We start from the raw sequence: 121896 nt of genomic DNA on the forward strand, positions 1-121896 counted from the left end.
TATGCGATGTCGTCGTCGTCGACCATGGCCAACTCCATGGCCGACTCAAGCCTCGTTAGGCATGGAAGCGACCGCACACTCAACACCTCCACGGCGAGCAGACGACAAAACCTGCCTGCATGAGCTCGATTGAAAATTGAGGTGTGGCGCTGCTGACGCGCTGCACCTGCGCCACGGAACTAGTTCTGCACCGCACTGGCACCAGCGGCACTTTCTCAAAAATGGTGCCGTGAACCAACACTGAATCGAATGCAGCTCTTTTTGCACCTCCTTGGCGGCTTGTGCCGTGGTTCCTTGCACCAAGGCTGCACCCAAATCAATCGTGGACGGCGGTGCAGAGGGCGCTGTGGATCGAGGGCTATGATGCAGTGCACCATGAACTGGTGCAGGCGGTGCAGTGAACCACAGCTTTATCTGATAGGTCTCCTCGATTTGGCTGCACTTTCCGCACTAGTTCACAAAAGTGCCGTGTCAGTGTAGTGCCAGTTCTTGCGGCGCGAGTGTCGCCCGACACTAGTGCTGTCGGTGCAGCGGCCAAATCGAGTGCAAAAGTGCAGAAACTTTCGTCTGCTGCGGCCATGTACTACGTGTTGGTGTTTGTCGCGTGTTTTCACATATGCGCGAGATTGTGCTAGCTGCACTAAACGCTGTGTATTTGCTCCAAGTGGCACATCTCGTGGAGCGGCTATTAACTTTGTTAATTCCAAAAGTGGTGAAGAATTTGACACCGTTCTTTCCGTTGCGTTGTGTAAAGGGGCGCAGGCCGGTAGACCGTCACTGATTCAACGGGTACTTCGAAGAGGCAACAATTAATTAGACAGGTTATTTAGACTACCGCTCGAGACGATCTTTTACAGTCCATGCGCGTGATTCAGGCTGCTTCCGTCCTATCGAAAAGTGACTACGGTTGTCCGCCAAGAGTTGCCTGATCTATATTTGAACTCAATCGCGTTCACTTTCTGCGGACGGTGACGGCGACGTGACTGTCAGAGGCTAAGTGGCAGGCGAAGGTGTGGGCTGACGGCGACCTCAATCCCAGTCGCTGTCGTAAGCGGAGGTACTGATGTCGCAGCGAGCCACAAACATTGCGATCGCCCACGTATTATAAAACATCTCACAATCTGCCTCTTATGGAAGCGCTCCATCGTGCTGCGTCTATAATAATAATTGCACACAAAAGAAAAATGGTGTAAGCAACGTGCGAGGCTGGATAGAAAGATGCGAACCCATACGCAGTACGTACTTCCGTACGTGCGCCATGCCAGCCAGTCGCTTACGCGCGTACACAGACACGCGCACACACGCGCATACACACACGTATACGCGCACTGTCATTTCAGCTGTTTGGCGAGGGCCCGGCGCAGATGCCGCGTCTTTCACGGGTACGCGGCCGTCTCAAACATGGTCTCAACGCCGCTCACAAAACAAGCGGCCGCGGAGCCGTCTGCTACGGAGCGCGCCAAGCACCTTGCACTACTTGCACGAGAAGAGAACTCGCCGGGAGGCTAGTGCAGCAGTGCAGAAGAACTCGTGCAGCACGAGGCCAAATCGAGTGCCGAAGTGCAGGTGGCACTAGCTGCACTGTCAAATCGAGTGCGAGAGTGCCGCACTTCCTGAACTGGTGCAGAAAGTGCAGCCAAATCGAGGAGACCTATCGAATGCAGCTATGCTCTCCTCGCGCCGGCTTCCAACGCTGCACACGGCACGCGTCCAGGCGCCCGTAGGCCAAACGCAGAACTGAATTCTGGCGCGTGTTTTGGGGCTGTCCGGAGGCCTCAGTGAGTTAGTAAATTTTCATAGATAGTGGTAAAAGCATTCGTAACGCTGAAAGTTACTTCGTGGATAGTTTCGGTTTCTGTTTATGCCCTGTGAATACGGCGTTCTTATACGAAACAAATTTTTGCTTGGGTTTGAAGCCTCGTAATCTTTCTGTGCCACGAAATAAGAAGAAGTGCGTGTATCGAACTTAGTATTGCCTTTGGCAATAGATATTTGTGTTAGGGTTTGTTCAGTCCGTGCGCGCATATAAAGTGCTTATATTGTGTTTGGCAGGCCTTATGATAAAATTGTGGCGAGTGCAGAGCAAGAAGTGTTCGGTTTCCTAATGTGAACGTGGCTGTGAATTGCATCTGAACCATATGAATGATAGAGTGCCGTATGGGACAGTGCCAGCGGCCCCGGAAACCACTCATCGACCGCAATAACATGAGCTGGCACACATGGCCTGCTCAATTTTAACGCGAAATCGCTTTATGGACCGTTGAGTGGAAAAACCGGCGCCGTGCGTCTGATGGCATTGGTTGAGACCGGTGGTACCATGGCGAGTGTGATGTGATGCATAGGAAAGAAGCATAAGAGCAGTACTGGTTAACTGTGCATAGGTAATAAGTGAATGAGTAGTAAATGCTAATTAGTGGTTAATTTCTCAAGTGTATTTGGTGAATAAAAACGGCCAGAACGCCAAAATGCACTTAATGTAAATGAAATTGTTAGCACTTGAGTTCAAGAAGACAAAGTTATGACCCCTAATTAGTGAAAAAAGGCTAAAAATGCTCGGTAATAAAGGACCAAACGCTACCTAATTAGACCCCTAATTAGTGAACTAAATGTCCAGAATGCTCCGAATGGAATCAAATGAACAGTACCTGAACTAGAGATAGTAAAGGACTAAATAGTAGCACCCAATTAGCGACCCCTAATTAGTTATATATACAGTATTGTGAGTTTTTATCGTGAAGACTCAAAAATTTCCCCGCCTCAGCCGCTGGCTCATTTGCTGTGAAACTGCACACTGAGCTTGCGTATTACGGTAACTTTTGTATCGTAGCAAGTATGACAACGGTACTTACTAAGTTAAGCCGTGCATGATGCGAAAACGTAATCGTCTACGTAGAGATCGGAGAACCAAAACCCGCAGACGTTTTTTCGCTGAAGGGCGGCAGTGGTCATTTGTTTTCGGCAGTGGAAAGCGTCACGGCAGCCGAGACGAGCGTTGCAAACAACATTCTTTGAAAGGTAAAGCCTCGTTAAATCAGTTATTCTGATATTTTTTCCGCTCAATTAGCCGAAAATGATGTAAGCGCTTCAGTTGAAGCAGACTAAACGGCCGGAACGGCATATTCAAAGGGCCCGCGCTTCTTGCAACGCTCGCCTCGGCGGCCTTGTCGTGACGCTTTCGACTGCCGAAAACAGATGGCGCCACTGCCGCCATTCAGTGAAAAGACGTTTGCGGGTTTCGGTTCGGCCCCGCCGCGGTGGCTCAGAGGTTAGGGCGCTCGACTACTGATCCGGAGTTCCCGGGTTCGAACCCGACCGCGGCGGCTGCGTTTTTATGGAGGAAAAACGCTAAGGCGCCCGTGTGCTGTGCGATGTCAGTGCACGTTAAAGATCCCCAGGTGGTCGAAATTATTCCGGAGCCCTCCACTACGGCACCTTTCTTTCACTCCCTCCCTTATCCCTTCCCTTACGGCGCGGTTCAGGTGTCCAACGATATATGAGACAGATACTGCGCTATTTCCTTTTCCCCAAAACCAATTATTATTTCGGTTCGCCGATCTCTAAATAGATAATTGTTTTTTTGGGGAAAGGAAATGGCACAGTATCTGTCTCATATATCTTGGACACCTGAACCGCGCCGTAACGAAAGGGATAAAGGAGGGAGTGAAAGAAAGGAAGAGAGAGGTGCCATAGTGGAGGGCTCCGAAATAATTTCGACTACCTGGGGATCTTTAACGTGCACTGACATCGCACAGCACACGGGCGCCTTACCGTTTTTGCTCCATAAAAACGCAGCCGCCGCGGTCGTGTTCGAACCCGGGAACTCCGGATCAGTAGTCTATCTCTACGTAGACGATTACGTTTTCTCATCATGCACGGCTCAACTAAGCAAGTACCATTGTCAACCTTGCTACGATACAAAAGTTACCATAATACGCAAGCTCTGTGTGCAGTTTCGCTCAACTAAGTAAGTACCGTTGTCAAACTTGCTACGATACAAAAGTTCCCATAATACGCAAGCTGTGCGTGCAGTTTCATCGCAAATGAGCCAGCGGATGAGGTGGGGAAACTTTTGAATCTTCACGATAAAAACGCACAGTACTGTAGAACTGGCAAATGAAACGGCTAAAAATGCTCCGAATGTAATCAAATGGACAGTACCGGAACTGGAGGTAGTAAATTAACAGTACTTAACTGGTAGCAAAGGACTTTACAGTGAAGCCTAATTACCTATCCCTAATTATTGAGAATTAGTGACTTAAATAGCCTAAATTTTCCAAATGGAATCAAATTAACAGTACTTAACTGGTAGTAAAGGACTACCTAAATAGTGACACCTAATTACCCACCCCTTATTAGTGGAAAGTAATCAATGAATGAGCAGACAAACTGCAGGCCACAGAGCACTGATGACTTAATTTTGGGAGTGGCCCGGCCCAAATTTGGGTGCGACCATTGAAATGAGCATGGTCCATTATACTCCGATATCAATTTTGGTCGCATTTTGCGGAAGTCAATTTTCGGGTGACCAGTGCCAAATTATGGGGATATCCTGGTAGAAATTTCGGTGCGACCATCGAACTGGGCATGTTTCATTATGCATATCAATTTTGGTCCCAATATGGCAAAGGTCAATATTTGGGTGAACCGTGCCGAATTTCGGGGTCGCCGGGCCACCAAAGTCCAAGTCATAATCGTGTCATGACTGACTCTGGTTGTGCCTATCATGTATAGACAGTGTCATCACTATGCTTGGCTAAATGTTATGTGTTCCTATGCAACTGCTGCTATGCAGCTGCTTTACAAGTCAACAAGACAAGATTTAGCTCGGGGTAGCAGCCTCCGGATTAGTGCTCGCACCAAGAAACGGACAGAAATGCTTTTGCAACCCGAGTGGAAGGCTCTCAACTACTGCATAGTAGTAGATATTAACTTAAAGCATCCGCGACCACTTTGCAACTCTGTCATCAGAGCCTGTAACACAGCCAAAAGCAAACTGCAATCACCACCCACTAATGCATAGCCGCGGTATTCGAAGCAAATGTAACAATAGGGGAAGTACAATGTGGAATAGCTATCGCTAATCATCCCTTTACTTCACGTGACAGGTGCAGATATCAGAGAACAAGCTTGAAATAACTCTGTAAGGCACCGTTTGAGTTTCAGTAAAAATATATATATATATATATATATATATATATATATATATATATATATATATATATATATATATATATGTGGCTTCTAACAAGTTCAGGAAAGATGTGCTAAAGCTCATGTATTCAAATGCATGCTGTTAACAGTATAAATCAGTATCTACGGTGCTGCTACGCTGTTCGTTGTCGGAACGAGGCCGTTTCTGCGTGTGTTGTGAAGCCACTACTTCCTCCGCAAGCGATCATGCTTTCCTTGCGGGATCATAAAAACGGGAAGCCACCCTCTTGCCTCTTACAGAAGTTAAATGTGCGCTCGGGATAACGCGAGCGCAGCACAGAAAACAATGCGTGCTACGTCCGCTGCACCCAGGCAAGGCGAAAAATGACGCAAACCGCCCCAAAAAAATCACAAGCAAAAACACAAGCGGCGCGTATTTCCATAGGTAACGGCAGGGAGACCAATCGGCGTGAAGCAAAACCTGGCGTGCAGCCAATGCCTGCGGCCCAGCAGTGCAGAGAGGAGACGGAAGCGAGGACGTCGCATGGCGGCAGTGAATTTCTTAGAGTGGTGGTACTTTTAAATTATAAAAGGACTTTAGTGAAGCTTAATGAGCTACACCACCTTAACCACTACAGCTGCAAGCACACCTTACTAAAGGTGTAGCTGTCACTGCTGGCAATTCATGTGCAATGGCGAACAGATGCTTCTAATGACACCTCAATTTCGCAAGATTTGTGCTTGCACATATTAACGATGCATTCCACCCAATGCACGACATCTACATGTGAAGCATTACCATTACTCCTCTCAAGTGAAGCCTCTAGTGCAAGGAATAGGCCAACATATGCAGTTCCACTGTTTCAGTGAAGTTTGCTCTCCTGTTCACTCTTCCATTGGTGCCTATGATGCGGTTGATGCTGTGGGCAACATGTATTGAGGCTAAATTACGTAATCACCTGTCACGGGTCTGCACAAAGCATCGCTCGTTTCACTATGCTTGCAATGCTTGTTTTGGTTGCTGGTGCAGCAAGTAGTCTTCAAACACAGATGGCACAGCTTCCTATCTAAAGTTGCTGCCTTTTCCTTTCCAAAATGGTTTTCTTGAACTGCCAGCCGCATATATTACCATTTAGCATGACTGAGTGGGGTGTCAGATTGTCACACTAGATAACTATGGGCCACCTCCCTCCACAATTGGTACGAGCAGGAATTTTGTGACAGTCTCGATCATTACCTTCTATTTTTCATCCAATTTGCATTGGCGCATATAACAGTAAGACATTTTAATACATGGTCATTAATCCACGAGACAAACCAGAGAACAAACAAGCAGCATGAAAACATGACATCAAATGTTGTGGATTGCTTCAATCAGCAGAGGTGAATGACCTTCCAAGGGCTCTGCAAGCTTATTGCTAGCACTGCGCAAGGAAGCTGCTCTTTACATAGACATCCGATATTACTTTTTGAAGCCATGCAAAGAGCATGAACACAAGTGAAGGTATGCCACCTTCAAAGAACATCACCACTTTATCGCAAACAAAAAACGAGGATTTGTTTATAATAATAGCATAGTGTATCAGCTTTCAACAGCTAATTAACCTTGTCCTTTGCATTGAGCAAGTTGTTTTGGTTTACTTTCAGCCACAAGGCACCCTGCAGATAAGCCTCACAGGGTATAATGGTTTGGCATCTACAGCACAGAGACAAACTAGGGCAACCAATTCCCAATGTCAACAAAAACCACATTGTGACACTGGTATTATTAGGAAGCAGTTCTCTTCCTAATACTTTCAGAATGCCAAGACAGCAAAATGCTAGTGTAGAGTATATTTCATGTAGTGCATTAGAAAACAATCCGACATGGAGTCTATGCTTCTGCATTTGTTTGCCAACCTCTATACCCTATGTGTGTCTGGACACACCATAGACATATTTTTGACTGAGCTCTCCTTCAGGCCCCTTGCGAACTCTGTGCCAATCTGAGTTCACCAGGACTCCATTTACCTGGCACCCCTGTGCAGCCACTGTGAGCAGTGAAAGGAGAATTGCAATGTCCACACTGGCTGTCGAGATTCTGGTGGGCATTGTAATGTACAGAGGTAGCACTGGCTGTGTATGTACTGTGCGAATTACTCGTAGATGCAAGACAGAAATGTAAGTAGGCCCCATGGTTCAGCACTTTTTTACCATTCACCATTGTCGCGACTGGTGGTGTTACCAGGGTAAGTAAACACTTGTCCAAAGCTGTAACAAAATTGTAAGAACACATATCCCAGCACATCAATTAAGTACAGAGGTCCAACTGCTGAATGAATCATTGCACATGTGTAGTGCATGCAGAACACACAAAAAAGTCGCTGTCCAAAGAGTCCATCTTCTGCTTGTCATCCTTAATTTACCACATCCCATTTCCATGCAAGTGCAGCTTGCAGAAAGTCCTGAGCTAGTTCATATTGCACTAACACTGTCACTGTAGAACACATGGCACAACTGTACACATTTTATGAGCACTTAGCTAACACAACCATTAATTAGCGACCATAGTGCTTTGAGGCTTGATCATTTCTGTAATAGAAGTTACTAGTAGTATGGATGGTGCACAAAGTTGGGCAAGTTAGCACAATAACACGAAGCTAGTTATGTAAAAGTGATCTCTATAAACACCACATGCTGCATGGCTACCAGAGGGGCACTAAGTGTCGGGCACTGCTGAAGCAGGTGCTCCAACTGCAGCAATACATGGGCCAACTTTCATTCAGCATAGTAGATAGTTATTGGGCATCACATGAGGGCAGTTTGCCCTCATATCACACCAGATGTGGCTGTATTGCAGTGGAAACATGAGCTTAACGGCTAGTAAATGTTCTTGTTCTGGATACGTCACTGTCAGCATACTTGGCACTACTGCCTCGTGTAAGGGGAATTCATAGTGCTATCTTCGCTAAGCTCGCACAAGAAAGCAGTGATGATCCATGCCACACTAAAAAATTCCCCCAAATAGACTAAAAAAATCCCTATTTCTGACCATTTTTCCCTACAGTAGTTTTGAAAGCGGTAATGTGAGAAAAAAATTTCAGTTCTTAAAAATTCCCTGAAAGCCCATGAAGACTCCTTTTTTGACAAAAATTCCTTGAATAAAACACTGCTGTAAGAAAGCATGTTAATGGCCGACACCAACAAAGTTAACACAGTGAATTCGTAACCAAGGTCACCAACAGAAGCTACAACTAGGTCGCAGCTACATGACAGTCAGCACCGGAACTGTTTCAAACCATCCAAAAGGTAACTTGCAGAGCAACCGCACTCCACTACACCAGCCAAGGCACTTGCACAATCTTGACAACGAGAGCCAGCATGTTTATTGAGTCAACATGTGACATGCAACAGTGATGCAAAATAAAAACAAGGTGGGAGGGAGACAGTATGTACTACTGATATTAAAAAAACTGTGCAAGACGCCTAAACAGAGAACAAAAGCACTAAGGACAAGCACTGCCCTGTGTCAATGCTTGTGCCGAGTGCTCCTGTTCTCAGCATTTCAGTTGTCTTGTGCTGCTTTTCTAAATCTGTACCAATACAGTAGAACCCCTCTATAATAAAGCAGCTCGGACCAGCAAAAATCTTTACAACATCAGGGTATTCACTATAACAGTTGTTGGTGATAGCATGGCCTCTGACTATGCTCTCTGGCTGCTTACTGAGCACAAAGTGCTGGCTTATAAAACGAAAACTTAGAAATCAATTACATCCTGCTCTTATCGTCCCTTTATGTAATAATTATTATCAGTTATCACGTTATTACGTTTTCGACATCATTTACGTCGTTTACCGCATTTACACGAATACAACATGGCTACAAAAATAAAACGAGTCTGATTCCATGTGAAAACCAAAGCTTCCTATGATGACATCGTCTTCTGTGGCTTCAGCGTCATTTAAGAGGCAGCAGCTAACGAACGAGCGCGACAAAGTCAAGCGCGGCTAAACCGCCTACACAGTTCCGGCATGCCTCTGCTTCTTGCCGCTACTTACCCGTGCCTCGCGCCGCTGTGCTACGAACACACGCCCTTTTCTTCTCTTTTCAACTACTCGCTGCACCTTTACTGGCTTTCATTTCTCAGCAACCCGCGCCGCCTTCTTTCTGCGTTCATAGCCAGCTTTACTTTTTCCGTGCGCGCCGCGTGCTTTGCCTCATAAGGTCTTCAAAAAGTTGTCTTCTCCTCGCGGCTCTCTAGCTTGGTGGTGAAGCCCCCTCAAAGAGCGCATTCGGTATCTATTTGCCTCACAATCCTAGACTTCGCACGTGCCCCGATTTCATCAGTGTCATCATTCCGCGGGAAACATATTGCCACCGCCAGACGCTCTTTACAATAGCCATTTCTTTGAAAAAATCTTTACTGTAACTGAAAAAAAAAATTTTCATCACCTATGGAAAGCAAAATGGGACTGCAGCTTCACTTTACTACAACCGAGTCTACTATAGCGGGGTTCTACTGTACATACAACCTACATTTCTAATGTACTATTGGCTGCAAAGGTTCATGAATCATGGGAGCTGCAAGAAAGTTTAATTTCCTCACACACTTTCCTCATAATTTCACCACACACATTTCCTCATAGTCCATGCATGCATCGAAGAATTGCAATGTGCAGCCAGCACTGATGCATGCAATGCCTAAGTGCACTTCTCAATTCTTGGCTGCATGAGCAGGAAATGAAGTCATTTCTCACACCATATCTGTATTCTATAGGCTTTTGCAGCTACCTGTACAGTGAGAAGCAAAATAAATCGTGTTACAAATACAACAGTAATGCTGCAGATAAAAAGAAAACAACGTAAAGGGGAGGAAGAACACTATATACAACGTCACACAAACAAAAATAACAGAACATTCATGTTCAGTCTGGAGTATGGATGTGCACAGGATGATGGTTGCAGAGGATGACGAGATGTGTGAACTGTTCATCTTCACACTAACTCCAGCACCTAAAATTTAGAAAAATAATAAAGTAAGCTAGACATGAAATAACTGCACTGTCAGCAAGTAGAGGAACAGCTCCCATACCTTGATAGTCCCTTGACTGTTAGCAGCCACTACCACACTGGATCCCTTGAATAAAACAAAATGTTTAGCGTGTAATACACAGGTACACACAGCATAACTCACCATTCTCCAGCACACTGCACTGACAAATTCACTACTGTCTTCCTCTCTTTTGTCCTTTTCCTTTGAAAAACAAAAGCAGAGAAAAGAGCATAAGCCGAATGCGCTGCACCTCCCCCACCTCAAGGTGGGCTCTGTACTCACCAAGATGTTCCGTACCACGTCAAACCTGAACTTCAGTACTTGCTTGGACAGCCCCTTGTAGTAAATGTACAGAGCGTTGTTTTCACTTCCTGCAACACATGGACAAGGAAATCTGACATCATACATGATGCAGTTGCAAAACTGAAAACACTGGTGTCAACTGCTTTGTTTCTAGAAAAAAAAAAAAAATTCTGTTGCTTTCTCACAGTTCAGTTCTTTCACAGCTGCTGCACCAAATTCAGCATTTGAATAATTTCACAAATATACAGGCATATACCTAGTAGTTGACAGCTCAACACATATTTCTGGCCAAGACTGAAAAGGCCCAGGCCACAAAGCCCTGAAAACAAAGTAGTCCTACCTCAGCCATGCACACAGCGTTTTTTTTAAAGGGCTGCCACTAATGGCAAAACACCAAGACAAGTTCATTTACCAGAACACTATGGTAGTGCACAAGACAGTTACACACTGAAAGTGAAATAATGTGAACAAAATACTCCTACAGCATATCTAACACCATTACGACTGTGCAAACTATAGTGTATGTAAACCACCACCCCTCTACCTAACATTGCATCACATTCCATATCAACCAACCTGTCGCATGAACTACCTTAAAAAGACATTTAAAATAAATAAAACTTAGGTATTGACAGGGTGCCACTCCTGATAAAAAAGAGGCCACTCTCTTTGAAAATGGAGCTTTTGTATATTAGAAAAGCTAGAAACGACCAAAAAATTAAATACAGGTTTCGACATCACAGGCTTATTTCGGTAGTAAAATGCGTGCGTCAACATCAATTTTTTAGCACAGATCTCGGAGGCTACGCTACACCGCCAATCACTAGAAAATGGTGGAAAACCATCCAAGGCCAAGAGTTTGAACTGACCGGCAGGAAGATTTTTAAATCCAATTTTCTCAGCGATAAATGAGTCTCCTGCTGCCGGACAAACATCAACACAGCCAGAAAGAGGCAGAAAACCAGTTTTTACTAAGAAATTTAATTGGATGTAGTTGTCCTCAGTGCCCCTATAATGGTATGTAGGGTTTATTGTCCTGAAGCAGCACGTGCGCTATATGAGGCACAGTGGTGAGCTCCAAGTTAATTCTGAACACCCAGGGCTCCTTTACCACCCACTGCCACTCCATAGCACATGGGAGCCTTTGAAATTCGCCTCCGTCGGAGAGCTGGCACTGTGGGATGAATTCAATCGTGCAACCATGGGCTCAGCAGCCGAGCCATGGCCACTGAGCCACAGCAGAGGGTACGGAATTACCTTACCAGCTCAGACACATTCTTCTCATTGTAGCTCTACATGCAATAGGAATAAATCCTCACTTAAGTTCATAACATTTGTAATTCTCTGTGACAACAGTGAAGGGCAGAAGTTATGTCACCACAACTGCTCTTTTATTACAGACCATACAGCCAAACAACTTTCAATCAGGAGGACAGAAAGCTAGGCAAGCTGGTCAAGTTTCATGGTGCTGTACTGCACAAGGAGGACGACAGAAGGCAACACAAGCATGGCTCAACTGGCAGTTGAATAACACTATGAAAATGTAGGACTTTAATGAACACAAAATGTCATAGGCTCCTCCGATTAGACAGGGCAGCTGAAGATGTTAAAACGCCAAATAAAAACACCTTAAAAAGTACATAAAGTAGAATTAGGCCAGATCTAGAGCCATACAGCCAAGAGAACACTATGTAACACAATACAACAGTTCACGTCAGAAATAATCGTAGCATATGCTGGGCCATGGACAGCTAAGTGATGCAAGCAGTGCCTTATCTTTTAATGTGGAACACTTCAATTAAAGTATTACAAAATGCAGCGAGACCGCAATTCATGAGACCACCTATCATTTTCTTCTACTGTTGAATTCCGCTAAAACGAAGTTGACACAGGGGGCCGCGATTCCTTCGTTATAGCCATTGCTTTGTTAGAGTCGTAAGTGACCTTGGCAGCTCCTGCCACGTGTCAATGGGCTTCCTGTAGCTGTGCAGACAAAGGACAACATATTTGGCATTTAGTCTGCCAATAACGTGCTGAGAGAGCCTTGAAAATGCGCATCAAGCGCCCTCAACGTGGCCGATGTAGGTAAACATTAGCCTAACATGTCACCCTGGCCAACGTGCACGTGTTTTTTCCTGCAGTGCCTAGAAAATGAGCCTTGGAGAAACAATGCCCAAAATGACAGGGTCAGACCTATTCAGAATAATTAGCCCTGTTTTGACAGTGCTGAAGCCGACACAGGCTGCAGCGAAAGAGCACACAGTGGCAAAAGAGCACATAGTGGCATGCACCCGTTTTGATTTACTTCCCCGCGTGACGCATAAACACACTGGCCACGACACTTCATCGCATTGCAGCGGTGTCTAGTGGAGAATGATACGCCAGACCGAAGGCTATCGAAGAACCAGTTGACAAGTCGACAGTTTGATAAAAGCTCCTTCAACTGTCTCGAAGGCAACTGATTTCGAGCTTCCTGCTTGCTCCTTTCACATCACGGGCGGCGGCATTACTGACTGCTTATTGACAGCTTATTTGTTTCTGAAGATTGTAGATAGCATGCTCAGAATGGCTTACCACCTCGTAACCGATACAACCGCTTTGACCACAGCCATGTTCTGGTAAAGGAAATTGCCTTGTGCTTTTGTTTACTCTGCTGTCAGTAATTGTGACTTTGTGAAATAAGTTGCTCATCGATACCCTAAGGCGGGCACTCTGTGGAAACCAAAACTAAGCCAACTAGAACACGGCACCTGAGAAGTACAGAGTGGTCGCAGCCAGCCGCACGCTCCGCACTGCCCGACATCCTTCAGTGGACAGCGTACCCGTGTGTCGGCAAAGATCGGTGTGCCGGCATCAAATATTTGTCATGCAAAGCCGACAAATCATCTGAAGAAATGCTTTATCTTTTGTGCATGTTTCCGCAGTGATCGACAGCGCTGGTTATATGCAGTAATTTCAATTTGCCACATAGAATGGCTACGGAACTGCTGTGCACCGTTACTAATTGATACACTCTGCGTGAAATGGCCACTGACATTCACGTGCGGTTCGTTATATCCCGTTAAAACGAGATATCGTGTCCATGGTCTTTATTCTTCTATGGGAGCTTCCATAGCGAATATAACTAATCCTTCGTTATATCCATTATTTCGTTGCAAACCGTTTCATTATAGCGACGTTTGGCCATATGCTTGAACTAATGTTCCCTTTCACCAATGGCGACACTCTATTACAAGCCATGCTAAATGTGTGAACAAAGCATCCCACTGCCTCCAATCTGGTGATCTGCTCACAGAAGCTGGCCTGACACTTGTGAGTGCATGACCTAAACTTTGCTGAGCATAAGGCAAGTGAGCGCAACTCTATTCTTATCTTAAAATGACAATGAAAAACTAAGCAACCACCTTTTCAAGCACTGGTGCTACCATCAGCAAATAATGGCTTAGTTCAAAAAGTAGTTTAATACCGAAGAATTATTACCCACTGTTCTTCAGCAGGCCAATGGTAGAATTGAGGCCCAGACATTACTTGCAGAACAGCATCAAAACATCAACTTTGCAGTTAGAGTCTCCTCAACTAGGACTAGGTAGTCATCAAATATCTATAATTACCTCAGCTATTCCTTCCATACAGTTCTGATTTTTTTTAATGCGGCTCGGGAAGGTTGTTTTTTGAGGCATATTTGTGCAAAAAACTTCAGCAGCACTCAACAAGAACTTTGACCAAGTTTCTGAGAAGGCTACTAATTAACTAGTCAACCCATCGCTAGAACTGTAGATGAAAAATTTACGCAGAGTTTAACCATGGGTATAACCAAAGGTCGAGCGACAGCATTTTGGCAATGGCCCGGGCCAAATTTGGGGGTTGTCGTCGTGTCGGGCACGCTCAATTATGGTAGGACATCACTTTTGGTCCAAATCGGCCAAGGTCAAATTTTGGGGGTGGCCAGGGCCAAATTTTTGGAAATGACCCGGGCCAAATTTGGAGGTTGCCATTGCCTCAGGCACACTCAATTAGGGTTGGACATCAATTTTCATCCAAATCGGCCAAGGTCAACCTGTCAAAGTCAATCTGTTGCTATATGTGCTTCTCAAGGTCAAACCAGGCACAGAATGGTGACCGACTTTTGCACTAAGTAGAGCTACTGCTCTAAAATTGATTTTATAGGAGCACAGCTGTACTGTCAAAGACAGCAAATACCTATGAAGTAAATGCCACATCCCTGGCTGACTGGAATCACTGCTCGGCTGTGATTCTGCGCCGTCTCATTGCGCACTTCCCACATGCAGTGCTTCCCAAATAGCATCACTCCGCTACAAGTCTCTCATCACGGTGAAGCTCCAAGTGTTAACCATAAAAGAGAACCTCCACATTATATGGAATTTTGAGCGTGTGATGTAATCTGTGGTGGTGCGTGAGAACAGTCTTCCAGTAACAGTGTGCTTTGTATGGAACAATTGAGTTCCACACTCCACACACTGTTAGAGCAGCCTTTCAGACTGCACTAGTAGCTCCAAACCGAGATTTCTGTTGGCCAAAGTGAATAAAGGCTTCAACGTCTGCCTTCCTTCGTGGAATACCTTAGGCCTCATCCTTTATCAGGTAAGTGAAAATTATTAAGCTATTTTTGATTACACCATACTGCCACTTGGCACGCAGTTTTTACGTGACCCCGCGAGGTACAGCAGTTTTTCTGTGACCCCGCGAGGTATGCCTTAACGAGGTTTTACTGTAGCATAATCTCACCAGCCTACGCTGCAGTTATTCCTGATATGAGCTATCATGCTGTGCTATGAAACATGTTCTCGGCTGCATGGTTCCGGGTTTTCTTTTTCACCTTGCGTATCCCTTGGGCAAAGGGGAGACCACTCCAGTGCTCTAATGTTGCTTGAACATTTTCAGGTGCCCATAACAAATGGGGTACACATGACATACTGTATTTGATAAAAATGCTGAATTTTACGTTAATAAAAAGAGCATAACACCACAACACTCTCCATCAAAACTACTTCTTAAGATTTCCGCAAGTGTCTAGAAATCCAAATAACTAGGTTTTCTTGATGCACTCTACGCACTTTAATTCCCATTGCAGTATCATTAAAACTTTCCTTCAACACTAAATCTGAATTTTAAATTTTGTGCAAGCTGCATAAATGTTAGGGCAAATGAGAAGGTCAAAACGATACAAATATTGCAAAGAGGCTGTTGTCGACTAATGCATGTTTTTTTTTCTGAACTCTTTAAAGACATACCTGGACAGAAGCAGCATTGCCCTTACCATATATTCGAGGAACAAGTGCACAGCACAGACACGAACACAAAGAAGGCGAGAGGACAAAGCGCTTTGTGCCTTCGTTTTGACTGTGTCCATGTGGCACAACTGTTTCTTGATGATGAACATATATCAACTTGCTAGAATTTCTGCCTTGTTGCCCTTACCGCAAGCCACATAGTCCCCGTCTGTTGCAAGGCCGACGAAATTCTTCTCGTTAAGGTGACCCTTGAATGACCGCTGACAATACGGGAAGTAGATGTCCCACAGCTTCAGTTGGCTGTCTGTGGAACTGCAAGAAATGTAAAAAACAAAAGTGCTTACTGTTGTGCTATATCTAAAGCAGAAATTATGTGAGCCTTCAAAATGACAATTTCATGAAATATTGGTGGTGGATGGAACATTTTATTTTTAGAGCGCAGCTCTTAAACACATTTTCGTGGTTGAGCCACGTCGCCGCCATCTGTGTAACCGAGCCAAACCACAAATAAATAAATGAATAAAAATAAACATTGCCACGACTGGGATTCAAACCTGCGGCGCCGCGAACAGATCAGCTTCGCCGGCCACTGCACGAGAGCTCTAGGCTATCACTGCAGCCTATCACGCCTCATGTTAAACTGCAACACTCCCTCGCATTGTGCATTGCACATTGTCGTCTTCTACAACTAATACTGCTATCAAACCAATATCGTTGCCAGATGTGCTGATGACTCAGCAAAGCAAAACAATGAGCCTACAGAGCCTGAGAGCACTAAGCTAATGCCACAGCTGATCAAGCCTCGTGTGAAACTGCAACACACTCTCGTGCTGGGCATTGTACATGGGCATTGCACATTGCACAATAAAAATAAACATTGCCACAACTGGGATTCAAACCTGCAGCGCCGCGAACAGATCAGCTTCGCCGGCCACTGCACGAGAGCTCTAGGCTATCGCTGCAGCCGATCACGCCTCGTGTTAAACTGCAACACTCTCTCGCATTGTGCATTGCACACTGTCGTCTTCTTCAACTAATACTGCTATCAAACTAATATCGTTGCCAGACGTGCTGATGACTCAGCAAAGCAAAACAATGAGCCTACAGAGCCTGAGAGCACTAAGCTAATGCCGCAGCTGATCAAGCCTCGTGTGAAACTGCAACACATTCTCGTGCTGGGCATTGTACATGGGCATTGCACATTGTACAATAAAAAATAAACATTGCCACAACTGAGATTCAAACCTGCGGCGCCGCGAACAGATCAGCTTCGCCGGCCACTGCACGAGAGCTCTAGGCTATCGCTGCAGCCGATCACGCCTCGTGTTAAACTGCAACACTCTCTCGCATTGTGCATTGCACACTGTCGTCTTCTTCAACTAATACTGCTATCAAACTAATATCGTTGCCAGACGTGCTGATGACTCAGCAAAGCAAAACAATGAGCCTACAGAGCCTGAGAGCACTAAGCTAATGCCGCAGCTGATCAAGCCTCGTGTGAAACTGCAACACATTCTCGTGCTGGGCATTGTACATGGGCATTGCACATTGCACAATAAAAATAAACATTGCCACAACTGGGATTCAAACCTGCGGCGCCGCGAACAGATCAGCTTCGCCGGCCACTGCACGAGAGCTCTAGGCTATCGCTGCAGCCGATCACGCCTCGTGTTAAACTGCAACACTCTCTCGCATTGTGCATTGCACACTGTCGTCTTCTTCAACTAATACTGCTATCAAACTAATATCGTTGCCAGACGTGCTGATGACTCAGCAAAGCAAAACAATGAGCCTACAGAGCCTGAGAGCACTAAGCTAATGCCGCAGCTGATCAAGCCTCGTGTGAAACTGCAACACATTCTCGTGCTGGGCATTGTACATGGGCATTGCACATTGCACAATAAAAATAAACATTGCCACAACTGGGATTCAAACCTGCGGCGCCGCGAACAGATCAGCTTCGCCGGCCACTGCACGAGAGCTCTAGGCTATCGCTGCAGCCGATCAGGCCTCGTGTTAAACTGCAACACTCTCTCGCATTGTGCATTGCACACTGTCGTCTTCTTCAACTAATACTGCTATCAAACTAATATCGTTGCCAGACGTGCTGATGACTCAGCAAAGCAAAACAATGAGCCTACAGAGCCTGAGAGCACTAAGCTAATGCCGCAGCTGATCAAGCCTCGTGTGAAACTGCAACACATTCTCGTGCTGGGCATTGTACATGGGCATTGCACATTGCACAATAAAAATAAACATTGCCACAACTGGGATTCAAACCTGCGGCGCCGCGAACAGATCAGCTTCGCCGGCCACTGCACGAGAGCTCTAGGCTATCGCTGCAGGCGATCACGCCTCGTGTTAAACTGCAACACTCTCTCGCATTGTGCATTGCACACTGTCGTCTTCTTCAACTAATACTGCTATCAAACTAATATCGTTGCCAGACGTGCTGATGACTCAGCAAAGCAAAACAATGAGCCTACAGAGCCTGAGAGCACTAAGCTAATGCCGCAGCCGATCAAGCCTCGCGTGAAACTGCAACACGAGAGTACTCTCGTGCTGGGCATTGCACATCATCCAATACTGTAGCTACTCTTGGCGGCCAACATAGACCAAGTATTGGGTAAGCACCGCACTGCTCCTAACTTCGTGCCACAGACCCAGGACATAACAAAAAATGAACACCCACTAAACGAAGGTTCGTGAATAACGATTGGAATCTTGGGGCTCTTTAAGGTGGGGCGAGACTTTATGTTTTGTCAAAAAATTAAATTTTGCGATTTTGTGATCATCTGATACAAAATTTCTTTACCTTGCAGAAAATATATTGCACTTGTGTGTTCACAATTTCAAAAATGACTTTTCAGTCCTTTTTTGTTATCACGTCGACCAGGAAAGTGGGAGCGTCTCGACGTGGTCTCTTTGTTTCGGATACTTGCAAAAATTCCCTGCTCTGAGGGTTTTCATCATAAACACAAGTTTTGGCTTCGGTTTGGAATATGGCTTTGTTCGTAGTACATTTTTTAGTCACTAAGGCTCCTATAGCTCTTCTGTCAAGAGAAGTTTTGACAAATAAAACAGTTTTAAGGGATTTATTGCCGTTTCTCTCAAAACAACATTTTTGGAGGTCTGTATACGTTTTTCTCAGGAACTATGAAGCATAAGCAAATGAAGTTTCTCACACATGTTAATCAAAGCCATTTACAGTCGAGACCACTTATAATGAACCGAACGGTCGTTCGTTCGTTGTATCCAAAGTTCGCAGTAAGTGGACTTCACTTACCAGAGCCAAAAATGCAATGTTGAACAAAAGTGAAGTTTCTTTAAAAGGTCCGCTATGCGCGTCTGCTCTTTCTATTTTAACCGTATTACGGCAATTTCCAAGCTCTCCAGAGCGGTCATGTGCTCCACACCGAGGCCCTCGGTAAAAATAACCTGCCTTACAGACACGTTTTAACTAATCATGGTAGAAGCGTTTACGGCAGCCGATGGTAGGGTGGCCTCCTCCTCATAATCGTCTTCATCACATTCCTGGCAGTCAGGGAATGCTCATAAGTTTGCTGTATGATGGTTTCGTCAGTGGTAGCTCTGCAGTATCGTCACCAACAAACGCATCAACGAAATCAACCCAGACAACACCAAGTCCGGCCAGCTGTGCATCAACGAAGCACTGCAACATATCCACATGCATCTGATTACATAGGTATTCAGCAGTGTCCTCCATCGTTTCCGAGTCAAGAAACCCTGCCCTATGGAACCGATTTGTTTTGCACTCCGCAGCCAGTTGTAACCACGCGACTTTACTTTTTTCCTCTGCGGCAAACAAAGATGTCTTAACTTGACCTTCGCCATCTGGTCTGTAAATTGCTAATCAGCCAGAGGTGGTGACGCACCACCAACAGGACACCTTCACAGCGTGAATGACTTCGTAGTCTGCCTGGACACGCTTGGCCGGTGCTTAACTTCAAACTTCAATGCCACCTTTATTACTGTTTTTGAGGGGGTCGGCACTTTCTTTCAGGGAGATAGCGGGAGCTAGAAGACGCTCTTCGGTTTCCGCACTGGCAGGAAGCGCGTTTTTCTGCTGCGGAGGTGAGTTAGGGCACCTCCTCCTTTGTTGTAACCAAGTGGTGCGGCCGCAGTTGCTCGTTTTATCTGCGACGCAGTTCCATAGTCATAATACATATTTTTATGGTAACAGAGCCCTCATTCATAATATATGAGCGTTCGTTATATCTGCGGCCACTGTAAGTGGGCTCGACTGTACGTAACTGGTATCGGAATCAATAGCCTAAGTTCATTTGTATTTTTCAGACTAAAAAAAAAAAACATTCATGGGTGGAAAATTTTATTGCAATGGTAGAAGAAAAAAACAATAAATCTAGTCTTTCTTCGAAGTGTGTAACTTCACACCAGTTGTGTAAAGCATTGGTTGTTATTCTAATACAAAACTTGAGCACTCTGCAGATAGTAGAGAAAAAGGTACATTTGTAGAAAAAACAAAAATAAAAAATACTAGACAAAATTTCAATTTAGTTTTGAGCTCTAATGCAAGCTGCGTCTATCTTTAAAACTTCTTGCAAATTTTATAGCTACAGCTTTTATTACAACTGCTGCACAGGCAACTTTCTAGAACCATTTTCAAAGTCTCACCCAACATTAAGGGGGGATGCTAGACTGAAGAGTCAACTTTTGAACTACTGCACCAATTGTAATAAAATTTTCAGGGATGGTGTAACTTCTTCTCATTACACTATATTCAAAATTTCAGCTCCCTTGCTCAAAACAGGAAAAAAGCTATAGCTGTCATATCGAGCAGTCAGGTGTGTCAGCTCAGGAAAACTATCATTTCAAAAATAATGGAGACATACTAATTGTCCATGATTAGATATCTTCTAGATAGTTTATAGTGCAGGATAAGGCCAGTTGCATAATTTTTTTACCGTTTCTATAAAAATGTCATCACTCTAAAAACAAAGTTAAATTTTTTTAATTGTCATTATATGTCAGACATCTCAAAATATTTTGTTTTAGAAAATATTTAGCGACCTGAAAAGTACCTTATCTTGTTCCTGAGAAAATTTCAGTCAAGAAACTACCTCGAAAGCAGCTTTTGGAGATGCAGTTTGGAAATGATAGTTTCCTAACAGTTTTGTTTACCCAAAAAGTGCAAACTGAGAAAAATGAGTTCAAAGATTTCAGAACATGGTATTTTATTTTGAGGAAAAAAATTAATCAAAGTGCCCTGCTCCATACGTCGGGCCCTCCTCTTCAACAAGACACTGGTCTGTGGCAACTGCTTCAAGCCTTCTTTTTTTTAACTTTAGAGCTGTCCATCGCACTTGCCTTCGCTCGTGAAATACTTTGATGGGTTGCTAGCTGGACGTGCTTCATCGTCTGGACTCCATGTTTTAGTTCCAGCTTGTCAAACACTCTCTTGATGCCACGTGCACCCTCATTAGATTCTAGTACAGCCAAGGCTGCTGCAATCTCCACGGTACTTAGTGATGAAAATTCGGTCTTCAAGTGAGGAACCATCATTGCAGCTCGAAGGGTTCGTTTTGGTCGCGGGCAGCAGGCTTAGGACTGGCGAACAAACAAGCAGAAACCGCCCGTGCTGTGCAGGCCTCCCGCTTTCGTGGTGCGTTTTCGCTTCCAAAAGCTTCTCCGAGTCGAAGCCTTCGCTGCGGGCTTCTTCTAGCCCGCAACCAAAGCGGGAGTAACTCCGAATGGCGCAGAAACAGCGTTGGGTGGTCACGTGGTATATTTCCACCAATCAGAGCTCCTGTTTCAGTATGCCTTCCTTTTTTAGTTTCTCTTTAGTGGCCTTGCGTATTTTCGATAAAAGGTTGCCGTGACTAAAAAGCACAAAAAACGAACTTTCTAACGTGGGCATTCACTTCGATTTCGGTTTTTTGCTCACACTGCGGCCGCGTCTTGAGAAGAGTGTTCATAGATGCCTTCGACGGTAAATGCGTATCACTGCTTCGTAAAAGAATTAATTTTCTTCTTTTCTACAGCTCAGATAACAACCAAACTTGGTGAGAATATTCTTCATTAAGCCAACAATCTGAAACAATACAAACTTAAGAACACAATTTTTTTACCGAAAATCGGTATTTTAGTCTTGCATTCCCCCTTAAGAGAACAGCCTTCCACTCACTATACATTGAGGTGGAAAAAAATTTGACAGAGAGCAAAAAAAGTAACCGAAAACTTTGTGCATCCTATTCTGACTGTAGGTGACATGAACTCACCTTTAAACTAATTATTCTCTAGTCAATAAGTGCAGTCTGCAAGCTGCCAGACGCAAACAAACCAACGCCATTTTTGCTCTGTCTGCTATGTCCATTTGTTTCACCCATTTTTGTCTCTTAGCACACTCTGCGGCGATTGAGAACCAGAAGTGCCCCATCAACACTGTAATGACAGCAGCAGCAGAAGGGACAGAGATGGCCAATGACCTATGGTAGTTTCCACAGCAAAAACATCGATGCTTCTAAAATAGGGGTGTGCGAATATTCAAAATTTCGAATACGAATCAAATATCTTTGATATTCGACTCGTATTCGAGAAATTGATATTCGAGAATTTCCGAATATTCGAAAATTCCCGAATACTCGCCAGCGATCGTACATTGCGCAGACTTTCAAAAATTCAACCGTGGCAAAACCACAATATCTGGGCAAATTAGCCAATGATCCAGTTAAAACTTCCTGTAAAACGACACAGAGGCCCCATTCCCTTCCTTTTCCGTCGTTTATCACGCGGTCCAATCGCATTCTGACGCCGTTAGGCTTGACCTCATGCGAAATTCCGCAAGTGGGCTTTCCCACATATCACCTGAGCTGCAAACAAGATGGCTGACGGGCCGCTTCGAACAATCGCAAAGCGAAATCACGCTTTTTAATCCTTCCGTAATAAGTTACACAATTAATGCTCGAATCCGAAGAATGCGCCTTGTCGCCTTCATAACACTCCGAGCGTGACCTCCGCCATCCCGTTTTGTAAACTGCGCTATGCGGGAAAGCCTGCTTGCAGAATTTCGCGGGAGCCTCCTGAAGGGGCGCGTCGAGTTGTCACAATAGGACAAGCGATCCTGTAAAAATCAAGCCTATAGCATGGTGCATTGTAACCCGCGCACCTCTTTGGTGGGCGTAACAGCAGGCGTGAGAACGATAGGAAGGCCCCTGTCGCTGGGTCAAAAAATAGCCTGGCCGCGTAGGTTCGGTTTCTGAGCTTCGCCGCTGCCCTGCGGCAACTGCAACTGTCGGACCGCGCATTCGCCGGTAGTCCAATCCCAGCTCCGCATGGCTTTTGGACGCCGACTGGCGCGTCACAGGTGATTTATTTTTCTTTTTTAGAAGCCGTCTCGCCGTTCCGACGCCAGTGTGTGTTCCCCGGCTCCTTGCTTCCATTTGTGTTGTTCTCCAAAACGGGCGGCTCGTCACGGGCTCTTACAGGTGTTAGCGCGATGGAGCTGCCGCATAGGGCCTTACTGCATCTTCGCATTTTCGGCAGTTTACTTTTCTTTTCCGGGGGGGGGGGGTTATAAACCTAGGCCTTCGGATAAAGTAGGCATTTCTCTCTGTCCCTTGAAATCCGAATGAATGAGGTTTTACTAGTCATCATGCTATTTTTTGTTGCCGATCTTGTCATTTTATGGATTTTGTTTTGCATGACCTCATTACAGTTTGGATACTGTTACCCGGTGATCCATAACCAACTCGCCCAACAACTAGTTTTGGGTTTGGATACTGTTATGCTGTCTGGTCAATAGTATACATTTCTGTGCACGTTTTTTTTAAACGGTACTGAGGCAGTCTAGTTTTGTTTATTTTAGTTGCAAAGACCATACACTATTTTGAAAACAATAAGGGCAACAACATTTGCTTGTTTATCATTTTCTGAAATTTTTTTTTGTACTGAACAGATATTCGATTCGATATTTGAAGCCATTTTTTATTCATATTCATATTCGAAAATTTCAATATTCACACACCCCTATTCTAAAACGAAGTGCACAGCATTGCCCACCATCAGCCCATTATATTTATCGCAGAATGAGTGCAAACTATGGGCCACCGACCACTGTCCACCGTCTGCACATTCCACAGTGCATCAACATTTTTTTGTTCAAACAGCTAAGGACTAAGGAAGGCCCCTGCCGACACAACGCACCATTCTAGTCCCATGCACATCAAGGCAGTCATCAAAATAATCATCCATGCACTGTAACCACACACACACACACACACACACACCCCCACTGTTTCAATCTAAGCGTTATTGCTACAAGTTATGTAGTTTGTGTCACATACATATTTCTCAATAAGCACACTTAAATTTGCCATGCAGCCAGAGCAAGTGAATGGCTCTCAAAAACTCGGCTTATTAAATGGCCAAAATGGGCACTGAAATTACTCGTGACACGAGCTAAGTTCATATGGTTAACTGCTCACTTGGCCCTCCAGGCGACTGTTAGCACTTCAGGCTTGGTGAGCTTTCTTACACTTAGCAGAATTTTTCTTTTACAGCGACACCTGTTAGTGCCTCAATCACCGAGACTGTAAATAAATGTGAATTATGCATTTTAAATTGTGGGGTTTAACATCCTGAATCTACAGGCCTCCAGATTGTTTTTGACCACCTGAAGAACTTTTAACGTACACTGACATCGCACAGCATACAGGTGGCTTTTGCCTTTCGACTCCATCGAAACACGGATGCATCATGGACGACTCTAGAGTCTTTTTACTACCACCGAAGTAAAAGGGTGGTAAAAAGAAATGCGAACAGTAGAGCACCTAGGCTCCGTTCTCTTCGAGTTTCTTTCCATTGCCCCTGTACACTGACATCGCACAGTACACAGGCCTCTAGCATTTCGCCTCTGTCGAAATGTGACCGTCGCGGCAGGGACTGAACCCATGTCTTCCAGGTCAGCAGCCAAGCGCTTTAACCTCTGAGCCACTGTGGCAGCCCAGTTGCTCATTATGATATATATATATATATATATATATATGAAAGGACACAGAGAAGGTATGTTTTCCTGAAAAAGCTGGAGACACTACACGAAAATTAGCGGTTATCATGAGCTTATTCCGGAGCAGGGTTCCTTCAACTGATGATCTTAAACCTCTTTTAACCATTGTTATTCATGACGTGGCTTAATTTTACGATATGTTCGAAAGTAACTTTTAGGAGAGAGAGGGCAAAACGTGGGTACTGCCCAGGCATTTATTCGGCATCATGTATCAAGTGCTGTCCACTCTAATCAGGCCCTGCTACAGGATTCTTGCTGGTTTAAAATAACCTGACGCTATTTGTACAAGGCACGGTATTGTACAAGACAGGTGGGTCTTGCATGCGTGCGAAGTGCTGCGTAGGAGATTAATGGTTTACATGACGAAATAATTGTAATAGATAAGAAAAAACAATCAAATTTCGTGGTTTTTTTTTCTGCACAACCTGTCACTTCCATGTTGCTTGTGAAACAGTGAGCACAAAAAAGGAAATTTTGTCTCTCACACAAAACCGAGCGCTCATAGTAAATTGTCTTTTGCTGCAAAAAAAAAAGGACAAAAAAAAAAAACCCAGAATTATGGACACTTTTGATTTGTACCCGAATTTGACCTAAAAAAATATATTGCCAGATTTTTTACCCCCTGAATTCTGAAAAAATAAAGCCCGAAAAAGAAAGGCCGTATATATAGATTAATGGAATAAATTGTTTCACCATGTAACTGTAGAAAGTAAAAGTGTAGGTTTCGTAACAACATGAAAAGTAAGGAGAATTTGCACAGAGTGTCACTGGGTTGAATTTGACAAATGATTCAATTCCACAAGAAGATTAAATCAAATTTCAAGGTCAGAACTAGAGGTGATTAATCTGGTCTTGTAATTTTGTTCTACTTTTCATGTGTCGCAGCAAGCTGTGGTTGCTTTCTCCTAAAAACACGAGATCCATATTGTTGGAAACGTTGTTCATGAATCTACAGCCACAATCATGCAAATGGGACCAGCAGCAGTGCCAAGTCAGTACACACTACTGATCCGAGATGAATTCTTCAACAGTGTCAAATTCTCTGCGAGAAACAATGAGTCATTCACTTTAGAGAGACTTACGCAGACACCAGCTCGTTCGTGTTGAGAAACTTGACATAAGAGACAGCCTTCTTGTGGCCCTTGAAAACACACAGTGGCTCTTTTGTGCTTCTCAGGTCATAGTAGTAAACGCAGTGATCTTTTTGAAGAGAGAAGAACAGAGGAAGAAATGTAACAAAAGCAGTTTGAGGATAAAAGAAACAACATTAGCAATATGCTGCAGAGCTACATGGTGCACAGTTACACACAAACCAAACAGCACCCAAAGAAAAGACTACAAGATGACCACTTGTGTAGCAGTCTGCTTCAGTACCTGATTTGAGCTCGTGTCTTGATGTGCAATCAGCAACTTTTATTCCACAACAAGAATCAATAAAAAGGTTTACAGTCGCTGCATTTTCTACTCACAAACAGCAGGAAGTTTTAACTATCATACCACGCATTCCACATTAAAGTTCAATTTTTCTAAAGCTAGACAAATTTTTCAGATCACACGACTTTTACAAAGAAGCAGTTGGTTCCTGCTTGTGCTCAACAAAGGGTATAACTGATTATGGTAGCAGCGCAGAAAGCTTGACAGCAACCCGCTTTTTTTTTTTAATCTTGCTCAAGGTGTGCAGTCACCTTTACTTCTCATGCAATTCAACAAGCATTATCCAGACATAATTCAACAAGCACTATCCAGAACTGGTCTCTTACAATATGCACCTCTAAGAGCATTCAACCTTATAAATGTCAAACATATCCACTTACAACTCAAAATGCAAGCAGTGCTAGCGCTGTTAAATATACAGCTAGGTTCATACAGAAGAAGACGGTAGCAGCACAACATACTTATTGCAATTACTCATCTTTCTGATGACCTAGTAATGAGCACACACCATTCACTCCTTTGTGCTTCCAGGTCATCAGTGAAGGAATTGGCTGTGGCACTCCTATCAAATCAACAAGTGATCTTAGAGTAGCAGCCCCGGGGGCAGTGTAACTGGCAAACGTGAGCACCTAATATTTCAAACCAAAGCCATTGAGCAAGTGAATTCATGGCCATAAATGCTGAAAATGTACATTAGTATTTGACAATTATTTGCCGCTACAAAACATGAGTTATACATTGTGTAGCACTCAGGTACATGCTTCGAGCCAAAATCCTCGGCTACAAGTACACAAAAATGCACAACACAAAAGGAGACGAAAAATGCCATGGCAGTAGGGAGCAAGCTACATTGTAAAAAAAAAAAAAAACAAAAACAATAAAGAAACCAGCTGCAAAGAAGTCTGCATTTCATGCATGTAATATGTACTGGCAGCTACAGGAAATAGAGCACCAGTAATTTGTAGTCTGCTGAGCTGCATCCTAAGCTTCCATGCAAACATGCTCTCTCAGTGAACAAATCCAGCACTACTACATTCAACATATCTGATTTTCGAGCGCATGCAGACTGTAAGTGCACAAATTAGGCCTTGCAGAAGCAGTATTGAGTATAGATACCAAGCCTAGAGCATCCATCCTCCTCTAAAGGAAAGCACAAAGACAAGAACAAAACAAAACCAGGAGTCAGTGCCATTCCAACACAAGCAGATAGGCCTGCACAGAGCTGTTATGAAAACCTAGACATATTTCACAAGATCTCGCGCCACACGGACAGTTCTATGACTGTCCAACATTGCATACAATTAAATCTCAAACTGTCACCAAAACAAAACATGAAAACAAAACAGTTTAAAAAAACTTCCTTGTACACCAAAACAGGGCCCATGTGAAAGTTGAGGTCAGCAGACACAATGCTTCTGAACATGGCAAAAACTCGCAATCAACATTTGGTTAAAACAAATATTGCTTCATGCCTTTCAGTCAGATATATAAGGTCATAAGAAGAGCATCTTTGACTGTGCAAAGAAATGGCATATTTTTTTACAATTCAGCTAAGCAAATTTCTGGCCTGAAAAGACAAAAAAATAAACACTACCAGCATAAGCACAGTTATTTAGGTGAATGTAAACACAATTCCCTAGATTAAAACAGAGTTTCCAATGAAATGAAGTAGGTACATTTATCACAAGTGAATCGGGCAAGTGCAGTCAAAGCTGAGGAGCTGAGTTAACTGCACAAATGCAGAGCTGCATTACCCTATCTGTTAAATGAATGGAGCATTGCCCCTGCCCTTCATCAGTCGCTTTCAGTGGCAATTAATCTGAAATGTGGCCCACTGGCCCATTTTTCTTCCATGTTCATATCTGCACCACTAGCCTAAACCAACCCAAAACAGCAGCCCGAAAGTTGGTTTATTTTAATACCCCGCAAAGCATAGCGCCTTGCAAAAAGATAAACTGAAGCATTTCAAGAGCAATTTTACATTACAAAAATAGAAAACCTACCAAAATAGTGCAAACACTACTTACATTCATTCTAAAGCTAAGCAAAATCTCTCATCCTAAGGGTACCACATTTATTTTGCAAAGCTAGAATACTAGAGTTTACTGCCAATCTCATCAACTGCGTCAAGAATAGTTACCTCGGTTCTGACACCATCATGCTCCTAGCATGCAGTCATTTACTAAACTGAGCAGTTTGCACATTCTGAGGTTTAAGAGATTAAATGCAACCTGGTTTGACAATATAAGCACAGTGCACATCTATCTGCACTGCAAGGGTACACAACACAAGGTTTGGTTTGGTTTGGTTTATAGGGTTTAACATCCCAAAGCGACTCAAGGCTATGAGGGACGCCGTAGTGAAGGGCTCCGGAAATTTCGACCACCTGGGGTTCTTTAACGTACACTGACATCGCACAGTACACGGGCCTCTAGAATTTCGCCTCCATCGAAATTCAACCGCCGCGGCTGGGATCGAACCCGCGTCTTTCAGGTCAGCAGCCGAGCGCTGTAACCACTCAGCCACCACGGCGGCTTTCACAACAACAAGGAAGTTGTACAGATGGGCTGACCAAATGAGAATAACCTACCAGCAGAGCCCAGTGCCAGGTGAAATCTGGATGCTGGATTGAACTTGACACAGCAAACGTTTGCCTTGGCTTCCAGAGATATTACTGAATGGTCACAGGCTATAGACCACAGTTTCACTGCAGGAAGAAGAAAGCTCTTTTAAAAGAAAATGAAGGTTACTTCAACACTAAATAATAATTATGAAATGAATGCACAAAAATTCAACGGCTATTAAACAGTGTTCGACCCCTTGTAGAGGAAAAATCCATCCACAAACCTTTTGCATCATCTGATCCAGAAGCAATAATTTTTGTGTCTACTTTGTTGAAATCAACACTCCAGCACCGCTTCTCATGTTCCTAACAGAAGAAAAGAAAAAAGAAAGTTCCGGCAGCTAAATACCATTGCCAACATTACACCAAGTGGAACTTATGCAATTTTTCAGGCATTACCAGAAGGAGTAAAGAGCACAGTAACAGGAACGCAGCAACTGGCAATAAAAATAGAGGCAACCATCTAGCCCACCAGTTACTGTTTACTTTCTTGGTACCTTATTTTTATGCATGTTCTTGATCTGGAGAGATTTTATCTCCAACACAAATTCACCTCAGCAGTTTGTGAATAATTACAATGCCTCCACGTCAAAACATAAACATCAGCTGGAGGTTTTCTATGCATTCAAAAACGCAAGTTACTTTAAAGTAGCATGGGATGTGAAGACTTGTTGCTTAGCTTGAACTAGTGCAGTTAACTCAGAAATAATAGGTCTCTTCAATTTGGCTGCACTTTCTGCACCAGTTCAACGAGTGCAGCACTTTCGCATTCGTTTTCCCAGTGCAGCGCGTGCCCGCTGCACTTCCGTCTTCGTTCTGCAAAAGTGCCAGCCTAGTGCAGCACGAGTTCTTGTCTGGCTTGCACTCTCTCAAGTGGAAGTGCAGCTGTAGTGCAGCAATATGGCGGTGCCCATGTGTAGGTTGGAGAAGCAAAGCAGATATGACAGTAGTCTCTAATGAAACGATGACAGTTCTTTCTTAGGAGCAGGAGGTAAGGAACTTCATGGCATCATAATTGTAAACCTAAGTGGTCAAGTCGAGCCTCATGGGCAGCATTTCAGCGCATATTTGTAAATTGTCTGCGTGTATACATGCAACTACTCTTTTTTTTTTCAATGAAACAACTATTTCTTGGGATTGGTTCATGACGACACTTCAGTGCGATCTGCTGCTTGAAAATTATTCACGTGGTTCGGGATTTTTGAGCTTGTTGTCGCTTGTTGCTGCGCTTGTTGATGTCGGCGGCACACAGCTGGCTGTAATTTAGTAGCAACGCCAAGGCTAGCAGACGACCAGGCCTGCACTCGACCATTTGTTTGGGAAGCATCCAGTGCCAAGCTCAAACACTTGAACTGGCGCTACACACTGGCAACACCGCCGCGGAACTCAACGGAACTAGTGCAGCGAGTGCAGCCAAAAGTGCAGCCAAATCGAAGAGACTTAATGTGACTAAGAACCAAATAACAACTCAATAAATTCAACTGCACAGGCAACAATAAGGTACTGCTGTGCAGGTGCACAATTTTCTCCATTCACAGTATAAATTGAGTGGCACACGAGACTCCAAAATAAGTGTACACAGACGTCTTGAAATCGTGCTGTCCAAAGGTCAAACACAACAGTGCATGCATAGATGGCTATGCCAACTCCCTTGTGCAAGTCAGGGCAATAATTCTCTTTGACTGAGATCATCCTTTTGGCAATGCGCTGCTGCTAGCACATGCATGACCACTAGCTAGTTACAGTAGATGCTTGCTGTTACGTTTCTCACAGGACAGTAGAAAATAAACAGTCCAGCCAAGAAAGGTAGTAGCCGTGTGGCGCGCACGAACAAAGAATGTACAGCGTTGCCTGCCATTTTTGTTTTGATTTTGTTTTACTTCTGGTTGGGGGAACATGCGTCTCTGTAATTTTCAAGGCTCTGCAGCTCTCGTGATCATTTGCCCTGCAGTGGCTCTCTGTCTGCTTAGTAGCTGTTGGCGGAAGGGAGTCTGCAGCGAAGAGGAATAGGACGGGCGCACAGAGCAGGCGAAGCTCAGCAATGCGTGTGCGCTTCTGCATTATTTTCGTGGGGGTCGCTTTAATCCTACACGATCCTCGCTTATTGGAACCTAGAAATTTCACTTTGAAGCTGCAGGGAACAGGCAAGATGAGGATGACAGAAATGTCTCGGAGCCAACCCGCGCAACTGCATCTCGTGTAGCACTGCCCGCATGCTGTTTGCTGTGGCATAGTTTCGTTTTCGCACCTTCAGTCGTTCGCGCTTGGCAGCGGCGATAGAATTGCATAAACAGCCGCAACAACATTCACGCCGCCCCAAATGTATTCAGTGCCGGCGTGAGCAACACGCTGGAAGCTGCCGAACATGGTGGCAGCCAGGCACCAATGGAGTTGAGTCCTGCTTTGACTTGAGTGTTGTCGCCCTTCCGCTTGGACTGAATGAAGGCTGTCAAAATGCCTGCACGGATTAACCATTATCGTGCAGTGGCATTCACTACGTAGCATGTGGGAAAACTTCCACAGTTGCGACGTAACAGCAGAGTTTGTATTGTGTGGGTTTCTATGGGAGCGCAGACAGGACTGGTGTGCGGAAATGTAGCAGCCGGGAAAGTAACAGCGGGGTTCTTTTGTACTAAGGGAAACTTCCACACGAAATCTACACCGCCCCCCTTCCCCCACACAAAATGGCATGTGAATCTGACCTGAAACATTTTGACCTTCTGTCCTGTAAAAGCATCCCAGATGGTCACAGTGCCCTCATAGTCACTGGAAGCCAGCATTCCTTTGTGGTAAGAACTCCAACTGATGCAGCTAGATGGCAAGAGCACAAAAAATAGAGGAGTGCTACAACAACTCTCAAGGGTTTGCAACAAGTTAGAAGGAGGTAGAAAAATATAGAAATTACCTTATTTTTGAGTTACACATCATCTCATTGACGGGATAGTGGATGTCCACAATGTCCTGTATGACCGTGCCATACTCAAAGACCTGACAAAGAAGCACAACCAAACACTTACATCCACTGTCACCCAGCTCAGTGCTTGCACTTAGCAGAGAGAAAAAAATTTCAACCTTGATCTTCTTGGTGACACCAGCTATGGCGAAGAATTCGTTGTCTTTGTCAAACTCTATGCTGCAAAATACAAAACAAATGGCACCAAAAGTGACATTTTTCCTGACAAATCTTGCACTTAACTGCACAACACTAACCTTGACACGATGCTAGTGCCATTGAGAAGGTCAGTAGCATAGTTCAGTGTTGCCAATGGACGGATACTGCTATACCTTGTGAATTTTGAAAGATCTTCTGTAAACTCTTTCAAGCCATCTGCAACAACAATGTGGCACCAGACAATTTCACCCACTTTTTCTTACACAGTCAAGTAAAGCATAACACAGCGGCTTAAATTCTCAACAGTTATGTGAGCCACAGAAAAATGTGAGCATACAAATGTGCTCAAAACAAGTGGAATTATTGTTACCAGCAGCCAGTCATGCATTAAACAGCATTGTACGAAGACTGAATTGGTACATCACTCACAGTGGTGCACAGAAAACACATGAATACAAGATGAAAACACCACAACTGCTGGTGCCCATGAGCAAAAGAGCTATAGAATGGCAAGCCCCAGGCGTATATTCAAGGAGGGGGCCTGAGGACCCCCCCCCCCCCCCCCCCCTAAAATCGAGCTCAACCCACCGTCTCCCCGTCCTTCTTGAAGTCTCTCATTAAGCATGCACCCCCCCCCCTCCCCCCCAACTTCCGGGGCACAATAAATTGTCTTGGGCCCCTCCCAAAAAAAAAATTCTGGCTACGTGCCTGGCAGGCTCTAACACAGAACTCATTGGTTACTTAAAGCACACAAGTGCTAAACAAAATTATACCGTATAAACGGGTGTAAGGGCCGCACCCCGTATTCCCAAAGGAAACATTTGAAAAAAAAAAAAAGAAAAATCCGTGTAAGGGCCGCACCCAAACTTTCCAGGAAACACGCAAGAATAGCCTTCGAAATACATGCGCACAGGAGCTTCGAGGTGCCGCCCATGGATGGCGCCCGAGGCCGCGGGTCATCATCATCATCTTTTCTTCTGCCGCGAGCTTCTGCTACTGTACTTCCGCTATCCGTATCGGCATCAATATCGCCAGGTCTAACTTTGTTCTGTTCTGGCTGTCAAAGCATGCGTTTTTTGGTGGTTGTGTTAGCGTGGTCGCTCGACATAGTTGCTCTCGTGCGCTGTCGTTCTTCACTTTTTCATGAACTGCCTCCGAGCATTGTCACTGTTGCACGATGGGCAAGCACCTCAACGGCTACACGGCGGGCTTTAAACTGAAAGTAGTGGAGTTCGCTCTCAAACACGGCAAGCGTGCCGCGGGCAGAAAATTTGACGTGGACGAGAAGTGTGTCCGACGGTGGTGCGGACAAAGGGATGCGTTGAAGAATACCAGCTCCAAAAAGGGCGCTTTCCGAGGCAAGCCATGCAAATTTCCTGAGCTAGAAGAAGGGCTGCTATGCTATTCAATGGAAGTGCGGAACAACGGCTATGCGTTGACAACGGACATGCTGCGCATGAGGGCACAAGCCTTGGCACGTGCTAAAAGCATACCGCACGAGGACTTCAAGGCTAGTGCCGGCTGGGTACGAAGATTTCAGAAGAGGAAGGGCCTATCATTTCGGCGAAGGACCGCGCTGTGCCAGCGGCTGCCCCCCGACTACACCGACAAGGTGCTCAGCTTTCAGAAGTATGTCATCGGTCTGCGTCATGAGCACAACTATATATTTTCGCAGATAGCGAACGCCGACCAGACCCCCGTGTGGTTCGAATGTCCCGAGAGCTGCACAGTTGAACTGAAAGGAAAGAAGAGTGTTTTCGTCCGGACAACCGGCGCGGAGTGCCAACGGTGTACCGTTATGCTGTGCGTCACCGCAGACAGGCGGAAGCTGCCCCCTATGTCATCCTGAAAAGAAAAATGATTCCTAAAGGCGTTTTCCCCAAGGGAATTGTAGTTCGCGCCCAAGAGAAGGGCTGGATGGACGATGAGCTTGTGCTCGACTGGGTAAAAAGCGTTTGGGAGAAGCGCCCAGGCGCCATGCTGGCCCGACGGTCGCTCCTCGTCTTGGACAGCTTCCGCGGTCACTTGACGGGTAGGGTTAAGGACGCCTGCGCGGTATCCGCACAGACATGGCCGTGATACCGGGCGGCCTCACCGGCATGCTGCAACCCGTGGATGTAAGCGTCAATCAGCCTTTTAAGGTTGAATTTCGAAGGCAGTATTCGGAATGGATGGCCAAAGGCAATCACGACGAGACGCCGACAGGGCGGCTTAAGAGGGCACCGCTCGCGACTGTGCTTGGATGGATTTTGTCTGCGAGGAATTCCGTGTCGACCGACATTGTAACCCGGAGTTTCAAAGTGACTGGAATTTCAAGCAGTTTTAGACGGGACCGAAGACGACTTTCTGTGGGCTGAACATTTACCTGAACACAGCATCAGCTCGGAGTCTGAAGACTACGTGAGTGATGCCTGAACGGTAAATAAATGCCGCGCATTCCAGATTGGTTTGCTTTCACTTGAAAAAAAAATTTTTTTTTCGAAAATCGTGTATGGGCCGCACCCCGAAATTTGCCCCCCGAATCTGGGAAAAAAAGTGCGGCCCTTACACGCGTTTATACGGTAATTACTATCTGCTGAGGTCAAGCACAACCTGTCAGCACGTGCTGCCTGTGATGCAAGGAGTGCACATGTGGGTGCATGCAGAACTGACAAGAGCATCTAATACAGAAAGCAATATTAGCACATGAAGATAATACAAATGTGAAGACTCTCGTACCAAAAAGTAGCGCATGCTTTCACAGCCCACAGTGGAAGTTTACACCAACCTAGTCCAAAAAAAAAAATGACAATTTTTGACTAAATTCTATAAACATGCGAAAGCAGAACTGCATGAACGATAACGACGATGATGACAGAGAATTCTCCGTCAGTGCCTATGCGCCACAGATGGAAGTGGATGAAATGCAATGCACAATGTGCAATGCACAATGCAGAGAGTGTGTTGCAGTTTAACACGAGGCGTGATCGGCTGCGGCAATAGCCTAGTACTCTCGTGCACTGGCCAGCGAAGCTGATGTGTTCGCTCCGTCGTGGGTTCGAATCCCAGTTGCGGCAATATTTGTCTGGTTTATTTTTATTTATTTATTTCACTTCGCAAAAAATCACAAGATATTTAGCACAAACATCGCAAGATCTTGCGCAAGGTTTGCCCATCAGGAAGCGCTCACGCACAAATATGCCCTTTTTAGAAAACAAGCCAAATTGAAACTAACCAGCAGAATTGTAGTTGACGTGCTTTGTCCGTGTTGTGAGGTAGCATTCTTCCAAGTCATCGAAGTGAAGATGGACACGTTTCCGGCGGGAGGCCAAAGTGCTTTGCAGCCACTGGGGCTTGCTCCCCTGGTAACAAGTAAGCCACACTTGCACTCAACATCTACAGCAAGGGCAAGATCATCAATCTGCCATACAAACTGCTTCAGATATGGCCCAAAATCACACAGTTAAAAAAAAACAGCACCTTTGCCAGTGCAGATCACAAAAATATTGTAAAATATCCATCCTGTTGACAAATCCCCATATTAGTCATCATCATCATCAGCCTGACTACGCCCATTGCAGGGCAAAGGCCTCTCCCATGTCTCTCCAGTTAACCCTGTCCATTGCCAGCTACAGCCACCGTATGCCCGCAAATCTCATCCGCCCATCTAACTTCCCGACGCCCCCTGCTACGCTTGCCTTCTCTTGGAATCCACTCCGTTACCCTTAAGGACCAGCGGTTATCTTGTCTTCGCATTACATGACCTGCCCAAGCCCATTTCTTCCTCCTGATTTCGACTAGGATGTCATTAACACGCGTTTTTTCCCTCACCCACTCTGCCCACTTCCGGTCTCTTAACGTTACACCTATCACTTTTCATTCCAAAGCTCGCTACGCTGTCCTTAACTTAAGCTGAACCCTTTTCGTTAGCCTCCATGTTTCTGCCCCATAGGTGAGTACCGCTAAGAAACAAGTATTGTATACTTTTCTGTTGAGGGATATTGATAAACTGCCACTTATGATCTGAGAGAACCTGCCATATGCGCTCCACCCCATTCTTATTCTTCTAGTGATTTCCCTCTCATGATCTGCATCAGCGGACACTACCTGCCCTAAGTAGACGTGTTCTATTACGATTTCCAGCACCTCGCTGCCAATTGTGAACTGCTGTTCCCTTGCTAGACTGTTGAACATTACTTTGGTTTTCTGAATGTAATTTTTAGACCCACCGTTCTGCTCTGCCTGTCTAACTCATTGATCACGCTTTGTAGTTCATCTCCTGAGTGGATTAGCAAGGCAATGTCATCAGCTAATCACAGATTACTTAGGTATTTTCCATTAACTCTCATCCCCAACTGTTCCCAATTCAGGCCTTGGAATACCTCCTGTAAACAGGAGGTGAATAGCAATGGCGAGATCGTGCCTCCCTGCCTGACGCCCTTTCTTATTGGAATTTTATTGCGGACTTTATGGAGGACTATGATAGCTGTGCAGTTGCTATAGATATCTTCCAGTATTTTCACATAAGGCTCTTCTACATCCTGATCCCTCAATGCCTGAATGACTGCTGAGGTTTCCACTTAGTCAAACACTTTCTCGTGATCAATGAAAGCTATATATAGGGGGCTATATATTAGTGGTCTTTATCCAAAGTCATCACTGAATGAAATGTTTTGCTTGGTCATGTTACACAAGACACTAAATACAAATCAGTGAATTTCATTTCAATAACTCTCCTCAGTAATGCACTGCAATCCTGAGCAAACATTAAGGGAAAGTACTGTGTGCCTGCTAAATAATCAAAGTGGGTTGCACATTTGTGAACACAAAAATATAAAGATGTTTCCCACACTCCCTACACACTCAAATATTTAACAAACACTAAGAAAAACTCACATATTTGCTGCCATTAAACCCATCCTGCATCGAGGTTGGATTTTCAGGCTTTGCTGCCTCCTCAGGTAAATGAGACCCTGAATCAACAAGCCAAAAATGCTCTGGATCCTTGGCATTTTCCTGAAAAGCAATAATCCTGATGTTCACAGCCCCATCCACCTTCAAAACATTTCAATAACAGTACACAAGAGGTCAAAGTAAACTACTTGTACACAACACGGCCCACTGTCAAATGCTTTGTAAACTGCAAGCAATCATTAGCATTTTAGCATGAATCGTTTGCAGCTCTAAGTTTACCGACATGGCTAAAGAAGAGCATCAGTGATACACGCAAGTGCCAATGGGCAACAACACATGGACAATTTTTGTGACATCACGAACGTAGTATTGCCTGTACATAGAAATCTGAACTAACACCGCGGTAACAGCAAACTTTAAAATAGATTTTAGCAGGACTGAAATGCCACGCGAGTCCCAAAGTTGGTTCAAATGATCAGAACATAGAGGAAAACTTACAGTAAAGTTTCACTAGAATGCATGGACCTCAAAAAAGTCCTGGGGTTGTCTTTAAAGAGAGACTAAAGTAAAAATCAATGGAAGCAAGAAGCTACGCTAGGCTGACAGATCACCCTTTGCAAACACTACCAACATATTTTCTTCCTGAAAAGCTGACTGCATCACTGAGAAAGCACAAATCAAGTCCCTAGGTTATTCTCCCATTTACACCCTCATGAAACACTAGTATGACAGCATTATTTTTGTAAGGTCACATCTCCGCTGCCAGATCAAACAGAGAATCCCTTGATAAATAAGGGAAAGCAACCGAAAAACCAAACCACTTTTCCCACCAGTACAATATTTTTCAGCATTTATCAATAGGTGACGTCACCATATTGTTTTGCTGTGAAGCCCAGTTTATCGTACCTACTAATGCAGGCCTCACTGTTTGGAAAAAGTGTGAATTACCCTAAGAGCTTGCGTTTCTTAAGTTTCTCCACATGACGGCTCCACGCAAGCTGACTCTGCAGGATGCAAAACGGGCGATGCCTCAGATTCGTGTACCTCAACTGCACTCACCATGCCGGTTTTCTAGTTTTACCATATATTCCCCGTCCGCACTGAAATGGCATTGCAAGCTAAAGCACTAAATCAACAATGGCCAAAAAAGAATTCATGCGACCAGGCACAGTTACTCGAATCCTTGAGGGGCATTGCTGTAGTGGTCCGCTTTACACCATTTTCTAGTTCACAGACGCTGTGTTCTCCGTAAAAATGACATATCTGAAATCTTGGGGAACTACTCCTAGCCTCTTAAAGATGTTAGCGCTGCATATCTAAGAATGCTGTACATCAAGGGCTGCTGTATGAAGAATGAAGCATTGAGAAAGCATAACAAAACCTCATCAGAACATCATTAGCTGAACCTCACATTAAAAAACAAGCATTATGCCCTATCTACAACCCCACGTGTGAGAAAGAATGTAAAAGCATGTAAAAAGAGCATGTAGCAAGAAAGAATGTAAAAGCATGTAAAAAGAGCATGTAGCAAATTTTTTCGCTATGATTGGTCCTTTATTTTACTATTTCAGAAGACATGCTCATTATGCCAGCCTCTACCATGCAGCACAAACTGACAGCTGCACTCATCTCTCAAGGTTGCTGTCTTGGCACCGTTGCATGAAGCATCCTTAGGTGCATTGATTTTGCAATTTTTGCAAGTATTTCCCCTTTTTCTGCCTAGCTATGAACCAGCAGTACTGCAGTCTGCTTCAGCCAAAGCCAGGAGTCCAAATTAAAATCAAAGAAAACCCAGCCTCAAAGTAAAATGATGAATGATCTTATTTCTGTGCACTTCTTAAGTTGTGAACACATATTTCTGACATAGTTTTTAAAGACAAAGTAATGGAGTAAACATAGATGCTTGAGCTGGTAGGCCTTGCATAATAATTTATGCAACTGCATTTATGTAAGAGACAGGAGCTGACACACACAGCGCTATGTATCACCTTGTTTCAGCTGTTACCATCCATGTACACCAAGTGGTGCTCCTAATGAGGTCAACTGATTGAGAAGCTCTGCAACACTTCACCTCTAAAAAGCAAGTAAATAACTGCTGCTTCCTGTCAAATAATGTCTGCCATCAGGAATAAGTGTGCTAGCCTTGGGCCTTGCATGGGCCCTGTAAGACAACTCATTGAGATAAGCCAAGAAGGCATGGTCATCTTTGAAAGTGCCACAGACATCGGTAGAGTTAGACCATTCAACAAGATAGCAAACACATCCGAAAGACTAGGACTCGGAATTCGTCACAGCACCAGCTACATGCATAGACTACAGTGAGAACAATGACAATGAGTATTTGTATTAATTAAACCATGTACTATCTATGCCCCTGTGCTGCTGAATGTTTGCTCACGAGTTTACATGCTTTACTGGTATGCGCTGATGAGCTGCATGTTGCTCATGACTGTGCACATCAATGAAGCAGTTTTTGTACACTAGCTTCTGTCTTGTATTCCTCAGCATTTATGCTTACCACAGACTCCTTCCATGGACATCTGTTAATGATGCATCCCCAACCGACCAATTTTGAGTACAAGCTTAGCAGCTGCTTATTTTATAAGAGGATTAAGAGTCACGCCATATAAAATAACTTCCCCCTCAGGAAACATATGATCAAAAAAACAGGCTTCTATACTCCGTCTCACAAGCTGTTTGTGGTGGAGTGGCAGCTATGAGCATGAGGCCACTGCTTCTAGAAAAGTCAGGATATTGGCTCGCGAGCGTGCAAAAACAGCACACTCGTGGAAGCCACTGCCTCACGCTTGTAGTTTTCACACCACTACAAGCAACTATTGAGATGGAGTATAGTAAAGCAAACAGACCTCCCCTACCCAGTGAATGAAATTACCTCAACACTTTTCAAGTCTTCATCAATGAAGCTTAGTTCAGTAGTAAGCTGGTCCATTTGCTGAAAGGAAAACATACCATTTCAGTGTGCTTCAATGCACATCAAAAAATTTAAAAGAACTGCAGCCATGCAGGTCACCTCTTGCTTGTGCTTCCGAACTTGCTCAAGAAATTCCTTCAGTAGTTGTGCTTGAGCTGCCTTACAGTCCTGAAAAAACAAAAACAATAAAGCACTGTTCTAGCCATGCCCAACAAAAGAAACCTCCTCAAGCAGGTCTTACAGCAAGCCTGGTGGCATGCATATTAAATGCTAAACTGAACGTAGTCTCATAGAGGATCCAACCTGCATTCAATCAGGAGCGTGTGCACAATCTAAATACTTGAGTGTCATAACAAGAAAATGTACTTCTGAAATGCAAAAACTGGTTATCAAAACTATGAAGAAAGCACTGTTTGAAAGTACATCTTTTTTTCTTCAAAGGTGCTCATGCTCTCATCTGCTAAGGGTAAAAAGGCAACTTACAGCTTCCAGCTGCTGCTTCTTCTCTGAAAGAACATCCAGCATGTTGTAGACATCATTCAAACTCATGTTGTCCGACTCTTGCACAATAAGCTCGTGCAATTCTGATACAACTTGGTTATTCTGCACAAACACAATGTCACATGCACATCAGCCCACCACAGGGATACAAATGGCAGGAAAAGTTACATACTGCAAAAGAAAAAATTATGAATTTTTCTTACACCCTGCAGCTTCATTTTCTTGTCAGCTGCCCTTTGCTTGTACTTTGTAATAAGCTCATTCACTGAAATAAAAAATAATCAATCATTAGAAAAACCACCCCTTAATATCTTCAAAGATAATTTTGTGTGTGCACTGTCCAGCTAGGATCAATCACAATAGACAAAATACAAATACTCCAAGGTGCTGAAAAAAAATTTTCTGCAGCTGTATAAAAACTGAATTAAATGAAAAAACATCAAGATTCAATAGCAGGCACATTGTTAAAGGACGAGAAATATGTAAACATGGCACTGCAATGGGTGCCCACTGGTCAAGCTGGAGGTGTTAAATGTATGGACAGAAATTGTAATTAGCCAAGAGGGGCCGTTTATATAAGCTCAGTCCACAAGGTTCACCACGATTTCCATTGGGCCAGATTCTGTTTTCTCATTTTGAAATCTATATCCTGAAATTCCAGTAATTCCCAACCAGAAAATCATGCGGAATTCCTTCTAGAGCAAGATGGCACATTTGAGACTAAGCATGCACCCCAGATGTAAGATCTTGGGGTTTCACGTTCTTGGCATCATCCACCAACTGCTATTTCATTCTCCCACCACATTCCTACCTACTCCCATACTACCTTGCAATGACGGAAATCAATGCCCTGATCTGCCAGTTCCATATATTAGTCTACAGTACCAATCATCCAACTCTGCCTATCGCGCAATCTTACCACACCTCACGCCATTTGAACAGCCCTCTCAGCTTCAGACATCGGTGAAACGACTGCTTTCAATTCAAGCACTTCCACTACAATGGTTTTTCAGAACACAATGTGAAAAATCCATGATCCAGCTACTTTTAGAGACAAAATATAGGCCACTTTTTATAACTATTCAATAATGATGTCCTTATTTTTTTCATGACCCATGCTAACTAACACACATTTCATGATAGTTTTATTTGTGCATATGTCATTGACTCCATTCTTGTAACCCACCGCCTAAAATCATGCAATGCTCCAATTCTGGGAAGTGCACAAAAACTCACTTATATAGCATGTGCCCTGTCCACTCGGAACTAACAAAAATTTAACAAGTTTTTGACTACACTGTAATAAAACAATTTTTCATCCCAATGTATCGTAATGTACAGAAGAAGCCAGCAGCTCCAGAAGGCAAGAGTAGCTCAACACAATCCAAGGCAGAAACAAATCTGATGATGACGATGGTGACAAATTTTTATAGCGCAAGGGCAGCTTTGGCCAAACAACGCCATTCTTGTTGTTGAGGACAAGCTTCACCACTCGTAAGCAATAAAGTCGCGGAAGGAGCTGGAGGACAACAACTCTGAAACGAGCCATCGGTGAAGGAAGCGTCGGCTGACACCGTCTGAAGCATTCACATACATAGGTAGGCAAACTCACTCATGAGTGGACTCACCGGGGCTCACTCACGCTCATTTCAGATCATGACATGAGTCGTGAGTGAGTCTGGACTCACATTCAGATCATGATCTGAGTCGTGAGTAAGCCCGGACTCAGGTTCAGATCATGATCTCAGCCATGAATGAGTCCGGACTCACGGTTCAGATCATGATCTGAGTCGTCAGTGGGCCCGCACTCACGTACAGATCATGATCTGAGTCGTGAGTGAGTCTGAACTCATATTCAGATCGTGATCTGAGTCATGAGTCCGGGCTCACATTAAGATAGTGATCTGAGTCATGAGTCCGTGCTCACATTAAGATCGTGATCGGAGTGTTGGTGAGTCCGGGGTCACATTCAGATCATTATCCGTCGTGGTCAGTCTGGTCGAGTTTACTGTGCACTCGTAATACTTATTAAGCTAATTCTAATCCAGATGATGATGAAAAACAATTTCATTGCATCCTGATATGTAATTGATGTGGCTGTTGCAGTCTAGGTTATTAAAACGCGAGAAATGTTTATTGGCCGCCGCGCTTGGTCTCGGTGGTTATTACCTGTGCCTGGCTGTAACGCACTTGCTGTAGTTCTTTTGCTGTTTCTTAATTAGTTGCAAACCGCATGCAGCGACCTCAGATCTTTATGTCCCCTGACAGGCAGCTACAGGCCTCTAGGGCCCTCAGGCCGGCCTCCCTACAGGCTAGCTGCAATTAAGAGCTCATCGCATCACAGTGTTAGCATTTTTTTGCATTTTAACTTTAGGTAAGCCATTACCTCTGAACTTTATCCAGTTTTGTTACGCATAGCATCATATTTTTTACCTTTCATTCTTTTTTTTTTATGCATACAATGTCCCAAAACATTCCGCAGTAATGGAAACGTGAAAATTAGCCTTACATTTACAGCGCGGCACGAAATCGACCAATCGCTGACCCAAACGGAAAAAAGACATGAAGACAAGCACAGGCAAATATTTCATGCAAACCATTTATTCGCTCACTTCTTCTGTTCCTCAGTGACTGTCATATCTTTAAATTTCCATGGTAAGGCGCAATGTGGCCAAAAGAAGGAAAACGATGATGCGAAAGGAGCGGGACGGTCAGTTTTTTTTTCTTCTGGTTAGGGATCGTTTGAATGGACCATCATTCGAGTAAGAGCCTTTTTTGGTAATTTGCTATGGTCCCAAGGATGACGTTTTCATCAAAGTTGATTCTATGGTCCGAGTCCTCGGAAAGTTCGACTATCCGATTGTGCTCACTTGCGAAGTCGTGAACGTCGTTTTTGTGTTGCCGCATGGACAAGTTCCAGAATATTGAGCGCGCTCCAAATGAAAACCCTTGTTCGCAGACGAAATGTTCAGAGTCTTGTTCGAAAAGAAAGTGGGGAGGTGCCTCTTTAGCTGTTCAAAAGGGGAGTTGTTGAAAGTACCAGTGAATATCACTTTACGGAGTCCAGTGACATTCTACACACGTACCTCGCCTTGCGAGAGAGATCACAGCACTGTCGCGTGGAGCCCTCCTACTGCAGCGGCGTGCTGGCGGCGCCGCTGCAGTCCATGTCACCCTGAGCACGCCGTGGCGGCTTGCTTGCTACGCGTCCCCGTAATAGGGTGATCGACAGTTCCGCTAGAGGAAGACTGCAATAACCGTGTCTTTTGAAGCTAAAGCATTACCTGGCTTGTGCGGAAACCGGGCCGCAGCCAGAAGGCCATGGCAGGCACGCCTGGCAGAGACACTGCACACGAGTGATGTCACCATCAGTATTGCGACTTTCTCCTTCCGAGAAGGGCAAGATGACTTTCGCGATGAATGGAAACAGGTCTGGAGGCGCCCCTACTCCTGCCTGGTGTACAATACCCCCTCACTCTGATAGCAAAGCAGACCAAGCTCAAGCAAAGTTCTCCAGAGGGTGTTGGCTCAAGACGGGAGCGGCTGACCCCCTCCGCCACATAAGCGAGATACCACTGTCCCGCATGACTTGAAGTACATGTAAACAGTAGCGTGTTGCCTCCGCGAGATACAGTAGGAAATATGATGCGCCCCTGTCGTATTCATGTATTCATGTAAAAGTGGCTAGAGATTACACAAAAGGGAAAGTACTCGACGCCGCGGTGATTTGGCCTTCAGTTGAATCGCTCGTGTGTCTACACCATCAGGTGGGACAGCAAAGCGTGGCCAGAAGCAGCAGTTCATTGCCGATTAAATACGCGACCAACGCAGCGAAACATACGAAGTGAGCTGCTGCAGCGAAACAACGTTCACTTCCCAAGTCGCTGACAAAAACTCAGAGGCAAGCAGTGCTCTCGCATTTATGCATCATAAGAATTGATTAGGTGCCCGCATAAATTTTGTGAACTAGAGGGCCTGTTTTCAGAGGCGAGCCTCGCCTTTCTCATGCCTGCAGATGTGTGCGAGCCGCACCGCTACACAAGCGTTTGTGTGTCCGTGGTGAATCGGTGAAGCTTGGACCGAAGGTGTTTGGTTGGCTGATCACACCCTAGGAGGCACAATTTTTGCTCACGGCCATGAAGTGCAGATAAGAAAGAAAACGGCAGAGGACGCAACCATGACAATGAGGCTAAACAATATACTCCAGATGGGATCCATTAAGAAATAATGAGAGAGAAGAGTCGCAGAGGAGAAAAGCTGTGTAATAGGAAAATTAGTTTATAACAACTGTATATAGCACTAATGTAAATAACAGTAACATAGCAGTTCTAAAGTCCTTATGGGAGGCTCTCGCTGCTCTTGAGAGGGGCTTAATATATGGTTCAAACACAGAAACAGCCAGATTTAAAGGCTTGATAATAGGATTAATTCTGGAGAAAGGGTAGCACAGCATAGAAACAAAAACGACAATAAAGGCAAAAATATTGAAACACCAAAAGCAGTGTATCTATGTTCTAAAAGTGGCCCAAAATCGTTAGTGAATTCTAGAGCACTAAACCACAAAAAAGTACAAGTGCAGGTGCCATAGTTGCCACATGTAAATGTTCTTTCAAGCGCTTAACATGGGCCGTTCGGCGTAAAGCAGATTCATCTGTCTGATGAGTGAGCTTATAGGGAGCCGTAAGTGAAGGATCGAGAGACTGGCTGTGTCATGAGTTGGAATGGCGAGTGAGCCCGAATGAGTGAGCGCAGATGAGTTGCGACTCATGAGACGAAATGAATGAGCTCAGATGAGTCGTGAGTAGTAATGAGTGAGCCCAGATGAGTCGTGTGTCGAACTGAGAGAGCCCAGATGAGTCGAGAGTCGAAATGAGTGAGCCCAGACGAGTCGTGAGTCGAAATGAGTGAGTCCAAGTGAGTCGTGAGTTGAAATGAGCGAGTGGGCCTGGATGAGTCGTGAGTCTGAGTGACACATGAGTTGCTATGAGTGGTTGACCCCAGATGAGTGGTGAGTCTGAGTGAGCCCAAGTGAGTTTTGATCATAAATGAGTTTGAGTTCATGAGTTCGAGTGAGCCCAGCCCTCTGTGAGTGTGAGTGAGCTCGTAGGTTGAGCAAACTTTTGTGAGTGAGCCTGAGTGAGCACTCGTGATTTTGCCGTATGTTCACACATGGACACAAGCTAATGTGCTGGACGCGCTTGCCCGTAGCATGAAAGGGTCCATCCCAATTGTTTTTGTTTTCTCCTCATAATGTCGTCTATTGCATTCTGATAGCGTTGCTGCATAATCTTCAGGAACCGGAGCCGTCCTCTTTACAAACGGTAAAGCTACGGTAAGTTACCACGTTCATGAGTGTATCGGCGCAGCATACTGCCGTAGCGGCTGCGGCGACTGTAGCGGGTGTCTGCTAAGGAGTACTACAAGATGGTCGCTCACCCGCAACCCACCGTGCCGCCGCCTTTCGTGCAAGCACCCTATAGCGCTCGTCCCAACCAATCACTATGACCGTGTTTTTTTTTTTTTTTTGCGTACAGCGCTCGTCCCGTACCCTCACTACGTCTGTGTTCGTTTTTTTTCCGCTACTCTGTGCTTGTCCCTTCCCCTTAATGTGTCCGTGTGTGTATTTTTGCGCTACTATGTCTTTTCAAAATATGGTAATGTCTAACAGCATTTAGCAACAAACTTAAAAAATTAAAGGAAACAATGTGCACATGGCAACTAATTAAGGTTAACCACTGGAAACCAGACGACGGCAGCAATGAAGCTGGGGTCCACAAGCATGGATCTTGTCAATGTTCCCATTTCCAAACTGACAATAGTAGTGTTTAATAGTTTTCTAGGTAGAAACAATGACTTTTTAAATAATACCAGTGCTACACAAAACACGACTCTACACGTTAATAAAACAATATGAAAAAGGTACACGACAGGTAAAATGGATCACCAAAGCAACCTGGCTCCTGACAGGCCGCCATAGCTCCTGTCAGAAAATGAATTGTCACCACAGCTCCTCATCCTTTAACGGTACCCCCTATCACACTCCTGACGTGCACTTGGCCATAACTGGATGTCATAGTTAAAGCACAGTGCTTCAACACAGCAAATTATAAAACAGAAAAGGCACCTCAACATCCCACTACTTCCTAATAATTATAACTGTTACATTAAACTGCTGGAGAGTTTACATTTGCAGCTAATTTGTCCAAATAAATTTCTTATTTGCTTTTAATCACGTGGCCGAATATACCGGAATTCAGTCTTTGGTCAAAATGTCACACCAACACGCTGTTTCACAAGACATACTCCAGTTAGTGTCCTCGCTTCTTCAAACCCCTGCTAGCCACTGTTAAGAGCAAGCGGTTAAGCCATACCTTGTTATATAATAAAATGCATGACTTACAAAGAAAGTTGGGGTATATCTGCTCCTTCTTTTCAACCACAAAATTGCACTTTGGGCAACGGTTATTGTATTCCAGGCCTGTGGTAATGCATTTGAAGCTGAAAAAAAAAGTGTATGCAATAAAAAAGCGGCACTTAATGACATGCACCCACGCTGCACAAAGCTTCACACGTCATCTAACTTACCAAAAGGTGTGCCCACAAGGTGTCATGTGCGCCTCTTCGATAATGTCGAAGCATATTGGGCTGCAAAACAGCAAAAAAAAAATTATATAACGGCAAATCCTTGCTATGCTTTAATTGCATACCGGCTATGCTTACAACAGCCGATGCAACAAGTTGAAAGTTCTCAGGCAGAAGAAATCATTGAAATGAAAAGGAAGTGAACAAACGGCCCACCCAAGTGTCCTGCCAACCCACAAAGAAAAATTTGGAGGGCGCTTAAACTTCGTCTTTGACGCAACGCGACCGCGTTGCCAAGGGGTCCACGGAACAGAACGCCATCGCCCGTACGGCGCGACGCGTGGCCCGTTCGACAATTTAAGGAAAGGACGACTCTCACATATCTCGGTGGACACCCTCTCACATATCTCGGTGGACACCCGAAGCGTGGCCCGTTGGTCAATTTAAGGAAAGGACGCCTGTCTCGCATATCTCGGTGGACACCCGAATCGGGCTGTAAGGGAAGGAAAGTTAAATGAAAATTGGTTTTAAGGAAAGGAAATGACGCCTCTCTCAATTCTCGCTGGACACCCTTACCGCTCCATAAGGGAAGGAAAATCCTTTCCCTTACGGTGCGGTTCAGGTGTCCACCGAGATGTTCTGTTTTTTTTTTTGGCGAGGAAAGGAAATGGCAAAATATGTCTCGCATCTCGGCGGACACCTGAACCACGCATTAAGGGAAGGGATAAATGGGGGACTGAGAGAAGAAAAGAAGAAAGAGGTGCCGTTTTGGAGGGCTCCGGAATAATTTCGACCACCTGGGGATCTTTCACGTGCACTGACATCGCACAGCACACGGGCGCAATAGCGTTTCGCCTCCATCGAAACGCAGCCGCAGCGCTCTGGTTCGAACCCGGGAACTCAGGATCAGTAGCCGAGCGCCCTCACCACGAGCCACCGAGGCGGGGTCCACATACTGCGCAGTTTTTCGCTCACGGCCAACGCCGCCGACACCGGCTTTTCTGCGACACAGGGCCCTTAACGCTGCCGCGTTAAAATGCGACTGTCAAGTATGATTGGTTACACGCTATTGGCGGTCGGACCTACGCAGACTGAACAAGCTTGTACTACGAGGTCACACATACCACAAGAAATCGCTGTTCCTGTCTTCGTATGAGCTGCTAATCCCATTTAATACAGACGGCTGCCTTTTTCTTGCTCTCCGATTATGGTCCGCGATGGAAATCCTTGTGTTGTTCGCAGACGCCATTGACACGACCTACTCAAATCAAGCACGCACGCAAGCACGTCTGCTCAAAAAACAAAGGCGTGCTAAACAGCAGACGTGATGTAAACCAAATGGTTTAAAAACATTGACTGCATGTAGAGTAAAACTAATATCAGCATTGCACTAGGTTACCCAGGTGAAACGGAAAACATGCGCAGAAGCAAAAACGCCGTGCATCCAGCCACAGATCACTCATGAGCCACGGTCATAGTGGCTCGGATTGGATTCAACTTGGATTAATACAGACAACACAGACTTCCACTTTTTGCAATGATAAGGGTCCTTGTCTAAAAGCTTTGACTTCTTGCTACTGCTACTACTGCTAGCTCCTGCAAGCGCTTGCAAACATTTCAACTGCCTCAACACCGCGCCAACCGCACTTGCAGACACTTTCGACCACTGACGAACCGTACTCGATCGGCAGAAGACACTAATATATTCTGGGCACTGTAACAGTAGAATGCACGAATCACCACGTGGTATTCGCCTACGACCGCTAAATAATTTATAATTGATTTTCTTCTCTCGTGCTGTTTCGTTTCATCAACATGAACGATCGATCGATGGCTGTACGGCTTCAGCAGTTTCAGGTCAAAATGGTATGTTGGTATCCGAAACTTCCCATAAAATGAGGAGGAAAAACGTTTAATGACAAAAAAAAAAAAGGTGCTGACTGAGCCGGTGGATAGAGTTATCAGTCCAGGACTCCAATGGCCTTGGCCCCATATGCTTGGCCCCTTGGTAGACGAGCGCACCAGTTGGATGAGCGCGCATCATGACGCTAGTCGGTTGTCTCGATTTAGTTTCGATGGGCCAGCGCCGCTTTCAGCGTGAAGACACCGCCCTCGGCGGGGGCATGTTAGGTCCCACTCTCCCGTTCGGCTGCACTGAGCGCAATGCGGCGGCGCGCCGTTTCGAAAAGAAAACTGCAGCTGCCGCGTGGAATTCAGGAAATTTGGTGTTCTACCGAGACAGAGTGGTTCCAGAGATTGTTTGAACAGTGAATCAGAGGCAGTTACTCTAAAGTATACTATCTTTCGCAGCTAATCTGCCGAGAAAGTCGGCGCCTAATGAACAGTCGGGGAACTCATGCGTGTTGGTTCTCTTCTGTACCGTTAATTTTGCGCTGTGTTCCTTCATAACATCATTCTTACAACTTGCGTAGCGTATTCCACTGCAATCTCTTGACCCGGATGCTCTGTATTTCAATTACTTTTCCAACAATCAGGATTACTTAATATTTCGAGCCATGAAATCAATGCGAAAAGGTGCGTTTTATGGCTGCTAATTTAAATAATTATGAGGATGCAAAGATAAGTTGTGCATATACCTCCGTCCCCAGCAGAAATTGTTCTGGAAAACGCGTTTCGCATGCCTTACCTCTCATTCTTTGGGGTTGACTGCATGTTGGTCAGCAGACAGTCTGGTTTGACCTGTGATTGGCAATTTTTTTCGGCGCGCGCTGTCACGAGCAAAGCCAAATAGCCGGTGCACTTTAATAGTGCAGGCAGAACACCCGGGAACACAATCAGTCCCTCGATCATAACTTGATCTCTGAAGGCTGCACGTGCTCAATTCAAGGAAATTAAGGGGCGTGGCCAGTTTTCGCCTCGGTTTTGGAAGTTTTGTGCGTTCTCCGCCGCCTTTCTTCTTCCGATCAGAGGCGCATCGTTGTCGTTAAACGTCGCGGCCTTTCTCCTCCCGATTACAGCCGCCTCGGTACACATCGCACGCTCTGCACCGCGCTGTCAGAAGTCGCATGTTTTGTCCACCAGACCACAAGAAAGCCAGGCGTAGGCCAAGAAAGCTGAAAGGCGAGTGTTAAATCCTGCCAGGCTACATATCAAAACTTCTCGAGCGGCTTCTTCACAACCTGCTGATTACAAAGAAGTTTCCCAATAAAGCAGCCGTATTATTTAGGCGCTCTTGCGAGTAAACGAGTATATGTGAAGCTCTCGTCGCAGCGTTTTGTTCAGTTTATTATTTGTTTTATCTTAATGCCACGTAGGCATTATTACCCCTCCCCTCTTTCTACTTGTTTGCGTTAGCTCACTACGAATATATCCTGGAGCCAAACCTATCTGTGCGTCAGTAAGCAAAGAAGCCGCGGCTTCGTGACGCGAACGAAAGGCGGCTTTTTTCCCCCCAGTAATGGTTTCTTTTCCTTCCTTTTCGTATCGCTTTTAAAGAAACCACAACTGGAGAAAAAAGGCTCTTTTCATTGCCCTCACGCAGCCAGGTCAGTAAAATTCGTCACGCGTGTTTTCGGGCAACCATTTCCTATAGATTTATTTATATTTATACTTTTATTTATTTATACACTGTACCTACAGCGCCCTCATTGGGGCATTATTGTAGGGGGGAAACATCATAAATAAGAACAAACATCTAGTACATAATAAATTAGGCAAATGATGCGGTCTACACAGAAAATACAATATACCCATGCACACGGAAGCAAAAACAAACAAACAAACAAAATAAAAACCATTGTAGAAAGGCAAACATATACCCTAAACACACACATACACACACAAAAAAAGATACATTTTAAAATACAGCACTGCTTAAAACATAATACACTCGGACAAGAATTATTGCACTTATATTGACAGGTGACTTTGCAAATCGGTCAGAAACGATGTAGGAGGAGCGGTAGCGACCCGCGAAGGGAGACAGTTCCAATCATGCACTGTTCGTGGGAAAAAACTATATTTGAATACGTTTATACGGCAATTGTACTCGCGCACCTTAAGTGGGTGGTCAGTGCGGGCGGAAATGTAGCTGGGTTCACTAATGTATTTCTCTTTTGGAATTCCAGTTTTATTATTAAGCACATTATAAAAGAAAGAGAGTCTCAAATATTTGCGCCTGTTTTCAAGTAATGGCCATCCCAACTTCTCGCGCAAACCAGAACTTTTTTGGAAATTGTAATCGGCTGACACAAACCTAGCAGCCCGTTTCTGGACGCGCTCCAGCTCCTCAATATTCAGTTTTGTATGCGGGTCCCAAACCGCGGAAGCATACTCAAGTATCGGACGTACAGTAGACATGTATAATGTCTCCTTCAGCGTAAGGGGAGCGTCCTTAAAGTTACGTCTGAGAAAGTTTAATGTGCGACTGGCTTTAGCAGATATGTAATTTACGTGTGTATTCCGTGATAGGTCAGTAGAAAAAAAGACTCCCAAGTACTTATAAGTTGAAACTGCGGATAATTCAGTGCTACCAAGGAAATAGTCTGTTTGGAGGAATTGTTTCTTTTTTGTAAACCGGACCAGATTACATTTGGAGATGTTTAGCGCCATATTCCAGTTGTTGCACCAAGAGAATACAGAGTTGAGGTCATGCGCTGTAGTGAAATTGCATCTGCTTCAGAAGAAATATTGCGGTAGATACAACAGTCATCAGCATAAAGTCTGATTGTACTTGAAATGTTACTAGTGAGGTCATTTATAAAAATGAGAAATAGAAGAGGGCCCAAAACCGACCCCTGCGGAACACCTGAAGTTACACCCACACTTTCCGAGCTGACACCGTCGATAACCACGCACTGTCTCCTTTCCGCAAGATACGCCTCAATCCAGGATAAGAGTGAGGTAGGAATATTTAATTTTGAAAGCTTCTGTAACAATAGGTTGTGAGCAACTAAATCGAACGCTTTTCGAAAATCTAAAAATATACAATCTACCTGACCGGCGGAGTTTAAGGAAACAGAAATGTCATGTGTGAATTCCACGAGCTGTGTTTCACATGAGAAGCCGGACCTAAATCCATGTTGTGTCGAACAGAAAAAAACTATTTTTTTGTAGATGGCTAATTAACTGAGTATAAATGACATGTTCCAGTGTTTTGCACGACACGCTCGTCAGCGATATGGGCCTATAGTTACATGTTTTAGTTTTATCACCACTCTTATGAATCGGAACGACATTGGCACTTCTCCAGTCAAGGGGCAAAGAAGAATTCTCTAACGATTTCTGAAATAATGCAACGAGATACGGGGCAACTGAAGCTGCACAATTTTTCAAAACGTAATTGGAAATGTTGTCAGGCCCTGGTGCTGATGTAACTTTAATTTTCTGTAATAAAAGCATGATCCCCCGTTCAGAAATTTCTACGTCATTCATTCTGGTCAGGGTGCTGGAAGATTGAAAGTCAGTATGTGTATTAATGGGATCGGGAAACACCGATTGGAAATAAAGATTGAAACTTCTCGCTTTACCTTTTGAATCCCTTCCAAAATCAGTTGCGTCTAGTATATCAGGCGCAGAGACCCTGCTGTTTCTCTTATTTTTAACATATTTCCAGACTGCCTTTGGGTTTGTATTTAGTTGTTGGCCTAGTGTGCTGAAGTATGCCCTTTTCGCTTTACGGATTTCTTTCGATAAGTTCTTAGTTTGCTTTTTCATCTCGGAGTACAAAGTTAGTGCGGGCGTATCACAATATCTGCGAAAGAGCCGTTTCCGCCGGTTGATCATTGCCCGCGACTGTCTATTCATCCAATGCATATCGTCACGACGCTTGGCTGAAATCAAGCGGGATGGGATGAAAGTCTGCGTCAGTGACAAAATTTTAGTTTTAAACAAGTTCCAGAAGGAATCAATATTCAGGGATGGCTGATGTGAAAGAAACTCAGGAAAAAATGCGTCGAGTTCCTGTGATAGCGAAGCATAATCCCCTTTTTCATAAAAAGACACTTTGCGTGGTTGGGTGTGGTGGGTCTTCATAGCATTACAGGATACTTTTGCTAAAACTACATTATGGTCGCTTATGCCTGGCAGCGTTATGACAGACGAGACTAGGCTAGGGTCATTGCAGAAAAACAAGTCTAGCACATTAGCACTGGTAAGGCCGAGTCTGGTAGGGGTTTGAACAAACTGAAATAATGAGTGAGCACCAATTACTTCACGGAAAGCGGTATACAAGAGGGATGCAGTGCGAATTACTGGTTTAAAACAAGACCATTCTACGCTGGGCATATTAAAATCACCGGCAAGGATAATATGTGTTGCGTCTAAGGCTAATAATGTGTTGCTAAGTTCAAAAAAAGGCTGTGCGCAGGTTGAACCGGGCGTCCTCTAAAAAGAGCCAATTGCCAAAGAAGTACCATCGCCCAGCCGTACCCTGCACCAGACAGCTTCAGAGGAATCGTTGTCTAAGTTAACAGACACGCTTCTCAAACTGCTATGAACGAGGATGAACACACCACCACCGCGTACATTGCGATCCTTCCTATACGTGGTATAGGATGGAGGAAATATTTCACCATCACTTATGTTGCTGTCCAGCCATGACTCGGTTCCAATTACCACATGTGCGCTCGTCATTTGTAAGAGTGAGAGGAATTGGTCAGTTTTGTTTTTTAGACTGCGGCAGCAGCAGGGATAAAAGCTTGTCAGTCGTGTTCACTAGCCCGCGTCTTCCTGCGTGCTTTACCTCAAATGTGGCTTTACAACTAGACCAGACTCACTCCTTAATGAGAGGTCTATTGGCTTGCCCGACGACTATCGAGTGAGACAGCAAGCAAGCAAGCGTCTCTTAGCAACTGGGGTAAGCGGTTCGATCCCGACCGCGGTGGCCGAGTTTCGATGGAGGCGGAACGCAAAGGCGCCCGTATACTGTGCGACGTCAGTGCCCGTTAAAGATTCCCAGGTGGTCGAAATAATTCCGGAGCCCTCCATTACGGCACCTCTTTCTCTCTTTCCTCTTTTACTCCAACGTTTCTCCCTTCACTTACCGCGCGGTTCAGGTGCCCATCGAGACATGCGAGACAATTACTGCGCTATTTCCTTTAATAATAATAATAATAATAATAATAATAATTGGTTTTGGGGGAAAGGAAATGGCGCAGTATCTGTCTCATATATCGTTGGACACCTGAACCGCGCCGTAAGGGAAGGGTAAAGGAGGGAGTGAAAGAAGAAAGGAAGGAAGAGGCGCCATAGTGGAGGGCTCCGGAATAATTTCGACTACCTGGGGATCTTTAACGTGCACTGACAGCGCACAGCACACGGGCGCCTTAGCGTTTTTCCTCCATAAAAACGCAGCCGCCGCGGTCGGGTTCGACCCCGGGTACTCCGGATAAGTAGTCGAGCGCCCTAACCACTGAGCCACCGCGGCGTCAAAACCAATTTTTAATTTGTTGCTGTGTTGCGGGTGCATCATGCATACAATGCGCTCAAAACTGCAAGAACAGTACTGCCACGAGAGAAATAAGTATATAAAATAAATAATTGGTTTTGTGGGAAAGGAAATGGCGCAGTATCTCTGTCTCATATATCGTTGGACACCTGAACCGCACCGCAAGAGAAGGGATAAAGGAGGGAGCTAAAGAAGAAAGGAAGAAAGAGGTGCCATAGTGGAGGGCTCCGGAATAATTTCGACCACCTGGTGTTCTTTAACGTGCACTGACATCGCACAGCACACGGGCGTCTTAGCGTTTTTCCTCCATAAAAACGCAGCCGCCGCGGTCGGGTTCGACCCCGGGAACTCCGGATCAGTAGCCGAGCGCCCTAACCACTGAGCAACCGCGGCGTCAAAACCAATTTTTAATTTGTTGCTGTGTTGCGGGTGCATCATGCATACAATGCGCTCAAAACTGCAAGAACAGTACTGCCACGAGAGAAATAAGTATATAAAATAAATAATTGGTTTTGGGGGAAAGGAAATGGCGCAGTATCTGTCTCATATATCGTTGGACACCTGAACCACGCCGCAAAAGAAGGAATAAAGGAGGGAGCTAAAGAAGAAAGGAAGAAAGAGGTGCCATAGTGGAGGGCTCTGGGATAATTTCGACCACCTGGGGATCTTTAACGTGCACTGACATCGCACAGCACACGGGCGTCTTAGCGTTTTTCCTCCATAAAAACGCAGCCGCCGCGGTCGGGTTCGACCCCGGGAACTCCGGATCAGTAGCCGCGGCGGCTCAACGGTTAGGGCGCTCGAAACAAGTACGTACTGTCTATTTCCAAATCAGTAGCATTATTACAGTCGCCACGCGACCGCATAGAAACCGTGCCAGATGCATAGCACATGCACTGCACGCAACTGGCGCATGGGACCCAACCTCCCGCTGTTTTTATGGAGGCAGAACGCTAAGGCGGCCGTGTGCTGTGCGATGTCAGTGCACGTTAAAGATCCCCAAGTGGTCGAAATTATTCCGGAGCCATCCACTACGGCACCTCTTTCTTTCTGCTTTCACTTCCTCCTCTATCCCATCCCTTACGGCGTGGTTCAAGCGTCCGCTGCGAGGGGGAAACGGCGGCGCGGGGTAGTACAAGGGTGTTCCCACCCTAAAAGCGGAGGCGAGCGGGCAGCGGGCATCCAGGACCCGCCGTGGTGGCTCAGTGGTTAGGGCGCTCAACTGCCGATCCGGAGTTCCCGGGTTCGAATCCGACCGCGGCGGCTGCGTTTTTATGGAGGAAGAACACTAAGGCGCCCGTGTGCTGGGCGATGTCAGTGCACGTTAAAGATCCCCAAGTGGTCGAAATTATTCCGGAGCTCTCCACTACGGCACCTCTTTCTTTCTGCTTTCACTTCCTCCTCTATCCCATCCCTTACGGCGTGGTTCAAGTGTCCGCTGCGAGGGGGAAACGGCGGCGCGGGGTAGTACAAGGGTGTTCCCACCCTAAAAGCGGAGGCGAGCGGGCAGCGGGCATCCAGGACCCGCCGTGGTGGCTCAGTGGTTAGGGCGCTCAACTGCCGATCCGGAGTTCCCGGGTTCGAATCCGACCGCGGCGGCTGCGTTTTTATGGAGGAAGAACACTAAGGCGCCCGTGTGCTGGGCGATGTCAGTGCACGTTAAAGATCCCCAAGTGGTCGAAATTATTCCGGAGCTCTCCACTACGGCACCTCTTTCTTTCTGCTTTCACTTCCTCCTCTATCCCATCCCTTACGGCGTGGTTCAAGTGTCCGCTGCGAGGGGGAAACGGCGGCGCGGGGTAGTACAAGGGTGTTCCCACCCTAAAAGCGGAGGCGAGCGGGCAGCGGGCATCCAGGACCCGCCCTGGTGGCTCAGTGGTTAGGGCGCTCAACTACTGATCCGGAGTTCCCGGGTTCGAACCCGACCGCGGCGGCTGCGTTTTTATGGAGGAAGAACACTAAGGCGCCCGTGTGCTGGGCGATGTCAGTGCACGTTATAGATCCCCAAGTGGTCGAAATTATTCCGGAGCTCTCCACTACGGCACCTCTTTCTTTCTGCTTTCACTTCCTCCTCTATCCCATCCCTTACGGCGTGGTTCAAGTGTCCGCTGCGAGGGGGAAACGGCGGCGCGGGGTAGTACAAGGGTGTTCCCACCCTAAAAGCGGAGGCGAGCGGGCAGCGGGCATCCAGGACCCGCCCTGGTGGCTCAGTGGTTAGGGCGCTCAACTACTGATCCGGAGTTCCCGGGTTCGAACCCGACCGCGGCGGCTGCGTTTTTATGGAGGAAGAACACTAAGGCGCCCGTGTGCTGGGCGATGTCAGTGCACGTTAAAGATCCCCAAGTGGTCGAATTTATTCCGGAGCCCTCCACTACGGCACCTCTTCTTCCTTTCTTCTTTCACTCCCTCCTTTATCCATTCCCTTACGGCGCGGTTCAGGTGTCCAACGATATATGAGACAGATACTGCGCCATTTCCTTTCCCCCAAAAAACCAATTATTATTATTAACAATATATGACAGATACCGTGCCTTTTCCTTTCCCCAAAAACCAATTATTATTATTAGCGGGCATCCAGGCGCCCTAGAACCATAGTTGTACCACCCACTGATCAAGTTACATGTTCGGAGTAGTTTATTAATAAAAACACAAAAATAAAGGAAAGGTATGTTGCCAGCTTAGGCCACCCGAGCTGCGGTCGGCGGAAATAGATGGACAGGGAGAGGAGCAAGGAGGAGTAGTGAGGGGAGCGATAGCAATTAAGAAAGGACATGGAAGGGGTTTATACATATATTTACAAAAATAAAAAAGGTGAACAAATATGTTGCGGTCACCCCTATGATATATGAATGTTGGACTAGCGCTGCACCAAGGGCAGGTTCATGTTTTGGTATTGGGTGGGATATATTTTGTGGAATCTAGAAAGGTCTGGAAAAGTATTTGTTTGAATTTGACGCCAGGCGCAGGCTCCTCTGCGGTGGGGCACCTGTGTGATAGATAAATCCGACGGCCGAGCCGATGGGTCTTTCGAATACATGGGTTGTGACAAGGTGAGGGGTACTAGACAGCTCCACTCGATCGGTTAATTGGTAAGATCGCGAGCTAAAGCCCTTAAGCGTTAACCCTCTCTTTCATGCATAAAAAAACGGTGGTCCCAAATGGCCAAAATTCGGGAGTTCCCGGGTTCGAACCCGACCGCTGGGGGCGATCGATGGAGGCGAAACGCGCTAAGGCGCCTGTGTGCTGTGCGATGGTGGTGGTGGTAAAGCTGCTGCTGCTGCATGGTGTCAGGAAGAATTAAAAGGAAAGAGCTCGGGCCTGCCCACTGGCTCAAGCCGAGCCACTACCGCTGCCAAGTGCCGAAAGTAGGAGAGTTAAAGATTGGAGAGTTAAGATAGATGAGGCGCGCGCTTGTATGCCCCTGGCCGATCCCAGAGGCAGTGCAATACCGGCCCGACCCGTGCCAGTGCTTCAAGCACTCCGCCTATTTCGAAAAGTAAGTTTAATATCTTGGTTCCTAATGGACCCGTATCGGGTATTAAATATTAAAACTTTATTTCCCATAGTAGGGGTCCTGAAGGACACTCGGCTAGGCGCCAGGTGTAAAGGGCAGCTCCCACGTCGGTACAGAGAGCCCGAAGCTCTCCGCCGCCGCGCGCCCGCGGGCCTCCTGGACAGCCCGAAGCTGGTCGTGTACTGAAGCACTTAGCACTTTGTCCCAATGTTCCTTGTTCTTGGCGTAGGCGTCACTCGATGCACAACCACACAGAATATGGTGCTGTGCGATGGCAGTGCACGTTAAAGATCCCCAGGTGGTCGAAATTATTCCGCAGCCCTCCACAACGGCACCTTTCTTCCTTCACTCCCCCTTTATCCCTTCCCCTACGGCGCGGTTGAGGTGTCCAACGATATATGAGACAGATACTGTGTCATTTCCTTTCCCCCAAAACCAATTATTATTATTATTATTATTATTATTATTATTATTATTATTATTATTATTATTATTATTATTATTATTATTATTATTATTATTATTATTATTATTATTATGGATGGATGAATGGATGGTAGGAGCGTCCCCTTTGAAACGGGATGATGGCTGTAGCCACAATGCTGTTTTTTTCCTTTATTTTGTTTAACTGTGTTGAAAGTTATTAAAATTCGACATTTTCTTTAAATACGTCTTCCTACCCTTTTAACCTTATGTCACCTCTCTGCTTTTGAGACACCAATCTTCCAATCGTTTTTTGGTAATTTCCATTGCAGATTTATTTACATGACTATTAATTGTTATCTCTAAAAATAAGGCCCCAGGAAGAGTGACTGTACCTGCATCGACATCGGGATGGATACCATCACATTTTAGTATGAGGTGTTCTATTGTTTCTACAGATTTACCACACACAGCACGTGTGTCATCTTCTTCGTTAAATTTCTTTTTATAGCTGTGCGTTCGAAGACATCCTGACCTAGCTTCAGAGTAGGGCACTTCCTCTTGAGTTATCATAAAAAGCTTCCTTCCTGATCTGCTGTTTCCATGGAGTATCGATATAGTTCAACACTTTGCTTCTTTTCCATTGAATTTATCTAATTTTTACCTTCCACGTTTTTAACCTGTCGTTTAATGCTCCGTCTTTCTCCGTCCTCGTATCTGGCATACTTACTGGTTAGCTTCTAGTTCTAGTAGCCAAGTTCTTTTCCGCCATTGTGAGTCAACGCTCTTTCTGTATAGGTATTTAAATACTTTACCTGCCCACTTGTTATCGTCCAATTTCCTCAGGCGTTATTCGTATAGTACTTTACTCTGAGCTTCCCGTGCTTCGAACGAAGTCCAGCCCATATTCCCTTGCACTGCCTCGTTTGTGGTTTTCCCGTGGGCACCTAGTGCGAATATTCCAACAGCTCTCTGATTTACTTCTAATCTCGACTGAACTTCTACCCTTAAGCACAGAAGCGCATTCCCGAAAGTAAGCCCAGGCACCATTATTCCTTTCCAAATACCTCTCAGTACTTCATACCTGTTGTACCCCCACAATGCCCCATTTTCATTTTCATTTTCATTTTCATTTTATTACCTTAAAGACCCCTCGCGGGGTATTACATAAGGGGTGGGATTAGCAGAAAAGGCACAAAACAATGCCACTAGTGATCATGAACAAAAAATGTTGTTTAGATTGCTTGCAAATGATGGACAGGTGATGTCGACGATATGCTTCGCCATTTTGCTATGAGAGACTGTTCGTGTTTTTCCGTGTACGGGTGTTTACGGATTGCCGCGCCACTCCCGGTCATTAAAGTAAATTGTGTTCAAGTTGAAAACCTCGAGATTGTTGATAATTAAACGCACAACCACCTGTCAACAAAATCAGTGAAACATGTACCTCACAGCTAAACCGGTAAAATGTTTGAGCTCCAATTTCGCACAGGAATGGCATTTGGCCGGCAGAATTGTTCCATAGCACATTTATTTGCAGTACTTACCTGAATCAATAAGAAAAATTCGGATACTCGCATCGTCTGCGACGACGACAAAACTATAACGAAACAAAACAGGCCGCTCGATCAGCGATTGCACTGGTGGCGCCATCTCGATTGTCGGCCGTAGACAACGTTTTTAGTACAGTGAACTAGAATACTGGTACTCTAGTTCAATATAGTTTTTGATCAGGGCAGTTGGAAAACAGCCACGGCGGGTCAGGACCCAGGGAGCGGCACAAACCACAGTGGCGTAAACCACTGATCTCCACTAGGGGGCTGGATGGAAAGTGAAGCCACCGAAAGTTGGGCAGCATGTCCCGGAAGTCAGCCTTTGGCAGTGCATGAAATCAGACCTCAGCACGGTTTTTCTTTTTTTGTTTTCGTTTTCCACTTAGCACCTTGTCTTTTCGACGTTCTCGTCTTTTTTCATGACAATGCCCACCTGTTGCGCCGTCAACTGCATGAGGAGAGCAGCAAAGTCCTCGGGAAAGACGTTTCAAAAATAAGGGTCCATTGCATCGCTACGGGACGACACTAGCAGACGACAGAACGTCGCTACACGCAGTACGTACGGAGCCTCGTCTGTTCAGCTCTGCGTCGTCCCGTTGCGCTAGCGTCGCCAGCTCTGCTCTTTGTTGTGATGCACGTTGTCGCGCTCTAAGCCCAAGTTATACCATCAATGGGGTATAAATTTAAGAAAGAATAGGTGGAAACCTTCATTAGGCAGCCGACTTTGCAGTGACCATTTTACTGAATTATATGTTTAGACCGAACCGCGGAGTGGGGGCGAGGCCACAATCTGGTGGGGTGCCGTCGGTGTTCTGCTGGTACACATTCGACGGAGCTAGTGTATCAAGTACTGTTTCGTACTGTAGCAAATTATGCCTGAATAGGCTGTTATTCGTGATGCTTGCTGCAGCGCTTGTAACATGCGCTGCAGCATTCGTCTTTCTCGTCAGTCGTTTCTCTCGCGCTGTGTAGATGAAACATGGCTATTTAGTTAGATTAAAAGAACGTCTGGAAGGTAAATGACACCCTAAAGCAATAAACATCAGCTGCCGTCGATGAGAAGAGGCATCGTCCGCCACAAAACCGAAACTGAGACAGCGGCAGTTCGAGTGTCAGGATTGCCGCGCCATTGCCTTTTCTTTGCTACACGAAAATTTGTTGTTAAGATGGCCTAGACTGATCGTCATTCCACTCCTTCCCCTAATTACATTCGAAAGACAAGAACCAGATCAGAAAATAGCGTTTAATGCACGTACCCCTTTGCCGCGGCATGGTGGGACCTGCATGCCTGTTTTCTTCGGTTTCTCTGAAATTACAAGGTTCCCTAAGCAATGCACACATTTATCTCGTTGAGCTTGCTTATTCCTTTGATATTACAGCAGACGTTACACGAAAGCAACGCGAAAAACTGAGAACGGAATGGCGAAAGACGCGACTTTTTGCATTGAAATACACAGCAGACACCGAACTTCCGGGACATGCCCCCGAACTTCCGGTGGCTTCACTTGGTTCAGAAAGCGGGAATGCGGCATCCAGGCGTAAACCCGCGCGATTGCCGCCTAGGCAGTGGCGCTGCAGTCGCTTAAGGATGGGCGCGTCGTCTGCTACTCTGAGGAGCGCAGTGGACGGTGGCTCGCGCGCGTACACAAATTTAAGGAATACAAGCGTAGTTTGCGCCTTGACCTCTTTTGTATTAATGAACTATGACGAGTTAGTAGCATGTAAAACCATAACTTTACCCGGGGACGTTAAAGATGCCTTGGCAAACGGCCGCTCGTCTCGTTGTGGCTTCCGAGCTGCGCAAACTTTCATGGAGCCGATATAGCGTGGGAATGCTGTGTTCCGTCATAACAACTTAAAAGTTCGTTGTTCGGGGTTCTTTAACCGTATCTGCATGCATGCCGAGCCAATTTAGTTTCGTTAGAGTCCTAAAATCCGGTTTTGGCGGCTTCTAAACGTCAAGATTTCGTATTTAACAGCGTTTTTACGAAGTAAATGGGAATTTGCAACTAGGCCGAGGCTGCGAAATACAGTTGGCGCTTCAATTACTTCTGAGAATGTCAATCACTCAATCTTTTTATTCCTTAACACAGCTGTTGAAAGAAGCCAACGGAAAATCTAACAATTAGGTGTTTTTCTGCTGCAGTCGGTGCTAGAAGGTGAGCAGTAAGGGGCACGCACTTCGCGAAATTTAGTGCTGTTAATGCGACTTCAGCCATGAACAAGTGGACCTGCAAATTACTTTGCAAAGCCGCATATTACCCACGTGAGGAATTTCATCAAGCCAAACTACGGAGGGGAAAGCGACACGTCGTACGTGTTTCTTCGACTTCACCCACACCAGACCAGATATAACCACATCAACTTACTAGAATCCGTCCAGAACCGTGCTGCGAATTTTATCTTTTCTGATTATTCATATACATCAAGCGCTACTAAACTCAAAGCACGAGATAACCTGCCCAACCTTTTATATCGCAAAAACGTTGCTAGCCCCTCCCAATTTTCCATGAATTCTTTTATGAATCCTCGCGCAACCCTGCCATTCTACCAGCACATCGCCACTCCTGCCGCCTCAGCCATGGCAAGATCGTGGGCCCACCTTCAGCCCATCTTTCCTCATTTTTTGTAACAACGTCCAAGGACTGGAATGACCTTCTTGCTGCTGTTGTCATCCATTGCAATCACGACCACTTCAAGCGTTCCATTGAAAAACTCATCTGTCAACGCAAATGGCCACCCCTCGTGTAAAACCCCTGCACAGGGGCATTTTAGGTGTTGAAAATTAAACAAACAAACAGCATTCCAAGTGAAGGCAAACATAGCAAGGGATGGCAGAAAGTTAGATGGGTGGATGAGATTAAGAAGTTTACGGGGATATGGTACCGGACAGGGTAAATTGGAGAGACATGGGAGAGGCCTTAGTCCTGCAGTGGGCATAGTCAGGCTGATGATGAGCCAGAGTATCAAGGTTCGAGCCTGACCGTGGCGGCCAGATTTCGACGGAGGCGAAAAGCAAAAGGCGTCCGCATGCTGTGCGCTGTCAGTGTACGTTAAGATCCCCAGGTGGTCGAAATTATTCCCTAGACCTCTACTATAGCATCTTTCTTCCTTTCAATCCCTCCTTTATCCTTTCCCTTACAGTGCAGTTCAGGTGTCTGCCGATATGAGAGACAGATACTGCACCATTTAGGTTCCTTGAAAAAAAAAAAAAATTCAGTGCGGTTCTGGTGTCCACCAAGATATGCGAGACAGTTACTGTCATTTCCTTTCCTCAAAACAAATTTTCAGGATGATGATGATGCTTGTCATGTGACCTAACGACTGGGAGGTTTACTTACCACACTCAGCGCTTTAGGAGACCGACAATTGATGTTGCATGTATGGTGAAGAATTGTTTGAATGCAGATGAACATATTTAATAAGGGGGCAGGGTAAGCCGTATTCTTCTCATGTATTTTAGAGCATATTTTGGTGCACTTTTCTCAATGCCGGGATAGCGCCTACCTGTTAATATCATTTTTATCATTGCTTTATACTCTTTTGACTGAACCAAAACTATGGAACACTATTAACACTAATTTTTTATTATCTCGAGGACCAGATATTAGAGTGCTTTTGGCATTATTTTTGTCTATAAAATCAAAACAGATCATTGCTCTTGCATAATTTTGTTTCGTATAATCCTACATGCTGATATAAAACACAGAATTGGCCTTCTGCCCTGCATTGTTTTGAAGACAATGGGACAATGGTACCGTTGTAACAAAAAGCTTTTGAGATAAATTAGTGCAAAAGTAAAAACTAACTTTACTACAATGTTTTTTGCTTTGCCAGCTTTTGGCGACCAATTTATTCCATAAGCACGGCGTCCATAGTCATCATTCAACTTATCTCAAGTCTTTTCCTGCCAGTTGTTTAGTTTCCTAGGCTTCTTTTGTTTTACTTACTATGCTGCTCAGCCAGCACAGGAAACTTGCCACCAGTCAACTACTCTCAGCCAGTGGAGTGTTATTGCTTCAGATTAGCCAAAAGGCCTCCAGAACCTTTGCTCTTGCTATTTTACCATCACTGAACGTTACGAGGGCATCTACTGTGCACATCCTTGGTGCCTCTGGAACTAATGTGGCATTTTTTTTTTGAGCTTGCTAAGGGACGACGCGAATGAAGGACTAAAATGCTAGCAAGGAGCCTAAGAGCTCCAAGATTGTTCCTAAATATGTTAACTCCAACTCAAGTAAGAAACGTTCAGTTCCAGTCATGGAATCTGTTTTAAATGGATGGTAAGACATTGCCTCTACAAAAATTGTGGCCTGCCCACTAGCTTAATTTTCAGAGCTAATGTTTAAAGGGAAATATACAACACGGGAAGAACTGCGATACTGGAAAAGATGAAGAAAAGAATGCAGTATTAGAAATTTTTTTGCTTACCCTGTCCCGTTTGGTTTTGGGGGGGTTTAACGTCCCAAAGCGACTCAGGCTATGAGGGATGCCATAGTGAAGGTCTCCAGAAATTTCGACCACCCGGGGTTCTTTAACGTGCACTGACATTGGCTTACCCTGTCCCTTCGAGACAATGCATGTATGCTCATGATATACGACATACACAGAGTCTCAAGTGGCTTATCCTTAATGCATTTAATTCTTCATAAGTACTTCATATACACAAGTTCCTGAAAACTGCACCTGATAGGTGAATGCCACCTTTGTGCGTACATATATATTTGTACCAATTGGGACGAGAAAAAAGAACTAATGCATTTTATGAATTTTCGGAACTGCAGAAAGCACACAGGTGTGAAAGGACTGCATAACATTCAAGAGAATCTAACATACTAGCGAAGGAATGGAAGTGCTCGAAGTCCTTGGAGTAAATTCGGCGGCTACGGGGAAGGGCCATGCGTGGGGCTAATTACAGTGTGAAGCTATTTAACCGTACCAGTTTTCTTAAATCAGCTTTGTTCAAAATTTGGGATTAAACGGCTGCATCATCTATGCTTGAGTAACCTAATGCACCTACAAATAGTTCAACATCAAAAAGACAAAAAGCATTTTTTTGCCCTAAGAAAGAACACACAGCTGCTAACTAAACAGACACAGGTATCAGCAAAGCATTGGAGGAAAGCTTTACAACTTGTATATTAAATAACTCTGAATGCAAGGCCACATGCATACAATGGCCTCAGATGCACATCACTCTCTTCTAATTGCACGTTGTAGGTAGAGGCTTGAAAATTTTATACAGCAGAACAAATATCGGTTTCAAATTTGTGCACACTGCACAAACTGCATTAAACCTGGATCCAATCTGCCTGGGGCACCTTAAAATTACCCCTAAAAGTGCAGACAGTAGTTTATGCACAGGGCCTCATTTTTGCAAAAATGCAATCATGGGTCGCAGATGCAGCATGAATTATTTCAATACTCAGTAATCAATCAAGACTAAGTGCTGCACACAAGCTTGGAGGACCACACAAGTGCAGAAAGCAGCTGAATAAAGTACTATAGCACCCATGGTCTTCTCGCAAGGTACTAAGCAGGAGACTCAGATTACCGTGGCCACTAGTGCACTTTATAAGGCCATGACAATGGCCGTTCGTATTCTTTTTGGAAAGCATCATGCTTCAAACGTGTGCTCGCGAGCGCCCACTGCCAAACTGGTTTATGATTTAACCTTTCAACTTCCATGTCGTAGCTAAAGCCGCCGCTGAAACAAACGTTTACAACCTGGGTATTGCCCTATTGGTCACTGAACTGCTGTGTGCTTCTGGCACTTGCCACTTCCACCATGCCTATGCCAGGTGCACATAACAGCCAACTGAACACAGAGGCAACGACGAGGAAACGCTTGGTAGAGATGCGCAATTCTGTCCTCTCAAAGAGAAAGTACCTCTACTCCTACTTTTACCTGCCAGCTAGTCTTTCAGCTTTTAAAATGATTCATTTCGGCTAAAAAGGCTCTCAAAACCAAACTTAAATGCTAACACACATCCAGGAGAGATCGTAAGCGATTTCAAACTGCCATCTTATGCGTGCAAATTGCACAGTGCTATTCAAATGTGCCGCAAGACAGAAGGGAATTAACGCTTTTGATTGTGTTCGCATCTATGCATATAAAATTTCTACTTTTTCCCCTAGGTGGCATTGCTTGACCGGAATTTGGGTTACTGTACCTATGAGAGAACAGAATCATGCGGTAGCACCATGTGCAAACAGCAGCACAACAAGCAATACAGTGTCACCCAGGCCAGGTTAGAAAGGTCAATATATCACCAAGGTGCCTATTTCAGCACTGCTGATACCTGCTATATATGTACCAAGTTCATCCACTGCTTTCAGTTATACAGTAAGGCAGTACAAGCCAGAAAAATAAACTAGTGGCATTTGGCAATCATTCTAGCCAGGGATGATAATTTAAAAAACGTGGTATCCATAACAAAACTGCAAATCTGGCACTGCTGCTTAGGAAAGGCTTTTTGCAGTTGACAATGAATACAATGAAATGGTTTCCAAAGAAACCCATAAATCAACATATGCACTAGTACGCCTGACAAAGTTGACAGCAATACCCGACAGCAATTCATGGGCAGGACTGAACAAGGCACATCCACCAGCCTGTTTGCATGCTTCATCTCCTATGGGGTCTAGTATTCACGCATTGTTTCACACTTTTCCCCAGTCGCCTTAATAAGGCAAACATTTCCTCTGGTTTGAAGCAACCTGTATATGTATTCAAAGAAAGTTGTCAAACTTTCTTTCAAGACATTCTATTAATGTGACAGTAATGAAAAAAGACCGCACAAGTACACACCATTCAATTAAAGAACTGATATACTATGAAAGAAATAAAAGTTTTGCGCATTTTGTTCCAGAGATAATTTGAGTGAAATGCTTAACGCACTGTAAAATGATTTTCTGCAACGAGACAGGACACAAACATGTGCATAATGTACACATTTACATGGACCCTACTAGTTCAAATTTTGGCAGCAATTACCATGCTGTTAATTGAGCAGCGCAGAAAGACACCCTGGAGGTATCTTGTAACGGTATGTGTACTTTTGCATGTTCAAAAAAAGAACAGGCATTTTTTTTTAGGGTAGAAATAACTTTCTGCACAATAGGTCACTGCACAACCTTATGTGAAAAGAAAGTTGCCCCCAGATGCCTCCACGCTACAATACTGAAAACCAAACTTTTGCTGCAGCGAAATGTAAAGCCCCAAAGCTCAGCTGAGCGCGGCACCCTGTACATACTTTGCCCTTGGCTCTTTCAATCCTAATTCATGCCAATGGAACTTCCTGCAAGCAACTGCCAGAAACCTCAGAAGCAAGTGAATGAAAGAAATTTAATTACGAGCAATACATGCAAACAGAAGCACCAAAGAAAAATACAGCAAGCTGCGTAGCACCACAGCTATTACATATAACTTAGAGACAAACTTATATACAGACATTTCGCCACGGATCACCGCACAGTGTACGTTCAAAACAACGTATAGCGATAGCCTTATTGCAGTTGTGCATTCCAAGAGATTCTGTGACCAGGACATCTTTTGTCCTAGAAAAAAGCAAAGTGCGAAATGCATGCATACAAATGTGATGAACTGGTCTTTGATGCCATGGCTTTAATGTTGGCACAAATGTTTTGATGGACAACAGAGACTGAGGCCATGTCTAAAGCATTGTCTTGAGAACATCACACACCATCTACAGAGCACACCCTGTGATTCGGCTCGGCTGTGGCAATCAGAGAACTTCCACATTACCCAAGGTAGCATGAAGCTGCTTGCTTGTTCTCTGCGCAAAAAATTTTTGGTATGCAAGTTCATCACTTCAGTCTCACTATTCCACCAGCAGCCAAGAACTGAATGCAGTTTCTATGCTCTTCATAACTATACAATGCTGCAAAATAGACTTCCATTTCTCTTCATCTGGATGGCTTTCTACATGCGCAGTTTTATGCAGAACGAACTTGTGCGCAAAGGCTATGTACATTAGTCTACAGCAAATGTACCTCTATGTCATATACACTATATATCAACGTAGTCTCCAAACTGCATGCCTTCTTGAAAAGCCTTTTAATGTATATCACTGGAATGATTTCAGGCACACAGGGAGGAAAAACAAACAAACAAAATGTTCAACGGTCTATTGAAAACAAGCCTCTAGAGAAAGACATTGTGACACAAAAGCACACATACATGTATGCAGGTCACAGTGAAACAGTACTTGTGATAGGACAACTGCAACATGTTTGGAGCTGCTACAGAGTCGAACACCATCAAGATCTGGACTTTACTGCTGGCATCTAAGAGTTCAATACTTTTAAGGTTTAACACTACGAGGTCCTCTCACACTGCGGTCCTCTCTTTTCTTGTCTGCGCAAACACTAAAAAGGGTGTTTTGAGTTACACCTTGCACCTCAGTATCTATAAAGTATATTCCAGGAAATAAAATGACGAACCTCAGTCTAACACAATGCGGATTCTGTTGGTAGTAGGGGGGCATTACACATGTGCTCGTCTACAACTGTGCCCACAACTAGCAAATAGTCTACCAAAGGACCTGACCTTCGGTCAGCCTTTTCAGCATCTAGTGCACACAACCATGCATGGACACTCTTCACCCACCCACTCCAAAAGGGCTGCCACAACTGATATGAAAGCAAAACTAAGTGTGCTTCACCGAAGGTGAATCCTTCAGATGAAAGCTCACTGCTTGCCTGGCAGTTTCATTTAAACTTTGGTGAATCAAGAACTCTGTCATTACACAAGACCTAGCTGGGCAAAAGGAAAGAAAGCTCTGCCTTTCTACTTTGTTTCTTTGAAAGAATCAATTCAAAGCCTCTACAGTCTGACCCTAAGCTATAAAGGTGTGTGTGCCTTGCGTGTCCCTTCTGCGTCCGCATCTTTTGCACTGTTTAAACCTAAGCTATAGTTTGAAAGACACCGTTAATCTAAGTTTAATCAAGAATTCTGGAGGAACAGGGAGTTTTGGGCCAGTATGTGAACTAAACACGCAGAAGAGCAAGAAACATGACAATAATCAGGTAAGCACTAAATAGCCTGGCATGGGTCTGAACACAAGCGGGAGGAACACACACAAGTGCGCTTGACAAGTGTGCTACTGGAGTGGCGCCAGAGATCACCCACAAGGCATCTTTAAAGAAAATGTACCAGGCAAAACCAACAGTGCTACACCCAAATACATTCATGCTCATGGCTAGTGACAAAACAATATCCAACTATGCAAGAAAACCACCAATCTTCAAAATTACTGAACAACATTTTTGCACCACTCAGTGGCAGGCAACTAAGCAAGGATATGTTGTCACTTCAGCCAAATGAGCACAAATTTCTAGCCTTTCAAGCTGCCTTCTTCAGGGTTACATGTAAGGGCAGAGGCTGCCTTGAGGTCTTAATTTTGTGATTTAAAAGAAAAAAATGAATCTTTCAGAAAGAAAAGTTTTTTCTTGTCTGCGCAGTTCACTCAGCGTTCTTTGGCTGCAGTAGTTAGTCCACATGAACAGCACTAAGGCTGGACTAAAGGAATGAATATACATATTTATAAAGGACATAAATAATAAAAGAGGCTTCTTGCTTTCAAATGGATCTAAAAAGCACTCAAGAAAATCACACATCCATGCACACACACATGCATGCACACAAACACACAGACAGACAAGACCAAGAACCTCCTACTTAAATTACTAGAAGTAGTTACAGCACCACTGAATGCACTGCCCTTGCCAGACTCTTTTTTTAAACAAGCATTCACCTAGCTGTGCAGGTCAAAAGTCGCATGCAAAATGAGCATTGGAAGGGAAGTGTGTGCAAAGAAGAAAAGTTCAAATTCAACAATACTGTGTATCCTCAAGCAGCCTTTAATGAGGGTGAACACTGCCATGAACACGGATCTACTGGTGGCTACAAGGAGCGCATGCCTGGCACACCAAATTGTCACATCCCTAAAGGGTGGAGCTGTAATTTTGTCAGCAACAGAGCAGCAAGGACCCCCTCCCCCTTCCCTACCCCCCTTTCCCTACCATCCTACCCCCCTACCCCTTCCCTACCCCCCTTTCCCTACCCTCCTACCCCCCTCCCTTCCCTACCCTACCCCCCCCCCCCCCTCTTAAAGCAACACTTCAAAGATGAGGGGCCAGACAGACGGAGAGGAAAGCAGCGCCTCAAATGACAAGTTCCGACTCTGCAGCTGGCTGTGGAGTCACAAGGGCTGTGGTAAGCATTGCACGATGGTCGGCCGGTAGGTGTCCTCCGGTACGAGGTACCACAAGGCGGGCACTGGGTGTGGCCGTCACGATGCGCTCGGCACTGGGGCCTGAAAGCCGTCTTCCCAGAATGCGAACAGCCGAGTACTTGGCTCGCTGGTAGGCTTCCAGCACACTGATGCCCAGCAGCCTGCATGAGAACACGCAACTTGTACCGCCCAGCTACTACTGCCAGATAGGAGGGTGATAACAAGACTACTAACTCTCTTTATCCCGTACAAATTGAAGTCCCTGCTAAATGGGGGATGTTAGCACTGCCATTCAAAGTGAACACAAAGATCAATGGCTGCTTTGGTTGAACATACTACAGTAGAATCTAGATCATAAAATCCTGGTTCATATGAATTCATAAAACGCCCTGGCCAGGGTGCATTGTGTACAGTGTGTAGAAAATTGGATGTTACAAACAAGCCCCCGCCCCACTGCAGATGATACAAACGCACGAGCCGTGACCGCACCGTAAAGCACCAAGTACTTGTTGCCCGTACACTGCCGACGCCAGGATCACCAGTCACGTGGTATGTGCCATGAGCAGTGAGTGACTGCGTGTGGTCAGCAAGGCACCAACGTAGCTAATCAGCGGCAGCGTGCAGCCTGTATATCACCGACGCCATGTGCAGTGATCAGTGGCGCACGGCCGTAAGTAAACCCAGTCAGCTGAAAACAGATCTGTGTAAACTTTGCGTGCTAGTTTTGGATTATACTAATTACGAATATTTTCGTATCATCTTTTAGTTGTGCAAAAACAAATAAATTGGTGGAAGCACGTTTGTTATATAATGAAGTAATTTTTAAATGGAGTTTCTTCTTTCGAAAAACTCTGCTGAAGATAAACCCTTGCTCCTAAAATTGTTGCGGGAGAAATTTTTTTCCACAATATATGGTTAACTGATGGGGAATCAGAAATGATTCAATGCAGTGTAAACTGCGCTGTAGCGGCATTTCTTGTATAAAGGGTGTTCACTGTCATTTGTAAGGTCAATAAGCCGACGAACATAAATTTGCCCATGAAAAGCCTCAGTACAAGGCTCAAAATGACACCTGCAGCTAATATCACTAATGCAGCTCTTTGTGTTAGTGTGACTATATTAAAAGGACCCTAAAAGGAAATACTACGTTTAGCTAGATTGAGAATTTAGTGTCCCAATATTCCTAACCTGTCAGTTTTAATCAAAACAGAGCTGCGATACGCCAGAAAATCAGAAGTTAGAAACCATAGCAACATTGCTTGAAAATTTTGATAACTGCACCTGGTTGCATGAATTCTTCACTAGACACAAATGGCTCACTGCTTTCACGAGCAACACTATTTTGATAAGAAAAGGAGGTATGATAAAATTAGGAAACCAGTGTAGTGAGTGCTGTTGAACTATAGGAATGTGAGCTTCATTCGCTGTGAAATGCCACACAGTCAGCTCGCGTGAAGCTGTCGTGCACAGCAACTTCAGGAAGAGCAAGCCAGGCACAAGATGTCAGGGCTGTTCATGCTCTTTCCAAACAGTGAGGCCTACATATAAATAGGGCTTCATCGTAAAACATCACGGTGGTACTGTCAGTTGATAAATTACAACAAAGGCCCTTGTGCTCGACGAGAAAAGTGGTTTTATTTTAGAGCACAGCTCTTAGGCACCCGGTCCCAGGTTGAGCAGCGTGCCTCGCAGTCGTTGGTGTAACAGAATGTGGAGGATGAAAGGTGGCAATAGCAAAGGAAGTGTGAGGGGGAAAGCAGAGGAGGAAGGTACAGCAGTAGCATGAAGGCAGGTTACGTGCCAGCGACCCATGGCACCAGAATACCACATGCCGCCGTCTCCTCAGCGATGACACCATCGGTAAGGTATGCGTCACTCGCCAGAGGTGGCGGCAGAGTAGTGCATGCTGCAAACAAGCTGGCCGTTCGCCTGAGGCGAGGCTCATTGGCGGCGGAATTCTGTGCTTGCTGCCCAAGTTGAAACCCAGAGCTGCCTCTGTTCTGCATTGCATGCTGCTTGTATGCAGTCGCCTACAGTTCGAGTACCGCAGCAGCTGTGCTCAAAAAATGCATTACCGAGAAGCGTGATTGTCAATTAATTTTTGGCTGTTTTCTCTGACTGGTCGAGAGATTCACCACTTTGTCCGACTCACCGGAGGTATGATATCATAAAAACGATGTCGCATCCCCAGCATTTCATAGAGGTGTAAATGGGAGAACTCGGGGACTTCATTTGCAAGTTCCTCAGCAATGCAGTCACTTTATTGTGCAGGAAAAGAAAACTGTTGGCAGTGTTCCCGAAAGGCAACCTATCAGCCTAGCATAGCTTCTTGTTTTATATTTTCCTTTTAGTGCTCCTTCAACAATGAAAATTTCATAAAAGTGCATTCATTAGTATGTTAAGTCATTAGTATGTTAAGGAACAAGGACATCAGAAGTGCAGCTGTCATCTTTTTTTCACTAAACTAGCCGTACAGCGCATTCCGTGATTTTACATGTGCCGTAGAATGCTTCTCTCAGCTAAACCGGTGAACTGTTTGAGCTGAACTTTCACACAGAAATGGCATTTGGTCGGCAGTACTGTTCTATACCATATCTGTTTGGGGCACTTGCCTGATTCAATCAGAAGTCTGATATTCGCATCGTCTGCAGCGGCGGGGAAGCAAAACAACCCGCTTTCCCAGAGATGGCACCAGTGCCATCTTGTTTTGTTTGAAGCAACTCTGCCTTGGAGATTCGGCAAAGGAAAGGACGGGGAGAGAGGGAAGGCTGGTGCCATAACTGAGACAGCAGCTTGTTTTGCTTCCCACTCGCTGTACACGATGCTAATATCAGACTTCTTCTGATTGAACCAGGCAAGTAAAAACAATACTACCAACCAAATGCCATTTCTGTTAGAAATTTGAGCTCAAACAATGCACTGGTTTAGCTGAGACAAGCATGCTACAGTGCATGTAACATTGCGGAACATGTTATATAAGGGACGCTAGAGGGTTTCATGATGCTTGGTATCTGCACAGGTGCCGAATGGAGGTAGACTAACCTTTCAAAAGCCTTTCCCATAACTCACTCAATGCTCTGAGCTAGTGCCATGACAGCATACAATACGATATCCCCAGTTCTGCCGTGGCTCATGGGTGGCACGAAGTGAGCTTCAGTTAGTGCTAACCTACCAGCACCTTTTGTAGTTGTCTGTTAATGTACCGTATTTACTCGCATAATTTATGCACCCCCTAACTTACTAACAGGGTTTATATACATATATAATACTTACTTGCACATTTTGCACTCCCTGCTGTGCTACACCCATAGCATGTTCACGGGCGCACTCAAGGCATGCAGGCTTGGCAAGACCGGTGCAGCCGCGTCGCCATGTGCGGCAGCAAAAGGTGCAAGTGGTGAGGGTAAGAAGTGAGCGATGTTTACCTGGCTCGCTCACGCTGGCAGTCACTTTCTCGGATGAGCAGTTGCAAGAGCAAACTTTCTGTAACCTCCAGCGCGCGCCGGAATCTGAAGCTACCGAACCGTTTGCTGTTCGAATGAGACTAGTCAGCCAGGCCACATGCGAGGGTGGCATTTTGTCGCCTTTTGTCTCCATTTGCCTCTGACAGCTGGCTTTGCAACTGTATCATTGTGCACGTGTTGCTCTGTCTGAGCTGCACACGCACCGTGATGCTATCCCATGCTGCGGAGGAACTATATAATGTCTAGCGGGGCTGGAGGGGGTAACGAGTCTTATACTTGGGTAAACTTTTTTTTTTTTTTGGCAGCGAGGAGTGCGAGTTGGGGGTCAAGGTAAAGGCGGCGGCAATATACAGTACATGTATATTGCGCATTATGAGCTTTGTAAGGTTTTCTTAGAACGTGTTCACGAAATCTCCGTGTAATTTGTGCACCCCCTCTTTGAAGCCTTTACAGGAGTATAGATACCTAACTTTTGGTTGAGTGTTTTCTTGTTTGTAATGATGCATAAGGCATTACTATTATACATGGATTATCACCTGATATTCTCCTACGACCGCTGAATAATTTATAATCGCATTTCTTTTTTGTGCTATTTCGGTTTCAACAGCCAAATGAGGACTGTGACGTCAATGTGTGCTTACAGGTCACAAGAGAAATGAAAAAATAGCAATATAAACGCTGCTTCCACATTCGTTGTCATTCTGGCTCTTGAAGAAGGCTGGCATCAGCACTGCAGCAAATTAAAATGATGAAGCAGCAATTATATGGACGTTTTTCCACGCCTCACGTGACACAAAAGCACTCTTTGATGTCGCAGCCATCATTCGACTGTTGAAAGCGAAACAGCACGACAAAAAAAATCCGATTATAAATTATTTAGCGGTCGTAGGCGAATATCACATGGTGATTCATGCATAGCAGTGTCTTCCACATCACAGCAGAGACGAAAACATGCCACCAAGATTAGGTGTCTATGACCCTTTAAGAAAAAGAAGTGTGCAAATTATGCGATTAAATACGGTAATAAATTAGAACCTTCCTCACTGTTCCCGATCCACGCCATTACTTTCTTATACAGTCAAAATCATGAGCAATAAAAATGTGCGAGTGAGTTACACTGTTTTTCTTCAGATTAATATGTCCCCGGATAACACTATTTCCCGGTGAGTATAGTCATAGTTCCCTCCACTTTGATCGTACAATACTTTGAGTGACCATCCAAATGTGCGTGAACATACATGTGGGCCAGGTCCGTAGGCATGCAACATCAGCAGAAACGTATTGGCAGTCAGCTGCCAGAGTGGCTTCTTCGCAGTAGGCAAGTGTGGTGATGGGGAGAACAACAGTGACAACGAAGAGATCCCATCTACTTTAACCTCTCGTCACTGGACTGGATACATTCAGAAGGTTCTTTCATGCTAGGGACAACACCAAAGCTGATACAAGTCTACAAGCACCACAAAAGCTCTTCAGATTCTGTGCCAACAAGTGATAACCATAACCAGCATTTATAAGAAGTCAGAGCATCACAAAATGCCCTCTACTTCATTCTAGAGTCACATCTTTGAAAATCTTGGTGGGACTGGATCATACATTTCCTCCAATAATACACGTGTCATCCACATTTTTAGTGCGAAAACACTATTTCGATGGGTAAACCCCAAACAAGATCTTGCGATGTTTGTGGGTTTGTGCCCAGTGAAATAAATAATTAAAAACAAATAAAATAAATATCTGGGATGGGGATTCGAACCTGCGGTGGCACGAACAGATCACTTGCGCTACCCGCTGCGCAAGAGCACTATGCTATCGCCGTAGCCAAACACGCCTCATGTTAAACTACAACACACTCCTGCGCTGTGCAACAGAATAGCCGTCGTCATCAACTTCCATCTGTGGCGTGAAATGATAAGCGGCATATAAAACCGGCAGCCACAATGATACTACGACATCAAAAACAGCATGATGAGCCAACATTGAAAAGCCAAGAGTAAATTAACAAGACAATTTAACATTCATGTGATTCAGCTTTGGCACATTTATAGAATTGAGGCAAAAATTCTGTCATTTTTTTAAAGAAAACATATCAATGAGGTTCTACTGTACTAGATATGCCGCTGCTAATCATGAAACAATGCAAAAGCTACAAATATGTTAGATTTTCACCAAAACACTTTTGCAGATTAAACATCACATCCGTAAAGGTGGTGGTGGCAGCTGCAGAGAAAGACAACAAAGGTGGTGGTTGCAGTGCAATACGACACCAACAAATATCCACCCTCCAGGGCTGAGACGTGCATTTCTGCCAGCTGCTGCAAAATGCCATAAACATTTATTAACTGCAGACTGCTGGCATTTTTGTGCAGCTATCTGAAATGACGACATATCAACTGCAGCAAGTTTGAAACTTTAAGAAGCCAAAGCTGTACGGTACATGGAAAACCTTTCTATTACTGAAAAGAAAAATGCAACCAGAAATGTTGCCTGAACTTTTTTTGAAGCTTTCAAAGGCTTTTTCAAACAAACCTCGTAGCAAGATATTCGTCTGCAACACAGCACACATTCCAGGGACACGCCAAGAGCAAAGTTTGAATGGTGGATTAACGTACCGCAAGCATACGTATTCGACGAGCAAGGCAAGACCAACAGCAAGTGTCCGGATGCCAACGTTGTCAAACACCTTGACCACCAAGCAGGCACCTGATACTGCGCTGCCCATTATGACCAACACAGCAGCCGTCTGCAGCCAATGAGCTGTTGACAGGCCACTCGGCAGCCACACCTCGCCCCGTTCCAACTCGTACTGCACACATGCAACATAAAGCTCAGACAGCAGACACCAGCAAAGTACAAAGAACATCAAGTGCATTACAGTAGTGTTCAAACAATAGGACTATTTGAAATAGTTGGTTTATACCGTAAAAACCGGAATATAGGTCGAACTTTTTTTCAAAAAACCATGGTGAAAAGTCGACCCCCGTCTTATATACCGGTCATTGGCGGAAAAAATACGGAAGTCTTGCAACAATGGGTGGCTGAAGTCAACAGCCTCCATCACCATCGCCATCAGCAGCAGTGCCGCCATTTTGCGTTTCAGTAGATGCAAAGCGGAAGCTAACGGCAATTTACCGTCGCCTTCAAGAAATAGGATGGGATAGGAAAACTTTTAATATCCAACAGAAAGAGGGTAGCCAGAGGGCTACCCGCCTAGACGACGGCCGAAAGGACTTGACTCTTGGCGGCGGCTTCGGCCAGTCGGACGAGTTGTAACTGAGTCGCCGGGTCGGAGCTCAGTAGTAAGGTCTCCCATTGATCTTTTGTGTTAATACCTCGTCCCTCCCGGGGAGCATGAGGACATTCCCATAGTATGTGGTCCAAGGTGGCCCTAAGTTCGCAGTTCGCGCATTTTTCTGAAAATTGCCCTGGGTACATAAGACTCCAGAGGGCCGGGTTTGGAAATGTGTAAGTTTGTAACCGGCGCCAGTTGATGGCTTGGTATCTGGACAAGGATCTATCCGCTGGAGGAAGTCTAGCTCGTTGCAAACGATAGTGTTGTGTAATTTCTCTGTAGGTCACCATGCGATCCCTGTCTGTAAAGACCACCTCGCTCGGGTCCGCCCGGAAAGAAAACACGATTGAGTACGAGGAAGCTCACGGGAACATGGCGGCATAGCGCGAATTTGGAGTATCCGAAAAGAGCATTCAGTACTGGCGGAGGCAGAAGCTGCGTATTACAACTTGCAGCAACCAGAAGAAAACATCATTTCGTGGGCAGACCGTAGTGTATCGAGAATAGGAAGGAAACGTTGCGCTGCGAGCAAGATCACTGCCTGTGACTGCCGAATGCATCCGCGTGAAAGCGGCAGAGATCGCGCGTGCCTCTAGACTCACGAGGGCGCAATTCAAAGGCTCGCCATCCTGGTTGCGGCGATTCATGAAGAGGAGGGCTTTGCTCTACGGCGCCGTACTTGCCTGTGCCAGGAACAAACACGCGGGCCGATTGGTGCGCGATATTGTTAAAAAATTTTCCGGGTGTACATACAAGCAGCATTTAAATGAAATTAAATACTGTCACCATTGTGCAACCTCTCGAGTCGCATTTGTCTCAAAGTAAGGATGTCTTTCGGTACTTTTTTCATCATTGAAAAAGATTTTTTCATTTTTAGAATTGGTTAGTTAGGGGGTCGACCTATATTCCGGCCCGACCTATAGTCCGGTTTTTACGGTAGTTTATGGTTTATAGGGGTTTAACGTCCTAAAGCGACTCAGGCTATGAGGGACGCCGTAGTGAAGGGCTCCGGAGATTTCGACCACCTGGGGTTCTTTAACGTGCACTGACATCGCACAGTACACGGACCTCTAGAATTTCGCCTCCATCGAAATTCGACCGCCGCGGCCGGGATCGAACCCGCGTCTTTCGGGCCGGCAGCCGAGCGCCATAACCACTCAGCCACCGTGGCGGCTATATTTGAAATAGCAATATTTGAAATAGCAATTAGGAACAATTAAAAGCAGAAATAAACAATAAGGCTTATAGTACAGTTGGGTGTAGAGTAAAAACCGTTCAGAATGCAAGAAGCATTGATTCAAGACAAAATATGTCTTTAATACAATTAGTTATTCCATTCGAGAACCCTCCGCGGTGGCTCAGTGGTTAGGGCGCTCGACTACTGATCCGGAGTTGCCGGGTTCGGACCCGGCCGTGGTGGCTGCGTTTTTATGGAGGAAAAACGCTAAGGCGCCCGTGTGCTGTGCGATGTCAGTGCACGTTAAAGATCCCCAGGTGGTCGAAATTATTCCGGAGCCCTCCCCTACGGGACCTCATTCTTCTTTTCTTCTTTCACTCCCTCCTTTATCCCTTCCCTTACAGCACGGTTCAGGCGTGCAACGATATATGAGACAGATACTGCGCCATTTCCTTTCCCCCCCCAAAAAAACAATTATTAAACCAATTATTATCCACTCGAGAGAGCAATCACTAATTAGCAACTACTCCTTTATTTGTGCTGTTGCTTCTTTCTCTGATCATGTATACATGTTTGTTCGTTTCCATTATAAAACAGAAGTCTAGCCTTTGTAAACTAATGTAGAAACATGTTCAAATGAAATGAGTGATTTTGGCAATAAACAGTGAGCACAAAAAAAAAATGCTTTCACCATAATAGGAATGGTTAACACATGTACGCCGAGCAAGCTTTGCTAATGGGGCTGCACCCTACTTGATGTAAAATTGAGTCGATGTTTTTATATACAAGTAGCAGCACACGAAATTTTATTTGCAATTAGGTCAGCAGTAATAAGTTACACCATCATATATAAATTTCTTCTGTTTCCCCACCTTCAGCACAACTATCCAAATGATTTTCACAGCTCTCTCAGAGTCTGGAGCCAGAACAAAAGTTCACGACTGTGGCCAGCAGATGGCGAAATGATAGCGATAAACAGTTTTTAAAGTGCAATGACACTTCTGGCAATGGACCCTTTACAAAACTCTGGAAGTCAGCTTAAAAACATCATGGTGGCCAGACCTGTTTCGGGGCAGTAATCGGGTGCAGCACTGGAGACAATCAGAATAATGCTGCAACACCTTATCTGCCCTATTCTGCTGTGTGTTGCTGTCATGATAAAGAGATTAAGTGCAGCTCTGCCAAGCCACTGCTTTGCAAGTGCAATATAGCTATCCCATATTGCAATCACAAAAAAAGAAAGGGCTAAACATAGTTATGCGAATTCGCTGCTGGCCAGTTGCATGCATGACATAAGGTTTGGAACAGAAGTCTTCAGTATGTGCCCAACTTCCCCCACTTTGAGTGGCCATGCCACCATCGTAAACGGATTTTAGCTATGCAGGAAAGCCAATTTTCAGAGCTTTGAAGAAGGTTTATAGCACACCAAAGTACTGATTGAAGGTCTACAGAAAGCAATAAAAAATTTAACGAGTTGTGCTACTACACTTCGGAATTTATTTAAAATACCTGCAGCGCCTGAAGGCATTATCGCAGGGGGAAAATACATATTGTTTGCGAGAGGCCGTTGTGTGAGGAAGAAGAAAAAAAGACGAGAAAAGAACAGAATGGCACCACAATAACAAACAAGAAAAAAAATTGAAAGGAATGAAAGAGCAAATTAAACGAAGGCACCGCGCAAGTAGCTACACATGACAACAAAGCCCGAAACTATGTTTCGCTGTGACATTCAGCAATTTTCTGTGGAAGACTGTTCCATTCGCTGACAGTGTGCGGAAAAATTAATAACGGAAGACATTGGTCCGACAATTAAATTCTCTTATTTTGAGTTGGTGATCGCACCTCTTAGACACAAAATGAGGAGGCAAAAAGTAAGCTTCTCTGTCTACTCCTGTTCCAAAATACATGCTGTAGAGCATTTCTAACCTCAAATTTTTTCTGCGCCTGCTTAATAGTTCCCATTCCAACCCATCCCTAAGTAATGTAACGCTAGACGTGAAGTTATAATTATTGCAGACAAATCGAACTGCACAGTTTTGTATCCTTTCAAGCATGTCAGAAAAAGTTTAGTATGGGGGTCCCAAACCATACAGGCGTACTCCAAAATAGATCTTACGTTAGTAAATTAAAGTATTTCTCTAATTTTGGCGGGCGCTTTTCTGAAATTATGTTTGATGAAATTTAGCATTTTGCAAGCCCTTGCCGATATGTATTCGACATGTTTATTCCAGGGACTGTCTTATGCTTTTTCCAAAGGGCCATAAAAGCAATATAGAGGTAGTAAAACATAGGAGAGTGCAAATACCAAATTTTTGGTAGTGGAGCAAATATGAAAAAGAGATTGCTTGCAAATAAAATAGAATATTTACGAATATGAATACAGGTAGTTGGAATTAAAAACAAAAGCTTTTTCCCAAAACACAGCCACGAGAAGAAACCAATGTGGAAACAGGTGTAGAAACAGATGCGGTCTGAGATGCAGCTATGTAGGCCAGCCCCAAGCTTTTGCTCCCGTTGTCTGCTTTTCTCTAGTCTGCTGAGGCTTAAAACGTGCAGTTGGTGTTTAAGTCACGTGAGGCACTAAAAAACAAACATAATCGCTGATATGTACTTTTAATTCAATACAACACTTAAACCAGTCTCCTTAAAATTTGGCATGACAAAAGACGATGCATCAGCAATTACATAGCCGTTTTTTTTCATAGCTCACGTGACCTAAACACCAACTACACGTCACAGCCATTGTTCAGCTGATGAAACTAACCGAAACACCATCAAGAAGAAATTCAATTATAACTTATTTAGTGGTCGTAGGCAAATACCACGGGGTGATCTACGTATACTAACGTCTAATGCATCATTTGAAAGAACAAAACACAATAAAAAATTTGGTGTCTATACTCCTTTAACAGAATACAAGCACATTATCTTAATTAGATCTAGCGGGAAAGCGGGAACATGTCATTTTGTTTAATATTAGAGCACTGTAATGGCCTGGCTCAGTACTGCAGATAATATTCATCACAGGGGGTGTCGAGATAAATTCTCATCCCATGCAACTTTCCATTACTGCTCATACACATCATTTGCTGCTCTGATTACCTGTCACCTGCATTATGTGGAAGTTGCTGGTGGAAGATGCATGTGAATAATGAAAACCACTGAACGAATTTCAAGGATGATACAGTCGAGCCCGCTTTTAACGAACATGAGCGTCACGTGGCATCCGTTCGTTATATCCCGAAGTTCGTAGTAAGTGGACCGCAGCTTTAAAGACAGTTGCTTGTCAAAACACAAAATTTTTTTCTTTGCGAAAAAGTCCGTGATGGACGTGTTTTTGCAGCGCAGATCCGAGGAGGGAGGTTTTGAGTTTATTTAAAGCAGAAGCGTGCTCTTTGCCGGGGCCCTTGGCATAGACAAGTTGTCTGAGGCTCTCTATGCAGCCCATTGCTACAGACGAGCTTATAGGTGCTGGCTCCGAAGTTTCATCCTCATCTGATTCCTCCGCGTCACTCTCGTCCCGCACTTCAGAAACGACGCCCTCGTCCGTGCACGGTTCCGCAATGTCGGCGTCGTCATCGACAGAAATAAAATTCCAACTAATGTCATGACCCCCCCATGTCGGAGTCCACAACGCGCTGCCACAAATTGCCGCAAGGCTGGTCATCTTCCGAAGCATCAGGCTCGGCATCAGACACTGTCAACGAAGCCGGCCTTCCGCTCGCCAGTGGCCGTCACCTCCACCCAGGCCGCTTTCATCATCTCTACCGCTGAATACAATAGAAATGGGCACTGTGCTCCTGTCCACCATCCCGAATTACAACCAGGGCCCGAGATTTGAACGAAGCCAACGAAACGTCCGCACCGAAACAAGAATGACAAAAGCACGCGAAGGGGTAGACGTGCGACGTGCACAGGCGGCAATCAAACCAATCAAGCTAAATATACAGATGCACAGCGCCAGCGGAGAGACGAATGAGGGGCGTCTGTGAGTGTCAGTGCAGCCACCTCTTGGCCCCCATGGAAGGCCTGCTTCACGGAGCATGGCCTCCGCGATCGGCTCCGGCGGTGGTGCAGTTGATCGTGGAGGCCATGCGCAGATTTGCAAGAGAGTGAGGAGAGGGGAGCGGAGTTGTGAGGAGGGGCGGGAGGGCGATCTTGGAAGGCGCGTCGGCGGGGAAAGGGTAGCTCACTTGAGAGCGGCACGAAACGGGGTGGGCAGTTCGCTTTCGATGAGCGCGCTGGGCGCACTAAGGGGTCGGAGGCAGGTTATTTCGCATCGCGGCGCCGGGTTTACGCCATCCGTTCGCTGTAACCGATCAGCAGGGCTTAATGACGTCCGTTATACGTGTGATCTGGTGCCACTGAAACAATGTATATTTTGACGGTCACGCAGGTCTCGTACATTATAAGCGAAAGTTCGTCTTAAGTGGGGCCGTTATATGCATGTGGGCTCGACTGTACAGCCTTTTGGATATGTGAAGTGTGATGCACATAGAAATTATGCTTTCTTCTTTTATGTTCTGTTACAAATGAATATTGTCTGGCTGTTGCCATATCACAACTAACTGCAGGACAGATAGCCTGAAGTATGGGCACGCTTTTCACGTAGCAGAAGGAGTGCCCCACTCTCGAAGCTATGTTCATTATTCTAAATTCAACTAAACTGCACGAATCAATTCTACTTGAGCACCTGACAAATGTCACTGCGTTTTCCTCCCCTTGGCATCCACTTTCGTTACTCCTTAAAATCCCTGGTGAGATCACTGCACACTACAGTTAAACTTTGATATAACGAAGTACGTAAAATTTGTAGTTTGGTAAAATTGAAATTTTGCAACATCGTGATTTGTCTCCTCGCATGCACAGAATTCTCCAAAACATTTCACGGACCACTCATAGGGAATGCCTTTATCTGTGGTGAAAGTAGTCCACTACGAGAGCGATAGGGATGATGTGCCTGTATAGTTTTGGTTTGCTGTCACTGTCTCCCTTTTAAACTGTGGGTCCCGCCGATCATGCTGCCAACCTGACGGTGCAGAGTGTTCAGATCTCGCCGCTGCTGCAGCCTTGTAGCAAGGAGCCAGGGAAACAAAGGAAGGCCGGCCCCCCCCCCCAGAAGCAAGCCTCGCCGGATTTCTCCATCGCTTTCTTCAGGCCAGCAACAGCAATAAGACTGTCCTCCAGTACGGCAGAATCCTCCAGTCAGCACCAGATGAAATACAACTGAGTCCACGCTGCACCTCGTCGCTTTTCTGCCGCAGGTGCGCGCATGTATATCTTTGAGTGGGAAGTGAGGTTCGTTACGAGTGTGTCGACCCCTTCCGATCCTTTTATCAAGCATTGGGAATACATAAACGCTATAATCGCACCACTTTCTTTGAGCACAGGCAGCATACCGCACTCAACATCGATTCTGCGCAAGACTGTGAAAGTGGCTAGCCTGGCTGACTGCATAGCGCAGACGCCCATGCCACCCAGTAGATTTGTCCAACACCATGTTCATGAACTTCTCTCGTACTAACCTAGATGGCACAACAGGCAGCGCGCTTCACCATCACTGCATTTTCATCTCCCATGCGCTTCACATCTGCTGGCCAAGCTGCACCCACTTTCATGTCCGCGCTCCAGTGCACACTTCGGTACGCACCTCACTTAACCATTCAAGCTCGCGGTACAATTTTTCCTCGGGTTCTTTTCGAGCCAGCAATAAAATTATGTGGTGTTCTATGGACACGAAGTTGTGAAAACAAAAATATTCTATTTTCACAAGTCCACTCTAGCTAGGACACCATGAACATTTGTTCCCTAATCCACACTGCTCTCTTTTCCTGATGATAAAAAATAATAATTCACTGAACTAACAAAGTGCAGGGTGGTGCTAGGTTCATGCATTTGTTTCAATGGCCGCCATTCTTTGGATATCAAATATTTCGCTAGCATTGGCAGTATGCGCACAGAAAGTCGTCTCTTTACCTGCTTTTGTGTGGCTACTATTTTTTTGCACACAGCTTCCACCAGCAGCTTCTAAATTGCACATAACAAGGCTGGATACTCCGCAGACAATATGAATACGCTGCAGTTACCACTACAGACTGCTACAGGGGCACTGATAGTACGTGAAGCTATGAGCACCCATGTTTCTGCACACACTGATTCGGAAATTGCACTTTTTGAGAACACTACAGCTCTAAAATATCAGACTAACTGATATGATGATACAGAGTGATGGCATTAAATTCTAACCATGCTCAACATTAAAAGATGCACGGACACCGCACTGAATTTGTACAGGAGGACACATTTCAGCAAAGCAAGAAATAAAAAGATAAATGTTTATGCACTTTGCCACTACAAATATGAATTCATTAGCAAAGCACCCATTTCTGCAACTCAAATTAAAATTTCATGCAACATGTTACTACATTACTCAGAGGCTGCCTTTCTCCAAACGAAAGCCACACATTGGCATCACTTTTGCAGCACACTATTATTCTTAGTGGCACTTACCTCTTCATTGCAGACCTTGCAACGGTTGCTGTCTGAATTGCCAGCAGACTGTAAAAAAGCAAAGAAAAAAGAGATGCTATGAGTAAAGATTGTGGAAAAATACTGCTTGCTTGCAGCCATCCGTTTGGTGACTGATGGACTAGTCAAGAAAAGACAACACCTTTTACAGAGAAAAAGAAAAGTACTTCCCCAGGGCTTTGTGAACACCAGTGTGCAGTACACCCATTAACCTCCCCCCCCGATGGCACTATGCAGACACACCCGATTTTTTTAACAGTACCGTGCCACCAACGACCCACCAGCCTGTCAGCGCCTTATCACAGCGCGGAGCGGCAAAAGAGGCGACAATAAACGTACGTGTTATGTGTTACAGTTATGCCACTTTCCATGCACCGGACTATGCACCAAACATGCCCCGGTGGCTTAGCGCCTATGGCCCAAGGTGGCAGGATCAATTCACAGCTGCAGTGGCCGCATTTAGGTGATGGCAAAATGCAAGAACGCCCATGTGTTATGCGATGTCAGTGCATGCTAAAGAACTACAAGTGGTCAAAATTAATCGAGAACCCTCCACTATGACATCTCTCATGGCCCAAGTGCAACTTCAAGGCGTTAAACCCCACATACCATACCATACTATCTACCAAAAATGTTTTGTTAATGCCAAAATGGCCACACTTGGAAAGAATGTAAACAGAGAGAAGTGACCCACCTCAATCAGCCAGGTACGCAGGCAGTCATGGTGCACCACGGCGACATCCCCTTTGCAATTGCAGGGGCGGATAAGGGGTCCCGCATCTGTCCTCTCTGTGTCATAGCAGATGAAGCACTCTGGCAGTTTCTCCAGAGAACTGAGGCTGTCTGCAGAGCAATGAGGAGCAAGGGTTTTACCCAAAACACGCCCTGTCTTCCCTGTCTCGCTATTTAAGTCGAAGTCACGGACGAGCAATTGTTTAAACATACCACAGATATGTAGGCAAGGGCTGCACTTTTGGCTGGTTTCAGGCCTTACCCAAAAGTGGAATTTTACAGTTGAATTTTCAAGAAATGGCCTGGGGCAACCACTTTATTGCCCCATGCCATCTGATGCTATATCTGGTTCCTACACGAGTGGAGCCCTTACCCACATATATACGGTATTCATGTATTCATCACTAGTGGCAGGAATATAATTAGTATAGATAAACATGAAAAAAAAAAGGAGTTAATATTGATGTGGAAAGCTTTTAGATTGCTGACATCATAATGAAAAAATATGCTTCCGAAGTTATTTCACCGGTTCATATTTGAAAGGTTGGCCACAACCTCTGCGACACACGTGCAAAAGCTGCAGAAAAGTACTGCAACTTGCAAAAACTGTCAGTAGATCCCGCAACATAGTTAACCAGTGCACCATTTTAAGCCAGCACAATGCTGAAAAAAGACACAGAGCTGCTTTGAACAGCAGTTGAGGTTTGGATGACCCCTCAGCAAAAAACAGGCACAATGCAGTAACAGAAAAATTCCCCTGTAAGCCATCTAAGCACAGTAGCCAGATAGGGTCACTCACCCCCACTTTTGGCCAGTTCTTTGGGTACCGAAAACAGGGCCTCTGACTCTGTGCCCGTTGGAGCCACCTTCTCAGGCTCTCGGCGCACCAAGAGTTTTTTTGGGTTCAAGATCCACAGCTGCTGAGGCCTGAAAATGCAAATACTAGGTCCAGCACAGCAACTCGCTAGAGGTTTCCACATGCTTGATAACAAAAAGTGCCACGAAAAAATGTAGCCACATAGTTTTACCACAATACACTTTGAGCATGACTGCATACCTTGTATATTAAAAAGAGAAGTTATGACAGTGTAAAAAATGTAAGTCTCTACAGGGACCTTATCATACAGTAGCGCAGAAAGTAATTATTATTACACCCTTCTAACAAACAAAATGATAAAAACAACAAAAACCTCATTAAACAAGAAATGAAACTAGTATATGTACTTCCATATGTACTTGCAGTTCAGAAAAAAACTATGCAGACAATGCCAGAGAGCTTTTCGGAACAGAGCAAGGTTCAGCAGTTTTTCATCCCGTACACAACACAGCTCTACAGACCGTCTTTTTTTGAAGGTTATTCCTTCAGTATACTACTATAAAGAAGAGAGAACCGTGATAAAGACTGCACTCACTGGACACAATTCCAGAGCACACAGGGAAACCAGAGTGCCAGGCCCATCTCAATGACTCGAAACATGACATCATGGCAGTTTCGGCCCAGCACAGCCACCCTGCATGGCAACATGGCCACACACGAGAGGTCACACTTTGGAGAACACTCCATGTAATACACTGACTCCAGTAAACAGTTGGCCAGAGCCACAATGGTGTTGACCAAAGCACACATGACACCAGATGCAAAGGGATGCAATTTTTTAGTACAGAGAACAGGAGGTGAACCTCCCATAATTGGTAAGCTTACCTCTGAATAGAGGAAGCACTTTCCTTTTCAATGATTCAGTAGCAAAAGGAAACTGCATGAAATAATTTTGGCAACTGGCCTCTCACACAAGCTGCTGTAATATTTAGTGAAAACAGTCCTGCACACATTACGAATAAAAAAAAGTTGGTTTTTTACAAGCTCCACTTCAAATCTAGATCATAACTTATGGTCAATATTTTTCCCCAAAATTATTAATCAAGCACATTACAAAGGCAGCTGATTATTGCACATATCCTTCACATTACTCAGTGTGACTGCACTTCTGGACAAGACTGACAGAGTGCAAATGCATAAATTTCAGCAGAAAATCATTTTACAGTCAATCTCTGTTCGTCAGGCCTAAGGGGCATTAAATACAGTCTGCACTGAACGGCATGTTTGAAATTTGCAACAAATTAATCTCATTTACTTCCAGAGGCACCAGTAGGGTCAGCACCATCCAGTGCGGTGCCCAGTGAGCCCAGTTTGAAAGACCATGTCCATCACTACAGGCCTCACAGCTTAAACATAAAATTTCGTAACACCTTTCCCATACCTAGAAGAACAGTGCTGGGAACAAGATGACAGACGAAAGTAAGGACAGACACATGCGCTGTTGTTCCAGTGCTGTTCTAAGTATGCAGCACCAACTAGCCCAACATCTTTCTCTCATGACCTTTCCCAAAGAATATAATGCTTGTAATTTATTCGCCAGTAAGTGTGCCTAGATAAGATCGTCAAAAATAATGCAATAAGAATATTAATTAACAAGCTATTTACAGGAATCTAAAGGATTGACTTATGCCAAATTAGTAAGATTCAAGCAGACATTTACAATTGCAGCCACAAAATGGTCACTACTCAACTAATCATTCTTCTACTACACTTTTAAACTTAGGCACTACAAGAAATAATTCATGCAATAATTCTAAGCCTCAATGAAACCAAGAACTTGAGCACAAATTAGGCTTATCTTACAACACTTAACTATGATACTTCAGCTGCTGAAAATATGTTTAACTGCCAGACAAAATGCGCATAGTGCAATGAGGTCAGTTTGCACTACACTCATGATGATGGCTGCTAACAACCCAAGCAAAACTTGATACGAGTTTACTGTCCATTTTCCAATTAGGCTCCAAATTCTGGATTGTCAAGGTCGAGCTAATCTCTTCTTCCAAACGTTTAGCATAATGGCTGCTCTGGGTACGCATGCATCCATGTTAAAAAGAAAACCCTTGCACTGGCTTGCCTGGCTTGCGATGTGCCTAGGATGCTAAAGGACGCTGCTTCACAGATATCCTCCAGCAAAAATTTCTTAAGATGTGCTTCGTAGAAGCCGAGTTATCTGTAGTCAAAATTTGAATTTCCGCATCTTTGCGCCTTCCCCTCTCCTCTCGTCACTTTTTGCACGCTGAAATGTCGGCGCTCCTCTGCCGGCCCCTCGAACTCTCCACCTCCGCCGGCTGCCGAAGCGCGTGAACCAATGCTAGCAGTCCGCTGCTGATCTAACGAGCGTGGATGCTGACGTAACGAGTGCGATTTGGGCAAAAGCCCAGCACCACAGGTCGCAGATAGGCGCGAAAGTGGGAGTTAAAAAAATTGTATTGTAAATTATCGGCTCGCTTTTGAGACCTTGAACGCGGCATGAATGTTCATTGGCCTGTACTCTACATAATGCAAGCATTTTATAGACACCTCCAACACCCCTTTCAGGAACCCCCCTTAAGGTACTTCATCACCAGTACAAAAATGTGATAAGTTTCCTTGCACAATGCAACCTGCTGCCAAACTGCAGTGCACATTGATATTTCAGCAACTGCTGCCAACTTACAAATACTGAAATATTTATAATGCCCAAAGATCTCTCAGGACAGCTTTTCAAAACCTGGAATATTTTACTACATAATCGCATCAACGCATGCTCTTTTATAACATACTATCAATAACAAATAGCCAAATGAATACATAGGGGACGCTCCATCTTACAATACCAATAACGATAAATAGTCCATTACCTATCTCTGCAATTGTATAATGCTATATTTGGCAACCAATAAACACATTGCAGGCTGTATTTAGTATGTGGCCTTATAGGTGTCATGAAAGCACCCTGGAAGGTAACCACACAGTCTACACAGCCTCAGTTCATCAAACAATTCCCTCTGGCTCAAAAGGGCCCGTCTCAATCAATCAAATACATTTTGTGCATCTTAAGCACCAGAAGAAAAAAAAAAGACAGTTCCAAGGTATTCATCCATGAATATGACCAGAGAAACTGAGAAGTCTGGCTAAAGCACAAAAAACTAGCACAGAGCTTTTGTAGCCTCTCTAATTTGTACAGCAAAGGAAGATGCTTTCCTCACCGAGAAAAGTGCATTAAAAAGTAACACCTTCCTACCACACACTCCACGTGCGAGCTGAACACGAACACAAACTTCCCCTGGAGAACTCAAGGGATACATGTTGCTAGAATATACAGCTGCTACCACCAGCCAGACATGCTATCATTACTAGTTGTATCAAGTGACGTCCAAGCAATGTGATAAGTAAAGCCATGCTCTTTATTAACCCACTGGCTGTTTATTATTCGAGTTCGGTACTTTACATTGACAAAATCACAGTGCACTTAATGCAGGTCTCAGATGAGAAGGCACTGAGGCAAACGATTTAGTAATAGCATCCAGCGTGATAGTCTGTAAGCACAGTGCTGCATCAATAACTATGATACTATCAGGACTGCAAATGTTATCTTAGTACTGCCAAAGTACTCTTGTACATTACAAAGGGCCAGAGTTGCAGCTGAAGGAGGGAAAATCTGCATTCATTACAAAACTGCACACAAAAAAAATATTAAAGTGAGAAGAAAAACAATCCTGCTTTTTTTCACCAACAATGTGCAAGTTATATCTCAATTAGAGTGCATCACCTCTGCACACCTCTTTCATAAAGACATAATAGCAATGCCACCAGGCTTCCCATTACGTACTAGTGTGGTCTCTCGTGCATGGCACTGCAAATTTTAATAGGCACAGACAGGTAACTTCAACATGCAGTCTAAAAAAAAAACTGTTCGCCATGCCTTCACAAAATGAACGAGTTTCATCTCACTTGTCCTTCCAGAAAGCGCCCATGACATCAGAGAAGATGAACAACACCATTGTCAGCAGCAGAGTGGCAAAGGCCACCAGTCCCCAGCCGTGACTGATGCACCTGTGACATGTTGGGCAGTGTTGGAGGGCCAGCCACAAAGGCGCCACGCACCTGCAATGCGTACAGTACCTTCAGTCAAGACAGTAGGAGCAAAGACTTGCATTTACCCTGCAAATACTGCACTCCACTTATGGCTATTCAAGGCTTCATCAGCACCAGAGCCCAGTGTTTTTGCTGCATTATAATTATGCAGTCACAAACCAATAATATTAATTTTAGAAAACACATGAAACTTCTATGCAATAACTGAAAAAAAAAAAAATCCAAGGTCAGAAATATGCAAAACTGCCTCCATTGCTCAGGACACCATCATGGCAAAACCAGAGCAGACACACAGTGTAAAAAAATGTTTCATCTGGCAGTGGTGATGATCTAAATTGTGAACTCTTATAGGATTATAATGACCTTTGCATATTCAAGACAGTGACTTATCATCAAAGCTTGCTATTAACCAAAACAATTCAGGCAACTTCTTTGCAGACCCGAGCCCCTGTGGAAAGTGGTTTCTACGATATGCAAAATTTTTACAGCAACCATGTAGCCACATTTCAAGCCACATTGCACACAGATGCATTCAACACAACATACCTTGAAGTAGACCTTCCACTCCATAGATCAGGAAGAACACCACCACAATGACCATAAGGACTGCAAAGGAGCCGTTGAATACTCCCAAGAAGAGACTCTGTGGTTAAGAAACAACCATGAGTGACAATAGGATTGCTAAAATTTGTGTGCACTTCCAATCATTTTGCTAGCTGTTAATACATTAGCTTACACTCTGGCTTTCTACAAACAGAGGCCATCATTCTGGCAATAACTCATTCCATAAAGTAAGCCTGGTAACAAGAGATGCCATCTTAATTTCTATAAGTCCATTCCAGCCAGAGCTAGACCTTTGGCTTAAATGTAACTTCACGAAGTGAAATTTAGGTGACTCTCTAACTATCTTTGCACTGAGTAATTTCACACACTATGCGTCTAGCAAAATCACTTGTTCAAGCAGATGACAAGCATTCAGCAGGCCTGATATACTTTAACAATTTTGTTGAAAACCAAATGGTTCACAATATTGGCTGAAAATATATGACACAACATAGACAGAACCAATACAAGTTCCGCAGAAACTACTAGCATATGTGACAAAACACTTATTTTACACTTTACACTTAACTAGTACTTGTATGTAAGCTACACATTGGTGTGCCCAGGCACTGAACGAATTACAAAGATAACAAAATGGAAGTCGCTCGCACACAAAACCTAAACCATCCAGTACTTCACATGGCCAATAGAAATTCCACTGCAAAGCATGATAATGTTGTGTTTAATTGCTGCTTTTCCAGCCGCTGTTCGACTCCAAGCACTACCAAACAGCACACAGTGACATCCATGCAGTTATGTTCCAGCTTTACTTAGCACTAGCAGTGTTCAACTTACCCTTTCAGTCTCCCCATAGCCAGCAAACTGTGTAAGCACCAACTCAGCTAGCAAGAGCGAGTAGGTGATGATGTTGAATGCAAGAAAGCCCAGAAAAGACTTGCTAAGAAAGCGGGGCTTGTCATGCCGAAGGTCACGGAGGTGAAATACCTGCAATACAAGAAAACCCTTCATCACTCTGGCCTGCCACAGCCAGAAACACATATAGAGACATTTTACCACTACATTTGTCATATCAAAACAAATAAGCGCAAAAGATACTAAACAAGATACTAAGTGGAAAGACACTATGCAATCATGACAAAATTAGGAATGCCCATACAGCATCATCCCCTCAAATGACACTCCAATCTGCAGAGCTATCCAAAAGTATGTTATTTTTCATTTCAGCAGCACTCCACTTTAATAAATGTTCACTGCAACAGAGTTACTCAATTCATATCACAGTAGGAACTACTTATATCAAACCCAAATATTTCAATTTACTGCCTACTATGCAAAATTTTCAAGAAAATTCCTTGCAAGATGCAGCTCCAGTGAATGCCTGCAAAAAATTCACAATCACTAGTGCATACCTGCCATCCTGGCGAGACCAAAAATCGGAAGATTTTTTATTCGCACCAAAAAAAGCGAGAGGGGGGAATGTTCACCTTTTTTTGATGCTAAATTCAGAAGTATAAGATCGCAAAAACTTGTGCAAATACCGTACTCTCATAATTTGCGCACCTATTTTCTTTAAATTAAGGCTGCATTTCCAGAACACGACACAAAAAGCACTACAGCGATCATAATGCACAACATATACTGTATACATTATGTAGACCTGCCCCCATCTAGCATCCCTCACTGGCCAAAACAAAAAGAAGTTGGCTCCAAATATAACGCGCCTAGCTCCCCCCACCCCACGTTACGTAGTTCCCCACAGGATGGCATGACGGCGCCTGTGCAGCTCAGAGCAATAAGCCAGCAGCAATACAATTGCAAAGATAGCAGTTGGAGGCAAAGGAGATAACGGGCGCGATAAAACGGCGCCCTCGCGAGCGACCCGGCTCACTAGCGGCAAACCGAGCAGGCAACTGCTCTGTAGTATAGGATTCGGGAGTGCGCGCAACTGACCGTCTGGGAAAGCGACCGCCAACACGAGAGCCGGCTAAACGGCACACAATTCGTGCAGTCACACCTTTCGCAACCACACTACGCGACGCGGCCGCGCAAATCTTCCCAAACCTGTCTTGCGCGCAGCCACGTACGTGTTGGTGGCCTGGCGTTACAAAGTGCAAAAAATATGAGTAATTTTTTTTTTAATCCGGGTAAAAAGTTGGGGCTTCGAAAATTATGGTAGTAAATACGGTATTTTTTCCTGAGCTTTGATAGCGCCATGACATCAAGCACACGAGAATTTGCAGTGCACCGCACACAGACGGCCTAGCTAACCCTAAACATACACACAAGCAGCAGCAACAGTACAGTGAGCAATAACAAGCACGAAATCATACACGAAACTTAACCAGCCACAGCTACTCTGGCTTTGCTTGATTTGGCTTTGACTGGCTGCTTAATCGATGATGCTAGTGCGACCGTTGATGGTGATGCTGGCGACTACGGCGCGGTTGCCGATACTCTGGCGCCGGTTTCCCAAAAACCATTCTTGTGTGCGGGTAGAGAGAGTTTTTCGGGAGATATAAGGACGTGGTCGTACAATCTGAAAGTTCAGTCATGAACTGGGAGTCTCCAGGGATAATCGGGAGGGTTGGCAGGTATGCTCGTGCACTCAATATGTTGTTTATTAGTGAATTTCTTAAACACCAAAGCCACACTACCCCTGACACCCTGCAGTACTCCAAACCACAATGAAACCTCAGTGCTTAAGTTTGATTTGTGAGGGTTTAAGGTCCCAAAGCGACTCAGGCTATGAGGGACGCCGTAGTGGAGGGCTCCGGAAATTTCGGCCACCTGAGGTTCTTTAACGTGACCTGACAATGCACAGCACACGGGCCTCTAAAATTTCGCCTCCATCGAAATTCGACCGCCACAACCGGGATCGAACCCGCGTCTTTCGGGTCAGCAGCCGAGCGCCGTAACCACTGAGCCACCGCGGCGGCTCTCAGTGCTGAAGTGTTATTGCATTTTGCCTCCAGTGAAATACAGCCACCAGGGCCCAAACGTACACCTAAAACCCTGTGTTCGACAACTGAAGACAACAGCCAGCAGGCCAAACAGGTATATTTGATCAACAATACATTGCCTCTTTATGAATGCTCCAACATGCAGCACCTAGGCACTTAAATTGTGCTGCGAGGATCACTTTTAATGATGAAACTTTCTCAAAAGGGAATGCACCTTACCAGGTGCATGAACACAGTGAAACCAACTAATGAAAGGTTGCAGGGGTAAAAGCACATAAAAGGGATGGGGGAAAAAATGCACTAATTGTGACCATGGTCTGAAATGTTGAAATACTGGTATTTCACAGTACCAAATTAACTTTATTACACAGAGGTTCAACTGGAATGCTTTCAAATAACAAAGCCTGAGTTACCACTTACGCTGCCCAAGCCGTCATACATTTGACAGGGCACTGGCCGTTCATAATAGTAAAGCATGGGCATAAGAAATAAAGTTCAGCACAAGTTGCTACAATACCAACTTTCAAAGGCAGTGGCAACATCGATTATTTCTTACATCTGCAATTCTGCCTTGCAATAAAACATATTACCCACTACGAAGTCACTCACCTCAGCCCAAAAGCACACAATAAGAGATGAACCAGTGAGTAGTAGAGGGTAGTAAGCGCTCATCAGACTAGAGGCCCATTCTAGGGATGCATTTTCCTGAAAAATGATGCAATATTAATTGCCAATGCATGAAATTAATAAAATAAGCAATAGCTAGAAACTATCAGCATTTACAGCACATGCAAATTTGCACAAGAGTAAAATTTAAAAAAAAGGCACCATAAGTGCAAAAGGAAGCCATCCAAGAATTACCAGTTACGTTTCATTAGTATCAAAATACACGCTATCAAGTGACTAACTAACAACTAGCCCCACATACACACATTTTGTTGGAGAGTTAGTATACTACATAGGGGAAAAAATAAAGTCGAGCCCACTTTTAACGGCTGCAGTTATAAAGAACGATTGTTTATTACAAACAAGGTTGGTGCTACCATCAAAATATGTATCAGAGCAATGGCACGGCATCTTGGATACAGTGAACGACTGCGGCAGTACAACTCTGTTAAGCAAACGAGGAGGCGCAGTAAATTTGGCCCCACAGTCGAAAAATGCGTACTTCCCGACAGCGTGGAGACCAAAAAGTTTTCTAGCTCCCCCTGACACGCCCAACACCCGCTTCCAAAACAACGTGTCAACCACAAAAGAAGCAATAAAATGTCGCCGGTCACACTGCTGTGTCAAGAGGTGCATGAACGTGTGCCGGTTGTTCTCAAGCGGAAGCACGGTGTGCGAAAGTGGGCCAGTTAAAAAGCGGAACAATTGTTCTTGGTTGGTGATAAATCAATGGCAGCCATAGGAGAAATCCAACTGCTAGTCATGTGGTATGTCTTGCTGGTACAACCGCTCACGTGTCGTGCATTCTCCAGTTGGTTCTCCAAGTTCTGCACTCCTGCCGGGCGGAAGAGGCGCGCATACAAGCAGTGCAACTGATACATTCTGCGCATGCGTGCACTGCACCAGCTTCCCCGCTGCATCCGTACAGTTTTGTTGATGACCGATGACGTGGAGACTGATCTACCATCACGAATGTCCATATCATAATTAGTGATATCACGTTCCTAAAGCAGCTTGTTGGCAGAAATGATTTTGACGAGAAGTGCATGACCACTCTGATGAGCTTGGAAAGCGCTGTGATAGGGCCTGCATGAACAAGCAGATGTGCGTAACGAATCTTTTTAAAAAATAAACGCTACTTATGCATAACTTTGCATTTTTTGTTGTAATAGAGGAAGTCCATTAACTACGGACCTCGGATACAACGAACACGATCCTCGTGACTGTCAGGTTTGTTAAAGTGGGCTCGACTGTATTACATGTCCCCAATCAACTACTACACGTGCCAACACAAATGGCACTCTAACAACACTAGCAGCACTAAGTAAATGGGCACTGTAAGCACACATAAAAAAATTTGACATACTCACCGGAGATGAAAAGTAGAATCCTCTAGCAAAAGTGGCAATGCAGATAAGTGCATACAAAGCCTTCTGTGTAGTCACTTTGAAAGCTTTCAGAAGTGAAGGTGGCTTGATCCGACTGAATTCAGATCGTATGCAAACAAGCTACAGAAAAGTACCCAAAAAAGGGGAAAAAGAAGAAAAAGCACTAAGTTAGCAAAACACCAACTACCCCAACAACACTTTATGGTTCCTCTCACAACTACAACATAAAAAAAAGCGGCTTCAATGTTCAGCTATCTCCATCTATCATCTGTCAAGAAAGATCTATGTGGCGAGTTATAATGTTCACTAAAAGATAGTCTAGTCATACCTACATGATTGCTCCAACTAACAATATCTACATATGCTGCTCAGTGTATACTAATCCGCCCCCAAAGAAAAGATAAAGTAAAAAATTTCAGTTGCAATGCTTAAAATAACTATTTCTATGTTCTTTAAATTCAATGTCTTAAATACCTGCTTGAACGAATTGCCATATCTGCTCGATTCTAAGGCACACCAGTTTTTCATGGTCCGGAAAAAAAAAGTCAGCAGACACACTCAAGACTACTTATGTGTGAGAAGGCGCAAGGCCGCCCGCTCACTTTGTGTACCAAGTCACTGCGCGCTGCGGCGCGATGTAACCCGATGCCACGCAGCAGGCAATTCTACCTCTTAAGCTCTACATAGCCGCCACCGCATGCCTCCTAATCTGTGCGCTAACTTCGTAAAATACCATCACGTGTTCACACACGCACGTACACATGCATGCAGAGAGCTGGACTTTCGCTCAATAGGGAATGCAAGGCTTATGCCTTAAAAAAAAAAGGAAAGCGCAATGTCTTCGATTAACGCGCACCAGATTTTCATGCTTCCTTCACTAAGTGCGAACGCCGCACGATGAGCGTGCAGTTTTTGGAAACTGGAAGAACCATGCGGATGGAGGCGAGAGGAACTCGCAGAGGTGCCAATTAGCATCCCAAGCAGCACACAGCTATGCTCGGTTGGCTGGCTGATGCATGGCCGATAGCCACCATCATTGAGGGCTGGCGCACTCAGAAAAGCGAAACCAAAACTAAGTGGTTCGACTGTTTTTGTAGGCGGGTGCCATTCACTTTTTTGCCAAGCCTTCCGTTGCACGCATGTCAGAGGTGCAAAGTCAACTCTGCAGCATGCCATTCAGGTTTCAGTAGGGCTATTTTGATGACTGCTTCCCATGCCAGTCATACCTGGACACGGCCTCCTTTCGTGAAGCTGTTCGAATCACCCGGTGTGGGACATGTAGCGTCCAAATTAGCGAGTATCCAATGCCATAAAATTGCATGGGTGCCGGCTGTTCCAATTAACTGGCTTTTAGGAATTAATGAGGGTCAAATTGATCTTTACTGCATCAACGCACAAGTACCAAGCTGCCATTTTGTGATGCCGATGGCAATAGGGTGTTGCTGACATTTCATTTGTGTACTCGATTCTAACGTGCATGTCATTATTAGAAAGGTTTGAGACGTTTATAGACCAGCCATAGTTTTCTTCGACTTCAGAAAGCACTGTAAAAAGCCTTGCAACATACTAAACTACCCAAGCACCACACCATCACCAATTTTCTTTCCACCCTTGTACTCCTCTGCACTTCTTATTCAGACTTTACTGCGTGCAAGTCATTTTTAGAAAGGTTTGAGACGTTTATAGACCAGCCATAGTTTTCTTCGACTTCAGAAAGCACTGCAAAAAGCCTTGCAACATACTAAACTACCCAAGCACCACACCATCACCAATTTTCTTTCCACCCTTGTACTCCTCTGCACTTCTTATTCAGACTTTACTGCAGAGTTCTGGAGCCGAACATGTAGCTGCAAATGTTACTCACCAGCTGCACAAAGGAGACTGCACAAATTAAATAAAAGATGGTCGAGAAAGCCACAAAGTAACTGAGGTTGGGATCAGTGCAGGTTCCTCCACTGTACTGCACCTGTAGGCAAAAGTGAGAAACAAGCTCACTATTAAATTCTATGAAAGTTTTCCACAAAAATACTCAGAAACAAGCCAAGAACAGCCGAAATGGCATATGCCCAGCAACATGAGTGGACGTGTTAATGTTATCTAATCACAATTAGGCACCAGAATGTAAAAGTAGCAAGAATGATAGTTTTATACCACGGCAATAAATTTAGCTTTACTCACTAAGTGCTAGGAGCATTCCCGATCAAAGATAAGCTTTGTTTGCCAAAACTTCATTTCATGAAATCACGCAAGGCATATTCACACTACAAGTCCTTAATCCTGACCGCAGAAGAACAGAAAAAATCTAGGTGCGTTATATAATTGTCACAAAGTCTTAATGCGAGTTAAATCCTAAAAATAAAAAACGATTGCAGTCATATGATCAGCAATAGGCTTTGCGAAGATAGTGATTATATAAAAAATACATTAAAAATTCCTTCAGTAGCACTTAAATACTCGTGCATCATTATCTCACACAAAACAACAAAAGAAGACGATTCTGGCGCCAAGAAACTAAGCGCTATTGAAATCCTGACTTCCACACAAAGCAACGGGCTGTACCATACACTGAGCTGCTCCAACCAATGGTAACAATGTCAGCAACAGGCCTGACAAAGACGTGCAACATGACACCATAAGTTAGCAGCAATTTCTATGATTCTAAGTCCTGCACTGATGCTGTTGGACAGTCTTGCATTGCAACAACAATCCCCACCACCAAGCACTAATGTTCGAGGTAGCGCTGGGGAAGGCAGTTCATGCTCAGCTCGTAAAGTGGCTTCACTGCATTCCATGGTGGAGACAGCATAGTTGCCGGAGTACTCATTGCAGACATGGCACGTGAAGAGATAAATGAAAAAATTAAAGGTGAATAAAGTAGGAGAACAAGTGATCAATTGTGTGCCACAATGTAACTATCATGTACTAGAAAAAAACAGCAGTTTAGTATGCACAGTGGCTGAGGCACACAAAAGTAACGTAACAAAATAGTGGCCATCATATGTAGTCATGCACATGATCTTGGTAGTAAGCACAGTATAGTTACGAACAAGTAATGTACGTGAAAGCTCACTCCAGATGTAATCTGTGGTTTCACAAATGTTCCTTTATTTTCCCTTACAGCTAGGTTTTCAAATAGTGACCAACCAATTGTTAAAAATGTTTGTTCATTGTGATCACAGTATGCCATTAACCTCCCTTGATATTTCCTTACTACAAACCTTCCTAATCTTTGTTCAAAAGCTGCTGTGAGATACTACATGCACCACCTTTAAGACAACGCCAGTTTTAGCAGCGCAGCATGAGCCGGGCTTCATGGTGGATAAGCAGCTAAGGATATCATGTGCCAAACTAAGGGTTAACAGTATGCTGCACCAATGAAATAAATGTGGCCGTGTGACAGAACTAAATATTGTTCATGTGAACAGATGGCATGCCACAAAGTGAATAAAAAAAATACAAAAGCCCTGTACGAATCCAGAAACTGATCCAATGCTGGTAAGTCTTAACATGCCTCAGTTTCCATGTTGACACTTATATGTATATATACACATGATGTCTAATTATAACACCCCAGTCACATGGGCACTTTCGATCCTCATTGAGTCAATGCTCATCGAACTCAATGCAGATCGACGGTTGTCACACGGCCACTTTCAAGTGCAATCGAGCTCGATCCTGCTTGACTCGATGCCGATTCCTCAAGAGTGCTTGAGCTTCCAAGCACAATCGAAAACACTCTCGCTCTCATCAAGCTATAAAGATAAACACAATTTAACAAAACAAAACCACAATTGTTGTTCTAATTGATTAAAATGTAATACAGAACATTTTTCAGGTACTATGCCTGCTTATATGCAAACATTTGAAAATCTCTACACCACGCTACGAGCTTCGCTGTCAGTGTAAACAAAGATGGCGTCCTCCTGCTCGTCGGCGCGGAAACTGTGGAGCGAGCGCGAGACAGCCACACTCATCGACTGCTGGCAGGACCGCCTAAATATTTGCGGCTCCAAAAGAGAAACACCGCAGTCTATGCAGAAATCGCGGAGGCATTGCGGACCCTCGAGTTCCACCCCACAGCAGCAGAGGTGCGCCAAAAGTTTAGAAACCTGACGCAGATACGCAGATATACCGATTTGGCTATGGATTTGGCTGCCTCTGCCCCCGACTGCACAGTGTTGTCAGACATTGCCATGTTATGACTGTCGGCGGAACATTTGGCGCCACCTAACACACATGAGGGAAACTTCTCATTGAGCATTGAAAATGCCCGTGCAGCACCGGATGTTTCGAGCATGCTCGACAATCTCAATGCAGATCGAGCTCAATGAGGATCGAAAGTGCCCTTGTGACAGGGGTATAAGTCAGTCAGCATTCACTTTGAAAGAGACAGTGAGGTAGCATAGTTGCAGAAACACTGTTGGCACAATGACAATGGATACTAATCAAACAACATATACTGCCACAATTTTCCAGTACTGCTGCACAAAGCAACAAATGAACTGGCATTTTCAAAGGCAGCAATTATCTTACAACCCTGGGGCAAGTCTACTGAAGACTTGGCATTAAGACTGGCAAAGCACACTAAACCACACTGTGCTTATGAGCATACCACATTAGCATACAGCATGCCAATGACCTCATGGCAAGCTTGCAAAATGCACAACACTCAGCATGTTCCTGATGTTCCTACTTTTCCCTGCACTGGCCTCTAAAAATGTTGTAAAAACAAGCCTACTTTTCTGTTCCTTAATGTTTTTCATGCATTCCTTGCACATTAAATGCCTTTCATATTTGTGATCTGTACTTATTAAGCTGGTTTTATTGAGCATATAAATTGAGAGGAAATTCAGGCACATTTAAATAGTGTACTAGCTAAGAAGGGAAGCACCAACACAATACAAATCATTCATGTCAAAATACCAAGTTGCAAGGTGGGTGCACCATAGCTAACAGCAACCAGTACAGGAATACAAGACAAATTTCCACTTGGAAATTGCTGTGAAACATGCAGCACATGAAACGAGGCACCACATATGTCTACAGTTGGACCCAGATATATCGAACCCAGATATTTCCAATTATTGGCTATATCGAACACATGCATTATCCTCTTGAAAATCCTGTGCGAAAAGTATACGAAAGTCTCGTTGTATATCACACTACCATTTAGCCGGTCACTCAATATATCGAATGACATGCTGCACCTCTGCAAGGGGCACTTCTCTTAATGGTGCTTTTCAATCGCTTTGCATGCGCGGAGACAGGTCAGCTGCATGGCATTGGGCATCTGCTGGCAGCGCTAGCATTGTAAAACTGCGTGTCAAGGTGAACGTGGGATGTGCTTGAGGGTGGCCTTCAGTCTCGTGTAGTCACTTTCCATGCCACATTGCTGCCATGCTGTGAAGCCATCCTCCTAAACCCTATAGGGAGCTTTCGCCTGGCATGCTTCACTTGTTTAGCTGCCAAACACGTTGCTGAAACCAACTGTACCTTAATTTTAATGAGATTATTCTGTTTCTGGTGTGCTGGTTACATGATTAGACATCTTATGAAAGGCAGTGGCTAGCTCCAAAGCACCATCCATTCCGGCTTCAAAGCAAAGCAGGTTAGGCCTGGTAATGACTAGCGAGCGGTGCATTGCCAGCATGCTGACTGCCGGCACGCTGCTGCAAGAGGCACATTACTATGCGAGCACAATGTATTCTTGCTTCTAGGTAACAGATAAGCGTATCTATTCTCACTTTTTATACATAAAATTTTTTATATATAGATTTTTTACATATCAAACTATTTCACAATACCCTTCGAGGTTGATATATCCAGGTCCAACTGTATCTTATAACAGCACGTTACACGCCATCTTCCTAAATCAAATGATCAGTGCGAAATAGCTACATAATCCATATAATACATACAGCCCCATGCCGCCTACCACACATGCCTGAGAGGAAATGGCTTCCTCCTCAGACGAAGCGGTACCCCTGCAAGAGAAGCCAGTGCATAAGCGGGAGAATTTCTCATTGGAATGCGCGCCAATTCATCTCGCACGAGCTTCTGCATGCTCGATGGAAAGGTATTTACAGCTGCCAAATGAATATTAACAAATATACATCTTTTCCATGAACTACAAACAAATGGGACAATTTTCCAAAACAAAAGTGTTTCTATGCTTTTCTAAAACTTTGGAAAGTTCGGCAAGCATATCTGCTGAACTAGTTTGATATCCCTCACACGTTCACAACGAACTCCCCCAAGCCAAGAGGTCTTTACCCAAAGGAAATGTGTGGAGTGTCACGCACAGCAGACCTTCAAGCAAGGGAGTTTAAAGTAGTTTGCAGCAAATCAATCTCCATAGAAGGTCAACAGGAGTACTTTCTTACGGTGAGCATGCATTGTTAGTGAATAATTTGCTATAATTATGAAACTACTTTTTGTGACAATGTAAGCCATATTTGTTCTATTAGACCATGTTGCGAGCACGCTTTCAAAAATATTTGTGCAGATATCTGCCACACGCTCTACACAGGTGCAAATCACAACCTTTGGCTGCTATTTTGTTGTTGCTCTTCTCATGCATCTTATGTTGTGCATATATATTGACAGCTCTTTTGTAGGTGTTTACTATGTCATGAAGTGCAAGTTTCTTTTATTAACAGTAGTAGCTTTTTCTGTTTGTTTTACTGCATCCCTGTTTCGAGCAAAAACATATACACGTGCTACGTACACGATGAAGGTTCCCACAGGTGTGCCCTTTCATAGCCATTTCTCTTTTCATCTTTCATGCATTATGAAATGCACTTTATCTGTGTCCTTCCTGATGTCATAGCCAGCACACATTGTTCACGATGTCAACTGATCACCCAGCAAAAATATTCTTCAATGCCATGCAACAGAAAAACAAGCAGCGCAATGCTGATAGGGGTACATACGTCGGCGAGTCTTGCACAGAACAATTTCATGGGTCTCGCAACTTTCCTATAAAGCATCAACAGCTCTAAGCCAGCACACAACAAAAAGAAGCAGTGTCTCAGACTTGCCTCACAGAAGCAGATGCCCTGATGGCATTCGCCATGGCCTGAGCAATTGTCGGTGCAGCTTGCATTCGGGTGCACAGTCATGAAGTTCTTCAGTAGTGGGTACAGCTTACTGGGGAGATGGGTCACACTTGTAGTTGGAGGAGGTTCACGACAGTCCACCATACTGACAAAACACAACCAGGCTACACCAGCGACGTGCTGCGGAGCCACTACACGGGTCCCGGCTGCCTGCGGGCAAAGAAGAAAAGGGCTTTAGCCACAGGTATTAATTTGATAGTTAGAGTGGACATTCGGAGGAAAAGCCGTGCATGTTGTCACACTAATTCAGGATTGGTCAAGAGGGCTGTGAGGTCACATGTTCAGCTGTGGAATGAAAATAATTAAAACATGTTAAACTACGACTATAAGGTCTTAGCATGACTGAAATGTCAATGACATATAGAGAATCAACTTTATTGAGAGCTTGCAGTCGGTATGGCTGCCCTAACATGGGTGCCGAGTTACTGCGACACGGCCTGGACGTCACGTCAGCGCCTTTAAGACTGCATCCGGGTACTATCCGCGGGTAGCGTAAGGCTTGCGCCCTCCCCCGCTGAGTTCCCCGGTCGCTGTCTATCGAGGGCCGCCGCGACCTACTGGATGGCCTGAAGTTGGGTGTCGTAGTCTCCACTCCGCGCTGCAGCTTCAAACTGCGGCGGGATCGTTGTCATCGCACTGGCCCCACACGGATAAAGTTCACAGTTCCACAGGATGTGGGCCGCAGTGGCCCGCTCCTTCGCGCATAATCTGCACACGTCACTCCTATACACCTCTGGGAACATATGCTTAGCAAGCACTGGAGTTAGTAACGAGCCGGTCTGTAATTGTCTGTAGATCACTGCCTCCGACCGGGTGAGACCCGGGTGTGAGGGCGGCATAGTCCTCCTTTGTAAACGATACCATTTCACAACATTGTTGTAGGTGATCATGGGGTCCTTGCTGATATTGAAGAGCTGCCACTCCGAGGGTCCGACACTCATAGCCGCCGCGCGGTTCGCCAGTCCTCACGCGACAGCGTTGGCCGTGTCGCTGTGGTTTGAGTTCCCGTTACACGAAACACTGGGACCCATATGGGCCGAGAACCACTTGATCGACACTGCACCATCCCTCACCCGCGCCCCGCGAAGGACACGCGCCGCAACACTGCATACATTGTTCCGAGTATAGTTCATCACTGCTGTCCGAGAGTCACTTAACACCGTAGTATGACATATAATGATGTAAAGTACATTACACAGAAAAGAAAATTGGGGTGACTAGCTGGGAATCAAACCCATGACCCTTGGGCTGCAAGTCAGACACACTACCCAAAGGCCACTGAGGCATGTTCGTTCAACTTGATTAAAGAGAGACCTCGTGCATCTTGTGGTGTATCAAGTGGCCTACTAGTTGGCCTGCTGATGTAAGCTAATGATCGTATGTAATTAGAAATAGGCAATAATTATGAAATAAATTAGCAAACAACCACTAAAGTTGTCTCGTTATACCCTTATGGTGGAGTTTAAGCGCCCCCATAATTTTTTTTCCACTGTTTTTCTCCTTAAAAGCTCAAACAAAACAAAACGCAGACCTGTGCTTCTACACAGCCTTTAGCATATGGATGTCAAAGAGGTTGCCTGCAAATCCCCTGCCAAATGGGAACCCCAAGAACCTTAGAAATTCAGCTCCTCTTAAGCAAAGACACATGCATGGTGCACAGACAATGGCAGAAATGACCGGCCTTTGTGTCCAAGGGCCATGGTGGTGAGGGAAGCCACCATGGACCTTGACAACAAAGGAGACGCCTTTGAGAGGCTGCAATTCCAATGCCAGTAAACAAGAAAAAATGAACCGCTGACAACTAAAACAATTTCGTATCAACCAAAAAGCTTGCCTAGTTTCAATTTTTACAGAAATGTTAGATTTTTAACAGAAATGTGCAAAATTGTAACAGCAACAATAAGTTCCCACTGCAATCATACTCAGAAACAAAACCTATGGCAGTTGACCAGAGAAGCTTCTCCAAAGAACTCACAATTAAATTTCTTCACGTTGTGTTTTACCTCTGTCCATTTTGGTTCCAAGTAGTTGACCTCCCACCTTCACAATGATTTTCCCAGTCTCTCCTCTGGCTTTCTCAGTCTCTATATTATTCTCTGTTTAACCAATACGGCATTTTAAATTCTATGCTATTGCGGGCCTGCCTTGAGATATACACGTTCACGCAATATATCAGTAGCTGATATAATAAATGCAATCTCCCAAATTCAGCACTTCATATGCACAAGACAGGCCTACTCTTACAGGTAACCTGCCCTGTATATGTTAGCTATGCCCTCTGCAACCTATTCTGCTCAGTGATCAGCAGCGTTCGCAGCAGTCATTTTTTTTTCGTCATGTGGTTAGCTGGTATGGTTAAAGACTATTCTTGAACTGACAAGGCGAAGCAGTGGCAAAGGGTTCTGGGTTCTGATATTATGGTGTGGCATGTGGAGTCCAGCTTCATTAAGCTGCACTGAGGCTATGAGGAATGCAGTAGTACAGGGCTCGAGAATGACTGTGACCACCTGGTGTTCTTTCAGTTGAGCTAATATCACAGCATACAACTGTTATTGCATTTCGTCTTTATCAAAACGCGGCTGCCACAGTCGGGATCCCATCTCATGACCTTGGGTTCTACAGCCAAATGCCATGCCAGCGAGCCACTGCGACAGGTAGAGCTGACACAGGGTTCTTGTGCTGGTTTTAGTGCAAGGCTACATTTCAGGTATGTGAAACAGTTTTCTAGGGCAGCCAATATTGTCACATCCTTTAAGGTGTTGGGGGGGGGCGACACGTATTCCACAGTTTCCACCAACAGCTTCCATTTTAAATGTCAGCAGCAGGTAATAACATACCATATAATGCAAGAATGCACTCGTGACATGATGTACATGACAACGGATTCTTACTGCTCACACTACGCACACATGCTATAGTGGCAAGCCCAGATGGTAGCATTTATCAGCTCTGCACAGAGGCATAAACTCCCATGTTTGTGCTTACTCTAGGATAGCATGCATCTTTCTAAGCATAAACCGTGAGAAAATGTCTGCCTTTTGGCTTGAACAAAAAACAATGACACAAACAGTGACATTCTGGTGTATGGTACAGTAATATTAAGTGGCTGAAATGCATTTAGCACCCTAATCTTTGGTAATTCGGTGTGTGCCAAGTCAACCGAAATCTTAAATGCGCCATGACTGTAGCAACGTACGACACCATGGTTTATTAGCACCAGGTCACACAGCACAAACCACTGAACAAATATTTACTGCATTTCCCTACTTGCATCATCCCTGGACAGAAATTGTCAGCATAAATTCAATAAATACAGCACAGTCATGTCACTTGTACAACAAAAAAATAAAGGCAACCACTGTAATATCGAAATACACATAGCAAATTACAGGCTGAGTACTGCCAACACAAACACAGGTTCATACAAATATACTTCTAAATCTGATGATTACTAAGCTCATTTCATCTGTGATCAACTTGCTGCATCAGATTTTAACATAGGCTGCAACCAAATGTAGTTAAGGGAAAACTAAACATATATAAGCTGGGTAATAAAATTTAAAGCTGTGTGACTAATAACTTTGTAACAGCAGTACAATGTTCTTTCTCCCATAAGTCCGCTGAAAAATTGGAAGGTGCAGCAAGCATAACTATAAGACCATTCCACATGAAAGTAGCTGCCACCATGCAAAAGCACTGAGCAGCAAACTGCATAACTTGGGTGCAGCACAGTACAACTTAATTATTTCCATCTGATTTCCATTAGCTTCTGCGATGTGTTGGAAGCTCCTATAAATGGTACTACAGGTGCCAGTTACTGCATCAATACAATTAGTGGACACCATGCAAAAGCACTGAGCAAACGACATAGCTTGGGTGCGGCACAGTGCAACTTCATTATTTCCATCTGATTTCTATTAGCTTCCAGGATTAGGAGGAAAGTACTGCAAGTTCTAGTCACTGCATCAATAAAATTGGTGGACAGCCCATCTTGCCATCTTTAAAACAAACTGCCAGCGCATTCACTTCCACACAATGAAGGCTCAGAACACAATACTAATTAGAAAATTGTATCAGCGATCACGCTATTCTCTCTGTGGGTCAACCTTGCAGCAAATTAATGCACAGATGGCAAGAACGAACAAGACAGGTACTTGGCAAGGGTTCTGCTATCACCATGTTCATACTGCTGATAATTCACGAAAATGTTCAGAAAACTTTTTCTAAAAAAGGAACACAGGACTATTTACACAAATATGCTAAGGTGCCAAACTGTCCAAGAAAAAAAGTCTCTTCATTCACTCCCTCCATTAAACTATTAAAATATGCTCAACATTTACTTGTATAGTGACATGTTACGTGCTCTAGACTGGGTGACAAAGTTTATTTCCATTCTTTGAGGATTTTCACTGTTGGGACATATTAGTAATCAAAACAAAGTGGGAGGGGTGGAATAAGCAAACCCACGCAAAATTACTGCTACATTTTTTATTTGTCCATTGTGGGATTTAACTTCCCAATGCGACACATGAGCTATGAGGGACGTAATGGAGGGCTCTGGATTGGTTTCGACCACTTTGGGTTCTATAAGTGCTCTGACAATGCACAGCACGGGGGCACCTTTTGCGTTTCTCCCCCCATCAAAACATGGCTGCCGCGCCCAATATTGAACCCGAGTATTACACATTTCACAACACCAACAAAGTAGTTGTAAGCTGAGCCAAATGGATAGTTGTTAGTGAACACGCACAAATGGGGAGTTAATATGAAATTTTTGCAACTGCTATGCTCATGAATCCAATCACTGAAAGAAATTTGAAACCCTATCAAAAATCTGTTCAAAAAGAAAGACACACGATGATTTACATGAATGTTTAAAGAAACCAACCCTTCAAGCACTCTTAAATGTAGCATCGAAATATGCTCAATATTAAGTATTCAAAATGTCAGCATAGAGCTCTCCAGACAAGATGACAAAAGTTCAAGGATTTTCAACATTGGTGCACATGAGCACACAGGAGAAAAGGGTTACATAAAGTACCCTCAAGCAAAACTACTTTCATATCTTAAAATGCGAAAAGAGCAGCCATAGGGACAAATTTTTTTTGGTGACAAACCAACTGTCCCTATGGATTGGAAAGTAGCAAGCAAAATCTATCCCAAAAGGAAGGTAAGACTTAAGACAGATGAATGAGATAAGAAAGACACTTGGTCAGGCCACTGCGACCAACAAGCGACTCCGGCAGTTGCATAACAATGGGTTTCTCCCTGCTGGAGCTGCACTCTGGACTGTGAGAGACAGAACGGTGGAGGGCTCAAGATTAATTCTGACCACCTAGGGTTCTTTTATATGCAGCGGCTTCATGCATCAGATATGTATTTTTGTATATCGCCTCCATTAAGATATGGCTGCCAGTCAATCCCTCAATCCAATTCAATCCCACAACATCATGCTCGGCAGTAGTTTGTTCGTTGGGGTTTAACGTCCCAAAGTGACTCAGGCTATGAAGGACACTAGTGGAGGGCTCAGAATAATTTCGACCACCTGGGGTTCTTTAACGTGCAATGACATCGCACAGTACATGGGCCTCTAGCATTTCACCTCCATCGAAATTCAACCGCTGCGGCCGGGATCAAACCCTCGTCTTTCAGGTTAGCAGCGAAACACCATAACCACTTAGGCACCGCGGCAGCGCTCAGCAGTAGTAACAGCTACAGGGGGCCTTCATTGCAATAGTGGCAAAAGAAACAAATCAAACTTTTCCTTTTCTGGCCCGTAGTCAACCCTTTCATGCTGAGCAAGCTGCTAGAGCTAACATCTGAAGAACTTTTAGATGGCTTTTACAGTTTAAATGTCACGGGAAAGCACGCTCCTCACACAACTACAGCAAAGAGAAAATCAAGACTGAAGTAGTGCTCAAAACAACTTGTAAAATAATATTGCCTCAAGACATGACTGCAGTTTCAGAGTTCCTTCTTGCAACGATAAGGCACGCTATTGCTTTAATGGGACTGTCTAAGAGAAATCAACAAGTAAAATCAAATGCAAAATGAAGCAGCTTGTGATTGCGGCATGAAAAGGGTAGGCAAGGATGGAATCTAGAGCACAAAACAGTCTCACAGTCTTGTTACACTACTTCCATGTTTCACCAGCACTGTATACTAGCTTTGAAAATTGTAAGTAAAATAATTTTTGCGCCCACAGGAATATAGCTTTATCCAGAGAGCATAAAATGTAATTGCACAATACAGGATGCCAAAAGGCCAAGCTCCACAGCCAAGCAATAACGCAGAACATGCAACGAAGTTCAGGAGAGCAAGCTGCCGGGCTAGTTGGTGATGCATGTTGTAAACGTGAACCTGTTTTTTGTGTTTCCTTACTCTGTCCGTCGTCCGGTTTTTTGCGCTTCCAAGTTTACAACATGCAACGAAGAATGTGGTGGGTATCTTGAACAGCCATTTTCAGTGCATGGCACATTACCAGTCACACTGGCCAAGTGTCCGACAAAACACTTCACCATCTGTGCATTAAGTTCGTTCAACAGCAAGCAGATCAACGTGACAGCACAGACCTGTGAAACTAGGCCACGGTGGCGACTCCACTTATCTCGCAGCTTTCATGAGTAAATGAATTAGAACTTGCACCTTCAGAAAAATGGTATGTCGCCCACCTGCATCGGTCGAATATACGAAGAAAGAAGCAGCCAACACAACCGTTGCACAAATGTGCCAAAAGGTGCAAAAGCCTAAGTGCGCCGCGCTCGGCCTCTTGCGCCACAGCGCACGACGCAAAACGTCACACAATACGCACGTAACTCACTGTCAGAGATGGCCGAAACCCACAACACTTCAGCTGCAAGTGGCCACATGATGAATCGCACCCGGGAATCAATGAAGAAAATACGCTAGCACGAGCACATTTCGAGCGGTCAGCGCCTTTGGAGCGAACCAAGGCCGACGCACGGGCAGTCTTATCTCTCCGGACTGAAAACTTGCACGCAGCTATCGGGAAAGCGACTGATAACAGGAAGTATTGTCCGGCCAGATAATGCTGCGCGTCAGTCTCGATCTCGGCAAACTTCATGCAGTTTAGCAAAAACCTGCCAGACTGTTGCGCCAGTGAGGAAGCACAACTAGACATTGTTCTTCCTCACTAAAAGACTATAAAGTCACAGCTGTACAAAACCGTACACAAAACAGCCTGAGCTAACAGCGCCTCTGCAATCCGCAGGTAATCATCCCAGATCCTGTTTACGGCAAATGTTTTGCCGCAGGCAATGTGAGTCATGTGCCGTCTAGTAAACAAAACTAAATTTGACGATTTCCTACTGTCGTTAGGTTTACCACCGTAGCATACTGCCTGATAAATGGAAATCAGACAAGCTGCGCTGATCATATACGTTCTTACAATTAGCCAACAAATTTCGTGCCTCTGAGGTCAAGTTTACTAGATCGACTTAACAGGCCGCGAAGGGACGCCAGTCCGCAACTTCCGCACACGCTGCAGTGATGGCCGCATTCGAGCCAATGTCGCCAGTGCGGAGACCACGACGCGCTATCAAGTACCACTGCTCGCATCAGGTGCTTTAACTGTAAGCAATATAGCGAACTCCTTCTGATCCAAGCAATCTGCCTAGCGCGAACGGAGGTTTCTCGTCGGCGGTCTCGACACAGCAGTACCGCAATCAGGAGCGCGGCGAGCCGCCGCAGATAAACAGACAAGGCCTATTGACCGAACACTCCAGTGCGGTCTCCCTGCGATACCTCGACAAAAAGCTGTCACATAGTTTCGGGGACACTATCTCTGAGGCAGGAGATGGTCTATTCGGTGTGAATCGCGACAGGGTGACAGCAGACGTGCGAGGAATACAAGAAAAAATGTGCGCAAACTAGCAGCGGAGCACCCCGCTCATTCCATGGACTTACTATGTCATTATGGAAAGTACTCCTCCGACGATCCGAGGGCAGCTCCACTAAAGGCGTCAGGAGCTTGCAGTAATCCAATAAATAGCATAAGGTGGGATTAATAATTCGCCAATAAGTAGCACTTTCGTTCTACAATCCCACCGAGCAGCGAAAGCAGTTGCTAAGCCGTGTCAGCGCCACTGAGGAATGCTGGGAAGGATTGCACCCAGCGGATCGGAGCGCTTCCGTGCACTGCACCGCAATGCCCTTCTCTCGTATCCCACTCTAGCTGCGCAGCAAGTTTTCTTTCTTTTTTTTTAAGTTTCGCGTACGGCTCGTCTAGGAAAGCCAGTCACAGGGGTTAATGCGGTCTGCTTTCCGTTTTTTTTTTCTTCCTGTCCTGCATAAAACAACGTTTTCACCTTAGGGCTTGTTTTCATTGCCCGAGTTTTTTTGTTCAAACCGCGATTCAATGATCTCGCAGTATTTACGCGCGCTTGTAGCGTATATTGTAAACAAGAATTGGAATTCTCAGCGTTATTAAAGGACATTTTAGTTCGCCCGTGATGCTAATTGCGGTCATTAGTTTCGGGGACATAATCTCTGAAGCAGGAGATGGTCTATTCGGTGTGAATCGCGATAGGGTGACAGGAGACATGCGAGGAATACAAGAAAAAGGGTGCGCAAACTAGCAGCGGAGCACCCCGCTCGTTCCATGGACTTCCCAGTATGGAACGCCATTTGTAACATTTTGAAGGATGCATGCATTCATTGCGTCGCAGGAATGTCATATTGTTGGACTGGAGGAGTATGCATGCATGCATGACGTCTTGCTGCTTTTGCGCAGCGAGAAAATGACGCGCATATTAATTATGTGCCTTGAGGAGATATCTAATTAAGATATATTGTTTTTTAACCCTTAAGTACTGCATGCTTCTGATGTGGTTGGAGTGTATAGATTTTTTGGGTCACTCTTCTGACTGGCTTTTCCACTGAGGCGGCAGAATTCACCTAGAACAACCTAGCTGTATGTACCAAGAAATGCGGCGAACGAACCGGTCAATTGAATTCGCATGGCGAAACTGGAAAATTCGTTTCCTAGAACCAAAAAATAAAGCTGTTTCACAACCGCTGTGCACACTGCCTACAATAATTAAGCAAAAAAGTGAACCGCATCCTCTGGGCTACATCGTCATCTGACGTTGGCGAGAAGGTCGTCTAGAGGAAATCTGAGGATGTTCTTAATTAGGACATACTGAGGCCGGACAACAGGGCTGAGTACTTGTTGAGGATCAATCAACAGTGAGAATTTGTTGAGGATCAATCGAGGACATCCTCAGGACAACACATTGTACTCAAAAATTAATCCTCAGGACTTCCTGAGGATGCAGCGTTGTCTGGGTATAACTATAAAAACAGGCAAATTAGCAGGTAATTTAAAGGGTCCCTGAAAAGCGTGTTTGAGGTTGGCAATAAAATGATCGCATTATGTAGAGTACAGGCCAACGAACGTTTATGCCGCGTACAAGACCTCAAAAGCGAGCCGACAATTTACAATACAATTTTTAAAACTCCCGCTTCCGTGCCTAGCGGCGACCTGCGGTGCTGGGCTTTAATAATAATAATTGGTTTTGGGGAAAAAGGAAATGGCGCAGTATCTGTCTCATATATCGTTGGACACCTGAACCGCGCCGTAAGGGAAGGGTAAAGGAGGGAGTGAAAGGAGAAAGGAAGAGAGAGGTGCCGTAGTGGAGGGCTCCGGAATAATTTCGACCACCTGGGGATCTTAACGTGTACTGACATCGCACAGCACACGGGCGCCTTAGCGTTTTTCCTCCATAAAAACGCAGCCGCCGCTTTCGCCCGAATCCGCGCTCCTTATGTCAGCAGCGGAGTGCTATCATTGCAGCCGGCGGAGGGGAGTGTGAGGGTACAGTGAACTGGAATATTGCTGTAGCGAGGGGCCGGCGGAGGAGCGCCGACATTTCAGCGTGCAAAAAGTGACGAGAGGAGAGAGAAAGGGGCGAAGACGCGGAAATTCAAATTTTGACTACAGATAACTCAGCTTCCACAAAACACATCTAAAAAATTCTTGCTGGAGGATATTTGTGAAGCGGCGCCCTTTGGCATCCTAGGCACATAGTATTTTTGTTGAGACCCCTTTCACAGCCCCTTTAAAGATTAGCTAATTGATGAAACCAAATAAAATTCACAATCAGCCTTGAACGAGATATATCCTCCCGGCCAGATAATGCAACCTCTAAAACAGGGCTCTCACAGGTAGCACCGAACATTAGAATAGTGTCAAAAAAATTGGATGTGGTTTAGCTCTGCTTAACCCAAGTTGAATTGCGAAAGCTTCGTTTCGTCTCATTCTGACGCTCTCTTTAAACTCTAAGCGGTCTCTTCCGCAGTTGGAGTCATTCCGGGACGTGACACGACTTCTAGCCGCATCTTTGTTACCACGTTTCTCGAGTCGTGCGGCGCGTTCTTCTGGCGTCTCTTGAGCGCGTTGTCTCTTCCTCGCTTCGTTCTGTCGTTCCAGATCAGGTGTCGCCAAAGTCGCGTCAGCATTGAGAGCATGCATGATACTTGTAGATGCACCCAGATCAAGAGATGTTGAACGCATTCGCCTGGCTGCATAATATGCACGCCGTTTAACTAAACGTTGTTCCCGCTCTTCATGCGTTTCTTCCGCACGCCGCCGCTTCTTAACTGCAGCACATCGTTGCAGCTTCACCTTATACACATCATCCGACATACCGTGGAGGATTCGCTGGGACGACTGCGACGAGCCGAGTTGGGGGGGGGGGGGGGGGGGCGCTTTTCCATTCTATTCCATTCCAATAACTTTTATTTCCATCAGAAATGGAGACCCCCTACTCCCTACCCCTGGCGCGCAGGCCTAGGGTCAGGGGCCGGGGCCTCCGCGACCAGATGCAGGCAAAGAGTTGCTGGCTCTTCGCGGCCTCTACCGCCAGATGGATGGCTTTCCTCTGCATGGCGGGGTCCGCGCTTTGCAGAAGGGTCTCCCAGGCTTCTCTACTATTTATTCCTTCATTGACCCCTGGGGAGTGTGTGCATTGCCAGATTATGTGGTCGAGGGTCCCCTTCTCCCCGCATTCCTTACATTTATCGTCTATGTCTTCGTCTTTCAGGACGTGTGATGCCCATACCGGATTTATGTAGCTTCCTGCTTGTAATCTGCGCCAAGTTGCCTCTCTGTTTCCGAGCTGTTTGTCCGGTGGAGGGACAGTTCTTAGCTGTAATCTGTAGTTTTCTATTATCTCCGTGTATGTCTGTAGTCTCTCGTCAAGCTCCTTGCAATCGGGCGGCTCTGCTCTTGCCCGGAGGTAGAAATCTATGGCTAAGAGGTGCGCCGCCTCGTTGCCTGGAACTGACGTGTGAGCTGGTGCCCATGTGAGGCTAATTTTCCTATCAATTTTCCTTCCAACTAGTATTCGCACCGCTTCTGGTGCTACTCTGCCCCTTCCGTAATTGTAGGTGGCTGTTTTGCTGTCGCTTATTATGTAACTTGCCTTGGTGCCTACGCAAGCAAGCGCTATTGCTACTTCTTCCGCTACCTCTGGATTGCGGCTGCGTATTGTTGCTGCCGAGATTGCTTTACCTTGGCCATCTACTACCGAGGCTACTGCTGCTCCCAGTTTGCCGCTCGCCGCATCTGTGTATGCCACTGTCTCGCTGTTTACTTCGCTGAAGCGTTCAGCTTCAGCTCTTTTTTCCCTCCTTTCCTTATTGAAGGTGGGATGCATGTTCTTGGGAAGCGGGTCAATCCTCAGCTGTTCCCTGATTTTTCTTGGAATATCCTGTTCCTTTTGCATGCCTATGTCCGTCTGCAGTCCCACCATGCTTAGAATGGCCCTGCCTGTGTATGTTTGGCTGAGTCTTTCCTGCTGGGCGGTCCTTACTGCTTCAGCTATTTCTTTCCATGTATTATGAATTCCCATTGCTAGGAGTCTTTCGGTGGAGGTGCTTATGGGTATTCCGAGTGCTCGTTTGTAGCATCTCCTGATTATTGAGTCCAATTTATCTCTTTCTGAGACCCGGATGTTTAGATATGGTGCCCAAATGTTTAGATATGGCCCCAAATGATGGGCCGCTTTTCCACAGCTGGCATGACATCACGTACAGCGAGCGCCCCTCGCGGCAGCGGCGCGCAGCTGCAGCATGGAGGATTCGCTGGGACGATCGCGACGAGCCGAGTTGGGGCCCCGCTTTTCCACAGCTGGTATGACGTCACACATAGGTCACGCTTAAGGCCAATGGTGGATTCTCCGGGACGACGGCCAAGAGCGGAAACCTCGAGCAGTATTGCTTTCGCAATAAAATGTTATGCAAGTTGCAGTAATGCTACATCAATGTTAGGAATTAACATATATAACGTTGTAAGTTATAGAAAACGCTATTTTAAAGGGACTCTGAGGAGAAATTAAAGTTGGCTTGTATCAATAGAATACCAGCTCCTGATCACAAAAACGCCACTCTTACTGAAAACAAAGCCTTTGTAAGGTAGAAAATAGCAAGAGCCAAAATACAGATATCGCCGCCACAGGCCAATCTCGCAAGTACAAGCGTGATGACGTCATAGGACAAGAGACGCCACCTTAGAGGAATTTTTCTTCCTACATGGATTCGCGAATCTCTGAGGCTGACAAAGGAAGGTTGCGCGGTTCAGTATTGAAGTAAGTTTTGTTCTAAAACCGATAGTGCACTTTTATCACACAAGGAAGACAGACAAAAGACAACCTGAATATTGGAAGCAAAGAAAACCGATGCTTGGCGGCGCCACAGGCGGCCAGTAGAGAGTCGATTTGTAATGGCGCTTCGCGTCTATGAGCTTTGCGTGCCCCGTGGGGTTTTGTTTTTGACGCGCACAGATTTACAAGCGCCGAACAGCAGAGGAACTCCAAGTGCCGCTTCAAGTGCTAGTTAACCTTTGAAGGAGCCTGTTCAGGCTGGTCAGATGATCGGCGCGGTCGATGAAAAACTATGATGGCACGATGGTCGGTGATCGTACAAGGCAGTTCGCAGTTTAAAGAGCTAAAGAGCACTTGTGTCTTCGCACGTTCGCCCCGTGAAACATTCCCGGCTGTGCCAGTCAACTTCAAACTACTTAACGGAAATCGTTTATTAGGGACGGGAGACAAGGTACAAGGGATTTAAGAAAATTTGCTGATGGCCTAGCTCTGTTAGGTCAGGATATACGTAGTGAAAGCGCGGAGACTTCTGCATCGGGAAAGTGCATTCACTAGATGCGCCTTTATTCATGGTTAAACCTTGAGCCGTCGTGGCTCAAGGGATTCATGTGTGTGCCCCCCAGACTTTTGATGTTTTGGAAGGAGGGTTCATGCAGGGGTAAGGTGGCCTGGTGTTTTGTGGCGTAAGCGTGCTTAGACTTTTCTTTTCGGCACTATTTCCATGCAATAAAAAAAAAAGCCGTCGTGGCGGAGTGGTAGCGTCTCCACCTCAAACGCCAAAGGCCCTGGTTCGGTTGCGAGCCTCGGCACAGGTTTTTTTTTTTTGTTATTCAGTGAGTGGGCGGGGGGTTTCAGTGGCTCCCATAGATGCCGCTACCGAATACGTTCGGCCGCTTCGGCGCACTCTGACCCCACTGGCGGAGACTTGGAGCATGCCTCTATTTCGCGCCAAGTGCGCCAGCCGCCGCCGGCCCGGCCAGACCGATTCGGCTCCGCGGCGATGTGAGCGTTGTGACGTAATTCAATAGCTTCGGCAGTTGGGCGGAGCTGTTCTTTTCGAGCTCTCGGCTAATTTAATCCATTCACAGTACACATCTGATGGTACATACATGCAAGTGGGCGAGAGAGCCCGATCCAATGGACCCCGTAACTCCGGAAACGAGCGGAAGCCGTTGAAGCGTCGGCTTTACTTTCAAGCCGCCAACTGTAAACGCGAGCGCCCTTGAGCACCCATCCGTTTTTTGTGGCAAAATAAATAAATAAATAACCTGGCCCTTGCAACCGTGGGATACCTCGACGCCGCCTGCTGCACCGTGTAACCGCGCCGTTCAAGGAATCACAATCCGTTGGCCCCAAAGCCCCGGCCAGCCTCCGATGGGCGCGACGCGCCGACCTTGTCCTCGCCCCTCGCGACTCCCCGCACTGGGGTTATGATATTTAATTTGCAACGACTGCTCACGGCGGAAGGGGGAAACGACCCGCCGGCGCCTAACCTAACCGTGCTCCCTCAAAAGCATCGCACGCTCTATGGGGCTGAGGTCGCTGAAATAATAATAATAATTGGTTTTTTTTGGGGGGAAAGGAAATGGCGCAGTATCTGTCTCATATATCGTTGGACACCTGAACCGCGCCGTAAGGGAAGGGATAAAGGAGGGAGTGAAAGAAGAAAGGAAGAATGAGGTCCCGTAGTGGAGGGCAGGCCGGAGTTTTTGCGAGAACTTCGTCGTCGGGTTCGGGAACGGGATCCATCGTAACGCTGGCAAGACGCCGGTGCAAACGTAAACGAAGCGACGGTGGCGACCCCTGATAGATGCCTTCAACGTGCGGCGGCGGTAGTTTTCTTTTCGGCAGCTGCTAGACCGCACCGCTAGCGTTCAGAAATCACGGAGTCTGCGTTTACGTCACGTTTCACGTCACTGCGTCCTATGACGTCATAAGAGTGCGCCGTGACGTCTTAAGAGTTTCCGAGTTTGAATCGGAGCAGCGGGGAAAACTTTTTGAACTTCGAATCCAAATTTCTTTGAGATAAACGCATCTTTCGCTCCCGAACAAGCGGCAACAAAGCCATGAAACGCCGAACTATCAGATTTTGCTTTAAAAAATGATAGAGTTCTCCTCACTGTCCCTTTAATTTTCTAAACAAACATTGTTTTAATATAGTCTTCTAAACGTATACTGTTAGTCATATATATATTCGAGCACTGATTTCCGGAACTTTTCCCACCGTTTTTACAGTAAAGATGTTTTTCAACTATTTGAAACCACATCTCTTAGATATACAGGGTGTCCCAGATGACGTTAGCCAGGGTTGAAAAATGCGCCGAGGCACTCCAAAACGACGCGACCAAATGCATGCTGCTGGCTACTGTATAACGCAAGTCACAATATTTTTTATTGTGCTTAATTGCATAATTAGTCGAGATTAATTAATCAACTTCGCAAGCAACGAAGATAGACAAAAATGCCAATGAGAAAGTTGTAGAGCGGTTTGCAAAACGTCCGAACGAACAGTTTTCAACTTTCGATCTATTAAGTATCAGCTCCTTTTTGTTCCCTGCAGATGCCCGCTTGCGCGCCGCGATTGCAGTGCTCTCAAACGTTCCGTGTAGGAACGAACAGCGACGCAGGGCAGCGACGCAGTAGTTAAATGGTGCGATTTACGCCAGCGGTATGCTTCCCTTGCGGCGCTTGATGACAGCGACCAGCAGACACAGCCCTTATCGCCTGCGCTCGGGTAATCGCACGGCCAACGCCTGCGTCGCAGCCCTGTCGCCTTTTTAAGCAGCAGCACACCCGGCTAAATGAGCTCCTTGTTCGTTGGGCGGAACGTTTGAGAGCACTGCACAGAGCGATAATTATAATAATTGGTTTTTGGGGAAAGGAAATGGCACAGTATCTGTCGCATATATCGTTGGACACCTGAACCGCGCCGTAAGGGAAGGGATAAAGGAGAGAGTGAAAGAAGAAAGGAAGAAGAGGTGCCATAGTGGAGGGCTCCGGAATAATTTCGACCATCTAGGGTTCTTTAAAGCGAAAAAAAGCCGATACGTAATAGATGAAGAGTTAGAAACTGTTGAGGGGGACGTTTCGTGGACAACTTTCTCCTTGGACTTTTTCGCCTATCTTCGCTGCTTGCGAAGTCTGTTAATTAATTTCGACTAATTATGCAATTAAGCACAACATAAAAATAGTGTGGGTTGCTTCATACAATAGCCAGCAACATGCATTAGCTGGGACACCCTATAGTACTGGCCATAGATTGCATACGCATAGCTGCACTGCAACATTATTTTGTCAGAAAATTGTTTATTACCCATTCGCCACTATCACTCACACATCCCTTGACACCATGGTACCCGTTCGGAGGTGAGTGAATTGTCGCTCTCGAACGTGCTTCAAAGCGTTGTAAGTTGCGTGCCGTTACATCTTGCGGTACTGCATGCTTAATTGTGCACCCGGGCTGTTTCACCATTTTCGAGAATGTTGCAGTTATGTTACAAATATGTTATCAAGAATGTTCGGGGAAGGTTATTCTAACGCTTAAATAGAACATATTACAAAAACGTACATTATAAAAAAAGGACAATAAGTTGAAATAACATTTGACCATAACAAAAATGTACCATTATCGTAATGTTTCGGTATGTGCTACGTGCTACCTGGGCTATCTGTATATTTCAGTAAAACGGCGAATTGAGCGAGTTGATACATACTTACAAAAACAGCGCAGGAACAGGGACAATTAAGAAAGAAGAAGACGGGACAGGCGCCGACTAACAACTGAATTTTTATTGAAAAAGAACACGTACATGAAATATAATCTCTTTACAACCAGAGCGCACATGAGCTGCACCAACAACACTGATAAGCTGACAACTTCAGTCATGATGATGGAGATACAATAGTTCACAGTCATTAACGAGGACGGATGGGGTGCTTAAGCATGTGTCGCGGTTTTTGTGAATATGAAATACTTCGCCGATTTCTCTAGTTAATATTTGTGACACACGACAGATATGGCATCCGTTATAGACACACTATCCGTGATGTACGCAGTGTCTCTCATGGATGTCTGATAAGATCTTTATTATTATTTTGTCGCTTCATAGCCCTATAGGACGTCGCATGTTTCAGGTAATAAGTAAGTCCAGCGGACATTGCATATGGATATGGAAGAGACATGGGAAGAGGCCTTTGTTTTGCAGGGGATATATATAGCCTGTGTTGCAGTGGAAAAAATATATATATATGATGTTATATATGATGATGATGTTGAGTAGAGAAAACGTGATGATGATGTTTGAAACATATGGCTGCACTGGAAGTTGTTGCTGTATATACATCCGCGCAGACATCGACACTTCGACAGAGGATGTGTTATGAGAAGTATGCCTTCTCAGAGATGCACACAAATTCAGACAAGCAATTCGCTGCAACAAATTTTGGGTGGTGGGTGTATACACGTGTTGCGCTGCACAAAATCCCGCCTATATCCTGCTGCAAAACAAAAGGAGAAGTTTCTTAATAAGGTATGTCAGATATAAAAATGTGGAGTAATGCTGCTGCATATACTGAAAAAGGTTTTTGTTTGAAGGCATTCATTTCATTTTTGAGGTAACTTGAATGCATACGTACTGGTTGACACCCTTAGGTTTTTACTCCCTGCGGTTGGAACCATGGTAATATATCACAATATTTTTCACAAGTTAAATTTTCATGTTATACAGGGTGTTTCATATAAGGCTGTCAGCAATTTTTAAAAATATCCCTTTTTTAATTAGAAGAGCGCTTTTTTCGGCATAGCACTGTCGACATATACAAGCAGGCTGATTAACTAATATTGAATAGTCAACTTTCTAACTGTTACTGTTAGGCTCATCCTTATTTATTGAGAAGCTTGTAGCCCACCGTAAGCAACGTCATATCAGTTTTTGGAATTTCGAAAATGCCTTTTCTCGTCGCCGCTGCAGCGCAAGTAATTCTGGAGCCGCACACGGGCGGAAGCTCGCGGCCCCAAAGAGCGCTAGCAACACCTATGAGCGCGCGTCACACAGCGGTGCGGGTGTCACGTGCTCCGTTCGCATCGCCCGAATGGAAGCTGCGAACGGGAAGCGAGCACGTGAAAAGAGCACCGGAAAATAGAACCTTTCCCTGTCCCAACTCTATGCCTTGCCCAACCATACGAAACTATGTCAGTGTGACGCGGCGACGCGCGCTCGCGTAGCGCTTGATACTTTTCTGTAAAGGGCTTCACCCTGCAGTGGAAAGCAGCGGGGCTGATTTATTCAAAGCATTGGAGTTTAAGGACAGTAAAGGAAAAGTAAATTTTAAGCGGGTAGAAGTAACCAAGCCAAGGTTATTTGATTGGTGGCTAAAATCAAGACAAGAGTAAAATTTCACAAGTCATGGCTATGTGGCTTGAACCACCGCCCGATTTAAAGGGTTCGGCATCCATCCATCCATCCATCCATCCATCCATCCATCCATCCATCCATCCATCCATCCATCCATCCATCCACCCTCCCACTTTCAAATCAAGGGACATCATTTTTACTTCATCCTGCACTGACCTTTACTTCATCCTGCCTCCTTTCCTTCCTTGTATCCATCCATCCTTCCTTCCTTCTTTCGTTTCTTTCATTCTTCCTTTGTACCGTCCTTCCTTCCATCCACCCTTCCCACCCTCTATACATCCATCCATCTATCCTTCCTCCCTTCCTTTCTACATTTCTTTTTCTGTCCATCCTTCCATCCATCCATCGCTTCTTGCATTCCCATCCTTCCTTCCATTTGTCTATCCAATCATGCATTCATCAATCCATCCATCCATCCATACTTCCTTTCTTCTGTCTGTCCTTCCATCCATCCATACTCTTTCCTTTCTTCTATACATACATCCGTCTGTCCATTCATTCATCCGTACTTCCTTCCGTTCTTCGGTCCATCCATTCATCCATACTTCATTCATTCGTACTTCCTTCCGCTCTTCGGTCCATCCATTCATCCATACTTCATTCATTCGTTCGTCCCTTCTTTTCTTCCGTCCGTCCATCCATCCATCCATCCGTCCGTCCGTCCATCCATCCATCCATCCATCCATCCATCCATCCATCCATCCATCCATCCATCCATCCATCCATCCATCCATCCATCCATCCATCCACCAATCCATCCACCCTCCCACTTTCAAATCAAGGGACATCATTTTTACTTCATCCTGCACTGACCTTTACTTCATCCTGCCTCCTTTCCTTCCTTGTATCCATCCATCCTTCCTTCCTTCTTTCGTTTCTTTCATTCTTCCTTTGTACCGTCCTTCCTTCCATCCACCCTTCCCACCCTCCATACATCCATCCATCTATTCTTCCTCCCTTCCTTTCTACATTTCTTTTCTGTCCATCCTTCCATCCA

At 44.9% G+C, this 121896-nt stretch overlaps 2 protein-coding genes across 4 annotated transcripts; both read right to left on the reverse strand.

Annotated features, from left to right (window-relative positions):
• Window positions 1-8493: 8493 nt before the first annotated feature.
• LOC144115357 (E3 ubiquitin-protein ligase COP1-like) lies at window positions 8494-48354 on the reverse strand. Of its 3 annotated transcripts, none has more exons than XM_077649713.1 (21): window positions 48262-48354; window positions 46866-46925; window positions 46681-46778; window positions 40484-40545; window positions 40263-40382; window positions 39879-39947; window positions 39741-39800; window positions 36830-36949; window positions 35169-35295; window positions 32053-32170; window positions 31915-31975; window positions 31748-31830; window positions 31545-31653; window positions 29067-29148; window positions 28810-28926; window positions 25868-25985; window positions 15927-16051; window positions 10467-10555; window positions 10326-10385; window positions 10224-10268; window positions 8494-10144 (listed from the first exon to the last, which is right to left on the reverse strand). In XM_077649713.1, exons 1-21 carry the CDS (start codon window positions 48279-48281, stop codon window positions 10127-10129), a joined length of 1761 nt encoding a protein of 586 aa, XP_077505839.1. In that variant the 5' UTR covers window positions 48282-48354; the 3' UTR covers window positions 8494-10126. The 3 variants fall into 3 exon arrangements, with proteins under 3 accessions (XP_077505839.1, XP_077505838.1, XP_077505837.1); XM_077649712.1 differs by having other exon boundaries at window positions 10482-10555; window positions 47987-48351; XM_077649711.1 differs by having other exon boundaries at window positions 47987-48351.
• Window positions 48355-67090: 18736 nt separating this feature from the next.
• On the reverse strand, window positions 67091-110018 carry LOC144115358 (uncharacterized). Its single transcript, XM_077649714.1, is given in 16 exon segments — window positions 67091-70180; window positions 76093-76286; window positions 84460-84507; window positions 85172-85320; window positions 86009-86136; window positions 86622-86720; window positions 90023-90105; window positions 90107-90175; window positions 90713-90724; window positions 90726-90809; window positions 91565-91714; window positions 94300-94395; window positions 95727-95864; window positions 97609-97710; window positions 102785-103012; window positions 109683-110018. Coding segments are annotated over 16 exon segments (2133 nt in total). The 5' UTR covers window positions 110004-110018; the 3' UTR covers window positions 67091-69948.
• Window positions 110019-121896: the final 11878 nt, after the last annotated feature.

The sequence above is a fragment of the Amblyomma americanum genome, chromosome 1 (genome assembly GCF_052857255.1).
Source record: "Amblyomma americanum isolate KBUSLIRL-KWMA chromosome 1, ASM5285725v1, whole genome shotgun sequence".
NCBI lineage: Eukaryota > Metazoa > Arthropoda > Arachnida > Ixodida > Ixodidae > Amblyomma > Amblyomma americanum.

Coding starts and splice junctions, on each gene's coding strand:
- LOC144115357 (XM_077649711.1), bottom strand. CDS start 48,111: ATGGCGTCTGCGAACAACACAAGGATTTCCATCGCGGACCATAATCGG. Junction 28,927..29,066: donor TGGATCAGATGATGCAAAAG/GTTTGTGGATGG, acceptor TTCTTCCTGCAG/TGAAACTGTGGTCTATAGCC. Junction 25,986..28,809: donor CCTGGCACTGGGCTCTGCTG/GTAGGTTATTCT, acceptor CTCTTCAAAAAG/ATCACTGCGTTTACTACTAT.